General features: G+C 47.3%; 9 protein-coding genes across 12 annotated transcripts; 5 read left to right on the top strand and 4 right to left on the bottom strand.

Annotated features, from left to right (window-relative positions):
- Positions 1-6,736: 6,736 nt before the first annotated feature.
- LOC102920649 (olfactory receptor 226-like) lies at positions 6,737-15,736 on the top strand. The gene is made up of 2 exons (XM_006987605.3): positions 6,737-7,493; positions 10,753-15,736. The coding sequence occupies exons 1-2, from the start codon at positions 7,488-7,490 to the stop codon at positions 11,725-11,727; spliced, it is 981 nt and encodes a 326-aa protein (XP_006987667.3). The 5' UTR covers positions 6,737-7,487; the 3' UTR covers positions 11,728-15,736.
- Positions 15,737-38,164: 22,428 nt separating this feature from the next.
- Positions 38,165-40,965, bottom strand: LOC102920342 (olfactory receptor 287). The gene has a single exon (XM_076566923.1). It carries the CDS (start codon positions 40,346-40,348, stop codon positions 39,395-39,397), a length of 954 nt encoding a protein of 317 aa, XP_076423038.1. The 5' UTR covers positions 40,349-40,965; the 3' UTR covers positions 38,165-39,394.
- A 15,784-nt stretch (positions 40,966-56,749) lies between these two features.
- Positions 56,750-60,803, top strand: LOC102920030 (olfactory receptor 226-like). The gene has a single exon (XM_076554818.1). It carries the CDS (start codon positions 58,603-58,605, stop codon positions 59,536-59,538), a length of 936 nt encoding a protein of 311 aa, XP_076410933.1. The 5' UTR covers positions 56,750-58,602; the 3' UTR covers positions 59,539-60,803.
- A 5,231-nt stretch (positions 60,804-66,034) lies between these two features.
- On the top strand, positions 66,035-69,927 carry Sprn (shadow of prion protein). The gene is made up of 2 exons (XM_016006135.3): positions 66,035-66,276; positions 67,194-69,927. The coding sequence occupies exon 2, from the start codon at positions 67,209-67,211 to the stop codon at positions 67,650-67,652; it is 444 nt and encodes a 147-aa protein (XP_015861621.1). The 5' UTR covers positions 66,035-66,276; positions 67,194-67,208; the 3' UTR covers positions 67,653-69,927.
- Positions 69,928-70,236: 309 nt separating this feature from the next.
- Mtg1 (mitochondrial ribosome associated GTPase 1) lies at positions 70,237-85,584 on the bottom strand. Its single transcript, XM_006987601.4, has 11 exons — positions 85,420-85,584; positions 84,798-84,862; positions 82,835-82,939; positions 79,618-79,698; positions 79,011-79,067; positions 78,661-78,751; positions 77,171-77,232; positions 76,629-76,725; positions 76,179-76,260; positions 71,031-71,143; positions 70,237-70,690 (listed from the first exon to the last, which is right to left on the bottom strand). Exons 1-11 carry the CDS (start codon positions 85,526-85,528, stop codon positions 70,572-70,574), a joined length of 981 nt encoding a protein of 326 aa, XP_006987663.1. The 5' UTR covers positions 85,529-85,584; the 3' UTR covers positions 70,237-70,571.
- A 2,715-nt stretch (positions 85,585-88,299) lies between these two features.
- Positions 88,300-96,516, bottom strand: Paox (polyamine oxidase). Of its 2 annotated transcripts, none has more exons than XM_006987600.4 (7): positions 96,005-96,516; positions 95,074-95,560; positions 94,185-94,384; positions 92,711-92,963; positions 90,407-90,519; positions 89,841-89,998; positions 88,300-88,657 (listed from the first exon to the last, which is right to left on the bottom strand). In XM_006987600.4, exons 1-7 carry the CDS (start codon positions 96,159-96,161, stop codon positions 88,514-88,516), a joined length of 1,512 nt encoding a protein of 503 aa, XP_006987662.1. In that variant the 5' UTR covers positions 96,162-96,516; the 3' UTR covers positions 88,300-88,513. The 2 variants fall into 2 exon arrangements, with proteins under 2 accessions (XP_006987662.1, XP_015861620.1); XM_016006134.3 differs by having other exon boundaries at positions 95,957-96,288.
- A 7,276-nt stretch (positions 96,517-103,792) lies between these two features.
- Echs1 (enoyl-CoA hydratase, short chain 1) lies at positions 103,793-114,039 on the top strand. The gene is made up of 8 exons (XM_006987599.4): positions 103,793-103,948; positions 106,117-106,314; positions 106,730-106,857; positions 107,518-107,617; positions 108,514-108,618; positions 109,254-109,373; positions 111,859-111,926; positions 113,363-114,039. The coding sequence occupies exons 1-8, from the start codon at positions 103,861-103,863 to the stop codon at positions 113,426-113,428; spliced, it is 873 nt and encodes a 290-aa protein (XP_006987661.2). The 5' UTR covers positions 103,793-103,860; the 3' UTR covers positions 113,429-114,039.
- Positions 114,040-114,186: 147 nt separating this feature from the next.
- Fuom (fucose mutarotase) lies at positions 114,187-119,369 on the top strand. 3 transcript variants are annotated; one of them, XM_042285643.2, is made up of 6 exons: positions 114,187-114,389; positions 117,686-117,754; positions 117,920-117,990; positions 118,136-118,234; positions 118,847-118,920; positions 119,110-119,369. In XM_042285643.2, exons 1-6 carry the CDS (start codon positions 114,380-114,382, stop codon positions 119,171-119,173), a joined length of 387 nt encoding a protein of 128 aa, XP_042141577.2. In that variant the 5' UTR covers positions 114,187-114,379; the 3' UTR covers positions 119,174-119,369. The 3 variants fall into 3 exon arrangements, with proteins under 3 accessions (XP_042141577.2, XP_006987660.2, XP_006987658.2); XM_006987598.4 differs by lacking the exon at positions 114,187-114,389 and adding an exon at positions 116,178-117,113 and having other exon boundaries at positions 119,213-119,369; XM_006987596.4 differs by lacking the exon at positions 114,187-114,389 and adding an exon at positions 116,216-117,113.
- Positions 119,370-122,051: 2,682 nt separating this feature from the next.
- On the bottom strand, positions 122,052-126,337 carry Prap1 (proline rich acidic protein 1). The gene is made up of 5 exons (XM_076554787.1): positions 126,240-126,337; positions 124,251-124,317; positions 123,088-123,140; positions 122,473-122,579; positions 122,052-122,365 (listed from the first exon to the last, which is right to left on the bottom strand). The coding sequence occupies exons 1-5, from the start codon at positions 126,245-126,247 to the stop codon at positions 122,148-122,150; spliced, it is 453 nt and encodes a 150-aa protein (XP_076410902.1). The 5' UTR covers positions 126,248-126,337; the 3' UTR covers positions 122,052-122,147.
- Positions 126,338-128,540: the final 2,203 nt, after the last annotated feature.

The raw sequence follows: 128,540 nt of genomic DNA, 5'->3' as shown, positions 1-128,540 counted from the left end.
CTACAGCTGAACTCTCTACTGGACTTCCCTAAACACAAGCTGATGTCTCTGAGTGGGCCAAGCTTGCTTTGTAGCAATTTATAGCATCGAGGCTAGGGATGAGAAATGCAGAGTCCAGGCAGAATAGTTTTGAAAACTGTCAGTGCCTGCGGAACCCAGGCTGTGACAATGATCCTGAAGCACCTTCCCATCACCCACCTTCTACATCAGTCACAGAAACGTGTATCCATCAAGTAATGATGAGTTATGTTAATGGATTTTTAAATTTTATTTAATTTATTGAAAATATTACATAAACACATACACACACACACACACACACACACACACACACACACACACACACAATCATATAGTGCCTAGAGGTCAGAGGACAACCTTTAGGAATCTGTTTTCTCCTTATACCATAGGTTCCAGGAAATTACCCCAGCAGGACATCAGGCTAAGTGTTTTTATCAGCTGAGATAATGTTTTAATATTAAACTTATCTCATTCCTGGGAGAAATGATACTTCCAATATGTTATCCTTTTATAGGTTGCTAAGATTTTGTTAGAAATTCTCTGTTCAGGGGGAGGGGCTTGGTCCTGTCTCAACTAAATGTACCAGGCTTTGCTATCCCCCCCCATGTCCCCATTTGGGGAAGGGGATGGGGTGGGTTGGGGAGGTAAGGTGAGGGGGGAGCTGGAGGAGGGGTGAGAGAGGGATCTGTGGTTGGTATGTAAAATGAATGAAAAAAAATTTAAATAAAAAGAAAGAAATTCTCTGTTCATAGGGGATATTGTTCTGTAAATCTATTTTCTTGACAGATTTTGATATCAAGATTGTGTTGGTCATGAGAGATCTAAGACACCTCTCTCTCTCTCTCTCTCTCTCTCTCTCTCTCTCTCTCTCTCTCTCTCTCTCTCTCTCTCATTTCACATCATGTGTCCTTGAATGTTTGATACATTTCACTAGTAAAAATTCTTTGAACTTGAATTTTTCTTTGTGCAGTTTTTTATTTTTATTGTTTAACAGTTTTATACATTTATATAATGAATTCTAGTCATTTTCACACACACACATGCACACGCACAAACACACACACACCAATAATCATTAATTGTCAATAGTCCCTTGTGGAGGGATGGGCCCCACAGGGCTCTCCACCATCTGTGATGGCATGTTGAGGAACTAAATCTTGTACAGGTCTGTAGATAACTACATCTGCAGTGACTTCACGGATGCAATGGTTGCATGCTATCCAGATGACATCTTTTTGCTGCATGCCTCCAGGTGACATCTTTTTGCTGCATGCCTCCTTATCCCCCCGGCTCCTGCATTCTTTCTGCCCCCTCTTCCTTGACACTCCCGGAGCACTAGAGAGGGTAATCCAGCAGTCCCCTTCCCGCCCCCCAACACTGTACCATTGCTTATTTTTGGTGCTTTGGTCAGTTAAGGGTCTGTGAATCAACCATAACCTCCCACAGTAAGAAGCTTCTCTGATGAAGACTGGATGCAGCACTAACCTGTGGGCATACACACACGAGTGTTTAGAAGGCAGTTAGACAATGTGACCATATAGCAAAATAATAGTAGTAGGCTCCTCCAAGGGCCTATGGTCTCCCCAGCCACAGACTCTTGTCTCTGGAGTAGACCTCAGACACAATCAAAAAATGGTTGGTTAACCCCATAACAATCATGCTACTATTCTACCAGAGGGTGTACTTTGTCTGGCAGGTCATTATTGTAGTTCACATGGTTCTCAGCTAGGTAAAACTACTGATGACTTTTCTCCCCCAGGAGCCTGACTAGCACCTTCTGGTAATATGGAAGCTAGCCACTGGGGAGGAAGCTCCTGGCTCTGCTACAGCTTGATTTGCCTATGTTTTATGAGCAAGTGGTATCTCCAGCTCTAGGATCTTATCGTCAATTTCTAGTGGACAACTAAGAGTAATGACAATCACTTGTATTGTTTTGGGGGTCTCTGGAACCTCCTTGGTGGTACAGGGATTTTCATTTACTAACCCATGGCTTCTGGAAAAAGCATTATCTATCCATAGAGAGTGTCCCAATCAAAAGTGAGTGCTGGGAACCAAACTCAGGTCCTCTGGAAGAGCAACAGCAACTGCTTTTAAAAGTTGAGCCATCTCTCCATCCCAGCATCCTTAGTTCCGATACTCCTCCCCCCCACCGCACCTTGCTTTTCTCTACCCTCTCATCCCCTCCCTATTTAGACTCTTCTATCCCAGTAACCTCCCTCTGTGGTGGTATTGTGTTCCCCCAAAATATTGTGCGCCCTAATAAACTTATCTGGGGTCAGAGACAGAACAGCCACTAGATACAAAGGCTAGAAAATGGTGGCACTCACACCTTTAATCCTTGCATTCCAGAGGTAGAAATCCCTCTGGATCTCTGTGAGTTCAAGGCCACATTGGAAACAGCCAGGCATGGTGACTCTCACCTTTTATCCCAGAAAGCAAGCCTTTAGTCCCAGGGAGTGAGGCAGAAAGCAGAAAGATATATAAGGCGTGAGGACCAGAAACTAGAAGCTTTTGACTGGTTAAGCATTCAGGCTTTCGAGCAGCAGTTCAGCTGAGAGCCATTGGGATGAGGACACAGAAGCTTCCAGTCTGAGGAAACAGGATCAGTTGAGGAACAACGAGGTGAGGTTAGCTGTGGCTTGTTCTGCTTCTCTGATCTTCCAGCATTCACCCCAATACCTGGCTCAGGTTTGATTTTATTAATAAGACATTTTAAGATTCCTGCTACATCCCTCCATTTCCATGTTTGATGTTTCCATGTGAGACACATGTGGGAAGTTTTTTAAATAGTTTATTGACATACTCATTGCACATAGTACTTGGTTTAATGAAGATACTTTCATATAGGTAAAACACGTACTTTGGCCATATTCACCCTCACTCTCTCCATTTTCTCCATCCCCTGCTTGCTAGTCATCGTCATTCCCCAGTCTCACTTCTGCTTTCATGCCATATATTCATGAATAATTTGTCATGTGCAGTCTAGAATCCACAAGTGAAAGGAAACATGTTTGTCTGACTCTGACTTATATCATATAATGTGATGATCTCCAGCTACATCCATTTTCCTGCAAAGAACAGAATTTTGCTCTTCTTTATAGTGGATAATATTCTATTTTGTGTATGTTTCATATCTTTGTTTCTAGGATGACCCATAGCTGGGCTATTGTGAGCACTGCTGCATAAAACCGATGTGCAAGAATTTCTGTGGAATGTTGACTCGGAGGCCTTTGTGTGAATACTCAGGAGTGGTTAGCTGAGGTACATGGAAGTTCTCTTTTTGGTTTTTCTGAGGAACCTCCAGAGTGGTAAGTGTTTGTTATAAATTTAATTTCTTTGATAAATCCTTTGATATTTAAATAATGTATTTGCGATTATATCAGTGCTCCTGAAAGTGTAAATTTAATCCTCAATAATGAATTTATTGTAATAAAACTATTTGTAAATTCCTTGTACTACTTTTAATCATTAGTGAAATCCACATGAAACCCTTCTTCAATCTCTCAACTGCTACTGATAATTTGTGGACTTTCTCCTTTATCTTAACTAGTCTGAATAAAACAGACTTTGTTTTATTAACATTTTATCCAGTTGACCTCCAGGCTTGTTGATAATCCACATTTTTGCTAACATTTGTTTATTACTTCTTTCTTCCTATGATTTACATTTGATCTGTTCTTCTCTTTCTAGTTTCTTAAGACTTCCCTGGTTCTTAAGCTTGTCTTCTATTCAAATGAACACCCCAAAGCTATGGCTTTCCCTCCAGGCATTACATTATCTACATTCCCCAGATTAATATATTTCATCTTCATCATCATTCACTTTGAGTGCCTTGAGGGAAGACGGCCTGGGAGCTTCATAAGCTAAACATACACCTACCACCTGCCACATTATTTTACTTTTAGGTGTTTACATAAAATAAATTAAAACATTGAGTTATGAAATTAAAACACTGGGAATATGAAAAAACTGTACATGAGTGTTCTTGACCGAATTGCTCATAACTGCCAATAACTGAGACATCTCCATGTCTACCCACTGGCATGAGAATTAATCACCCACAGGTTATGATGGAAAATTGTCACAAATTTTTCCAGTGTGCTGCAGGTGTGTGCGACATGGATAATCAAAGGCTCAGACTGCCTGATTTCACTCACACTGCACTTTTTGCAGTTCTAGGAAATGCAAATTAGGCTGTAGTGCCAGAAAGCACCAGTGGTCTCTTGGGGGAGAAAGGAGGCAAGTGTGTAGCCCTGAGATACTCACTATGTGGACAGCAGTGAGGAGCCCATGGGTGTGTTCTAGAGTACACTAAACTGTGTACTCTGTGTGTGGTTTTCAAACGTCAATCAAATCTGCTTAAAGCTGTTTTAAAGAAAGAAAAGGCCACCCCAAGGAAACTCCAGACCCCAAACCACAAAGCAGCAACACCCTAACTGCTTCCTCTGACCAGCATTTGGGCAGTGCTGACCCTAGTAACCAGTCACTGGTAATTTGCCACACTGGAAAAACCAACACAGGAAAATTGTGTTACTATCTTAAGAGGTGCAAAGAATAAATAAATAAATAAATAAATAAATAAATAAATAAATAAATAAATAAATAAATAAATAAAATTCAGTGTCTGTTTATGATCATAAGTAAACACAACCAGGTACTTGTGAACCAGAGGGCAGAGGGAAGCTCCTCACTCATCGCACCCACCCACACAAACATGCTTCTTGCTCTTCCAGATCTGACTGACTCTGCACCAAGAGCTGGAAATCTGCCCAGAAAGATGAGCAAAAAGCATGCCAGAGGGTTAGGCGTGAGTCACAACCAGATAATGTGACTGAAGTAGAAATGTCAGGAGAACACGCAAGAAAGCTAGATGGCACCGCAGAGTTCAGCCTGCAGAAGACCAGGGAGTCAGCCATGCATCTTTGCATGAGCCACACAGAAAATGAGTTCCAGCAGATCCACAAAAATAGCCAGTATGTGAGAATTGGCCCCAAATATGTGAGACATCTTTATTCAGAAAGCTGAGAGACACTAAAGGGAGTGTAAATAAATGTGAAAATGCATCAAGGTGATGGGCTGGAAGTCTCAATCTTACAAACTTACAAAGATGTGGAATTTTAAGTCCACAAACTGAGAATTTGCATGGGCAGGAATAGCCTCTCTGCCTAAGGAGCTAGATTTGGAAGCATGTTTGAAACTTGGTATGTTCACTGGGGTCTTCCCAGGAGTAGAGAGGGTAGCAAGCAGAGAACAGATTGGGGTGGGCCTCTTCTTGCCTTACTGGGTATTCCCCTAACATGGGCATGAAGAAGAGTGTGCAAGTGTAGACTCTAGAAAGAGACAAAGACAGAGAGAAGGCAGGTCTTGGAGCCGGGGCTTCAGCATTTCTGCTCCTTGTATAGAAGGGTGGAGCTGTTTCAGTGCTGATCTTAGAAGCCAAGAGAGAATGGAGAAGCAGAGCAGAGGAAGAGTTTGGGCTCTAGAGAGAACTGGGAAAGACCAGGACACTGTGCAAAGTTTCAGGGGGCCTGTTGGCAAAGATAAGGTCACTGGAATCAGGAAGTTGCTCCCCACCTTGTGGCTTCCTTCTGAGAAATGGGGTTGGCTAAGAGTGAGAGAGCATGTTGGTGTAGGCCTGGAGACTGGGGCAATGGTGGGAAAGGGTACTGGAGGCTGTACTCCCAGTCTTGAGTTCTGGGGGGGGGGGTTGACTGGGGAGAATGGCCTGAGAATTAGGCGGTAACCCAGTCTCTACACATTCAGGCCCAGCTCCAAACAGCCCCTACATGTACCACCACCACCACCCCCCACTGTAAAGCTGCCCTTTATCAAAACCTATGACACCTCATCCTCACACCTGAGACCCCTGAAGAAACCGAGAATGTGCGGGATCTGGGGTCTGGAATCCAACAGACATGTCTGAGGAACAAATGAGCAACTAACATTTGTAAAATGATTTTAAAGCAGGCATTATGGAGCCAAGGATGCTGGCCCTAGGCAGTCCCCGGGGTTTGGACTGCATCAGCAATCAGACCCAGGACCATGAGATAAGTGGCAGGAACCCTAGCTACAGGAAGCTGGTCCACTACCCTCTGCAACTGGAATGGCCTCTCTTCTGCCTGCACATGCTGGGGCGGAAGCCTCCTTGTCAGACCCAGAGACCTTCCCCTCACTACCCACAGCCCTCTGGCCCCTTAGCTTATCACCATGGAGCTTCAAGCCAGACCTACCCATGGGGCACACTTGAAAAGATACCTGCTATGCCTGTCATGGTCTAGGGACAGAGACAGTGCACCTCAGCCCCCAGCAAGGGCAGAGCCACGAATGTGGTCCTCCCAGGGCCCCGGTGCTAAGGCAGAGGGTCCTGTGTCTCCTTTAATAGCTCATCCAATGCTATAATCCTCAAAACAGACTGCTGAGGGATCAGGAAAGTGGTGATGAGACATAATGGCTTTGAGAGGGGCCCATACCCATGACCCTGATCCTAAGTGGAGCAGAGGGCCCAGGGACCCCCAGGTGATTTGCTCTTTAGGCTCCATACTGGGTGTTAAATGGTCTGTCTGCTCATGTCATGCCTCCCATGCCGGCCCTGCCCCCTGAGGTCTTTGGCTGGAGTAAGTGTCCATCTTTTCCTGGTACAGCCAGTCTGGCTGACAAGCATGGTCTCAGGGGAACACATGAGGATAAGGTGAGAGCAACCTACCAGAAACCACCCAGGGACAGGCATAGGGAGTGGCCTCTGCTTCTTCCTCCTAGCTCCAGCCCTCTGCAAAGCGTCAGCTGGGCAAGACCTCTCCTGTTAGTTGCTCTGCCAGGAGCCAGAAGGACTTCCCACACACATGCCCTGTCTCTTCCCTATAAGCACGCTTGGCTGAGGCATGATGGGGCAATAGCTGCAGCTTCCCAGCTCTCAGCCGCCTTCCCCATGCTGAGAGTGTAGGGTGGGGTGGAACCTGAGAACACAGGGTCTCAATTCCCACCCGTGTGGAGTGACAGGAGCTCCTGTTTCGTCTCTGGCCTTTGATACTTGTCTCTGATGTGAGGGGTCTCTTTTATTGAGTGGGGTCACATGTGCAGCCAAACTCTGGGTTTGTATCTTCTGTGTTCTGATCTTGTTGCGACAGACCTAGACAGACACAGAGAAGCTGAGCGCCATCCAAGGACAAACCCCCCACCTCCCTCTCCTGGAGTGCAGTGCCGGGGCTGGTTTCATCTGAGATCCAGGGGGTCCCAGGAGCCTACAGTCAGACACCCAGTCATCTCTACCAGTCTTGGTCTCCATCTCCAGAACCATGAGCCACCATCTCTCACACTGAGCCCCTCTGCATCTTCAAGAGTAAGGTCCCCAGAAGCAACACTGGCTCTTCCCGAAATCCTGAACAAAGCCATGAAGCCCTTGGCACCTTCTGGGTGAGCTGGCAGTCAGCACAGACTCAAAGCCCCAGATCTGCCACCTAACCCCACCTATGCAGGTGAGAGCTGGGAGGTGGGTGTATAAGTGCGTCTATGTGGACCCATGTATGCATATAAGAATCTGTGTGTGCCTGCATATGGCTGTGTGTATGTATCTACATGTGCTTATATATGTGCCTGAGTGTGCACCTGTATTTGTGCCTTCATGTGTTTGTGTGCCTCTGTGCATCTGTCTATGTGTGCACCTGTATGTGTCTGTGTGTGCATCTGCATGAGCCTGTACAGATGCTTCATGCATTTGCATATGCCTCACCCTGGCTGTACACCTGTATGCACATACGTGTGTGTGTGTGTGTGTGTGTGTCTGTGTGTGTCTGTGTCTGTGTGTCTGTGTGTGTCTGTGTCTGTGTCTGTGTCTGTGCATGTATGTGTGTGTGTGCTTGTGTGTGTATCATACATGTCAGTATGAGTCTGAGCTGTAGCTTAGCTGAGCAGTAAGCCTGGGGCTGACTTCTGGTGACCATGCTCCTCCTGGGCAGATGTCCATGTGAAGGGATAACATATCTGTGTTTTTGAGATCACCACTGTTTCAAAGCTGTGTTTGTCCACTGGCTTCTGTGGGAAGTGGTGGTGGTGGTATTGAATCTGAGATCTTGGTGTTTGTCCTGGGCTATCTGTGTGTGCCAGAGATTTGCCTGGGGGCATGTCTGTATATGTGGCAGGAGTCTGCTACCCTTATGGGGTCCTGTACTCAGTATGTGTACACGTGGCATGAAGGTAAGACTAGATGTCCTGTATGTGAACCTAAGTTTAACTATAGGGTTTGTGATTAGGTCTTAGGTTTGGGGGAACATGTATGCTACATGCAAACTTCCTGGGTACCTGTCCATGGTGTCGCTACTGCTCTGGCCTCAGCATTCCTGGGTCCCAGCAGCTTCCAGTTTGTCTCCACCTGTCCACGTGGCAGAAACTTAGGCTTGCTGCCGTGAATCCAGCAGTGCTTCCCGTCACATAAAATGACAGCTGCTGCTTCTTTCAGAGAAAGAAACAGCTGGAAGAGGGGGGTATTTGTCCCATGCCCACAGCTGATGGGCAACAGATCTAAGCAGAAAGCAATTGTTGTGGGTTGCAGACTCTGCATCAGGGAAATGTCTGGCTTTTCCTAGCTCAGCTCCCAGACAGGCCACTTAGAGATAGCAGCATCAGTGGTCCAGCTGTGCAAAATAATGGTCTCTGTACCAACCCAAACCACCACATCTGGCCGTCTAAGATCTTCCCAGACAACTAGGCCTAACCCTGCTTAGACTGACCCTTTGTACCCACGCTGGCAGTGAACTTGTCCTGTTCAGCCAGGTCAGTAGCAGTCCTGATCTTCCCTGCTCTATGGAGCCAGCAGGGCAGGTATAACCTGCATGGTTCCCTATTGATAGAGCATGCCTTCCACCCGTTCTGTGAGCAGATGTGGCGGGGATGGTGTCTGCTATGGCTGTTCAGGTAGCCCAGAGGGAGTCCCACCATAACCCTGATTGACAGAAAAATCTGGGGCTTGCAGGGAGGAGGTGTCCTGTCCTGCTACATCTGTGATCTCCGGGAGAAAAACTACACATCAATTATCCTCCTTGCTCAGGCACTGAGCAGCATGCTGAGATATGTTGGAGGCACAAAATTCTTGGTGCAGTAGAGAGGGTACTTAGGAAGCCCTAGGCAAGGCTGAAAAGCCACCCTCTCAGGAGCCCGTCATGCATTCTTACTCCAAAAACCACTTCGTGGGTTGTAGAACAGAGAAGATGCCCTGGGAGGATCTTTTTGTTGACTAGCACCAGAGGCCCCTACAGCAGCATCCTCTCTACCCCAGGTTCAGTCCCGAGGCTTAGCTTGAGCCCTAGTCTGAGAACACCTTCCGGGGACACGTGGGGACTGCAGAGTACGGAGCGGCTGGGTTCTGTGCCGGTCACCGGCTGTGTTTATTAACAGCACTCTAGAGACTGAATGAAAATGGAGAAAAGTCTGGAGGTTGATCCCCAGCTACACTGGCCTAATGTGTTCTCTGAGAAATAAACCAGTGTGTTCAGCAAACGAGCCACACTTTCCTGTGCAGTCATGTGAGGATGCAGCAAGGACAGCCACGACACTAGCTATGGAAACAAGCAGAAATTTTTCCAGCCACTCCGAGTGAATAGGTTTATCTGTGTATTTGTATCTTAATCCCTGTGTGTGCATGTCCATGTGTGTGAGTGCAGGCGCGTACATGCTGTGGCGCATAGATAAACGTCAGAGCACAGCCTCAGATGCCAGCCTTCTCCTTCCACCTTGTTTGAGACAGAGTTCCTTTTCACTACTGCACATACCAGACTAGCCAATCTGTGAGCTTCTGAGAGTCTCCTTTCTCTGCCTCCCGTCTCTCCACAAGAACGCTGGGATTACAGGTTCATGCTCCTGTGTCCAGTTTTACATGAGTTCTGGGGGTCCAAACTCAGATTCTCACGCTCATTCAACAAGCACTTTACTCATTAAACCATTTCCTCAACCCCCAACACGTGTACTCTTCCATAAGTGCAAAGGCCTCGACTAAATGCAGCCGCATTTCGGAAAGCCTGGGCTAGCCTGGGAAGCCCCTGAGCCAGCAAAGAGGGATGATCCCATTCCTCAGCCGGGCAGAAAAGAAAGCTGACTTCTACCTTCAGTGTCTTTCTAGCAATTCCGCCCTCAGCGGGGTCTCTGAGTGCCGGCAGTGCTGCAGGGCGAGCTGAATCCTGGGGCAAATCCTACTGAGCCACCATCACTCTTGGGAGGCCTTGCCCTCTCTACTGACCACATATCCCCTCTGGTGACCCCAGACTTCCCTCCTTGTTACCTTTCCTCAAGCCTGGCCACTTGCCCTAAGACGTCCCGAGCCCCTTCTCCCGATACTGATGGCCCCTGTTCACTCATTCCTGAGCCTAAAGTGACCCCAGCCACAGCCTCTCCCTAATTCGGGGCATGTGGCCTGAGCCTAGAAAAGCCAGCCTGGAGTTGGAGAGTGTCTCAGGCCACCATCCCGGTTGTTATTTGCTACTTCTTATAGCCAGGCCTCAGAGATAGCCTCACAATGCCAAGATATGTCCTCCAGGGTGGATGGTATTTTTCTGATACGTGCTGAGCTGAATTGTCAGTCCCAAGAAGCAAGCCTAGATGCTACAACTAGTGTGAGCCAAGCTCTCGGCAGTAGTGGTGGGGGACCGGCATATGAGGATGAGGTCTCTTCTGTCTCCAAGGGAACTCAGCTCAAGGAGCTGCTGGCCTCTCCCATACCTAATTCTTCTCCCTCTGCTCCCTCAGGTGGAGTCGTGGCCAACCATGTCTTCCAGAAGCAACAGCTCAGATGTGACTGAGTTCATCCTGGTAGGATTTCCAGGCTCCCTGGGGCTCCACCTAAGCCTTCTAGGGCTGTTCCTGCTGGCTTACACGCTGACCATCACAGAGAACCTGCTCATCATCACAGTGATCCGCACCAGTCCCTCACTGCACAAACCTATGTACCTCTTCCTCAGCAACCTGTCCTTCCTAGAGGTATGGTACATCTCTGTCACAGTGCCCAAGATGCTGTTCAGCTTGGTATCACCCAAGTTCCAGCGCATCTCCTTCACAGGCTGCATGGCACAACTGTACTTCTTCTTGGCGCTGGCCTGCACCGAGTGCGCGCTCTTGGGTGTCATGGCCTATGACCGCTATGTGGCCGTCTGCAACCCCCTTCGATACCCAGTCATCATGAGCCCTGGTCTCTGCAGCCTACTGGCTGGTGGTTCCTGGTTCTCGGGCTTCACCATTTCCCTGGGGAAGGTCTTCTTTATTTCTCGCCTGGGTTACTGTGGCCCCAACATCATGAACCACTTCTTCTGCGATGTGTCCCCTCTACTGAACCTCGCCTGCTCCGACATGTCAGTTGCGGAACTGGTCGACTTCCTCCTGGCACTGCTCATCCTGTTGGGGCCGCTGGTGTTGACTGTCTTCTCCTACACAGCCATCCTCAGCACGGTGCTGCGCATGCCATCCGCTGGCGGCAGGCAGAAGGCCTTCTCCACCTGCGCCTCGCACCTGGCCGTGGTGGTCATCTTCTACTCGGCATCCCTCTTCATCTATGCCCGGCCACGTGCCATTTACTCCTTTGACTACAACAAGCTTGTGTCGGTCGTCTACACAGTGCTCACACCCCTCATCAACCCGATCATCTACTGCCTGCGGAACAAGGAAGTCAAGCAGGCGCTGCACAAGGTGCTGCACAGAGCAGCCCAGGCTCTGAGAGCCTCCTCCTAGGAGGAGCCACGCCTCTCCAGACCTGAACCTGCTAACCAGTTCACCAGAACCAAATTGGAGGAGCAGGCCGGTTGGCACACCCTCCCACCAGTCCCTGAATCCTGCTTAGAACAACACAGCCAGCTGCCACAACGTGGCTCTCAGGTCCCAGGCCAGGACCCTTTCAGGATGCAAAGTCTGCGTTCATGTGAGAATTCTTTCCAACCAACCGTGGTCAGCCTGTAGCTGCAGCCTCTCTCACCTGAGGAGAGCAGAACAGACCATGGCACACTGGATTCCAGATGAAAATGTCAACACACACAGATCTTCTAGCTCTGCATACCATACAGGGGTTGCAACAACCAGCAGCAGCCTTGACCTCCACACACATAACCCAGTTCCAGTGGCTTCTGCTGGGAGGTTTGTCCTCCAGCAGAAGGTGCCTCATGGTTGCAGAGGGTAATAGGAGAGGAGAACAAACGGCTTGGGAAAGAAGACAAAGCAGGTACACCTGGAGAGACTGAGAATACTGCTAAGCAGAAGCAGCCTGCCAGCCACCTGACGAGCACCAGCCAGTCTCCAGCTCTGCCAGGAGCCTATGAAGTCAAAAACGAAACCAGGGCAGAAAGGGGACCCGGGACACACACCTCTGGACACTGACAAAAAGCAGGAGCTGGGGAATGACCTTCCCACAGAGATTCAAACTCAGTATCCTGACCTTCAGACCATTCCTGAAGCCCACCACCCAACAGACCACAGCATCTATTGCCCTGAAAGAGCTAGGCTGCCTGCTACAGGGCAGGTGTCTTCAGAAGACCCTGACCCCAGCCAGGGTCCAGCCGTTAGCGTCCATGCTGGTTACAGACTTGGCTCAAGGGGCTGACCAGGGATCCCAAAACCTCCATCTCTGTTGGAGGAGACTTTGGTCTTCTCCTCTTGAGGGCTAAGGACCGTGGCGGCCCCAGACTCCATCTGTCACATGGCTCCTAATTCCTACCAAATGTGCAAAGGACTTCAGGCAATATGTACCTTTTAATGCCACCATGTTTCTACAGGAATCAGAGGTTCTGCGGACTCATGTCACCCTCACTCCAACCCTTAGTCCAGCTGTATGTGGGTCAGAAGTTGTGTGGCATTCTGTGTTTTTTTTTTTTCTGACAATGATTACAGGCAGTGCTGGCAAAGCCACAGAAACCTAGCGGTCCACCTGAACTACCGACACTCAAAAGCCCTGTGTGTCACTCTCAAGACCATCATGAAGCACACAAGACATATCAAAGCTTCAGTCGGCATCTAGATACAGTGCTCAGCTGTGTAAAACAGGTATGCTAAATGACAGCCAGCTCCTGGAGCAGGGGACTCACAGAGTCACATGTACATGGAGTGTGGGCATATGAAGACAGTCTTCCAAGTCCTGGGAGATGGTCTCAACTGCTCTGGAGGTGACACATGGCCTGAGGGTCTGGGGTGCTGTTTGTCTATAAGGGAGATTATTGAGAGCTTGTGGCAAAAGGTCATGGGAGTATACAACAGGTGACAACTAGTGTTTAAAAGGTCAACCTATCAGAACCAAGGGTTCTGGTAAAGAACTAAGCCATCACTCAAGACGTGTTGGAGTTATTGCCTTTTGAATGAATTGGCTGTTTCTTGTTGCAAACTTCTTATGCAATTACAGCTATGAGCTCCCCATTACCATGCATTTTCATAAAATGTTTATATGTAATCTCATGATTACATCTCAATCTTATGGGCACATATATCTGCGGGTGGTCAGGAAGATGAATTTTTCATTTAGCTGTATAATTTTGATATATAGAAAATATATTAGAATATGCTTCATCGCCAGGCCCGTTGTCCCATGAGACTGTAGACACTTAAGGCCTGCTTTGTAACTTTTGCTCAGACTAACACAGAAAATAATAATCTCTCCTCCGTCTAACACAAACTGCACACATTTAGCTCCTTTTTACATCAGAGCAAGTTCAAACTAGACTAAAGGCCTTTGTAAATAGATCATAAGCTTAAAACTTTACAGTTACACACAAGGTCAGAGTCTCAGGTATCTCACCAAGTCTACTAACACAAAAAAAAATGCAAAATAACCTGCCAATTCTTCACTTGCCAAGTCTGCTGATAAAAAGCTGTGTTTCAGAGTTTGTCACACTGGGCACCACACCCCCTCCTTCTGGTCCTGAGACCTTGGAACCTTGAGTTACCATGGTAATGGCTGTGCTCCTTATCCTCTATTCTAGCAATGTGCTATGACCTTGAGGATTTTGAAACTTCTCTCAGGATTGCAATGAGTCTCTTGTGAGAAATGTAAGGAGTCAGGCAAGAGAGAAGCTAAGAACGAGAGCTGAAAAGAAGCTGTAGACTCAGAGAAGCAGGAGAACAAAAAGAAGAGCAGAGAGATCAGAGGCAGAGTTGAAGCTCCCTTAGAACAATGACGTGATGGAGCATGGTGTGTGTAGATTTATTGATATGCCCTCAGATAAGTAGATTCATTTGATATTCACCAGATTAGATTTCTGCCACTTGTAGCACCTTCTCTGGACTCTGGGAGAAAGTTTTTCAGGGAAGGCACCCGAAGGGCTTTTGATAGGAAATTTGAGCAAGAGAAAAGGAAGGGAGGAGCAAGGCCAAGCAAATTAGGAGCTCTAGGCAGACACTGTCCCGAAGTCTTCTGCTGGTCAGTCAGCACCTGGCTGATGAAAGACTCATCTCTGTATTTGCAATAGGGAGGTCAAGGGCCCTGTCTCTGCATGTCCAGGCACAGACACCTTGCCCTACAGACTGATCAATGAATGCCTCTAGATCAAAATCCACAAGCACACCCTCTTCCAAATACCTGTAAACTAGTCTTCCAAACGTGCAGAGTAGAGACTGACTTGCTGATGCATCATTTCATTAGTAAAGTATGTGAAGTGTCCATCCTGTCTAGGTGCTGCCCAACCCCACGGAGAGCAGAGAATCAGTCAGCCCACAGCCTGGCTCCAACACTGACAGCCAGAGCCTGGTGCCTGCCTCCAGCCGGGTCTTTTGGGTGCCAGGACCCTGGTTGGGACATGTGTTCTTGGGGATGGACAGGTGTTTGTGCAGCAGTACAACTGAACATAGAGGCCCACGGGCCCATAGAGAGGACAGTGCCGATCCCAGAGCCAAAAGACTCTGGGCTCAGGCTGACCAAAGTCTTTGAATTCTCCAGAGCTGACCTAGTCTCTCACTGAATATAGAGTCACCAAGTCACGCTGAACAGAGCAGGGACATGGTCAAGTTTTCTTTCTAGAAAAACACCTGTGAGGAGAGGAGAGGGGAGGGGAGGAGAAGGGAGAAGAGAGAGGAGGGGAGGAGAGGGAAGCGGAGAGAGAAGGGGAGGAAGCAAGAGATAAGATATGGAGAGAGGACCAAAGGAAGACAAAACTGGAGACAGTCAAAGAGAAAGATGCAGAGGCAGTACCATCCAGCACTGGTTGACTGTTGAGAGGGAGTAAAAATTAAAATCTATGAACCAGGCATAGTAATGAATGCCTTTAATCCCAACCCTCAGGAGGCAGAGGCAGGTGGATCTCTATGAGTTCAAAGCTAGCCCGGTCTGCAAAGCGAGTTCCAGACTAGGTGGGGCTACACAATGAGACCTTGTCTCACCAAAAAAAGAAAAGAAAATTCAGTTCTATAAATGACACACCAAGAATCAACTCAGCAAAGGGTGGTAGGGAGCCCTGCTCAGGGTAACACTAGCCCATTCCCTGGTGATTCAGGAAGCAGCTGAAGATGTAAGGACAGGGTCAAGACAGTCCCTGGGAAGAAGCTAAGGGCTCCCGGAAACAACCTTATTCCTATCCCAGACCCACCCTGGAGCCAGACCCTGGGGTTTCTCTGACTCTGTCCTGTCCTACAATTCATCCGCTAAAGAACCCCAAATGATGATCACCAACCACCACACTGAAACCTTTTCTGGTGTGCGCAGACTCTGGTCTTCTTCAATTGAAGACACTCCGTAGCCTGGGCCCCAGTGAGAGGCCCTCTTCTCTGCTCCAAACCACCACTGGGTTGAAAGTCCTGCTCCTCACCTGCCTGATCACCCCTACAACATAACCCACCATGAACTATTAGGCCTCCGATTGTGCATAGGATGAACCCTACAATTCTTATCCAGACCAGTTACCTCAGCCCTCCCCTTGGATTCCCCATATGGCATACATCACTCACTGGGTATCAGTTCGGGCCATCTGTTTCTATTGTCCCCAGTTACCCACATCTGAGTATCCTTCACTTGGATCCCCTCCCACCAACTTGTTTCCAAGTGGCATGACAAGATATATCCCATAGCCGGGTGGTGGTAGCACACGCCTTTAATCTCAGCACTTGGGAGGCAGAGCCAGGCAGATCTCTGTGAGTTCAAGGCCAGCCTGGTCTACAGAGTGAGATCCAGGACAGGCACCAAAACTACACAGAGAAACCCTGTCTCAAAAAACCAAAAACCAAAAAAAAAACAAAAAACAAAAAACAAACAAACAAATAGATGTATCCCATAAATCAGCCTGACTCCAGTGAGTATCAGATCTCCCAAACTGTCAGATCCCATGATCTTCTCTGGAAACACACATTCTGTTCATCTGCTGTCCAGGATGGATATGCCCAATAGAAAGCAGAGCCCTGTGAGGATGGGGAAATGGATGGTGGGAGCCCATGGTATAGAAGGAGAACAGAGACTGGTGAATGATTGCTGTCTATCCCAGAAGTTTCTCAAAGAATGGAGGTCACTGTGAAATGTCTTTCTGTATGCTGTGAATATGTGTTGCTCGGATTGGTTGATAAATAAAACTGTTTGGCCAATGGTGAGGCAGAATAGGGTGAGGTGGTACATTCGAACTGGAGAGAGGAGAAGGAAAGGAGAGTGGGACAGACGCTGTGAGCTGCCACTAGGAGAAGCAAGATGTGAAAGTACGGGTGAGCCATGAAGCCACGTGGCAATGCATAGATTAATAGAAATGGGCTGAGTTAAGTTGTAAGAGATAGCTAGCGAGATGCCTGAGCCATTAGGCCATACAGTTTGTAAATAATATAAGCCTCTGTGTGTTTACTTGGGACCAAGCAACTCAGGGACACAGGTGGGAGAGATTCCTCCCAACCACAGGGCCTGGCAGGACCAGAGAAACTTCCAGCTACGGGAGGTGAATAACAGGAGTAGCTGGCTGTCCTGGAAGCTTCTCAGAGAATGGAGGAACCGGTCTGATGCCTGGACACATCGAATCAGTTCCTTCTCCATCCTAGAACCTGGCAAAGCCCAAACCTGACCCAAGTAAACCGCAAAAACAGTGAGCCAGGATGCAGGATAACTTAGGATCACTAGTTAGAACACTGAGGTACACAAGTAAACATGAAGTCACATGACTGGGTAGATGTCTAGGCGAGGGTCTCTGGCTGGCAGGGTCTAGGTCCACAAGTGTTGGATCCTGTGTTGTTCATCTTCCATCCTAATGTAACTACATATTCTTTTGTGGTATCCATGGGGCATTTGCCAAAACAAACCCACATTCTAGGCTGTGAAATAAATCCCAAATCTAAAATATTTAGAAGTAGTCCATTGTGTGTTTTCTGACTACTTCAGAATCAAAATAAACAAACACAAAAAAAATGAAAAAGAAATCTTTCTAGAAATTTTCCAAATATTCAGAAACAACACATTTTTAAGCAAACAAAAATTAAAAAGAAAAATTAGAACATGATCTGAGATTACAGTAAAGAAAATTGGAGTGTGTGAAGGGGATGAACCTACAGACCCCAAACAGCAGGATCTCCATGACACAGGTCCACAACAGGATGTCCAAGAGGAGCCCCAGGGAGAGTCCATTACAGGTGGTGTAGCAGAAGCCAGAGGCCTGAGTCAGACCAAGGACTTAAGGCAATGAACACTTGGAAGTAAAGATGAATGGACTAAAGGGTAACCTGGGTGACTCACCAGGCCACACCACAGCTTCCATGATGAGATTCTTTTTTTTCTGTTTGTCTTGTTTATTTCTTTGTTTTCTTTGGTTTTGGGTTTTCTTTTACATTTGGTTTTGATTTGGGGGGTCATTGCAAGACAGAGGGCAGATGCGAGGAGATGGGGAGATAAGTGGGATCAGAATGCATGATATGAAAACCACAAAGAATCAGTAAAAGTTCAAACAAACAATAAGTAAATGATATGAGATGTGGGGCTAGAAAGAAGGCTCAACCGTTAAGAGCACTGGCTGCTCTTCCAGAGGACCCAGGTTCAATTCCTAACACACACATGGCAGCTCACAACCATCTGTAACTCTAATTCCAGGGGAATCTCACACCCTCTTCTGGCCTCCATGAGTAATGCATGTATACAGTGCAGACATACAGGCAGACAGACAAAGCACTCATACAGATAAAGTAAAAATCAATAAATCTTTAAAAAATTTTAATTAATGAGATACTACAAAAGCAGTACCTAAGGAAGATTCATAACACCACAGACCTATAGAAAGCAAAAAGGGTTTAAATCAGTAAGCTCAGCCTCCACTGTAAAAAATATACCAATAAGCAGAAGACAAGAAAAATGAAGTACTAACAGTCAGAGCAGAAAGCAATTAAATATAAAATAGAAATGACAATATACCAAATTAGTCAAGACCAACAACATGTTCATTGATAATGTTAGAGACACCAATAAATCCCTAGCCAAGCTGATCAGGAAAAATTAAAATGAGATCACACATGAATGACTGGGGATGAGGTTGAGAGTGACATCACCACAGACCCCATGGACTTTAGAGAGATTCTAAGGAAATATCATAGATGACTTTATGCCAATAAACTGACAACTTAGATTAACTAGCAAACTGCTTGAAGACAAAAATATGAAATCTAAATATCTTAAATTTGTAAGCAAATAAATTTCCCCCTAAGAAAATACTTCTGGAAAGGTAGCTTTGCTAGTTAATCCTACAAAGCACCCAAGAAATAATAACACACAAACCTCTTGAGATAATTGAAGAAAATACTTCCCCAGTCATCATGAGGAAGCATTGCTTTGATTCAAAAGAAAAAGAATTGCAAAGTAAACTATAAGCCATATTTCTCATGACTATAGGTGCAAGATTTCTAGATAAATTTTAGTCTTTAAACTCCACGGGTAGAAAGCATAACACACTCGATCAAGTAAAGTTTGCACTAGGATGTCAGGTTGGACTAACATTTGAAAATCAATCAGTACATGGTGCTATGGCCCTTTGAGCCCAACACTTAGGAGGCAGAGGCAGGCAGATCTCTGTGAGTTCAAGTTCTACCTGGTGAGTTCCAGGCCAGCCTGAGCTACATAGTGAATTCTTGTCAGAAAGAAAGAAAGAAAGAAAGAAAGAAAGAAAGAAAGAAAGAAAGAAAGAAAGAAAGAAAGAAAGAAAGAAAGAAAGAAAGAAAGAAAGAGAAAAAAAGAAAGAAAGAGGGGGAGGGAGGGAGGGAGGGAGGGAGGGAGGGAGGAGGGAGGGAGGGAGGGAGAGAGAGAGAGAGAAAGAGAGAGAGAGAGAGAGAGAGAGAGAGAGAGAGAGAGAGAGAGAGAGAGAAAGTAGTCAATCAATCAATCAGTCATGGCTTGGGGGCTAGAGAGATGGATCATTGGTTAAGAGCACTTACTGCTCTTGCAAAGGACCACAGTTTAGCTCCCATCACGTGGCTCACAGCTCCAGGGATTCCAGAGTCAGCGTCCTCTTCTGACTTCCAGAAACATCTATATTCATACATACCCACACACAGACACATTGTTGAAATCTCAGAATTAATCCGTACAATTCATCAAAGCAACAAATTTTAAAAGACACATGCTTTGATGTCTCATTCAATGCATAAAAACAGAGAACATGTAACATCTGTGCCTGGAAAAAAAAAAAAAAAAAAACGCTCTCTGCAAAATAAGACCTTGAGAGGTGCTCTTCCTACAGGAAGCTCAATTGACTCCACACTTGAGAGTCAAGTCCAGACACTTTCACCCAATGTCAAGAGCAAAGCAGTGTTGTGTACACCACTCCAACACTGCACCGAAGGCTCCTGACAGTCCAGAAAGGCAAGAAAAGGAAATCTGGTAGGAAAGAAAGAGGCACGATCCCTTGTCAAGGCTGACATGATCAGCCATGCAGAGGCTCTAACAGAATCTAAAATAAAATCTAAAGGTGGTAGAGATAACAGATCGTTCAGCAAATTTGCAGGCTACAAGGCAGATGCTCATAATTCAAATGTGTATACATAGTACCAACAAGCAATAGGAAATTTTTAAACATTGTTGATAGAACCAAAATCATAGAAAAGCTAAGTATAAATCTCACAAGAGACATTCAAAAACTATAATAAAACCTATTTCATATAATAATTTATGATTTTATTTTTAATGGCTTTATTAAATTTAATTTCACGTGATTCTTTAACTTTGCAGAGAAAGTTACAGAAGACCTACAGGAGTAGAGCGGTAAGCCGTCTTCATGATTAAAGCCTCATATTATCACGATGCCACATTACTCTCTGGCATAATCACAACATCAATCAAAATCTCATCAGACTTCTCTCAGAAACCCTTAGCAGAGGACCTGGAATGTTGAAAACAACCTCCAAAGCATCAACAAAGTCAGACAACTTTTAGGACTGTTCTCAGACTTTTGGGGAAGGTGATGGCCAAGGCAGTGAGGTGTAAAGGAGGCAAATGAGCCAAGGCCGTGCAGAGGCTGCACAAACAGACCACATCAACAAGACCAATAGGCTGGGACAGAGGTTCAAGGGCATTCGGTACAGAAAGGAACTTCTTTTTCCAACAAATTATGCTGGAAAAAAAATCAACAAATACCCAGATTTCAAAACATGGGCTTCAATACCTCACATCATCTACACAAGTAAATTCAAAATAGATCACAGGGTTGGGGATGCAGCTCTGTAGTACAGCACCCCAGAACAGTCAGCAGGTGTAAAAGGTATGATAGCTCAGGATGGATTGTGCTTTTTGCCCCAGCACTTGGGAGGCTGAGGCAGGAGGAGTGTTGTTAGTTTAAGGTTAGCCTGGGCTACACGGTGAATTCCAGGCCAGTCTGGGTTACATCACATTCCGGGGCGGGGGGGGGGGGGGTGAGGAAGGAAACTGAAGAAATGGCTTAGCAGGACCCAAGTTCAGGTCCCAGCACCCATGTCAGGTGACTCACAATCACTTGTAACTCTAGCTTCTGGCCCCTGTGAGCACTGTATTCATATGAACACATACAAAGATTCATGCATTTTTTAAAATTTTTTAAAAATATGATCATTGGCCTAAATGCAAAATCTAAACTTCCAATAGAAAATACGTATGAAAAAAGATTCTATCTCGAGTTAAGCAAAATTCAATAATACACAAATAATCCAAATGTTTCTAAATGGACAATGTGAATGAGCATTTTACAAAGAAAATAGAGACATGAGGGATAAGCACACAATAATCTGATGAACATCTCTAGTCATTAAGGAACCATAAATGAAAACCACAACAAGAAACCACTTGACATCTGGTACAGTGGCTTAGAGTACAGGCTGACCACTCAAGTATGAGTGAGGCTCTGGGAGACCTGGGCCTCACAGGATGCCTGTCAGAAAACAAACAGAACAGCCACTTTGAAAGACAAGTGAAAGTTTACTAAATCTTAAACATACAGCCAAGATATAGCACAGCCATTTTTCTTGCAAAAAACATGAAGACATATGTCCTTGTAAAGTTGTGAGACTGTCATTCCATAACAGCTTCATATAGGGTAATTAGAGAATGAAAAAACTCAGGTGTCCATCAGAAGGGGGCCTGGATAAGCAAAGCCTGATGTATCCATACCATGATCCACTTGTGGAGCACTCAGCCATGGAAGAATGAACCATCAATTCATACCACACAGGTGAAGTCAGGGTAACTATACTGAAGGAAGAAATAATTGAAAGGAAGAACAGACAGTGCATGATTCCATCAATATAAAATTCTAGGAGGTACGATCTGATCAGCAGAGATGGTGACAGATCAGTAGCTGCCTGTGGTTGTTTGGGGGTAGGTGACAAGAAGACTGAGGACCCATCTTTCCACCCAGGACACAGACTTCTCATCATGTTCATTTTAATGACAGTTTCACTGGCAGAACGTAGAACAATTCCTTTAATTATATTCAGTTTACCCCATCATCTACACTTTAATTTTTTTATTTAGAAGCTCACATAAACCACAGAGAAACAGCCGGAAGATGGAAAAGCAGATGGTGAAAACATTTTAATGTCCATCCTGTGGTAGAGAGGAATGCCAGTGAGAGATGCCCCATGTTGAAAACAGAGATTATCTGACTGGCCTTCTCCAGAAAAATCTTTGTTGGAATGTGAGAATGTAGAAATGTTTGATGGTGAATGAAAACATTCCAGAATCGACACAAGACAAATTCATAGGTTCCTGGAGGCATTGCGTACTTAGTAGGATGAACAGAATCTCATTTGGAATGCAGAGCACCACGTCCAAGGAGAAGCTCCGGGGACAGAAAGGAAAGCACCCCGGGAAGTCGGAAGCCGGCCGGTGGCGCTGCCATGGTGCCGAAACCCGATGCTGTGAACCCCAGGCTCAGAGGAGACTGGGTTTGAGAACAGAGGGCAAAGAGCTCATTTCCAAACACCAGAGCTTAGCCCGGCGGTGCGTAAGCTGCACCCATGGGCACAGTGAGGTTTGCTGTATAAACAAAATGTGACAATATCTGGGGGGGGGGGGATGGGGACTGCACTGCCCTTAAAGGAAATTAGGTTAATGAAAATAGAACTACAAACATCTCTATTTCCACAAACACCACTGAAGTCTAAAAGCAAGCACAAAGTTGGAGAAGAAATTACTTGTCTAACTGACAAAAATCTGGGATATGAAGACAGAATTATAGAATCTAACAGAGGTGATCTGTTAGGGAAAAGACAGTTCACAAAAGATGGTGGCTGAAGGTCAGCAAACTCAAAGGTCCTCAGCCTCACTGAGAATTGAGGAAATAGGAAGCAAACTGTGCAAAGACACTGTGACCAACAAAAGCAAAAAGACCAGGAATGCCAAACAGGGGCAAATCTACAGAGTGACAAGGACAACGCCCTCTCTGCCACACAGATATAGCTAGTACTCCTCAGGAGATGGTCAGGCTCTATAAACATGGACAGGCGAGGCCTCGTCCCACAGGGCTCCCAAGGAAGAGGCCATCCATCCTATGCAACCTCAGGCACCAAACACAAGAGAACACTTGGTCGCAGCATCTGAACAGCCAAACCTCAAACAGTCTAATGCCCATCAGGCTGGGGTTACATCAGTAGATAGACATTGTGTAAATGAAGAGTCAAGAACAGCGACATCTAAGAGATGAACTCCACAGGCCTAGCACTGAGGGAAGGTAGCTATGAGCAAAGCTTTGATTCACAAGAACTGGGAAGCAAGCAGGTCTGGCCATGGTAGCTACACCTGCCTAAATGGAGGTGCCATGCAGTTCCAGACATGGTCCTGAGCTCTGTTCCCACACATAACTCCTCTTTGGGGTAACATGGACGCTCATATACCCAGAGGTGAAAACTGCTTCTTCACACACTGCATTCTGGGCTGGTCTTGGACATGCCGCGACATGGCACTGAGTGGCATTCTGTTACGAGCTGTCACTCTAGGAAGACCTGAGGCTACCATGCCACAAAAGTATCCAGGTGAGAGACTGTAAGAGCAGCTTGGCTGCCTCCACCCCAGCCTGTGCCCAGAGGCCATGTCAGAGAGAAAGCCAGGAGAGGGCAACCTAGGAAATGCCCATCAGTCTACAGAATCCAGAGAAATAATCAGATGTTTTCGTTGAGGTTCTATGCACTTGGAAGGGGTTGCCATGTGGCAGGAGAGACTACAGATGTGTAAAACATAGACAAGGCAGAAATGAACTGTAGAAGCCAAATAGTTGGATGAATACGAAAGAGGGAAAGAATGTGTGTTCTGGGGCTCACGGGGGTGATGGATGCACCTCCTGTGCTTTTCCTTTCCTATTTATTACATTTATTTGTTTGGGGGACACACATGTGTCACTGTGTACATACCCAAGTCAGAAGATAACCTGCAGAAACATGTTCTCCCTTCTACCACAGTGTTCGGGGACCAAACTCAGGCCACAGCCTCAGCAGCAAGCGCCTTGCCTGCTGAGCCATCTCAGGGACCCTCCCGTGACTCTTGTGTTTCTCTCTGCCTCCGTCAGGGTGCTTCCTTTTCATCCGTCCTCCTCTTCCCTAATGCACTGCTTAGCTAGGTCCTCTGTCCAACCTATCCATTCTGCTCTTTATTTTGACTTCTGCGGTTTTCGGTTCTATGATTTCTAAAGGCATGAAGTATTTTATTTAATTTTTGGTTTTGTTTCCAATGTTCTGCTAACTTCTTCAATTCCCTATTCAACCCTCCCTATGTGTTATATATGTGTCTATTCAACCCTCCACATGTGTTATACATGTGTCTGTTCAACCCTCCACATGTGTTATATATATATATATATGTCTATTCAACCTTCCACATGTGTTATACATGTGTCTGTTCAACCCTCCACATGTGTTATACATGTGTCTGTTCAACCCTCCACATGCGTTATACATGTGTCTGTTCAACCCTCCACATGTGTTATATTCAATCCTCTACATGTGTTATATATGTGTCTATTCAACCCTCCACATGCGTTATACATGTGTCTATTCAACCCTCCACATGCGTTATACATGTGTCTGTTCAACCCTCCACATGCGTTATACATGTGTCTGTTCAACCCTCCACATGTGTTATACACATGTCTGTTCAACCCTTCACATGTTATACATGTATCTGTTCAACCCTCCACATGTGTTATACATGTGTCTATTCAACCCTCCACATGTGTTATACATGTGTCTATTCAACCCTCCACATGTTTTATACATGAGTGCATTGAATTCCCTCTGATTAGTTCCCTTGTGGGAGACTGTTCTGTCACTAGCTGTTTTCTTAGTTTTCAATGTGTCTTCTTTGCTCATCACTTTAGCTATTTTGATGGGGTTTGGCATAGAATACGCATTTGTAATAAACCACATGGCAAAACAACATTTTCTTTAATAAATGTTTAGGAAATTTCCATTTGAAAATTGAAAACACAGTAATATAAATATAAACATATATGCACATATATAGATACATATAAATATGCAAATATATGCACATACAAATACACATATGCTTATACTTTGATCTTAATAACAGACACAAATCCTAGCTACAAGATCTTCTAAAAATCAATAATATGCAAATTACTTAGTTTCTGAAGGGGCATACAGGAAATTATATGCAACTCCTTAAACCATGGTGTGGCTCATTTGATAACATATGTATTTAAGGGACAGAAGTTTTCCAAATACAAGCTATCTTCCAGGTGGAAAGATGACACACTGACACATTCAGTTGTATGATGCATTTATCTCAGGATATTCTTGATTAAATTGGCACATCATGGATTTAACTCCATAAACACTTGCCAATCTTAAGAAATATCAGAAAATATTTCCTGGTCCCCAACAAACCCTTTGTGAGCAACAACTCAAAGGCCAGCTTGCCTAAATGTAAACACATACTTGGACGCCGAGGGAGTCACACAATTTGCTCTCTCCAGTTGGCGTGCCCCCACTAATAGCACAGACAGCATGCATTTTTTAATTGTAGAGATGATTTGAGGCTCTGAATGGATTGCCATCCTCTAAAGAAGGTCCCTCCTGGTTCCTGGACAGTGACTAGGATGGATCACTGACAGGTCCAAATCTCCGGGGACCTTCAGTAGCTGAGGTAACCCAAGGCTGGCCCTGTCTCGAAAGGCTGATCTACTTCCAGTTTACTCTCCCTTTAGATACATGTCCCTCCTTGTCAAGACTGAATCCGGGATAAACCCAGGCTCAGAGTCCCAGTTTCTGCCCTTCCCACCTGTCTCAGACGGTCAGAAGTCACCTCCAGGGGAAAGTGGCCCTGGGTTTTAGGGTTTCCAGTTAGGGCTTCCCTCTCTTGTATTCTTGCTCTTTAGAACATGGTAACTGCAAGCTTCTGAGGCCTTTGAGAAGATGGGCTTTTATGGCTGCTTGTTTGATCTTCCAGATTTCTCAGCATAGGAAGATCAATTCATATGATTATCAAAAAAAAAAAAAAAAAAGGACCTGAGCATGCCTACTGATGAACTTTAAGCACTTTTCTTGCAAATCCATTCTCAACCATTGAAGAGTCAACCCTGAGGTACAGCACTATGCTCAATTGAACAGAGGGGGCACTGAGCACAGCATCAGCACCAAATTAACCCTGTTCTTAGAGGGCCAATACCTGACTATCCATCCTGGCCTCACATGGGAGAAGCCTCTGCTGTCTTGGCACCAGCAACATCAGCAACTCCCATCCACTGCATTGATGCCAGGGCTGAGGACAGGTGTGGGCATTGTGGGGATTAAATAATACTGTGCATTGGGGTAACTGATGTGCAAGGAACACTTGGCAAAAAAAATATGCATTTCCTGTTATTATACTACCTCTTCCTCCATAACTCCATGGAGCCTCATCTTCCTGATCTACAGGAGAGTAACAGTGGCTTCTGTGACCTCCAGGGGAAATAATGCCATGTAATAAGTTACTATGAAGTCTTAAGCAGTAATGGTATTTCCAGCATAGCTTAAGGGCAGTGTGAAAGACAGACAACCTGCCTGGGTCATACCTGTTGTCACTCAGCTGTGATAACTTAATCTTGGCTGTACATTGCTCAGACAGCACCTAGCATGGCTTCTTCCACTTTCCACTTGCAAAGCAAAGATGATAATAGTATAATTATATGATAATAGGAATCATGGAGATATAATTAGCAAATGTCACAGATAAAGTCTCCAAAAGCCTGGACGAGGCAGCCACCGCTCCAACCTTCCAAGAATGTTCTGCATGAAAGCAGTCCACAGAAGAATTGAGACACTGGTATACATCTTGCCTTTTCCCCTTATCTGAGAGCATGCTAGACTTTGAGAGTGATCTATCTCTTATGAGATTATCATCTCAAGAAAATGAGTGGTTTTTGGTCCAGGAGGGAGGAGGTCAACACAGGAGTGTTTGGATCTGCTTGTCTATAAGGAGGTCATCTCCTGCCACCTCCAGGACCTTTGAGCTGTGAGGTCTGGCACAGCTCAACCTAAGTCGATGAAGACTGAGCGTTTTTGAGGAGCAACAGCAGCTGCAGGCGGTTGGTTCCAGCTGCTCAGTCCCTGAAGTGGCAGTGGAGATGTCACAGTCCCACCTCTGCTTCCAAGTGTTCTTTGTCATCCTCAGGTCAAGATCCATGACATGACCCAAGACCTGCTTCCTTGAGTCTCTAAACTTTGAGTCCCCTCGGACCAGATTCTGTGTGCAGGCACAGCATGTTCTTGACCAACAGAAAGTCTACAGATGTGCCTCGGGGAGAAGATCAGAGCTGTGAGTGTTTCCATTTGCCCTTTTACAAAGTTGTTCTCTTGCCATTTGCTTAGACTCCAACCACACCACGAGAAGACACAGACTAACTGGATAGATTCAAGGTCACAAATAACCTGAAGGCTGGGAAAAAGAAAGACCACAATAGCAGCCAACTCTATCCTGCTGGTGCCCAATGAGGCTTGAACTGCCAGGATGTGGCCAAGCTGCCCTGTGGTAGCTGGTAGTCTCTGCAGCAAACTGGAGGATTTCATCTTATAAGATTGCAGTGGCATCTTTAAACTATCCCAGTTCTTATTAATGTATTATTGGCATATGATAAAATTCACTCTATGAAATGTATAGTGTAATGGACTCTGGTCACTGAGTAAAATATAATGTGGGCACTGTAGTCACATCAGGATTGTCCTTGATCCTACAGCCCCCTCTAGCTAAGTACCCAGTTTCCTCCACCCACAAGCTCTGTCCTGCCTCTCCCCCTCCATCTTCCTCTTCACAACAAAGAGACTGACACAGCATCCTTCATGTTTCACTTAACAGGCTGTTTGCGTTCCACCTATGTTGTGAGTGACGCACCTCACAGGCTGAGTGCTGTAGACTACATTTGGCTTGTAGTTGTAATGACTGACATCTTAATCAACCTAATCTGTCACTCTATGATATCCACATAGGCTATTATTGTTAGTTAAAATATAATTTTAAAACATACTCAATGTCTTTGCACAGAAGGATAAGAGCTTCATTTTTCCTGAGTAAATACCCGGCTATGGAGTTGCTGGGTCAAGTTAAGTTTGTGTTTAAATGCTTATATGGGACATTTCCATGCTGTATTTCCAAAGTAAGCCACTATGGCTAGAGATAGTTTACTTCCAGCTCACTTAAGGACTGGAGAACTTATCTATCCATCACAAAGTGTATTATATGAACTGATATCTGAGCATCAGAGATAAGCAGGTATTTCTTTCACTGCCTGGGAGAGGATCTGGTACTTGTCTGACCCAGTACTCTGGTACCTGTGACCCAGGACCCCTTCATATCAAAAGTCTCAGCCCAGAGCTAGACTCACCAGCTTGCTCCCCACAGAGGCTCACATGCACCATAACATTAAAAAAAAATGCTTAATGTAGGTGTGAATCATAGCAACAGTGATCACGATGGCTAATGAGTAAGCACAGATTAAAGAGAGGTTTCTGCCAAAAAGAATGTTTTTATATAAAAGATTGTGTACAAAGCAGCCCAGCAACAAATCAGGTGAACAATATCCCCAGACAAGCTCTCAAACCACTAAGCAGCCAGGGTCATAAATTTTCCCCAGAATGAAGAAAACTCACCTTGATCCTCCCATCGCCAGGTTGGGACCACACAACAATGTGTCTTCATCCTTCCTCCTCTCAGCCAAAGCCAGCCATAAAGGAAATGCTCTATGTAGGTGGAAATGGACGTGTGGGCAGATGCTTGGACCCCCAGACCCTGAGATTCCACAGCAAGGAGATTCCATCTCTGTCTCACTGGGTCAATACAAAGACTACAGTATGATAACCACGCTGGCTGGAATCCAGATGAGAAACTAAAGCCTGTAGGTTTGCTCAGGGCTGTAGAAGCTCGACTCTACCCAGGCCATCCATGCATGAAGAAAGTTTTCATCGTCGCTGCCTCTGAATAGACACTCATAGTAAGGCACATGACACTCATGGATGGCTCTGGCCCCACACAGCATGTCTGAAGACCTCAGTGGAGCTTGTTAGGTGTCATGTTCATTTCAAACGGACAACAAGAGGGAGGCATGAAGTGATGACTGCATGGCTTACCATTTGCAAGACCCAGGTCAGTGAAACTCATGAACTCCCAAAGGCCTGGACAACAGAACAGGACTTCGGATAACTATTTGCATCCCAATGGCCACATATTTGTGCTCTCAGACACAGCCAACATGCACATCTCCACCATTCATATAATAATCATCAAAATATCATTTTTAATAGCCAAATAATGGAGGGAGTGCAACTGCTCCCAGTCAAGGCAACAGATACAGTCAGCAGTGAGTGGTGGTCAACCATCCCACAGAACACCACAGAGAACCTACAGACCACGCAGATGAAGGCAAGGGAGACTGGGGCCAGCAGCTGGCTCCACCAGTTCTCCACGGGGTACTGTCCACATGCTCAGTTTATGAAACTCATCAAATCGACCTTTACAGCTCTGGCACTTTGCTAAGTGTGTGATGCACTTCAATAAATAGTTTGCACACCTAGAAAAAGGATGTGATTCCTTTAAAATATGGATTGTAAAAGAAATGGCTGGAAACCCCCAACATCCTGAGGAGTAGCATGTAGAGCCCTTTCTGTGGCTTGGTTGTGTCCAGGAAAGGCCAGATGCCAGGTGCATGAGGGCTTGTTTTCTTCTGTGACAGACTGAAGACTCCAGGTGAGCTACAGTGCGTCCAGCAGGCAGGAGGCAAATTCCACGAAGACAGGAAGCAAGATGGCTGCCAAGCCAGGACACCCTTGGCTCACATCTTCTCACTGCCCCTCCCCTGGGTGGCATTTTGAGAGGAACAACCTCTACATAAATGAGTTCATCTCAATCTGCCATTTCCCTTCAGGAAGGCTTGTTGCCTGACGCATAATTGCTTGTTTAAAATTAATTAAATGCTCTGAAATAATTAATTCCTTGATGAATTTGAAGCATGATTAGTTGGAATAGTTTTCGCCATCCATGATGGTACCCGGGACTCTTTTTGCCTAACGAGCCAGAAGTACCGATTTCCTGATGGACCCAGAGTCTGGCAAGGTGGCCGGGCCCCATGGCTGCTCAGCCTCCCACAGCCCCTCCCACCTGCTTTTTAATGGAGCCCCAGGGAAAGCAGCAGGTAGTCCCCTGGCTCTTAGAACTTCTCGCAGAAGTTGGCTGGAATCTTTGCACACTGTAAGTCTGATTGGGCACCAAGAGGTTTGTACACTAGTCCCCAGTTACCAAAAGCCCATGAACTTTTTTATCAGAAACAAAGCTCAAAATAAAACAAGCGTAATAAAAACAGCGTTCCTCACACAGTGCTGCCAGTCCCCTGGGGAGAGCAGGTTAAGGAGGAGACAAGAGCGCGGTTCCCCTGTGGGCTGTGTGAGTGATGATAGCAGGGGCTTGTGCACCGGGAACAGAGCTGCCCTCACCCGCTCCCCAGAGGTGAACTACTGCCACCTGCTGCCTACACAGGCCTGTTAGCCGCAGCAGCAGGGATGCTGAGGTTCCCTAGCACAAGCGTCAGGCAGATTTAGCTGTGGCGAGGGCCCTCTAGCAGTCAGGGGCAGGTGTCTCAGCAGAAGTCCCTCAACAAGTGCTTAGAGAAGATGGGCCCTCGACCAGTGGCCCCTTCGCGCCTTCTTAGCCAGCGTCCCCTTAGAGGCTGTCCCACGAGAAAAATGTCCCCTCAGCAAACGCCTACTCAGCAAGTGTCCTTCAGCCAATGTCTCCTCAGAGAGTGAGCCTGAGCAAGCAAGCATCCCCTTAGTGAGTGTGTGCTCAGCAAATGTCTTTTGGTCGGGAACCCTCAACAAACACCCCCTTGGGGGGGCTGTCCGTTAGCAAGAGTCCCATCATTGGTGCCCCTTTTATCCCATAGACCACTTGGGGAAGAAACTGTAACCCATCAATGGCTTTGTGGGCTAAGGAGCACCCACTTGCTGGGCAGTGGAGAAATTGGAAAAGGACTTTTATATAAAATATATAAAAGGGATCAGGAACCAGGAGCAACCAGCAGATGGCCAAACGTACCCACTGCCCAGTCATTCACATGGGACTTCAGCAGTTCACTTTTCCAGCTGCATGGGAAACTCTGGAAGTGACCAGCAGGCCCTAAAGTCTGCAGGGGTCCTTGCCATCCGCAAAGTGTGAGACACCCACAGCCTCCCAGATGGGTCCCCCAGCATCTCTCCATGCCCTTGCTGACACACCACCCATCCCAGATGCTCAGGGCCATGAAGGTTCTTGTGCATGGACTATGTATGCTTTGATCCTGATTCAGAAGGTTCTGCCATGAAAAACAGTCTCAGTGCTGAAGAAATATAAATAATGGTGGTCCATTAGATTACCACAATTATTTCAGGAGCAATAATGATATTGTTGTCTTTTCAAAACATGCCCTTGACTCAGAGTTCCCAGTGTAAGTAAGTTTTATCATATAGTAATTTGCTTAAGATAGAGGGGAGCAGTATTCACATCTACTGTTCATAATTACTGAAGCATATGGTTCATAAAGTTTGTGATGGCATTTTCTCTACCAAGACTGATGACATCCAGCAGGGTATATTTAGCAGAGTCTGTGTTGAGAATATCCTCCCCTGTACCCCTTGTCTCTCCTGGAATCCAGAAGTCAGCAGATCCTGTGCCTTCCTCTGCCAGCCTGGATTATTTCCCAAGTAACACCTGGCCCTGTTTTTAACCCTTCAAACTCTACCTTCAAATCTCTGCCACGAAGAGAGTGTTCTGGCTAAGTATGGTAGTACAGACCTGAAATCTGGCTACTCCAGAGACCAAGGCAGCAAGGTTGTAAATTTAATACCTGTCTTGTTTACAGAGAAAGTTCAAACTCACAATGGGCAAGTTAGCAAAAAAAAAAAAAAAAAAAAAAATCATTGTCTCAAAGTAATAATTAAAATAAATTTAGAAGGCTGGAGATACTGACACGTAGTTAGGGGTGTTCGCTGCTCTTCCAAAGGACTGGAATATTTTTCCAAGCACCCACAGTAAGCAGCTCACAGCTGCATGTAACTCCAACTCCAGGAAATCCAAACTTCTTCTGGCCTCCACTGCACCCACACATGCATAGACATTCACACACACACACACACACACACACACACACACACACACACAGACATTTGCTCATATACACACTCAAATTCACACACATGTGCACAGACATTCTCTCTCTCTCTCTCTCTCTCTCTCTCACACACACACACACACACACACACACACACACACACGGTTAGGGGGATACCTACAGACACATAAATAGAAAGATAAATAAAATTAAAATATATATTTATATATATATAAATATATATATGGAGCTGAAGCCATGATCTTAAGACAGCTCTTAAGCAGCGGTTAAGGAGTTGAATACGTGTCACAGGACACACGTATTCAATGAGAGGAACAGAGGCGACAGGGAGGGAATTGGGATACACATCAGAACAAAGTAGAATGGCATGCACACATGAAAACACCACAGAGACATCCATGACTTTGTGAGATGACTTCATTTTAATTTGGGAAGAGGGGATAGGTATGTACCTTAGTGGTGCGGCCCTAGCTCAGCACGTGGAAGGTCACGGGCTCAGCCTCAGTGGAAGGACTCAACCCCCAGACCAACTCCAAAACTCCATAGGCACTTGTCACACCATTGTCAAAGGAGCAAACCTGGCCCACCCTTTGGTGAGACCCCTCAGGAGTTTGAGCTGTGGGCCTGTCAGGAAGAGCACCTGGACTGTCCTCTGGTGTCCCCAACAATGCAAGTGCAGCCTTCGCAGTGGTTCTTTATTTATTTTTCAGCATGTATAGGTGTTTTGTCTGCATATATGTCTATGTACCACTTGCATTCCTGGACTGGCCTGAGCAGGAACCACAGTCTTGAGCAACCCAAGGCCACCTTGTCCTGGGGAGGAACAGGGTCCCAAAGCAAGGTGGGCACTAACCTGACGGAACATTCCTACACCTAGAATAAAGAAATCAATGAACAAAGATGGAAATTTTAATATTTAATATGGATCCTGATCTGTTTCACTGTTTTGTTTTGCTTTGTTTTGAGGCAAGGTCTTCATATGTAACCCAGGCTGGCCTGGAACTCATGACAATCTTTCTTGCTTTAGCCCCTCCAAGGGCTAGAATTACAGACATGTGCCAATACATCAGACTCTATGAATTTTTATCTTAAATATGAGTATGTTCTGTATCTCAATGGGAGCAAAGGCGTATTCTCAAACTAACTCATGAGCTTTCATCCCACACATCCATAATGAGACAGGAATCCAGAGCCAGAACAATGGAATTGGAGCAATAACCCATTCCCTTAACCTAGCTCTGGCAAGCACGGGGTTATTGAAGTCTTTATTGACTAATTGACTGAATACCTCCATAAACAATAATTAAAGTAAAGACAGAGACACAACTCATAAATAAAATTGGACTGGAGCACACAGCTTCCTTAGATCTCAAAATTAGTGCTTGTTCAAGTGAATCTCACATAAACCCTAGGAGATAAAGTAGCCTACCAACAATACCCTTTTAAACTAAGAACTGACAAGAAACACATGAGCTCAAGATTAAGACTATGGCACACTTAAAGAAAATGATACTGGAATAACAGATGCAGATGAACAGCATCCAGAGTCTATAGGTCCAGCAGGAAAAATCTTTCTTTACTTCAACCCTGTCCTAGAGACTAAAAGATTTAACCTTCAATGAGTGGGTGGGTTGGTGGATGAATGGGGGATGAATAGATAGATAGATAGATAGATAGATAGATAGATAGATAGATAGATAGATAGATAGATAGATGAACAAGTGGATATGTGGAAGAGTGGATATGGGTGGATAGATTAATGGGTGTTGTAGCATGAATCTTAAATGGTCTTATTAATAAAAACAAACTCAGGGCCTGGTATTGGGGTGAACACTGGAAGATCAGAACAAGCCATAGCCACCTCACCTTGCCAATTCCTCAGCTGATCCTGTTTCCTCAGACTGGAAACCTCTGAGTCCTTATCTAAATGGATCTCAGCTGAACTGCTTCTCAAAAGCCTGAAAGCTTAACCAGCATCTAATTCCTCATCCTCATGCCTTAAATACCTTTCTGCTTTCTGCCATCAGTTCCTGGGATTAAAGGCATGAGTCACCATGCCTAGCTGTTTCTAGTGTGGCCTTGAACTCACTGAGATCCAGGCGGATCTCTGACTCTGGAATGCTAGGATTAAAGACGTGTGTTACCACCGCCTAACCTCTATGTTTAATATTGTGGCTGTTCTGTTCTCTGGCCTCAGGTAAGTTTATTAGAGTGCACAATATTTCAGGGAACACAATACCACCACAGGATGTATGATGGATGAATAGGCAAGTGAATGGATGGGTGTGTAAATAGTTAAGTGGATGAGTTTATAGATTGTTGGATTGGTGGAAGGAGATATGGGTGGGTGAATGGATGGGTGGACAAATGAATGAGTAAGTGGGTAGATGGATGGATGGTTGGATGGATGGATGGGTTGGTGAGTGGATAGATGGATGTGTGGGTGAAGAAACAGAGAAATAGGTAAATGGATGGGTGGCTGGATGGGTAGCTGACTTATTGAGCTGGGGGATGGTTGGATGACAGTGTTGATGGTTGACACAGATAAGAACTGCTGATCTGTTCTCAGGATCCTCTGTCTAGGAAGAATTGATACTGGCAAATAAACATGAATATTTTCCAGGAGGGTACAAAATTCTAGCACTGTGATTGTATTTTTATGAGTGAATAAGGAAATGTCTCTAAACCATCTAAACATATACTAAACTACTAATATGCATAGACATGTATGCTTTAATAATGAGGCAAATCAATTAGGGTTTCTCAAATTCTTTAAAAGTTTCACATGTCCCCTGGAAAAAAAAAATGAACCAATCAACAATCTTTCCAATGAGAAAGTCCCAGACCCAGCCATGTTCCTTAGTGAATTCTGCCAAACATGTTGAAGTTATACAGTTCTCTGAAATCTCTCTAAGGATAACAGAGAGGCATTTCCTGACTCACTCTGCAATACCTGTATCACGTGACCACTCAACCCTGACTAGGACTTTATGAGAAGGGACAATAGGTGAGCATCTCCCATGGGCACAGACACAAAATTCCCAACAGAATACTGACATATCTTGCTCATTTGAAAATGTGAACATGTCCTGAAAGTATTACATTGAGCTTTAACAGTACATACAATTATTATTAATCAGAAATAAAATTAAAAGATACCTATGAGTAAATAAACAAGTGTTTAAAATTGTAAATAGTGGGGCTAGGTGTGGTGGTACACATCTTTGATCCCAGTACATGGAATCAGACGCTGGTGGATCTCTGTAGCACGAATCTTAAAAGTTCTTATTAGCCGGGCGGTGGTGGCGCACGCCTTTAATCCCAGCACTTGGGAGGCAGAGGCAGGCGGATATCTGTGAGTTCGAGGCCAGCCTAGGCTACCAAGTGAGTTCCAGGAAAGGCGCAAAGCTACACAGAGAAACCCTGTCTCGAAAAACCAAAAAAAAAAAAAAAAAAAAAAAAAAAAAAGTTCTTATTAATAAAAACAAACCTGGAGCCAGGTATTGGGATGAATGCTGGAAGATCAGAGAAGCAGAACAAGCCACAGCCACCTCACCTCACCAATTCCTCAGCTGATCCTGTTTCCTCAGACTGGAAGCCTCTGAGTCCTCATCCAAATGGATCTCAGCTAAACTGCTGCTCAAAAGCCTAAAAGCTTAACCAGCTCTAGATCCTCATCCTCACGCCTTATATATCTTTCTGTTCCTGCCATCACTTCCTGGGATTAAAGGCTCTTGTTACCACGCCTGGTTGTTTCCAGTGTGGCCTTGAACTCACAGAGATCCAGACGATCTCTGCCTCTGGAATGCTAAGATTAAAGGTGTGTGCCACCATTTTCTGGCCTCTATATCTAGTGGCTGTTCTGTTCTCTGACCCCAGGTAAGTTTATTAGGGTGCACAATATTTTGGGGAACACAATAGCACAGATCTCTGTGAGTTTGGGGGCAGCCAGGGCTACATAATGAGACCCTTTCTAAAAAAAAATTAAGACGTGAAAATATAAATATTTATGTGTGAATGAATGAAGGAATGAAGGAATGGACAACCAAGGAAGATCAGTAAAGACAAACCGTCAATCACTAAACAGCCTCCCTGTTGCCATGGAAATACGGCTGCTACCCACTGGCCTGGAACAACACAGCTATGAGATTTCTTCTTTGTCCTGGTTAGATTTTTTTCAACCTGACATAAGGTAGAGTTATCTTTGAAGAGGAACTCAAATTGAAACAATGCCTTCATCCAGGTTACCTGTAGGAAAATTCGTAAGACATTTTCTTGATTAAGGGTTAATGTGGAAGATCCCAGTCCACTGTGGGTGGTGCCCACCACTGGGCAAGTTGTCCTAGGATGCATAAGAAAACAAACAGAGCAAATGAGAAAGCCCAATCCAGTAAACAACACTCCTCCATGGCTTCTACTTTAGTTCCTGCCTTCAGTTTCCTGAGTTGAGTTCCTGCCCTGGATACATTAGGGAAGGACTGTGATGTGGAACTTCAAGCCACTCCAATAAATCCCGTGGTGGTGGTGTGTGTGTGTGTGTGTGTGTGTGTGTGTGTGTGTGTGTGTGTGTGTTCATTCTGTCAACTCTGTTCCTTTAGAGCAGTGGTTCTCAGCCTTCCTAATGCTGTGATCCTTTAATACAGTTCTTCATGCTGTGGTGACCCCCAACCATAAATTTTCGTTGCTACTTCACAACTGTGATTTTGCTACTATTATGAGTCATAATGTAAATTTCTGATATGCAGTATATCTGATATGTGACCCCTGTGAAAGGGTCGTTTGACCACCGAAGGGGTTGCAACCCACAGGTTGAGAACATCTGCTTTAGAGACACCCCTGACTAATACACTCACCATATGGGAAAAATCAGTCACCATTCAAAAATTGTGTAATTTCCAAACCTAGGAAATAAATTCTGTGCCAAAATGTTGAATTTCTGGGAGATGCTTTCTTTGGAAATGCGAGGTCCCAGGGGGCTCTGGACTCCCCAGAACTTCCTGTTCAGAGCACACTGCAGGGCCCACTCAAAACCCTGAGCACTGCACAGTGTGGTCTCTTGTCACAACCCCTAAAAATCTAGGACATTATCAAAGATGACAGGTACTTGATGACCTCTGCCAGGTTAAGCCCAAGGGTGGGACCCTCCACCCAAGGCTGCATCCAGCACCTTGACCCAAAGTGAGGGAGCCAGGAAGGCACTGATTGCCTCCCTGCTCCAATCACCTACTCTGTCTCTCTTTCTTGGGGCCACCCACTAGTGGCCACAGTTTCCAAGGAGAGGAATTGGCAAAGAAGTCCGTGAAAGCAGTTCCATGTCAGAATGACAGAGGAGGGGCCTAAGGAGTCCCTGAGTGCTGTTCCCGCTCTATGCCTCAGGTACATCACTAGGGATCCCGGAGTGTCTGGCTAGCCAGCAGCAAAGAGGCTGTTGCACAGCAGAACACAGACACTGAACAGTCCCCTCTATCCCTGCCACTACCCCTGTCCCCCGAGAGTGGCTGGAGGTCGTGAAACCACATTGGTGTAGTGTGTGACTGACGTCTCCATCAAACATGAATGGCTGAACCCGATGCTCTTTAATTCATCATTTGGAAAGTAACCACAAAAACGGAATACACAAGTGCCAGCAGCAGAGATGCCTGAGTGTACAAGTGCAGTTGAGTGTGTAAGCCTTAGGGTCAGCACATCCTCTGGCTCCAGACCTTGGATGATGGGGGATTCTAGGTGGGTGGTGTCTGCACCTATGCTCCATTCTGGGCAGGGGTCACTGCAGAGAGGAGCTTCTATGCCCTACTTGAGCTTCCCTTCTGGAAGACAGTAAAGAGAAAAGTCAAAGAGTGGACCATATAGGCCTTGGCCTTGGGTTGGACAGAACAGGGAAGCATAAGGGTTAGGACATGGGGCCAGAGGAGTGTTAAATGAGGCAGCCTGTGATGAGCCCCAGAAGTGATATTGGAGAGGATATGGAGGGCCTACCAGTAGACCTGCTCCAGCACCCTGTGACCCAATAATCCCTCCTGAGTAAGTTGCGTGCTGAGCTTGGACCCATCACACAGCAGCCCTCCATACGGGCCAGGCAGGCTCAGGCAGCTCATGTCTCACCAAATTCAGGTGAGCAACCACTTGTTTTCAATGCAGGCCCCCTAAGGAGTCCAGCTCTCTCTGGGGTCCCTCGGGGCTGAGAGATCAGGGTGGACAAGATAGAGCTCCCAGGCTCTATTGGTTGTCTAAGATAAAATGAGGGAACAGGACAGTCTGCGAGCTGGGGGGTTACTTGGTCAGTAGAGTGCCTGTCTAGCATTCACAAAGCCCTGGCTTCAAGTCCCAGTACCACAACCTGAGCGTTTGTGGTGCACCCCTGTAAACTCAACAACTGGGAGCCAGAGGCAGGAGGATCAGAAGTTCAAGGTCATCCTCAGCTACACAGCAAGTTTGAAGCCAGCCTGAGACACATTAGTCAATGTCTCTAAATAAACAAATAGAACAGTCTACATGGCTTTATCTACTAAATTATAAAACAATATTAATGGCATTTTCTGGCCCTGGCTCAAAGCACTCTGGACACACTCAGTCATTCATACTCACAAGGGTTCCTTGGGACAGTACTGTCATGGTCCCATTTGTGGATGAAGACGTGGGTTCAGAATAGTGATGTGACAAATCCTTTCTGTGCTGCTCCAAGAATGAGTACCAATGTACGAGAGAATTACCCTAGTTCCTTCCTCAATTCCAACTGGAGCCTGAAGCCACACAGGTATCCAGGGCCCCATGATCCCTCTGACCCCTTCCTGTACCTCCACCCCAAAAAAAGTATGACATGTGATGGACGTGCCCTGAGACCCTAGTGTGAGTCCAAAGAGCCCTTGTAGGTTGCCAGGTTCCTCTCAGCTTTCTATGCTTGGCTTGAAGGCTTTTTTGTTTTGGTTTGTTTTTGCCACCATGGTTAATCTCTGCAAGCATGGACTCCTGATAGCCTAGCATATCCTTCTTGGAGACTCCAGATATGGCTTGCTGACATCTGTAGGTTGGTGAAGATTGTATTGGACCAAGAGGCAGACCTAGTAGGGAGTCTGGCCAGAAGTGGTGCAGTGTCCAATATTTATATTCCTTGAGAGGGATCTCCTAGGGACCCAGAACCCTGTTTCTCTTTTTCCCTTCCAGAATCTTCCTGAAACTGGGGGGAGGGGCAGGGGAGGAGCAGCTCAGCAAGCATTCCTGGACAAAGCCATGAGAGTAGAAACTGGGACGGTTGTTGTTCTAAGCCGTGTAGGGGGAAAGGTGCTGAACACTGACACTGGCCCGCAGGACAGTCAATGCAAGTCCTGCAGAGCAGCCTCTGAGGGGAGTTGCATGCGGGCAGTGGCTCACTTTCCCTGCACTGTCCTGCGCAGAGCCTCCTTCACGTCCTTGTTCCTCAGGGTATATATGAAAGGGTTCAACACTGGTGTAACAATGGTGTTGAGCACTGTGATAGCCTTGGTGAGGTCCAAGGAGCTCTCTACCGAGGTCCTCACATGCAAGAATATGGTGGAGCCATACCAAATAAGCACCACTGTGAGGTGGGATGAGCAGGTCGAGAAGGCACGGTGCCGGCCCTGAGCAGAGGGAATCTTGATGATGGTAGTGATGATGTAGGCATAGGAGACCAGAGTGATACCACAGGAGCCCAGAATGACACAGAAGGCAATACCAAAGGACACCAGCTCCACCACCTGTGTGTCAGTGCAGGACAGCACTATCCAGGGTGCAATGTCACAGAAGAAATGGTTGATGACGCGGGAGCCACAGAAGGAGAGGCGGGCAATGAGGACAGCGGGCACTGTGATTGCAGAAAAGCCACACAGCCAGGATCCCAGGGCCAACCGTGTTGCCAGCCCAGGTGTCATGATGCCACTATAGCGCAGTGGAAGGCAGATGGCCAGGTAGCGGTCATAAGCCATCACCGCCAGCAAGAAGTACTCGGTACAGCCCAGAGAAAAGACGAAGTACATCTGTGTGGCGCAGCCAGCCAAGGAGATGGCTCCACCCAGGGGAACAAAAGTGGCCAGCGTCTTGGGCACACAGGCTGTGGTGAACCAGATCTCCAGGAAGGAAAGGTTGCAGAGGAAGAAGTACATGGGTGTCTGCAGGCATCTGTGTGCCCCTACCAGAGAGATGATGGCTAGGTTTCCAGCTACTGTGAGCAGATACATGACCAGGAAAAGTAGGAAAAGCCCAATGCGCAGGCTCCGTGGCCCGGGGAAGCCCAGCAAGATGAACAGTCCAGGTGTGGACAGATTCTGGCCAGCACCCCAAGCCATTGAATATTTGGGGGACATGGACTACCAAGCTTCCAAGAAGGGGGCTCAGGAAGTGAAGGGTCTGGCCCTTCTCTGTTCTCTGCAGAGTCTACTCACCTTATCCTACGATCCCAGGACCCAAGTAAGCCCAGTCTCCCTTAGGAGTAACTGGATATGCAGCATAAGCCATGTCCATGCAGCAGGGAGCCACTCAGCCAGGTGTGCATGCTTTCTAACCAGTGCCTGTCGCCTAGGAGAGACGGGGACACCGTGTCCTTATCCTGCAGTGTCTGGCACCTGGGGGAGAGAGGTCCTAATTCCAGAGTCAAGGAACCTAGAGAAAGACAGGAACTGTTGAGTTTCCACAAGTGAAGTTATAAATGCCTTGATCTCCAGCATTGTCGTCCCACACACAGATGAGGCCCCTGTAGAGCATTCCCACCTCACCATGGAAATGCCCCACACAGAGAACAATGCCTTCAGTAGGAGAGCCCATAGGAAACCTCCTCGTCTTCCTCCTTCTCCTCTAGCTCCCCTTTTCTCAGGCTCTAATCTTAAACTATCAGTTGAGAAAGGAATGAGCCAGGCTTCCTAAAATTTGCATTTAAAAAGCTGTCCCTCTGAGCCTGTGAAATGGCACCTGCTGCCAAACCTAACTTCAGTCATCAGGACCCATGGTGGAAGGCAAAAACAGATTCATGAATTCATGAATTCATGTACACACACACACACACACACACACACACACACACACACACACATTTAAATGAATAACAAATAATTTTTGAGCTGTTGCTCTCACTTCTCCTAGCCAGAGACTGATGGGTAAGCCGAGGTGCTACAGTGTGCATGGATGTGTTAGTGGGTAAAAATGGTTTTTAATGGGTCCTGCAACCCAAAGAACCCAGAGTATCAGCGCATTCCCCCAACCCCTTCCCAGAGCCAGCTGCTCCTGGGCTGACTGCATAAACATCAGCTAATCTTCTGGCTCAGAGCCCAGAGGCATCTTCCTGCCATTTCTCCCTCTTTTAGCCATGCACAAATGCACACTACACAGACATACACACTCACATGCATTCACCTAAACTGCCCCCCTGACCCATGCCCCACCTTCTGGACCACCATGCTCTACTTGCTGGTACTTACCCTCTTACTGACCACAAGCCAACAGTTCCTCACCCAGAAGACCTGAAGGTGCCTTGGCTGCAGTCCCTGTCCCCAGAGTCACAGCAGCCCTACATAGCTGTCCATAATCAGCACAAGTCTGCAACCAAAACACATTGTACCACCTTAGGTCTATTCCAGATACTTGGGTGGTGATATTGTGTCCCCACCCCAATATATTGTGCACCCTAATAAACTTATCTGGGGTCAGAGAACAGAACAGCCACTAGACAGATGTAGAGGCCAGAAAATGGTGGCACACACACCTTTAATCCTATCACTTGGGAGACAGAGATCCATCTGGATCTCTGTGAGTTCAAAGCCACACTGGAAACAGCCAGGCATGGTGGCACAGGCCTTTAATCTCAGGAAGTGATGGCAGGAAGCAGAAAGGTATATAAGACATGAGGACCAGGAACTAGGTTTGTTAAGCTTTTAGGCTTTTAGCCCCAGTTCAACTGAGATTCATTCGGGTGAGGACACAGAGGCTTCCAGTTTGAGGAAACAGGATCAGCTGAGAAATTGGCGAGGTGAGGTTAGCTGTGGCTTGTTCTCTTTCTCTGATCTTTCAGCGTTCACCCCAATATCTGGCTCCCAGGTTTGTTTTTATTAATAAGACCTTCTAACAATTCATGCTACATACTGAGAGAATCCCCAGTAGCCTCCCTGGCCATCACCCCTGCAAGCCCATGGGTACCTCTATCATGCCAGTGACATCTGACCTGCTCAGCGAGTCAGTCTTGACCTCCATGACACTGTCTTCCTCTCTCAGCCCAAACTCAGACAAGCTTCTCATTTAGAAAAATGTCTTTCACAGTTGCCAATCATAATGCAAGGGCCAAAAAGAAGACACTGACAACCCCTGCTCCACCTGGAAGGTGACACTCTTTGGTGTGACATTTGCACTATTATAGCCTCCTGCTTCTTCTTATACCCAAAACACAATGATAGGTTTGAGGTCTTCTCATTTCCCTCTCACCCTAAAGCCACGGATGGGGGGCAGGTTACTTACCTGTGCCGGAAGGACATCCAGACATTAGAGTCACCCTGGCCATCATCCCACACAATTGCATCTGGCAGGTGTTCCCTGAGGCTCAGAAGACAAGTTTGAAGTTGCAGATCTTGGTCCCAAGCCAGAATGGAGGCCATCACCTAATGCATAGTGCTTATGAGTCAAGAGGCAATATGACTAACCATATACCCTAAAGTGGCCTGGTTCCTGAGGGATCAGGGATGGGCCTGCAAGTATGAGAACTCCCTTGTCCAAGTTAGCTCAGGGATGGCTTCAGTCCCCATGGAGGTAAGGGATGCAGGACTATCCACCCAGGTCTTCAGCATGGCCTCCTAAGCTGGAGTCCAGAAAGGTCAGCATTAGCAATGCCAAACTCTCTGGGCACGGATACACTGGGCCAAGTGCACAGAGAGCAGCCTCCAGCCTAGCTGACCTCTGACTTGTTCTGGGATTTTCTATGGGCTCAACGCTGCTGCTTACCTGCCATAGTCACAGGCCACTCTGGATATTTAAGGAGCAGTTAAATTCCTCCTGTTGCCTTGGCCATCCATTGCTGTGGCCAATAGTAGATTTGACCTACCAATAAAAACACTGGGATGTGCCCCCTACTTGGCATTTGAGCATATCTCTTTGACAGACTGCCTGGCCCCAGGTGCACAAGACTGCCCTGCTCAAGCAGCCCTGGCTATGGTCACTGGAGAGTGACCACTACGAGCTCCACCCAGGTCAGGCCTGATGCATAAAGGACCATGAAAGGGAGCTGCTGCATCTCCAATGCTCTGCTCCTTGTCCTCCAGCCTTACTTCAAACAGCAGCCACATAGCTCTTCCAGGGAAGAAGCCTGAGCAGATAGTATCCCTACCAAGCTCTTCCAGCAGTCAGCCATGTAGTGTAGTGGCCAGCACCCACCCTGAGGCTGCTGCAATCCTCTCTAGCCCAGCCAACAAGCATTGGATCAGGTGGCAGGTATCTCTACCTGCCCATGAGATCCAGGCCAGCCCTGGCCCTGGCAGACAGAGCTTCTTGCACTTGGTTTTTTATGCCTTTCCCCAATCCAGGCCTGTGAGGACACTTTTGCCAATTATGTATCTGGCAACAGCCAGGCCCTGGGGGCTTAGAGGAGTCCCGAGGGCGGACCTCCTGCCCTTGGGCGGCACCACACTTCTCACCTACACTGGCTGTCTCCTGGCACTGAAATCCAGGCCAGGTGCCTACACACCTGTGGAGCAGTAGCCAGATCTCTGCACATAGGGTGCAGTTTACCTGCCCACCAGATGCTGGGTGCCACTGGAAGATTTTCTGTGCCTCAGTTTCCCTCTGTGTAAATAGGGCAGTGACATCCTACATACTCGGGCAGGTTGGGAAACAGTTTGTGAGTTGTCTCTCTTCTAGCACTGCTACAGCCTTTTAGAAAGAGCTATTGCAACCATAGCAATCCAGACTGGTTTTGCCTGGTCCATACTGGGGCTTCTCTACTCCTCTGAGGGGAGAATACCTCTGCTCATGGATACAGGAAAAAGTTGTGATCCAGGCAAGGAGCTGCCACTAATGAGCATGTGGCTTGGGACATGGCCCAACTCTGAGCTCTGTGAGCATCAACATTGAGACCCCCACCCCCACCCTGAGGCCTATACCTCTGGAACTCCCTTGGGATACCACGAACCAGCATGAGGCTTATAGCCACAGAGTTGTATGGAGTTGATCACACGGGGTCTGGGCCTCATATCAGGGGCTAAGCTGCACAAAATTGGACCCTGGAGGTAGTATGAATGCCCTTGCCACCCGAAGTCCGTTTCTTCCCTACAACTTTGGGATCCCAGGACAGCAAGTTCAGGCTGTTCAGGAGATATGAAGACCTCAATGGGCCATAATCAAGAGTCACACTGCCCTGGGGATGCAACCTCCACACAGGACCCTGGACGCCCTAATTGGTAGCTCATTAAAAAATGTTGCAAAGTCTCTCTAAGGCCCCATCAATTGGCACCTACAACAGGCGCTGCCAGGTCTGGGGAAATGCAGGATTGCCTTCTGTTAGGCTGGACATGCTATCCCCCACCACAATGACATCACCAGCATCTCAAGAATGAAGAAGCAGAAGGAAGGTTTCTCAGCAGACAGCTCAGAACTTTGGATGCTGCTTCCATGTGGTCTAGGTTTATTTTTCCCATGTCAGCATTCAAGGTTCACGCCACACACACACACTCTAAGCTCTTCTCTCATTTAGCATGAGTCACCCAGCCTTTCACATGAAGTTTCAGGCACCATGCTGCAGTCACCTCAATGGCTTAAGGACACATTGGCAGTGGGAAACTGATTTTCCTAGCTGTGACTGGCGCTCCTACACATTCCCTCATGAGAGCTGAATCATTTAATTTAGAATTAAGTCCATAGCTCTCCACTAACATAACTATTCTCACGTAAGGGAAAGCTGGGGGACAAGGAGCCTGGCACTCCTAAGACTCTCTACTCTTGGAATTCCATTCTCCATAAAATGAGGTGGGAGCTCTCCCCAAATCTCAGCCCCAGGGATCAGTAACAGAACACCAAGGGATCGGCCATGCACTGGCTTTGTCTTTGTAAAGAACAGTACACAACAGTGTAGACAAAGGTCCTTTATGGGTGTGTGTGTGTGTGTGTGTGTGTGTGTGTGTGTGTGTGTCTGTTAGGGAACAAACACACCTGCCACAAGGCATTAGAACAAGGCTTATCCTGAACCCCATCCCAAGTTCTATGATAAAATGGCAAAAAAAACAAAACAAAAAAAAAACACTAAACCCGTTTTAGAGTTAAGAACAATGTCTGTGAGCCATAGGCTTCCCACCCAGCTCAGGATGGCTCAAGGTTGATAGCAACATGGATGAGAACTACAGAAAGGAAAGTAAGATTTTGAATAACAACTACAAAAACAAAAAAATCAAGCCAGGCATGGTGTTACATGCTTTTAGTCCCAGTACTCAGGAGGCAGAGGCAGGTGGATCTCTATGAGTACAGGCCAGCCTGGGCTACATAGCAAGTTCTAGGGCAGACAGGGCTCTATAGAGAGATGCTATCTCAAAAAAATTCATAGATAGAGAGACAAGTGATAGGTAATTTTTAAAAATAAAAATCAAACAGATATTATAGAATGATGAAAAACCCAGCATGTGACTACATCAAGCAAAAGAAAGATCATTGAGAACTGTGGTAGCCTGAATGTAATTGGGCCCCATAGGCTCATAGGAAATGGTACTATTAGGAGGTATAACCTTGTTGGAATAGGTGTGGCCTTGTTGGAGGAAGTGTGTCTCAGTTCACTTCCTGCTGCCTGAGGATCAAGATGTAAAACTCTCAGCTCCTTCTCCAGCACCTGAATGCCACCACATCCTGCCATGATAGCAATGGACTAAACCTCTGAACTGCAAGCTAGCCCCAGTTAAATATTTTCCTTTATAAGAGTTGCCATGGTCATGTGTTGCAGGAGATTTGTTTTTGTTGCCACTCCTAGACTGCCAAATAAACCAGGAAAGGCAGGTTATAAGTCAGGAAATTTGTAAAGTGGATCAAAGCCCTTATAATTCTGTTCAAAATATGCTATTCTCATGGTATTATTAGATGTCCCAGAAGCTCTTAATATAGTTACTGACTCTCAATATGTAAAAAGAGTTGTTTCACATAGCAAAATCACTGAATTTATTCCAGATGATTCAGAATTAACTTTTTTTATTATTTCAATTATAAGAAATGATTAGGAATATAAATCATCCCTTGTATATAACACATATCAGATCCCATAAGGGCCTACTAGGCCCTCTAACACTAGGTAATGATGAAATCGATCAGCTAGTGGTAGGAAATGTGCTAGAAGCCTCAGAATTTCATAAGAAACACCATGTTAATAGCAAAGGTTTGAAAAAATATTTTTCTATCACTTGGCAACAAGACAAGGAAATTATAAGAAGATGTCCTACTTGTTCTTTATATAACCAAATTTCACTATCTGCAGGAAGTAACCCAAAGGGTACTCAAAGAAATAAAATTTGGCAAATGGATGTGTTTCATTTTACAGAGTCTGGGAAATTAAAGTGTGTGCACCATACCATGGATACTTATTCATGATTTCAATGAGCACCTGCTTTGAGTTTGGAAAAGGCTGATTCTGTAATTACACATTTATTAGAAGTTATAGCCAAGATGGGGATACCTGTACAAATTAAGACTGACAATGCTCCGGAATATGTCCCTAGTAAAATTAAATAGTTTTTTGCATGTTACAATATAAAGCATATTACAAGTATACCACACAATCCTCAGGACAAGCAATTATAAAAAGATCTAATCAATGTGGTGATATATTATGTACCCTAATAAAATTTGCCTGAAAACCATAGGTCAGAACAAGCTACTAGACTAAACATAGATGCCAGGTATGGTGGTACACACCTTTAATCCTAGCACTCTGGAGGCAGAGATCAGTCTGGATCTCTGTGAGTTCAAATCCACACTGGACTACATGAGATTGACTCAGTCTAGGAGAAAAACAGTCAGGCAGTTGTGGCACACACCTTTAATCCCAATACTTGGAAGTCACATGCCTTTAATCCCAGAATTTGAGATCTCATGCCTTTGCTTGGGAAGCACACATGCCTTTAATCCTAGCACTAAGAAGGAAGTGATAGCTGGGTAGAGAAAAGTATATAAGGCATGAGGAGACAGGAACTGAAGCCTTTTCAAGCTGAGGAGTCCTAGAGGTAAGACGTGGCTGTGGCTTGTTTCTTGTCTCTCTGATCTTTTAGCATTTACCCCAATATCTGGATCTGGGATTTTTTTATTGGGAAAAAAAACATTTAGCAATTCATGTTACAAATCACTCTTTAAAAGATACACTCAATAAACAGAAAGGGGTAATAAAGACTCCTAGAGATAGACTGCACAATGCTTTATCAACTTTAAATTTTTCAAATGCTAATGAAAAAGTAATGACAGCTGTGGAGAGACATTGGATAATAGAAAGAACTGCTGAATTAAATCAGCCTGTGTTCTTTAAAGATGTCTTGACCTCAGAATGGAAATCAAGATATGTGTTACATTGGGGAAGAGGTTTTGTTTTTGTTTCCACAGGAGAAGAAAAGCTATGGATACCATCAAGATAGATAAAGATTAGATTCAAACAGGAGAGACCTCTTGATTAGGAAAGGAGATAGTTCATCAAACTGCATGGACATTCCATCTAAATTAACTTTTAAGACTAACAAATGTCTCTCATTTGATCAGACATCACTTGCCAAAAAAGGAAACTCCCCAAAGTTAGAGTTGGGGCAGGATTTTGTTTTTGTCTTTCCAGGAGAATAAAAGTACCTAATTAAAGAATCTAAAGGCCACTGGACAAATAAGACATCTGAAAAAGAGAACAAATCATCCAGAGAAAATGTCCCAAGAAAAAGAGTAAATTTTCCAACAGAAAAAAATCATGAATCATTCCAAATGTTTGTTTCTGCTCTTCTCTACAGACATATAAAGCAAATGGTCTTTTTGTAGTCCCAACTCAATTAAAATTTAAAGCTGGCTTTGGAGTTGGAACATGACTCTCTTCTTCTCTAAACCCAAGCATGCTTGTTAAAAGAAAACCCAAAGTTTCTGTCTCATCTCAAAAGAGCTACCTGGTATGGGACAAAAGTAAACAAAAATTAAGGGACTATTCTATTGTCACTAATTTCATGATCCTTTGTTCTTAATTTTACTCTTTAAAACTTTTATTAAAGTATAAATATTATCTCAAAATTTATAAGATTAACATATATATGTATATTTAAACTTTCTGTTATAATATTAACAGACTTATAAAAGTACTGATTAATTCTAGAAATAGGCTTCATCTAGCTTCCTGTGGTTTCTGGCTTGAGTCTGAATCAGTTAACTAGGAATTAAGCTTGTGTATCCCAGGTGTATTTAATAGATTGTGATTCTTTAACCTCTCCAAGATCTGCTGCATATGACATTTAAAATGTCTAAGTTTTCTGCCAGGAACTATGACCATTCCTAACAGTGACCTTTGAAATCTCCAAAAGGATATGGGGACCCACAATGATGACTCCACCTGGATTGTGGTAATGCCACTAAGCTGACAAACACCACCCAAAGATTAGTTTTGGACTACAAATTGCTCAGGACAATTTCAAGGCAGTTAGCTAAGATGGTCCAGCATCACAGACTATTCCAGCCAGAACTTCAGATAAGCCTTGCACTTTCCCATCACCCCAAGACTGGACAACAGCTAGCTCTCCCTGGACTTGATCTTTATCTCAAATCTTTCAGGGCCCCCTAAAGATGCCATCATCCACAGGCAACAGGAAGTAATGTTAAAAACATGATTTCCACATTCTCAAGAGGTGGGGTAGGTGGTTTTTTGTTGTTCGGTGGATTTTGTCATTGTTTGGGGAGGCTGACTGTTATTGGTCATGGTCAGGGAGAAAACTAAACAAAGGAGATTAGATTCAGAGATCTTCTTCTAAAAAAGAAAAGGAGGAAATATAAAAATGATAGGATAAAGAGTAGATTTTTGAATCTACTTTTAAATTAAAAAAGGCAACTACCAGTCTCAAATGGTTTACAATGGTATAGATGTTTGTGTATTGACATAAATTTAAGGTTATTTTTGTTATTCCCAGCACCCACATGGCAGCTCACAACTGTTTGTAACTCCAGTTCCAGGGGACCCTCACATAGACATACACACAGGCAAAATACCAATGCACACAAAATAAAAAGAAATCAATTATTAAAAAAATACCTTTACAATGTCCAGTCCATTGATATTTTGCAAATTCAAAGAAAATACTACATTGTCTGTTGTAGCTAGAGTTTTCCTGCCTGGCCCACAGTCAGGTCCTCTGAAAGAGCAGTCAGGGCTCTTAACCGCTAAGCCATCTCTCCAGCCCCGTAAAGGTATTTCTTATTGTATAAAGCTTTACTATATTAAAGTTAAAACTCTTCCTTTTAATTTAGACAAAAAGGGGAAAACGTTATGGAAGATTTGTTTGTGTTGCCACTCTGAGACTGCCAATAGAGTCAGGCCTTGGTTCAAAGGGTGGAGTCCACACTAGGCTGGCCAGAGTGGACCATAAAGTTTTCTGGTGGACTGAGAAGCTAGACACACAGGAGGAAGAAGGAGGGGCCTGAGGAGATGTGCAGTCCATTTTTGAGTGGGGAAGGTGAAGAAGAGAGATGCTTTCTCTGTTGCTCCATGGATCTCTCAGGTTTATTTTTCTAATATTTAACTTCTGAGTTTTAATTTTTAACAAAGCAATAAAAGAAGTCTCAAAAGTCATGGTGTCTCTCCAGAGCAATGGAAACCCTAACTAAGACAGGGACTGAGGTTAAATCAAGGAAATATTATACTCAAATGATTGACAAAGGAACAAAAAGACAGTGACAAAGAAAAAAGGCATCCGTGAGATTGCTCGGAAGGTAAAGGACCTGCCACCAAGCCTGATTAGGTGAGTTCAATTCTGGGAGTCCACATGGTGGAAGGAGAGAATTGACTCCAACAAGTTGTCCTCTGACCTCCACAAGTTCTATGGTATACACACTCACACACACTAAAATTTAAATTTAAATTTTTTTAAAATAAGCATAACCATAGCTTTCAGTAACTCTAAGACATGTTCAAGAGACCAAACCTAAAAATCTATGGGCTTCTGAGGAAGTAAAATACAAGCTAAATATGAACTGGGAATATAGCTCAAGGATCAAAGTTCTTTCCTAGCATATGTAAATCCCAGGCTCAGCCCCACATAAACTAGACATAGTGACCTTTGCCTATAATCCCAGGCTTGGGGGATGGAGACAGGAGAAGTTCAAGGTCATTTTACCTGCATAGTGAGAGTTCAAGACCAGTGTGGGATACATGAGACTATGTCAATAATAATAGTAATAACAGCAAAAACAATAACAACAACAATTATAAACCATGCATAGGGGTGCAAGCCTTTAATCTCAGCACTCAGGAGGCAGAGACAGGCAGATCTCTGTGAGTTTGAGTTCAGCTTGGTCTACAAAGTGAATTCCAGAACAGCAAGGGCAGTTATACAAAGAAACCCTGTCTTGCAAAAAACAAAATAATAATAATAAAAGGCATAGAAACTTATTTAGTAAAATTATAGAAGAAAATTTCCAAAATTTAAGGTAAGATACAGACATTCAAGAATAGGAAACATTTTGAACCCTGAATAGATATGACCAAAAAGAACTCTCTGGGTCATAGTTAAAATGCTAAGACTACAAAACAAAGGAACAGTATGAAAAGCTTCCAGATAATGCCAGCTTACAAAGGCAAGTCCATCAGAATGCTATCAGACCCCTCAGCAGGAATCTAAAAATCAGAAAAGAGTGGGTGTATATAGCTCAAGTCCTGAGTGTGAGTGTCTGCTAATACAAATTATGCTATCCAGCCAAGTAATCTTTTTTAATAAATGCATGCATAAAGACTTTCTAATGAAGGCACAAACTAAAAGAATTCATGACCAGTGGGCTACTAAGAAGAATGAATATTCACAGCTGTTGGGAGGCATATTCTCTAGATGCCTATTACAGCCTTTTGGTCTGTGGTATGGTTCAATTATGTGGTTTCTTTATTGACTTTGCTGCCCAGGAGATCTATCTCCTGATGACATTAGTGTATTGAAGCCACCTATGATTGTTGTATCTTGGATTATTTGTCCCTTTAGGTCCAATAATATTCACTTTATGAAACTTTATGAACATTTGGTATCCCAGTGTTCAAGGAACAATATTTGTCTTCATCTTTGTGAAGGATTTCTCCATTATTAGTATGTAGTAATGTTCTTTCTCTCTTCTGGCTAGGTTTTCCCTGGGTTCTATTTTTGCAGACTTGAGTACAGCTGCTTCTGCTTATTCTGGGCTCATGACTGCATTGCATATAATTTCCCATCCTTTCACATTCAGTCTTTGTGATCTTTGCCAGTGAGAATGAAATCACCCCACATTCCCTCCCCTCTACTTCCTCTCCTATCCCCCACCACTTTTCCTCTCAACTTTATGTGCTTTTTTAATACCCACTGGATCTATTCAATGCTATCTATGTGTACATGGGTGTAGGACAATCACTATAGCATTAGTAGTCCCTCAGAGCCTGCATCACTGAAGAAAATTGACTCTCCTTCCCCCAGCAGCAATCAACTGCCAGTAGTTCCTGAGATAGGATGAAACTTCATGAGGCCCTCCCCATCTATGCTGGGATTTCATGCAGATCTTGTGTGACTTACTTTTCCTGGGGAGATGCAACACCTATGTCTACTTACTTGAGAAAGGGAGCCCATAACAGACCAAAGTCCAACTTGATGAACCCATGGATTTCATTGGGATTACTTACAGGTATATGGGGGAGTGGTTACTTACAGGAACAGAAATTACTCAAAGACAGCTTCATCACCAAAGCCCATTCCAGCATGAGTGGCAGCTCACAAAAGCTGGAAACATGGGGCACACTGTACAGCCTGCAAGCAGCTCAACAGGCTGGAGAATGTCCTTTCCAGGTAGCACAGTTAGTCTGAACTCTTCCAGGTAGACTGGCTGGTTTTTCTTTCTTCTAGGCAATTCAGCTGGTCTCTGATGCTTTTGGGTTACTCTGCTGGTCTAGACTTCTAGGCTATCTGGCTTGTCTAAGTCTTCTTTGCAATTTGGTTTTTCTGAATCTCTCATGGCAGTGTTTTCTTTTTATATACCCTTGGGGAGGGAGGGACCTAGTAAATCTGATCAGTTTCAGGGACTTCCTGAAGCTACTTTGAGTTGTTCATTTCCTGTCTTAATGAGCTTGATTGCAGGATGGAATGCTTCAATCTGGGAAGAAGCTGCTACCAACAGCCCCTTCCCCAACCATGCTATATTTTTGGCTGGCCTGATCTTGTGAAGGTCTTGCCCATACAGTTCCAGGCACTGTGAGTTCATGCATGCAACTGCATTGTCATGGCTAGCAAACACTGCCCCCCTACAGACGTCAGCTCCCTCTAGATCTTACAATGTTTTCTGACTCCTCTTCCTACATGATCACTGAGACTTGGAGTGTGTTATAGATGTCCCAGTCTCTTGTTCTCTGAACAACAATAATGAGTCTCTTCATTAAGTGCCATCATATATACATACATATATGTATATATGATGGCACCTGCCCCCACGCTTTGGGCAGCCTGCTCTCCCTTCTCTTGGAGACAGCCTGATAGTTTGTACCCTAAATAAAGCTTTGCCTTTGGGCCTCAGTTCTGCTCTCATGGTCTCAATCTCTTGTTAAGTCTCACTCTATGGATGTAAACACCCACAAATAAAATAAAATAAAGTATGATGAACAGAAGCCAGAGAAAGAAGACCCTGGATAGTTCTGTTCTCATCAGCTGCCAGAGTTAACAGAACTGAACCACTAGGCAGAAGTAGTTACCTAGTAGTAACTGATCAAGGTTTAACTGAGAAAGGGCATGCAGGACACCTCTGTAGTGAAGGAAGTTGTGTGTGAGTTCCACCATATACAAATCTGTCAATACTCAATTCCAAGGCAATATTAATCTTCAATGTCAATATTATGGCTGTTTTAAATGTCAGCTTGTCACAAATTAGAATCACCTAGGTAGAGAGAGTCACCTCAAGAACTGTCCTGATAGCCTTGATTGACATAGGAAGGCCCGCTCCTATTTTGGGCGCCACGTTCTGGCAGCAGCCCCGATAAGAAGGTGGGGCAGAAGAAGATCATCTTGCCATTCACTTGCTTGATCTTCCCTCTTGCCACAAGTTGGTTTGTTCTGTTGCTGCTACTATTGGTTCCTTCACTGACAGCAACACCAGTGTGTCCAAGCTGTCATCATGACGTAGGAACCAGCAGCTCTCCCGGAACCTTTTGAGCTTCCAGAACCAAATTGGGACTACTAAGACACCTTGCCTTGTAGCCTAACTACCAGTTTACACACACACACACACACACACACACACACACACACACACACACACACAGAGTGAGATACAGTTATTGTGGAACTACTTTGACTGTTGAAGCATCCCACCTCAAGGACTGAGAAATTACTGGGTTCTTAGCTTTCAGATATGATTTGGCTATTGTTACTATTTTGAGGATGACTTATTTAATTCTGATATATAAATATATTTTATGCATATATATATTCAGGCTTGGTTCTATTCTTCTATAAAACTTTGACTAAAGTAGTCAACTTAACCTAGAAGACATACCTCCAAGTGTGTTTTTGTAGGTCTTTCTAAGGAGATTTAACTAATAAAGGAAGACCTATCCTGGATGTAGGTGGTACTATCCCAAGGGCTCTGGTTACATACTGAATCAAATGGTTGAGCTTCCTTGCCCATGCCATGGTCCAAGCTATTCTTGCTATCATGACTTCCTTCCATAATAGACTACATTCCTCTGAACTGAGCCAGAAGAGACCCTTCCCTCCTTAAGTTCTGTTTTGTCAGATATTTGGTCACAGAGACAAAAAAAAAGTAGACTAATACAATCTTAAAGAGTGACTTTGGATACATAGGCCCACCTGGCGCCACACAGCCTGGGTGGGCGGAAGCCAGCCACAAGCCAGGCAGGCACTACTAAGATGAACTGGTATGTGGTGGAGAAACGAAGAGAAGAAGTGGAGTGCTTCGTGCACTGTGAAGAGATGCGGAACTGAAGATGCATAGGCAGTGAGGAACAGGTTGATAAGGGTGGCCTATGCTGCCACCTGGGACCGTGTGACATCCAGGATTGTGCTGCTGCCACTGAGGGCCATGTCTGGGTCCATGGCACTACTGCAGCCAAGGTCTACGTTGATGTTCATGGACCGTGTTACCACTGAGGGCCATACAGATGCCAATGGACTGGGCCACTGCCTGAGGTCTGAGGGACATGCTGCTGCTGGGGCCATACTGAACTGCATGACCTGTGCAGCCAACCAGGGCCATGGTAATGTCCAGACCAGAGCTGTGGCCCAGGGCCATGTCTGAGTCTGTGGTCCTACTGTAGCCAGGTCTGTATTGATATCCATGGCCTATATTACCATGGGGGCCATGGAAGAGCTGACTCTGGGAGGTTTGAGCACCAGGGAGCTGGTTCTGCATCCATGGGAAAACTGCCCCTCCGCCCCCACACTGGGATAACTGGCCCTTCATGCAGAGAAGTTGACCTCATTTCTCACCATGAGTGGTGGAGAGATGGCCCCGGTGATGTGGGTCTGGAAGAGCTGGCCCTGCTCCTCACAGGAGATCTAGCCCTGACCCTTGCCTGAGGGGAGAGGTCCCAGTGGAAGCCAAAACTGACCAACTCAGTTACGACCCAGGCCAACATCCAAGGCTTTGAGTTGGCCCACCCCAACATCTACCCCAGTTATGACCTCCTGGAGTGCATGAAGGGACCAGTCCTAAAGAGCCATAGCCACAGGATCTCCATGACTCAGCAGGATATCCGAGACAAGTTTTGGTGAGGGTCCAGTATTGATGGTGTAGCAGAAGCCAGAGGCCTTGAACCAGACCAACAACTCATTGCAATGAACATTTACAAGTAAAGCTGTTTGGGCAAAAGGTCTACTGTGTGACACACTGAAGCTCCCAAGGCCACTACCACAAAGGAATGTTATGGAAAAGCAGGAAAGATGGAGGAATAAAGAGTTTTGTTATTGTTTTTGTTTTTTATTTGTTTTTCTTTGGGGGTATGGGGAGGCTACAAGGATGGAGGGTGGACATAGAAAGACTGGGAAATGAGTGGGATTGGGGTGAATGATATGAAATTCCCAAAGAATCAATTTTAAAAATGTTAATTAAAAAAAGAGTCACTTAAAAAACATGAAAAAACTCTTTAAAAAAAATGATGAGTAAAAGATGACAGACAGCTTTGGAAACAGTGGGCAAAAGATAAAAAAGGGGCCGGGCGTTGGTGGCACACGCCTTTAATCCCAGCACTCGGGAGGCAGAGCCAGGCGGATCTCTGTGAGTTCGAGGCCAGCCTGGGCTACCAAGTGAGCTCCAGGAAAGGCGCAAAGCTACACAGAGAAACCCTGTCTCGAAAAACCAAAAAAAAAAAAAAAAAAGATAAAAAAGGGGCATCTCACAGAAACAAAAAACATGAAGTGGGAACTTACAAATCACCACAGTGAGACACATTTTAAAAACATTTTTCAGATTTATTTGCTTGATTTTACATATAGGAGTTTATTTTCTTCACTTATGTGTAGGCACAGCATGTGTGTCTGGTGCCCAGGGAGCTCAGTTATGGGCATTTGATTCCCTGGAACTGGAGATCCAGTTGTGAGCCACTGTGTGGGTGCTGGGGACCGAACCTAGGTCCTCTGCAGGAGCAACAGTGCTTTCAACCATTGGGCCAGCTCTCCAGCCCCAAAACAATGAGATATTTGGTACCCACTAACTTGGCAAAGATTCAGAATTTGGCTATGCCACCTGGGCAAGGACCAATGGTAGATGTGTGGCCTAACATGGTCACTACTACTAATGTGGTCACTACTAATAACGTGGTCACTACTAATAATGTAGTCACTACTACTAATGTGGTGACTTTTGGGAAAGACTCAGGCATTTTCTTGCAAAATTTCAGACAAAGTTCAACTCAGGTATCCAAGAGCAGCATTCAAACAGCAAACAGGATCTGTGTGCTGGGATGTCACCCAACGCTGTCCCCAACAGTAACAGTCTGGAAACAACCCAAGTGTATCACAGCCACACTTCAGACAGCACACAAGGTAAAGTGAAGTGAGTGGGCCAGAAGGATAGGAATCTCGGTAGCAAAAAGCAAGAACTGAAAGACAACGCAGAGTAGCACCCTCTGCCACTCAAGCCAAGCTGAGTCATATGCTGTCAGCAGGTCAGTTACGCTAAGCAGTGAGCAGCTCCCTGAGGGGAAGGGGCCTAAGGGTGGCAGCCTGGGTCACTTCGAACTTTTCTCCTCTTGTGTTCAGCGTTCTTCCTATCACTTCATAAAACGAATGAGTGGGTAGATGGCAGTCCTGGGAATACAATGAAAGGGCACTGAGAAATCTGATGGGAAATGGCCTTGATTCTCAGACTTCTCTGGTGTAGACTGCCCTGTGGGAAGCCTGGTGCTGAAGAGAAGGAGGAAGGCTTCCCAGCTGAGCACAATTCCCCTTGGGCCTGCAGGAACCTCCACAGCACTCCACAAATTGTCCTGAGAACAATTACAGTCCCCAGGACTGGGGAGAGCAAGGCCACTAAGGAGTGCATAAAGATCAGGGAGGCCCAAAGCAACAGGCCCTGTGAGATGAGGAGCTCTTCCCCCGGACCTGCAGGAAGAGACACTGCCTGGCTTGCTGAGACTTGAGACAAAGGGCCCAGGGAAAGCAAGACCTTCCAGGGCCTCCCTGTCAACTGCTTCCACAAGCCTAGTCAGTCCGTGATACCAGACCTGAGAACTGGAAAGCCCCCAGCCCAGAAGCAGGGGTGGCATCCATCCTGTCCCAGGCTGCCCTGGCTTGGATGGCACTCAGGTACCCCATCACCAGCATGTGTGGGATCAGGCTGACAGACTTCCACCCTCCGCTTGCAAGCAGTCCCCCTTCTTATTTGGCTGGCCCAGTCTCTTTGCGAAGTGCTGAAAAGAGACTGGAGACAGCCCTTGGGCTCCTTCCCAGTTCAGCTCTTCCCACCAGCCAGGATTCCCACAGACCTTGAGCTGTGGAGCCCCCCTCAGCAGACTCCAGGCTCCAGTGCCAACGACCAGCTTCGGCACTCATCAGGGGCCACTGCATGGTGCCAGTGAACTCACCTCACCAGAAGAGCCAACTGTCCAGCCCAGGAGGTAAGGACCAGCTGTGGCAAGCGCTGCTTGTTGAGTGTGCCCAGAACTGTGTTCCTCCACCAACCTTCTCTGCCTGTCCAGGAACAAACAGCCTGGTGCTAAATGTGATCGAGGGACCTGGGGCTGCACCCCTTCCAAGATGGGCCAAGGAAACCAGGAAGTATAACTGCATGGGGCCCCCTGCCTGGCTTCTGCTCCAGGTCACCCCATGTGCCCTCAGACACATAGCTACAGAGGTGTCCCCCCGGGAAATTCCCAAACTGCTTTTTTCACTTGAAGATTGGTGATGACACCTTCCATTCATTCTCCAATACTAAGTTTGCTCCTTGGGGGAAAAAAATGAATTCTGGCTAAGCAGAGTCTGGGCCATGGTAGGACATCAAACGTGAAGGTGAAGTCAGACGGACTCACACACTGTAGCCCCAGGACTCCGGAGGCTGTTGCAGGAAGATACTGAGTTTGCTGTCAGCCTGGCTACAGAAACTGTCTTAGAAAGAGAAGAAAAGAAAGAAGACACCATTACAAAGCAGGGTGAGCCTCCTCCTCTGCAACCCTTTGCTCTGTTCCCCTCTCCATTTGGTGGTCCTGTGACCAGTGGAGGTGTAGCCTTTCAGTCTGGCCTTCCTGCAAAGCCACAGAAAAAAGCCTGAACCTGCCAAGGTACCTGAGTCTTCAGATAAGACAGCATACAAAATCCAGGCCTATAACCCCTGAGCAACATATAAGTCAAAGCAAGCTTTCTTGAAACTGTATGTGTGCATGTAACATGGTATAAGCATGTGTATACAAGTGTGCATGTGAATGCACTCACACACCTGAAGGGAGTGTGTGTGTGTGTGTGTGTGTGTGTGTGTGTGTGTGTGTGTGCACCTGGGAAGCATGTACTTGTGTGTTGGGTCAAGGAGGATAGCACATACTCACAAATATGTAGGAGGGGTGTTCCTGCTCATGCTGATGTTCACAGCTCCTAAGTCATTGCTCAGCTGTTAGCTCTTGGTAAATGTGAAAGTGATCTTCACAGTGGACATGACAGGTAAGTACCGCAGCAGATCCTGGAAGTACACAGTGAGAGCCCTCTCTGCTTGACTGACCTCTCCCTGAAGACAAGGCTGGTCAGCCCTGGGAGGCCCCACAGAGAAGTCCCTTGGTCCTGAGACAGTGTGGCAGCCCTTGCCTTTGAGACCCTAGCAGGGGCTGCAGAGTCTCCAACCCCTTAGACCAATGGAACAGTGGCCTGGGCCCATCACACAGGGCACGTGAATCCCTGCTGCTCCACGGTGCTCAGAAGTGGCCTCGCAGCCAGAAAGGGCCATGAGCAACTGCAACAACACTTTGGTGACCGAGTTCATTCTTCTGGGTTTCCCAGAGCTGTGCCACCTACGAGGGCTGCTCTTTGGGTTATTCCTAGTCATCTATGTGGTGACCGTCCTAGAGAACTTGGTCATTGTGGGCACCATCAGCGCTAGCCGGCAGCTACACATACCCATGTACTTCTTCCTGGCCAACCTGTCTGTGCTGGAAACCCTCTACACCACAGTCACAGTGCCCAAGCTGCTTGCTGGTCTCCTGGCAGGGGCAAAAGCCATCTCCTTCTCAGGGTGCCTCACCCAGCTGTTCCTCTTTCTTTCACTGGGCTCCTCCGAATGCTTCTTATTATCTACCATGGCCTGTGACCGGTACCTGGCCATCTGCCGCCCACTGCATTACCCAGCCATTATGGATTCAAGGCTGTGCCTACATCTGGCTCTCAGTGCCTGGCTCGGGGGCTTCTTGGCCTCCTTTGTGTCCACGGCTCTCATCTCCCGCCTCAGGTTCTGCGGCCCCAATGCCCTCAACCACTTCTTCTGTGATGTCTCACCCCTGCTGCAACTGTCCTGCTCGGACACCACTGCCATTGAAATGCTGGACTTTGTGGCAGCTCTGGCAGTCCTTGCCACCTCTCTGATGGTGACCTCAGTCTCCTATGCTCGCATCCTTGCCACGGTCCTGAGGATTCCAGGAGGAGCAGGCCGCAGGAAGGCTTTCTCCACGTGTGCCTCCCACTTGGTGGTAGTCTCAATCTTCTATACCACCACCACCTTCATGTACGCCCGGCCTCATGCCATAAGCTCCTTCGACCTCAACAAGCTGGTGTCTGTGATCTACTCGGTAGTGACTCCCCTGCTGAACCCTATAATCTACTGCCTGAGGAATCGTGACATCAGGGAGGCGCTCACCAAGCTCCTCCAGACCCCCAGGTTCTCCTGAACACCAGTTGCTGGGTTCTGCTGGAACCCTGGGTCCCCCCCTCTCTGCTCTCAGACATGCCCAGCAGCCAGTCAAGGCTGTGCTCTTCCTCGTCACTGTGGACAAGTCCCTCCTTTCCCACAATTCAGAGTGTCCAAGGGCACACTACGGCCATTGGCCAGCAACAAACAAGGAAAGGTGACCACGGCCTAGAGACTCTGGGCCCTTCTAGAAAACTCAGCTGTTCTTTTTAGCAGCCCAGGCAAGTTCTTTGTTCTTAAAATCTCAGTACAGAACCCAAAGGAAGCTCCCTATCTACTGTCAGGATCTGGACTTTATAACATTATCCTGACCAGCCTTGAATGCCCCACTTCTGAGACCCTGAGATTGGCCTTCCTCGAATAAGGCTCCAGCTCCTGGCCAGGTGGGACGGTTCCAGCAAATCCAGGCAGCGTTACTGAGCATGCAGATGTTCCCATTTCTCAGAAACAAGGATGGCTTATTACGGCTTCTTGCAGAAAGCGTGGTCGGTCTGATGAGTAAATGGCATGCATGTGTCTTTCTTTCCTTTCTTTTGTGGGGCATGAGGGTAGAAACAGTAATGCAGGCATTCCCTTCCCAGCAGTTATCACTGTTAGCCTGGCCAAGTTCTTTCTTGGTTTTGTGGTTGCCCTTTTCCTTCATGACAGCCACCTAGAATGGTGAGCTTCACGTGTGTCTTTGGAAGAATTTAACAGACACTTCAAGTCTGTGTAAATGTTTTGTGTTTCATTTGTGGCCTGTGTCTCAATGTTTTACCTTGTACTTCTGAAGTTACATCAAGATACACCCATATTTAGGATTGTTTTGTTCATAAATGTAGCCCTTCACAATGAGGAAGCACCCCTCTGTCTCTGGCATGTCTGTCTGCCTCGACACCTAAGGCTTGAACTCTGCTATGATTTAATACAGCCATATCACCTTCCTTTAGGTAACTGTGTGATACATACTTTCTGTGCCGGTTTTGAGTCTACTCTCTCTACTCCTGACCACCATCTGCAACCAGCTCTGTGACCCAGGCAGGGACTGCACAGACCATGCTTCTGCCACACCAACTGCTCTCTGTTGGGAACTCTGCTTTGTAGATAATCTCTGAGCTTTGTTTGGTTTGTAACTGTCTTGAGTGTGTATTTCCCTTTGTATTTGCTGCCTTTGGTGTGTGTAATGCTTCCAGAACTCATGGCTTGCATTGTCATCGGTTTTTGAAACACATCAGACATACATAACTTTCTTAAATACTGCATCTGCCTAGTTCTCCCCTTTGTCTGCTCCAAAACTACATGTGTGTCAAATCTTCCTACAGCCCCTCTGTCTCCTCATATTCTGAGCTATATACTCCCTTTTCTAGACACTTTCTTCCAATCTTCCAGGTTCCCAAGTCTCTCTCCAACTATGTCTAATATTCCGGATATTTGGCTTTATTTTGTTCGTTCTAGAATTCTCATTTTGTTCTTTTTCTAGGTGAAAAAAAAAAAAACCTCATTTTTTTCACAATCATCAGTCATCACAGAACATACCTGTACCAAATGTGTAGGATAGTGTCCTCATTTACCAGTCAAGCAATTCTGCAGCTAATACAAGGTAGGGTCTTCTAATTCAGTTCAACTCTGACACTGACTGCTTGGACGTAGCTCAGTTCCCACAGGTCTTAGCTGAATGCTCAGACGGTCCTGCCCAATTCAGAATCCAGCTTCAAGCCCAGGGAGTTTACCTATATTTCTCATAAAACAGCTGTAAATGGGGCTTTTCATAATCCCTTCCGTGGGATCTTCTAATTTGCTAGAAAGCTCACTAAACTCCGGGGAGCATTTGCTTACACGTGCCAGCTTGTTAAAAGAACCACACCAGGACTGATAAGGCTGCTGGTGAGGCTCTTGCCTTGCACACATAAACACATACATTTAGTCCCCAAAACCTACATATAAAAGAAAAGGCCAAGCATGGTACTACTTGCTTGCAGTCTTAGTGCTGGAGAAGTAGAGATAGGCATGTGCCTGGAGCTCACTAGTCAGCCAGCTCTGCCTATTTGGCAAGCTCCAGGACAGGGAGAGACTCTGTCTCAAAAACACAAAATGATTACTCCTGAAAAACATCACCTGAAGTTTTTTTGTCTGGCCTCCACATGCACCCACATACATACATGCACTTGCATGTGTGCCTGCACACTTGTGAACACCCGCACACAGACAGCATAGAAGAAGAATCACAAGGGATACAGATGAAGAGACACAGTGGGCAAGGAGTCTGTGAATGGTACCCTGGGTCTCCTGAACTGACTATCTGTCCCTTACCCAGACTGGACTGAGTTCTTTCTAGAACCATATGCAGATGCCTAATATCTTTAAGATCTATTTACTTTTATTTTGTGTGTATGAGTGTTTTACCTGCATGTATGTATACACACCATTGCTGCCCACAGAGGCCAGGAAAGGGCAATAGATCCCTTGGAACTGGAGTTATAGATGTTTGTGAGCTGCCACATGGGTGCTGGGAACTGAAGCACGGTCCTCTGCAAGAGCAGAAAATGTTCCTAACTGCTGAGCCATGTCTCCAGCCAATGCTTTAGTATCTTGCATAAGCCCCTCTTCCTTGGTCTTCTAGAAGTTATCTTGAGTGTTTCAAGTCTATCCTTGTCACCTTCGGAATCTCTTGGATTCTTTATTAGCTTGCTAGTACAATTTTAAAATGCCATAAACAAGGTGGTTTAAACAACAGAAATTAATTTTCATTTTAACTTAATAACTGGGGTCTTCCAATGACCCTTTTCTTCCCTTAAGGATGCCATGCATAGTGGTCACTTTGTCTCTATGCAATCTGTGACCTAATATCCTTGGATTGTGACCCTGTTACTTCCTTAAAGATCCTATTATGAAATACAGCCACATTCTGAGGTGCTTGGGATTAGGATCCAACATACATATGGGGCAACTCAGCTTCTAACAAGTGCCTCTTAAAGACATTCTGGGAAGGGTTGATAAGTTCTGAACAGATCTAAATCTTGAGGCAGCATTAAAATTTATAGGCCAAACTGGATGTGGTGGTACACACCTTTAATCCCAGAACTTGGGAGGCAGAAGCAAGTGGATCTCTATTAGTCTTGTCTAAATAGTGAGTTGCAGGCAAGAAATAGAATCTTCCAGAAACATGTGAGTCAAAAATGAATGATGTTCTTAGCAATGTCCAGAGAAGATGGACTAGCAGCACTCCCGTAACTGGCACCTCTAGGAATAGGACAGGACAGCTGAAAAACAGCCACCCTTGGCAGAGGCTAATAGGCAGGCACTGGAGTTTCAATATAGAGTTGTCTAAGAACAACAATTTAATCACCAAAGCATGGAGAAAGACCATCTCCACACTGAGAATACTCCCGGAAGCAGAAGTAGGAGAATGGAGACAGAAAGTCCAAAAACAATTAACACTGTCAGTGCTAAGCAGAACTGCGGTCTAACTCAGATCAGAGACTGGAGACTCTAAGCAGCACATACAACATGACGAAGTGTGAGAAACCATCTGGGGTGGGGCTGAGGCTGCCACCTTAGGAGTCAAAGGTTCTTGGCATTATCCCATCTCCAAGAACTTCAAGAACGGTTGCTCTGGGCCATGGAATGCCAACCTGGAGAGCTGGTCTAGCTACAGAGGAAAGACTGAATTACAAACACGGTAGGGAGTTGCTTTAGGTTAAAGGGAGAAGTGGCAGTTACTTATGGGTTGGAGCCTTCCATCAGGGAAGCTGCTGCCAGAGCTTCCAGAGGAGGGAGGAGCAGTGCATATCGTTATATAGGGAGCTGAGTTGTGGGAAATCATAGGTCTTGGAGAGTGGGACTTGTTCAAAAGGCTGCATCCCCATAAGATTTCCCCATCCCACAACCAGGCATTTGAAGATGCAAAACACTAGGACCAGCTGCTGGTCTGCAGTCTGCCCTATCTTGGGATGCAGGGTAGCTGAGAAAGGCTCTAGTTACTGAGCAAACACCACCAAGATAGTAAAATGAAGACATACAGGACACAGCCTCCATTCTCGCCAGGTGATATGAGTCCAAATGGCCACAGAAGAGCAGGTCAGCATAGGTCAACCTCTTTCACTGCTCTCCATAACCGACCCCTGCAAGGGCTAGAATCCTATCTCCTTTTTAAAAATCAGTACATTTCCCCGCTTTCCTTATGATGATTTATTTGTGGTATATGCATGCATGCGTTGTGCTCATGTGCACATATGTGTACACAAGCTCAAGGAGGCCAGGAAAGGGTGTCAGATCTCTCAGAACTAGAGTTACAGGAAATTGTGAGCCCGATGTGGGTGTTGATGTCTAAACTCTGATCCTCGTGATTGAGCAGCAAGTGTTCCTAACCACTGAGCAATCTCTCCAGTTCCTATAATGTATTTTTTTTTAAGATTTCTTTTTATGTGTGTCTGCCTGTGTAAGTTTATATGCAACTGTTACCCTGGAACTAGATTTACAGATGGCTATGAGCCGTAAGGAGGGTGCTGGAAACCAGTCCTGGCTGTCTTTGGGAGTAACAAAACACTCTTACCCACTGAGCCATCTCTCTAGCCCCTGGTGTATTGTTTGCTTCTTCTTCTTCTTTTTTCTTTTTTAGCTTTTCTATACTTTTTCGAGCAGCACAACCACTTAGGGCTAGGGATGCAGCTCTGTTTGTAAAGTGCTTGCTTCACATGCACAAAGCTCTGGATTCTACCCCCAGGACCGCATAACCAAACTTGGTGGTCCATGACTGATGGCTCTGTATGATGCATATTTGCTGCAGGGTTTAAGACAGCCTTTCTCAAGTAAATAATTCACTTCCATGATTAGTTTTCTTGGCTTCCCCCCCAACACACACACACAGAGGGGTGTTGTCTAAAATCAAAAGCTTTGCCTTCCTCTTCTGAAACCATTAAGGTCATTGTTCTTCCTTAGTCCACAAGCAGGAGCGTGTATTGGCAGTTTTTTGACTCTGTGATAACACTTTCTAATGCCCAGTAGGATTTTTTGCTAATATTTTAAGAACTTCCATGTCTATTCAAATATCACGTCCTAAATGCTATTCTTGCCTCCATGCACATCTCGCAGCCTAGTCCAGTGGGAAGCCACCACGTGTTTCCTACTGTGTCTCTGATCCTATTTCTTCTCCACTCTCATCTTTGGAATAACCGTCAAGTGTCAGAACCCAAAACTGGACCCCTGGGTTGATGACCTTTTTTCTCACAGTCTTCATCTTTTATGGGATATGGCCTTAGCTTTGTAAACTCAACCCCTTTCTTATTTTGAGGGGAACAAAATGTTTTGATCTGAAAATTCCTTTTTAGTTGCTTTTATTCCTGTTTTACATCATCCTCTTCTTAGTTATCAACACCGTGTCTGCTCTGGTCGTTATGAGTGTGTGTGTGTTTGTGTGTGTGTGTGTGTGTGTGTGTGTGTGTGTGTGTGTGTGTGTGTGAGAGAGAGAGAGAGAGAGAGAGAGAGAGAGAGAGAGAGAGAGAGAGAGAGAGAGAGAGTGAATTTTAGGATTTCCTCTGGGTCCTCAAACCTTTTGTGTTGTTTTATACTTGGCCTTGTTCTTGTGTGTTGCAGTGGCCTTGACTGTCTAACAAACTGTGTCTGTCCTTCACATTTAACATGAAGTAGGGGAGGGAAGGAACCCCTGGGAGCTCTCCCTGTCTGAACTAAAAGGGGTCATCAGCCAGCCTTTGGGCAAAGGCCTTTCAACTACACGTGAAAGAAAGCTCAAAACCACAGTAGCTTCAATGAGAGGAGCTCCATACACTAACCAGGGATTGCTGAGCCCAGATTACCAGGACCACCTCCCTTCCTCTCCAGATCCCGCCCCTACCCACTAGCTGCATCTCAGATGCCCAGAATGCTCTCAACTAAGCCTGGGCCAGGACAGGGCTGCCTCTGGCTGCTCAGACTGTAATCTTGGGCCTTGGAAAGCAAGTGCAGTGCAGATGAAAACCCTCATGGCTGTCTGGAGCTGAAGCTGCCCTAACCCTACAAAGGCAGGTCAGTCAGCTTGAAAATAAAGGAGGGATGGTTCTCCAAGGGGCCTGTTTCCAGAAGGTTCAGGAAAAGTTCAGATCAGCAGGGACTTTAGTGCTGTTGGGACGCTCATGGCTGTGGATCAAACTGCCCGCAAGGCCATATGGCAGGGTGTTGGGCACACCCCAATTTAATGAGAGCCCTACGTACCTAGAAAGGCAGTGCAGTGGTCCTTTTGGCTGGAGAAGAGGAGTCGGTGAAGCTGGGGTTACATCAACGGAATGGGAAAGGAGGTAGGAAATTCATGAGATGGGCAGGTAGGGAGAACCGAAGAGGGAGAGGCCATGAACAAAGATGCTGGACCGACAGGGACAAGAACGTACTGGATGTCCTGGGTGGTGGGGCTAGTGGACATAGGGAAAGGAAAGATCGGGCAGAGCTGGAGGGTTGGGGGAAGATGGGGTGGGAGGAAGCAGTATGCAGCAGAGCTAGCATGGGGGCCGGGCAACAGAGGGACTGGGGCTGTGCCTTTCTGAGCTTGCAGTACCTCCTCCCTTCGCGTCTCCCGGGGCTGAGCCTCCGCCGCAGCCCGCCCCTAATCTTCAGGCGGAGGCTTCAGCAAAATCCAGTCGTGAGCTCTGCCTCAGGAAGAGGGTCCTCGCCGCCGCACCTTTCCGCTCGGCTGGCCACCGCCCCTATGCGCTATGCGCTGCACCGCTGTTCCGACCTAGACCTGTGACCAGTAAGTCGGGGAAATGGATGAACCCAGTGAGGCTGGGAGGGAGGAAAGGGGAGGGGGCGGGGAGAGAGGATCTGAGGAGGATGGAGTCGCCACCCAGACTGCTGGTCCACAGCCAGCCGGAACCCATCCTGATCAGTGACCTGCCGAGACTGACAGCCGGAGCAAATCCAGGAAGGGTGGAGCTGGGGCGGGGAGGAGAAAGACGTACTTAGGGTCCCGGCCTGCCGAGTGTTTCACCCAGCGCTGGTTGTTTGTGCTGCAAGGATCGCTGATCTAGATTCTGCTCCCCCTCCCCACCACCACCACCACCACCACCATCACCAGTGCGTGCAGCCGCAGCCTCTGGCTGAAAGGCTCAGGCGAGGGAGGCATCAGGAGATCTAGGATAGCAGAGCAAGTCACAAGGCTGCCCATTCAAACCCTAATCTGGGTATATTGAGGGCTCTCAATTCCTAACTAGCGTTCTCCATACACTAATCCATCTCCAGCCATTCCAGAGATCCGTGTGCAGAGTGAGGGATTTGTGCCTTCCAATCCCCCCCCCCCGCCTGAACCCCACTGAGGGAGCTCAGCGAACCCCATCTCCACCCTACCACAACAGTAAAACGGCAGCCCTGTTGTTGAGCCCTCTCACCCCACCTCCACCCCGTTACATAGCAGGAACCCCAAACCAAAGTCCTGGTGCTGGAGATTAAAGGAGCCCCTTCCCCAGCCCTGAGCCCACAGTCCTCCAAAATGCTGGGAGCCCTCTGTCAGATTACCACCAAATCAGAGGTTCGTTCTGCCTTCAGGCTGATGTCGGTGTTCCCAGGACCGGATGAGCCTATTCCCAGGCCCTGATAACCCCTTGCCCGGGCCCTAAACCAAGCTCCACCCCCTTCACTGAAGCTGAAGCCCCTTCCACCCTCTTCTCACAGATTCTGCCCAGTAGGATGAACTGGACTGCTGCCACGTGCTGGGCTCTACTGCTGGCCGCCGCCTTCCTCTGTGACAGCTGTTCGGCCAAGGGCGGCCGGGGAGGTGCTCGGGGCAGCGCCCGCGGGGGACGCGGAGGCGCGCGCGGGGCATCGAGAGTGCGCGTGAGGCCGGCACCCCGCTACGGCTCCTCTGTGCGTGTGGCTGCTGCAGGGGCAGCTGCAGGTGCTGCCGCAGGTGTGGCTGCAGGCCTTGCCACCGGCTCTGGCTGGAGGAGGACCTCGGGGCCTGGCGAGCTAGGCCTGGAGGATGATGAGAACGGGGCAACTGGAGGCAACGGAACTGACCGAGGAGTCTACAGCTACTGGGCCTGGACTTCGGGCTCCGGGTCCATTCCCAGCCCAAGTGTTTGCCTGCTTCTGGGCGGCACCCTTGGTGCATTAGAACTGCTTTGGCCCTAGATCAAGCTGAGCTCCGGCCCCAGATCTGGCTCCTAGCCCGAGTCATCGAGTCATGGGGCCCTAGGGACCATCCCAGTGGCCTCTAGCTCCTTTTGCTGACTATGGTTCCCCAACCCAGATGACAATATGGGCATTCTGAGCCCACAAGCTCTCTTGCAATTTGTGGACACTGTCTACTCTCTTGCCCATCCCAGTCTCCCAATCTTCCACCCTGGCAGGAACAGCTCCACTGCCAGAGAGGCAGGCTGCCGCCCTCCACTCTCCAGAGCTGCCCAAGAGGAAGTGTCGGGCCATGCCTGTGTGCTTGCCCTGGACACACGAACATGAATTAATGCTGACCACCAGGAGGAGGCCATTCTCAGGTGGGCCCGCCTGATTCTGCCACTAAAGCCCAAAAGACGTGCGCCTTCCATGGAAGCAGAAGGAACGAACCACTTCCCTCTGGACTTCACAATTTGGTGAAGAGAACATGCACTTGGACTGCAGTGTGAGAAATGTCAGGTGCTAACCACCTGCCCAGAGCAGGTCCTAATGATGTCACCGCTCAGGAACATCCAGAGCAGGAAACACCCATCCCAGGACACCCACTATGGTCCTCCTTGAACATGCTACCAAGGCCAAGGTAGCATGTTTCTTCTTCACAGACTGCCTGAGACACCTTCTGTCAAAAGCGTTCCCCACTTGGAGCCACTTGGCCATAAGGACCACTTAACTGTTCCCAAGATCCACTGAGAGTCAGGGCTCCACATTCAGAAACATTCCATTTCCTTTGACTTTAGGTTCACGAGTGAGGGTCACTTGGATACAATACCAATCCTGCTGGAACCTTCTTTGTACATGACCCAAACTGCAAGATTCCCACAATGCCAGTGGATAGCAGCATCTTGTGTTGGGAGACCCTCTCCCTTGGAAACAGATGGACCGGGGAGGTAAGAGAATATGACACAATTGGCAGCTGGCAGCCTGCACTTTGGAGAACACAACAATTCTTCAGGCCCACTGACGTCAGAGGAAAGCTAACAGACACAGCAAAGCCAGCCTCAGCAGGTTGTGGGTGAGTGTGGTCTAACACTACTAAAAGTTTTCTGACCATCTATATCCATCCTGAGAACAAAGAGATGCACTACAGTCCTCACATGGATCTACACTGGGGCAGACTGGCTCCCTGCTGCTCCAGGGCCCACCAGCACATCCTTGCCCCATGGAGTGATGGGTCTCTGGTCTCAGTCAGTATACACAATGCTAGCCTGGCAAACCTCTGGCTAGTATACAGGTTCCAAGGCTATTGGCAGGACCCTAGCCAAGCAATTTCTTGACCAACAAGGTGCAGGGTGCAGCTCCCTGCATCCTCCCTCCACACTGCCGGTGCTCTTAGGCACAGCCAGCCCAGAGGCTTCTCTGTCCCTTACAGACCAAGCTCAATACCAAGACCAGCAAGCCAAGGGCCAAGCCCACTCAGGGCCTCAAAGGCAAGTACCATCAAGTCTGGTACAGGAAGACCCACGAGGGCCCCTTCAGCTGGTCAAACACCTATGGGGATGCGCTATGTGGACCTGACCTTCACGTACCAGAGCACCATGTGTTAGTTCTGGACATAATGGAAACACTGCCTTTTAATTATTATTTCACACACCAATCTGACTTCTCCAGAGTGTTTAGCACTTCGCACAGCTACACGTCTTTGAATACTTTCTCCACCAGCAGGAGCCATAAGATGCTAAGGGAGGATCTCAGAGGAGGCTTATCTTACTACAGCCATAAGAGGCAACAGTGGAAGGCTAGCCCGTTACCAGCCGTCCAGAAGCAGCCGAGAGCCTGCTGAGCACGCAAGCACTAACTAGTTCAGGCAACTATGGGAAGGCCAGATCAATACCGGACAGAAGAAACTAGAACTACTGAGCAAGCAGAGCCCAGATGGCCCAACAGCACCTCCTGTCTCTATCAACCCGCCCCTTCCCTTTTTCTTTCTAGACAGCAAGCGGCTAGCAACAACGTCCTCTAGATGCCTACAGGTATGTGGAGGTCAACCATGCTGGGACACCCTCTGCACCACATCCTGCACCGCATGGGTCCAATGGCTAGATGGTAACCCCCTTCCAGTGATCCTCTGGCCTGTGCAAAGTCAAGCCTACAGCAGATGACCTCCCGAGGTACAGGCTCTGAAGTTCAAGGGGAGAGGACATTCCTGGGCTTTTCTATTCCAAACCTCCCATTGATGTCTGTGCGCACATGTGTCAGTGAAGAGTTCGTTGTGAAATAAAGCCCTCTGCTGGTAGCAAGCTTCTTCCTCATTGCAGGTCTTGAGAATGTGAATTAGGAACCCCAGTCCCTCATCTACCAATCCCCAGCATCCACTGGTGGGAGGGGATTTAATTTACGGGCTCCAAGTACTAAGTGCACAATGAAAAGCCATCAGAAAATGGGCCTTTAACCTGGTGTGATGGCACCCACGTGTATAATCCCAGCACTCTAGAAGCTGGGGCATGAGGAATCTGTGTTTGAGACCAGCCCAAGCCACAGAATGAAACCTTGTCTCAAAATAAAAATAAATAAATAAATAAAATGAGAGACAGCCAGAGAGAGATTTTCTTTAAAATTTTTAACCCAATTTCCTTAAATTACAGATTATAGCTTTGACTCTTCTAAGATAGCATTAACCTTTCCTTGAGACTGAGAGAAAACCTCCTGACCAACCCACCTATGCAGGATTCCTGGGAGCCCATGGCGGTAACCAGGACTGATCCAGCTCTAGTGGCTAAGAGAACAAAGTGCCCTTTGGAGCTGGGGCTGAGTCTCGGGTACCAACGCACACAGAGGTCTGAATAGAGGAACAGTTCCGAGCATTAAACACTCCAGCTACAGTTCCATGGAGTATCCAGGAGACTATACTCCTGCTAGCCAGTTCAGGGGTCAGCATCATCAGCAAGCAGGCAAAAGATCACGGTCCAGCATCACTTGGCCCAGCAGCCCACTTCGGAAGGTCCGGAGGAAGTCCCGGGCTGCCATGGCGTAATCAGGCTGGATAACATTGACATCACCTGAGGACAAAGGGTCTGATAAGAAAGGGACCTCAAAGGATAGCCCAGCTCTAAGAGACCACTAGGGGCACCATCAGTGAAACCTGAGGGACGGGGCATGTTCAGAAAGAACACAGGCAGCATGTCCACCCAGCACTGTCCAGAGCTAGGACCATCCTCTGAAGCCTGTACTACAAAGTCCTTCCTCCTAAAATTTCCATAGTTCCCATTCCCATGCTCTAATGCCAGGACAGCTGCCCACGGGTTCCCTTCTGTGTTTCCCTCCTGTCCTCCAGAGGGCCGAGAGTCCCAGCAGAGGACGGAGTAAGGGCCCCATGCCATCTGGTGCAGCCTCACTCACCTGTGCCTGTGAGTATCTTCACTTTCCGAGTCTTCCTCAGCTTCACAGCCACATTCTTCAGCACCCACTCTATGTGGTCACTGGCACTGGCCAGGCCATAGTGCTGCACATACCTGCAAGCCCACAGCTCAGGTCAGACTTCTGTGAGGCGCCAAGCCTGAGGAAGATCCTCACTCACCCACACCTCAGAGGAGCCAGCTCCTGGGCTCCTGCGAGGACCAGCCTGCTTCCAGGAAACTTAGGGCTCCAGAACAAGGCTCAGAAATTCTTACAAAGTAAAGACTTATCACCCAACAAGGTAAAATTCAAATGTCTGGCACCCAGTCAAAAGTGACCAGGCCTTTGAAGTAGAACAGACCAAAACTGAAAAGAACAGTCAGTCAGCTTCAGCCGACCCGTCAGTGACCCGATGTTCAATGCTGAGTGCAATAGCAAGTCAGGTGTCATAACTGCACACTGAACAGTCACAAAGCTGGGACAGAGCCCGGGTGAAAAGGGCCCGAAGTGAACTTCTCAGGGGAAATCACTGAAGAACAATGGAACAGAGAGACAGACACCAAGCCAGAGAAGACGGTTGACTGGACACTACAAATGCAGAGCAGAAATAAAGTATCCTGAGCAGTGCATAGGGGCCTGGCCACTAGTGAATCAGGCACCTACCTGCATGGGACAGAGGTGAGAGGTCACAGCCACCCACACCATCACAGAGGTGAGAGGTCACAGCCATCCACACCACCACAGAGGTGAGAGGTCACAGACAACCCACACAACCACGGAGGTGAGAGGTCATAGCCACCCACACCACCACAGAGGTGAGAGGTCATAGCCACCCACACCACTACAGAGGTAAGAGGTCACAGCCACCCACCACCACAGAGGTGAGAGGTCCTAGCCACCCATACCACTACAGAGGTAAGAGGTCACAGCCACCCACACTACCACAGAGGTGAGAGGTCACAGCCATCCACACCACCACAGAGGTGAGAGGTCACAGACAACCCACACCACCACAGAGGTGAGAGGTCATAGCCACCCACACCACTACAGAGGTGAGAGGTCACAGCCACCCACCACCACAGAGGTGAGAGGTCACAGCTGACCTCTGTGCACTACGGCACAGGTGAAATTCGGTCATTTGGAAATTCGGTGCTGACCTGCACCACAGTAAATATTAAGGAAAATCTCATGTTCGGGAAACACAAGCAGAAACTTCATTGGGTCTCCACAGAGACAGCCAACACCACGTATGTAACATGCTAGCACAGTATGGAAGGCTCTCTCTTCTTACAGTGATAACTGTCCACATAGCAGGAGATAACAGCAGTGTCTCTGGGGTTCATAGGACATGCCAAGGCAGCATATGATGATGGTGGTGCACAGGGTAGGGTGAGGGAAATGGGACCTGGCTCTTGCAGGATGATAACTGAGATGCTCTGGGAACCCTGTTCACAACATGTCACAGGTGACAGGCCAAAAAGGACTCCGCAGTGGTAGTGTCCTGACAACGTCCTCAAAGTCTAGAAAACCGGAGGTGCAAACGCCAACAGGAGGTCGGCAGAGCCAGTAACGGCTGAAAGTTTAAATGTTCTTCTTCATGATTCATAGCACAGAGGGGCAGATCACCAGCAACACAGAAAAGAGTAAAAGACCATAAAGACCAAACAGAAATTGTGAAGTTGTAGCTGGGGAACACGGGGAGTCATTTCTAGGACTCGGAAGGCTGAGGCAGGAGGAGCACGGGTTTGAGAACAGCCCGGGTTACATGGTGGGACTGTCTCAAGGGAACTCAAGTCTGGGAGCGCAGTTCAAGAAACGGGTACTTGTTCCACATGTGAAGGATGCCGGGGAGGGGCGGGGGAGGCAATCAAGCCAGGTGTGGTGAGGCCTGCTGTGACCCCGGCACTAAGGCAGCAGAGGCAAGGGAGCAGGTCTTGGCAAAATGAAAGTTAAAAATAAAGAAAATAGAGAATACCAACTAAGCTGATCCTTTCAGGAAATAAAAGCAATATGCTTCCAGCCAGACTGACCTCCTCACCCTGGGCAGACATCTTTGAAACACCCCAGCTAACATCCTACCCAAGAGTACGAGTCTCTTCTGCCTGATACGGAGACAAGACAAAGCCCATGTCTTCATCATTCCACTCACACCAAGCTGGAGATTCTGCCACAGCAATAAATAAGGCAAGAAAAAGAAAGGAAAGGCACTCAAATCTTCAAAGAAAAATTTAAAAAATCCTATTTGTAAATAACATGATTATCTAGGTAAAAAAAAAAAAGAATCAAATGAATTCTAGGATTCAACAGCAATATTCAAAATTCAACAATTTTCATAAACTATCAATATCAATTACAATATTAAAATTAATAACAATGCTATATATGACAGCATTAAATGTATGAAAGATGCAAACGATCTGTTTACTGAAAACTAAAAATGAACTAAATAGATGGCGGGAGACACTGTCTTCATGAGATGCAGCACTCAATAGTGTTATGATATTGTTAAGTTTTCTCCAAACTGACCTATAAATTTAATGGAATTAGCCTTCCCAAGGAAAGCAGTGTTGAGTTTTGGTTTGGTTTGGGTTTTTGTTGTTGTTGTTGTTGTTGCTGTTGTTGTTTTGGTTTGGTTTGGGTTTTTGTTGTTGTTGTTGTTGTTGTTGTTGTTGTTGTTGTTGTTGTTTTGGTAGTGCTAAGGATTGAACCTATGTCCTTGTAAATGCCAGGTAAGTTTTTTTTGTTTTTGTTTTTGTTTTTTTTTTGTTTTTTTTTTGTTTGTTTTTAACCTATAAGCACTTCACCTCTAAAAATAGGTCTTTGTAGAAGCTGATAAATTTGTAAAGTTCATATGTGAACATGGAGGAAATAAAACAGACAAAACCATTTCAAAGAAGAGCGAGGCAGAGGAACATCAAAGGTACCATCACCAAGAGAGAACAGGACAGAAGAGTCCACAGATGGACAGACAGACAACATGGATTCCCAGCAAAGGCAGAAGGACAGTTTAGTGGGGAAAAGTCTTCAACATATGTTTCTGGACAACCGGTCATCCATGTGCAAAATAAGAACGTCACAGTGGTGCTATACACAAAGCACATATTAATACATATCAGAAGAGCGTCATACACCTCAGTGTAAAACCCAAGCTGTTGCTCTTCAAGAAGAAAACAAACTTTTTTGACTTCAGGCTAGGCATATTTCTAGATATGAAGCACTACCATTATAAAGCATCTAGTTACTAAATCAGACTTCCAAAATTACTCCCTAAAACACGGTGATAACAAGAAAAGACAAGGCCTAGACTTATCCCTCAGAATAGGTAAAGAAGTTTAACTTGCCGGGCGGTGGTGGCATATGCCTTTAATCCCAGCACTTTGGAGGCAGAGGCAGGCGGATCTTTGTGAGTTCGAGATCCAGGAAAGGCGCAAAGCTACACAGAGAAACAGAGAAACCCTGTCTCAAAAAACAAAACAAAACAAACAAAAAAAAAAGAACTGCAACTTAACAATAAGAAAATGGACTTGGAAGCAGCTCAGCAGCAGAGCATGTGCCCATTGTATTCAATCCCAGGTTCAATCCCCAGCATAAAAAGAAAAAAAGAAAAAAGAGGATGAACATGGTGCTTCATGGCTTTAATCTCAGCATGCAGCAGGCAAAGGCAAACAGATCTTTGTGTGTTTCAGGGCAACCTGGTACATGTAGTCAGTTCTAGGGCAGCCAGGGCTCTGTAGAGAGACCCTGTTTCAAAAAACAAAAACAAAAAGGGAGGGGAGGTCTGGAGCAATGAGTGGTTATGAGCACTTATTGCTCTTCCAGAGGACCTGTGTTCAATTCCCAGTGTCCACATGACGGTTCCCAACCATCAGTAATACCAGGGGAGTGGACATCTTTTTCTGGCTTCCATGGGCACCAGTCATGCAATGGTGCACAGATATATGTTTGTGTGTATGTGTGTGTGTGTGTGTGTGTGTGTGTGTGTGTGTGTGTGTGTATGCAGGCAAAACACCCATACACCTAAAATAAAATATAAAATTTTTAAATGAGAAAAATATTTGAACAGAAATTTTCCCAGAGAAGACACATCAATGGCCAATGAACACAGAAAAAGGTGTTCAGCATCACCTAGTAGGAAGGCACAGCAAACACTGCCACCTGTGAGACTAAAATTAAAACCGGCCAGTGCTGAGAGATGTCTCAGTGGCTAAGGAGCACTTACTGTTCTTGCAGAGGACCTGGGTTAGCTTCCCAGCACCCACATGACTGCTCACAACTATCTATAATGCCAGTTCTAGGAAACCTGATGCCTTCCTCCACAGGGACTGCATGCATGCGGTGCACAGACATGCAGGTGGTGCACAGACATGCATGCAGCCAAAATCCATAAACATTAAATAAAATAATGAAATCTTAAAAATAATAGAATAAAAGGCTAGCCACAAGGGTAAAGAGGATTCAGAAAAGCCTGGGCCCCCATTCCCTGCTAGGTGAAGTCCGACACAGTGCAGCTGCTCTGGAAACCAGCGCCGCAGTTCTGCAGGAAGCCAAAGCTCACCTCTACAAAGTGGCCAAGCCATTCTCCTGCATTCTACCCAGGAGAAGTAGATACTCACCTCACATAAAGACTGTACATGAATGTTTCCAGAAGCTTTGACTGTGACAGCCAAGAACGGCACACACTCCATGTCCACCAGAGTGAACAGGTAAACCAAGTGCAAGATGTCTGGGTGATATACAGGGAGCTCAGCCACCAAAAGGAATGGAGAGCATGGATAACTCAGAACAATCATGCTCAGTAGAGGAAGTCAGGAGAGAGAGGATGTATCCTATACAACTTCATCGACAGAATGCTCATCTATTTCTCCCCACCCACAAGAAATTAAGGAAGAGACAAAGTGAACCAGGCTCTTACTATGTGGCCCAAACTGGTCTCAAACATATGATCTTATCTCAGCCTCATAAGTACTGGAATTTGGGACAGCAGAATGTCCACTATCTTGTTTGACACTATGACATGGTCATATGTCAAAACTTACCAAATCGCATACTTGTAATTATGTAAGATTATATAACACTTTAATGACTTATTTCTAAATCCTAGATAGGATAAGCGAGCAGGGGGCTGCAACCCCCACACCCACTGCCACTCACCCAAATAGCCCATGCCTGTTGAGGGTGTAAAGGAGGTAATCAGCCATGGTCTCTTCCCCAACGAGGTGGTCCAACACAGTTCCTGAAAGACAAGCAGCTAAGGCAAGCCCATGGAACAGTGGGCATCTGTGCCCCACCAAGCCCAAATGCCTCCCATTTGAAGGCAGAAGACCTCAAGCGACTAAGGAACGTCCCAGCAGGATGGCTCACAATTGTGGCCTTCTTCCTATATGGTATTCGACTTGGTTGCCAAGCATGACCTCTCCGTCCATCCCCATTACAGAGCAGAATGGTAGCCAGCACATGCATGCTGTGAGCTAGTCTCCCTCTCAAAACTGTGAAAAGCATCTGGTAGCAGGAAAGGTGGAGAAAGTAACAATTCCACCTGCCTGGGGGACAGTCCAAGTCAGCAGTGAGGCAGAGGGACACCGATCCCTCGCCTGGGCTTACCACACAGGGCCAGCTTCAGGCCTGTCTCCACACTTCCAATCCGAGGAGCCAGCACCCCAGGAGTATCCAGCAAGAATATCAGCGGTCGCTCACATACCTGTGTAGCAGAAGGTGGATCAAGGGAGGCAGCCTCTGCCCGACAGCCAAGTCGCTGCCAGAGACTCTGAGGCAGGCCTTGGATAAACCCACGTAAGTTTTCTTTTGCACTGAGGTTTAGAGTCCCCATTGGGTATAATTTCTGCCTAATTTGAAGGACATATAAAAGTCCAGGGTCCATGAAAAATCACAGGGCGCACGTGAGTGTGGCAAGAAGGCTGTGAGTGAGGTAAGAAGGCTGCCTTCCTGACATTTCCATAAGAACACAGCAGCCCTGGCAGGAACAGGAGAGGAGGGGAAGCAGGGAGGGCAGGGGCGGAGCCAGTGCTGTATTCGGAGGGGCGGAGCCAGTGCTGTATTCGGAGGGGCGGAGCCAGTGCTGTATTCGGAGGTGCCAGGCTCAGTACAGCCAGCAAAGCGCTGGGCTCCGCAACCAAGGATCTTACCTGGATTCTGGAGGTCACAGCTCTGGTGATCCCTGGCTCACCGCCCACTCTGGCAGCTTTTCCTGAAAAGACAGGAGAGAGGCCATCCAGTATTTACACAGCAACAGAACAAGTTAATTACACAGCAAGCAGAATGGAAACCAGAGGTCAATAAGCCGTCAAATTATAATCCGTTCCTACTGAGTCCCAAAGAACACACGGCAAGGGTTTTCAAAGGCTAGGCACAGTGGCCAAGGGCTAACAAAAGGCCCAGAGCTCACTTCCCAGTGCAGAAAGGTGCCCCCTGCTGCAAAGGTCACACCATACCTGCTCCTCCACCTCAGAGTCTCTCCTAGACTCACCTACTCCACAGCAGGCAGGCCAGCACCACCCTTGATCCCGGCACTGTGGCTGCCTGGCATGGGACCTAGCCCAGGGGACTCCAGAGAGGCTACCTATTCACTGCTAAACGCCACAGGAGTCAAAGTGTCCTTCACAGATGACCAGAGGAATAGACAGTGGAATAACTTGGACCTACGGAGGAGGGAACTGTTCCAACATGGACAAACCTGAAACATTATGGTAAGTGGGACAAGCCAGTCCCAGCATGCTTTGCTGACACAGGTGGACAGAAACAGGACAGGGCTGACAGGCACTGGGGCACAGAACAAGAGGGTATGTTTGGAGCTTCAGTCTCGGGTAATTTAAGTTTGGATAGTGGGGATGCCTGCACAACCCTATAAACAACTTACTACCCCTAAACAAGGAGATACACACTTTAAAGAAAATAAACTTTAAAAATTAGATGATTTTGACAGTTCTCCAATTAATGTCCAAAATACCCCCTTTCTAAAATAAAGGTACAACATGATTGCAAACTCTCAGCCTTTACAGTACAAATGGGTGGTGCTGTTGTTTTGTAGTTTTGTTTTGTCTTTTGGAGACAGGATCTCACTATGTAGCATTAGTTAGCCTAGAACTTGCTATGTAGACCAGGCTGGCCTTGAATTCGCAGAGATACTCCTGCCTCTGTCTCCCAAGTACTAGGATTAAAGGCATGCACCACCACCACACCCTGCTATAAATGGTTTTTATTGTAATCCGGGCTGTCCTGGAACTCTCTCTGTAGACCAGGTTGACCTCAAACTCAGATCCACCTGCCTCTGCCTTTGCTTCTCAAGTACTTGGACTAAAAGCATGTACCAACACATCTGGACTTGTAAATTTTTTTAAATAAGCACTGTACTGTTGGTGTGAAAAATGAAGCCAATATAAATTTATCCCAAAGTCTAAAATGCATAAAAGCCAAGAGCATGCGAAAGTGTAGTAAATATACACCGTGTAATCAATGGCTATTCACCACATAGACCTCCTTCAGACCATTAACTGTCCTTTTAGCAAACAGAACAGGACGTGAGCTATGGAAGGAATGCCTCAGAGCAACATACGGCTGGCCACACTCTCCTACACTGCCTTTTAGGAGTGGAAGTCAGTACACCGTGACTGCCTACCTGTCCTGAGGTGCTGCCGTCTCAGGGAGTTGATGAGGGAGGATTTGCCTACGTTGGGGACACCAACCACCATGATGCAATACTCCAGATTCTGTGGAGGCAGAAGAGCTTCAACATCATCCCACCCAGGCTGTGAACCCACAGCCCAGGGGAAGGGGACATCAGCACAGAGGCCCTGTGCTGACCAACAGGGTTGGCCCAGCTATTCCCATTAAAGGAAAGCAAGAACAAAGCCTGGCTCCTGGCCGGGACACAGCCCAGTCCTCTGTATTGAAGAAGGCTTGGAATGGACAGGCAGGAAGGGACTGGGTAACTCCACACACCCACCCCCAGCTCTACATCCAACCAACCTCTGCTCGATGGTAGCGGTAGCTGGAGCTGATCAGTTCTGTGACTTTTGGGACGATCTGCAACGAACAAGCCACATCTTCTGGTCACACACCCCTCACTGACCCACTTCCAAACAACAGGATCAGGGACTCTGTCTTTATACTTAGCCCTTGATTAGGAGGGCAAAGATCTCATACATACCTCACTAGGGAGCCGAAATAAAAGCTTGGACATCCAGATCACAGGTATCCAACTGTCCACCTGAGCCACAGCTAACTGGATTCACCCACGTACTCCCAACTCAACCCAACCCAACTGATCACACACACCATGAAACAGTAGGGTGGCTACCTCAGGAGGGCTTCTACAGCAACTGGAACCACCTACTAGACAGTACATACATCAACTCATGGAGTTCCATCAAAACAACTGGGAAAATAAGTTACTGGGTTCTGCAAGAGGCTCTTATTACTTAGAATCCCAGAATACTCCCTCAAAACTGACTCAGGCTGTGAGCATCCACACAGCAGACAGGTGGCCCAGGAGATTCTGCACCCCTGGGCAGCTAAAGACAATTCCAGGATTTTATCCCAACTATTTATCAACCAACATTGTAGAGAGGCTCACCTGCTTGATGTTTTCATCCTTTACACAGTTTGTAAAAATGACATTTTTCAGGCCTTTTCCTTCTAAGTGATGGACAATTTTCTGAAAGATAATTTTGGTTTCTATTTTAAACACTAAATTAAAATATGAATGGTATGCCAGGCATGGTAGTACATGCCTTTAAACTCAATACTACACAAAGACCCTGTCTAAAATAAAATAAAAATTTTTAAGTGTGTGTGTGTGTGTGTGTGTGTGTACAGGCAGGTATGTAGGTATCTGTGTATGTTTGTGTGTTTGTGTGTATATATCAGTGACAGAGAGATGGTTAAGAGCACTGGCTACTCTTCCAGAGTTTGATTCTTAGCACCCACATGGCAACTGACAATAGCCTATAACTCCAGTCCCCGGGGATTCAATGCTGCCTTCTGGCTTCCATAGGCACTGCATAAGTGTGGTGTACAGACATACATGCAGGCAAAATACCCATATACATAAAATTTTAAAAAAAAAAGGTTAACAAGCAAACAACAAAAAAATGGTCTCTCTCTCTCTCTCTCTCTCTCTCACACACACACACACACACACACACACACACACACACACACACAGAGTAAATAAGTAATGAACGTAAAAAACATGTTTTTACAAAAGGAATATGGTTGACCCTGGTGTTGCCTTCCTTTACTCTCAGCACTCAGAAGGCTGACAGGGGTGGATCTCTGTGAGTCTGAGGCCACCCTTAGCTCAACACAGAAGTTCCAGACCAGCAAGGACTACAGTGAGTGAGAGTCTGTCTCAAAAATAAATAAAAAATTAAGTAAGAATCTAAGCTTGAAAGGACACTACAGGTGGACTCGTCTGCTCAGAGTCAACTTAAACTCTAGAGTTTAAGAGTGGATGCAAACACAGTGAAGAGCCTCTGAGGACAAGGGGTCTAAAGAGCCCCTTGGAGGGCAAGAGGGAAGAGCCCGAGGGCAGACACAGCTGTGCTGGTGTGTACCTCAAGCTCTGCCAGAGTGAAGATGAGGAGACGCAGCCTGCTCACGGGGACTTCAAACCTTCTGGAGATAAAATGGGACTGACCCAAGTCACTCTGAAGCCCCGGCACTGAGCTCCCGGGTGCTGGCTTCTCTGAGGAATGCTGTCACTTTCGTGTGCTCTGTCACATGAGACTCCCTTTGGGGAAAGCTGAGACAGGCTTTCACTATGTATCCTTGGCTGGCCTGGAATTCACCAGGTAGACCAAGCTGTCCTGGAACTCATAGAGATCTGCCTGCCTCTGCCTCCCACATTTGGGGATAAAAGGTGTGTGCCACCACACCAAGCATGAGACTTCATTTTAAACTGAAGTGGTATTGAACCCCGTCTGATTACAGAGAATAAGTAGTACCATAAACCCAAAATAAACTGAAGTTGACATAAAGTCATTAGACTTAACATTCAGTATAATCAGTATACATATTTTATTTATATTCGTATCTATCAATACATGCTGAAAATCAATATTGTGTTTGGTCATTATTGGCCACAAAATGTAGTCAATGCTTAAATAAACAAACAGTAATTCACTGGTGCAGTCAGTTTTTGTTAGTTTCAGTTATTTGTTACTATACCACATATCATTAATATGATATCATTAAGACACTTGCCTTGGGGGCTTGCAAGTTTGGTTTCCAGCACCCATACAACTCTCAATTCCAATTCCAGGGGATCCAACACCCTCTCTTGACCCCTGTGAGCACCAGGCACACACGTGTTGCACAAACACACACATACACAGGCAAAACACTCATACACATAAAAAAAATCTTTGAGGGAAGAAAAGTTACTGGTCAAGACAGAGAGAGACACACTGATCTCCGGTCTCCGTGGAGATCCACTCAGGTGCCCTCTGGTACAGGCCATGGGGGTGGAGCCCAAGGTCCTTCAGAAGCTGGGCACTTCTCTCTCACCTCCTGTGCCTGCCCAGTAGAGGGCAGTGTCCGCCAGTCTGTGGCTAGCCTTTGAATGGAGACACACTCTCTAACAGATGAAGTCTCAACTAATAAAAAATGGGAAGGCACTTGAAGATAAACAACCGAACAGGGCAGAGCCCCGAAGCTTGCACAGCAAGTGGAGCTCGGGGTCAGTTCCCTAGGCCTCGCGGCAGGTGCTGCCACTGGACATCCACCGCCTTGGCTATCCTTCTGACCTTCCATGCAAGTTCTGTTGTTCTTCAGTAAAGGAAAAGTTTCTGCATCCTTAACAGCTTTTTAAAACCTGGCTTGAATTCAAGACCCTGACATCCCTCTTTCCAAAGAATTTGACAACATAGCCGTAAAAGTAGAGTCAAGACTTCAAATAACATTTCCTGCCATCACTTTCTACTTCTGGACCACATAGAAAATACACTGCCCTGGGACCCAGTTCTGCCTGGCTTTAGAGCAATGGTTCTCAGCCTGTGAGTCACAACCCCTTCCAAGGTTGAACAACCCTTTCACAGGGGTCACCTAAGATCATCGGAAAACACAGATATTTATATTACAATTCATAACAGTAGCAAAATTACGGTTATGAAGTAGCAACAAAATAATTTCATGGTTGGGGTCACCACAACATGAGGAACTGTATTAAAAGGTCACAGCATCTGGAAAGTTGAGAACCCCTGCTCTAGAGAGACTGTCAGGTACTTTGGACTTTTCACATCCCAGTCCCACACTTAGCCCTTCCAATTTCTGGATCACAAGGTGTGCAGAAAGCAACTAGCAGCAGAAAACCTGGGGTCAGGCTGGATACATAGCCAGCTGGGGGCACTGCAGCCACCACAAGGGAACTTTGGCTACACCAAAAGACGACCAGGGCTACAAGCCTTAGCCTTATGAATCTCCCAAATAGTTAAAGCTAAATAAATGTAATCATTCCCTTTGCTTTGGTGGTCACATGTGGCCAAAGGCTACCACATGGGACACAATAGACAGAGTATCCACCAGAAAGACTCGGGGTGCAAAGCGGCTACGGTGGTCACCAGGGCTCCCCCTCACACCAAACCACTCCCCACAGGAGGTATGTCCGTCCATCTTGAGCATTTGGGTCATAAGTTCATGTTTGAGGGAAACAGCTGTTGCTGAGAAGCCAGGCCAGAAGCCTCCTGCAAAGCCAGGAGCTGTTTTAGGTACAGCCTACGCAGAGACATACCAGAACTCCCGTGTCGGTGGCTCCGTCACACTGCTGCTGGCATCTGGGAGAAGGCACTCACCTGCTGCTCTGTAAGATCCGCCAAGTCCATTTTGTTAAGGACAAGCAAATGAGGCTTCAGACCAAGTAGCTCATGGAACAGAGGGTTTCGACCTGAGAGTGGGATGTGCTGATGTTAAGGCAAAATCCATACCGAGCTTTCCCAGTCATCATTCAGCCAGAAGCTAAGACCAAAGAGGAAGCCCCATCTCAGAGCAAGGACAACCACACAACCCATCTTCCTGCCCCCAGACTTGGGAGGTCAACCCTGATGTTGCCCTTGTGGCCCAAACAAATGGTGGGAAGAATAAAAGCAAAGTTCTAAGAAAAGCCACTGTTGGGGGCTAGAGAAGTGGCTTAGTGGTTAACAGCACAGGCTGCTCTTCCGGAGGTCCTGAGTTCAATTCCCAGCAACCACATGGTGGCTCACAACCATCCATAATGAGATCTGGTGCCCTCTTCTGGCCTGCAGGCATACATGCAGGCAAAACATTGTGTACATAATAAATAAATAAATAAATAAATAAATAAATAAATAAATAAATAAATCATTTGAAAAAAGAAAAGAAAAGCCACTGTTTAGAAGCCAGGGAATTTAAATTTAAAATAAAATGACCTAAACACTTAAGAAAATGTGATTCCAGTGAAGACCTAACTGAATTACCTTGAACACCACCCATCCTGGCTTCTGAAGATGCCACTTCTTCCAGCTATCCTCAGCTATCCCAGCTAATATGGGGCTACACCATGTGACATTAACATAGGCTGCCCCTTCAGCCCTCCCAGTAGGGTCTAGTACAAGAGTCCCAAGGCCTCCACCTTCCCCATTTGGGCACCTGGTAAGCTGCTATCTCCACCCAAACAGTCCTTCTCTCATGGCTGACCAATCCACTCATAAACCCAAGTCTCCAGACTCCTCTCCTAAAATGCTACAGAAACCACTGTGCAGCACAGACCTGCTGCCACCTCCTAGATACAGCTGAATGTTCCAGAGACTAAAGGAGAACAGTCTTCTCATTATCTATGCTGAAAAATAACCATGTTTTACTTTTTTAATAATCAAATATAGCTAGGAATGGAAGTGCACACCTTTAATCCCAGCAAGCGGCTCTATGTGAGTTCCAGGCCATCCTGGTCTACATAGTGAGTCCAGGCCAGTCAAGACTATAATGCAAGACCCTGTCTCAAAATAATTATTATTATTATTATTATAGTCACATCTGGCAGTATGTGATATTAGGTGAATTAGTAGATATTTATAGCCTAAAACAAATACACTAGATGTATTATTGCTAAAGTTCCAACTCTGAAAGCTGAAATAGTCCCTCATACTCCATTACTATTTCCATAGACTCCCACCAGTGGCAGCAGGGCCTCACACCCACCACCGGCTGTTCCAAGGGCCTGGGCCTCTTGGTCTGCCATCCCCGTGCTCTTCTCAGGCTGAGTAAATAGGACGAGGAAGAACTCACATGCCAAAGACTGCATCACAGAAACTAAACACAGCTTAAATGCAACAAAATGGTCCAAGAAGCAAGTGTCAATGGACATGATAATGATTTGCCAATTCTTCACTTAAGGACAGGAGAAAAGCCCGGGTTGGCAGGACCATTTAATCTCAGGTTTCATAATTTATTCCTAAAAATATCAAAGTAAACCAGACAGTGGCTGAGACAAATAATGTATCAAATGGGGACTTAAAAACAAAAATACACAGCCTGGACCCCATCCCAGGGATTCTGATTTAAAAGGGGGCCTAGTGATTGATGTAAAAGCCTCCCAGTAATTCTGATGTGTAATGAGAGTCGGAAAGCACCCCTTTAGGTGTCAGTAATTAGAAAAGACGCTGTTGGCAGCTGTAGACATATGAATGGACCAGAGGCAGAACAGACTAGATTGCCCAAAGGAGATGGATGAAGAGCAGGAAATCTTCCTGCTGCCTCTGCAGCCTTGTAGAAGTGCTCTCCTGCTGCATGAAAGGATATCCGAGCATCATGAACCTCGATAACACAATCCACCAGCTTCAGACTGCTCTGCATCTTCTTTAGTCCTGGAAGGTAGAAGGTCACTAAGGAAATAGCCCAAGGGGGCAGATTTAAGTGTTCCTAAGGAAATACATCTGAGAGCCCATCAGGGCACACAGAGCTAAAGGAGGCAGCATACTGAGCCTTGGGGTGCCCTAGGTAGCTCTGGGCAGAACACTTCACATATAAGGGTCTTGGGTATTGATCTGGGGGCCCTTGATACTTTGCTGACTTAATGACCTCAGCACATAAAAAACATAGAGGCTCCGCCCCACAACAGCCACTCGCCTGGTCACACTCCTGGCGCCTTCCTGCCACACTACCACCTCGCATGGCAGCGGTAGCAAGACCACAGCAACCAGCAGCCCAGGGACGCACTATGCCAGGTGTCTGTCTGGGGCCAGGTTGTGGCCTCTAAACTCAGACATTGCTCAGGTGTAACGGCCTGCATGTGCCTTCGCAGACCACTCAGTGCGATTCAAAATATAAACACAGAACAACTCTCCAACCCGAGGCCAGGAAGGCGACCAAAGAAGCCTTCAGAGCCAGCGTCCTGGCCGCCCGCGCCTCCCGCTGGCCTCACCCTTGGCCATGTGGCCGGGGAACCAGCGTGCTACGTCGTGACCTTGCAGAGGGAAACACTCGCGCCAGGCGGTCCGGACGGCACCCCATGCCTGCGGCCACAACCTCATAGTGCTGGTAGCGCTGGTGTCGGAAGCGCTTCCTGACGCACCGACACCGCGAAAACCTGAATCAGCTCTCAGAGTTCCGGAGCTCTAGGGTTCCGTGCACGACTACGCATGCGCTTGAGTCGGAGCTCGCAGGGTGGGCGGGGCCGGTGTGTCTAGGCGGTCCCGTGCTGTCCCATTCTCTGGATTCCTGAGGTTACGTGAGGTTCTTTTGAGTCATTTGAAGATTTTTTTTTTCTTCTTTTATTAGGAGACATTATTGCGTTTTTGTAATATTTGGTTTTTTTACATCGGATGTGGTGGCACACACCTTTTATTCCAGCACGGGAGAGGCAAAGGCAGGCAAGTGGCTCTCCGAGTTTGAGACCAGCCTGGTCTACATAGTGGATCCCAGGTCAGCCACAGATACATGGTGAGAACGGAAAAACAACAGCAACAAGACTTAATTTTGTTTATATTTATTTGAAGTGTCTGTGTATGCCACACGTATTCAGGTACCCCTAGAGGCCAGAGGACAGTGGATCCTCGGGACCTGGAATTGCAGGTGGTTTTGAGTCCTTTGACTAGGTGCTGGAACCGAACTTGAGTCCTCTGTAATAGCAGCAAGCATTTTTTAACCTCCAAGCCGTCTCTCCAGTCCCAATCTGGAGATTTTTCACTACATTCCAAATATTTCAGGTTTGAGGATATAGGTTGGAGGATGGCAGCTTGCCTAGCATGCCCCAAATTCTAGGTTTTTATAGAGAAGCCAGGAGGATTTGGGCTGCTGGCAGTAGGGATGAGGTTCCCCTGGGAAGTTGGCCTGACCAGCCTAGGAATTTAAACTTTAAAATCTGGGCACATTTTTTTTCTTTTTTTCCTTTTAAGGCCATATCTCACTTTATAGCCTGCTCTACAAAAACTAAAAAGAAAACTTTAAAGTAGAAGTCTCCGCCAGGTATGATAGACACACCAGTAATCCTAGCACCTGAGAGATGGAAGCCAGAAGGTCAGAAGTTCAAGGTCAGCCTGGGCTACATGAGACCCTGTCTAAAAAAATAAAGTTCTATTTTTCCCTCATATAAATCAATGTAATGAAATTTAGTTGTGCCCTATCAGTTCTTGGGCCTTTCTTAGAACTTTCACGCGTTTCACTTTATATATGTAATGCCTTCATTTTCTTTTCAAGTGTGACACATTTTATTTACTGTAACTGTTCCAAGTACTGACTATAATCCCATTAATACAGTGAAACTGAAGTGTTCTTCATCGATGCAAGACTAAATGTAAGTGTAGCTGCTCCAAGAACAGGCCTGTGATACCAGGTAATGATTGAGGGTGCTACTTCAAAAGAGCCCTACCTCAAAGGGGCTGACATTTAACTCAATGTTATAATTGTTGCCTTGAATGCAGGAAGCCTTGGGTTTAATCCTGGTCGCTCGCTCGCGCTCGTGTGTGCTCTCTCTCTCTCTCTCTCTCTCTCTCTCACACACACACACACACACACACACACACACACACACACACACACACACACGAACTCCAGCACTTGTGAGACTAAAGCAGAGTAGAAAGTCCAAGGCCAGCCTGGACTACGGAGTGAAATATTGCCTCAAAAGAAAAAGAGGGGGGGGGGGAATGTGCCCACATTTTAAATTTACAGCTCTAGGAGAAATGTCAGCCCAATTCTCCACCATGGAGGAGTCCCATCCCCAGCGGCTCAAATCCTCCTGGTTCCCTCCTTGGCAAGCAAGCCTGTTTCTCCCACAAAGTCATCTGGGTCTGTCTCTGAAAACTGAAATGCCCCCCTCCATGTCAACAGCAAAGACTTTTGCCCTTGAAGGATCTGTATTCTTTCACAGTCCTCAGGCTATAGCCTACAATAAAAACCTACTGGATTCTGGCTTTCTTCCATGGTATCCCATGAAGGACAGTCTGGTGACATAAAGCAGGAGGTGTTCTTGATGATATAACATGCTTCCTGACAGACTTGTGAGGTGGAGTAAAGGGAAGCCTTGACCTGAAGGACAAGGAGCCAAGCAGAGAGCTGGACTGTGCAAGGGTGGGACAAGGGTCTCTGCAGTTCCCATAGCTCCCTCTGGAGCACCACCCCAGTGGCTGCACCAGCCTCTCCAGCTCTACCATCCAGAGATGTGCAAGCTCTTGTGACAGATGCATTATGGGGAGTTACTAAGTCTAAGTGTTCTGTCTCCTCTGTAAGCGGAAGCAAGAGACCTGTCCTCAAGCTGCTGGGAGGATGCAGTGAGACAGACTGCCAAGTATCCAAGAGACCTACCCAACACTGCCTAGCTCCCCAACACACTCCCCGTGTCTACCCCAACACTCCTGGCTCCCCAGCACCCTTCCTAACCCCACCTCCATATTCTGTTTCCCCAATAACCTCCCTGTGCTTAGCCAACCTGCTACCCCAATAATCTTTATAAACAATTTTTTTCTTCACCTCCAAAAAACCCCCAAGCCAGGCCAGGATAGAATGCCTTTCCCTACCATACCCAGTCTTCTCAGTTCTACACGTTCATTCAGCACACCCCTCTAGGGTACCTGACACAGATCCATTAACAATCAAAGGGAGGTTCATTAGCCATACTGTGGCACTGGACAACAGTAGTGGAAACACCTTCAGAAACAGAACAAAGGGTAACCACAGAACCTAAGGCCCAAAGAACCCAGGGGGGAAAGCCATGAACTGGTGATAGAAGGGGCAGATGGGACCTGGATTTGGATGGGAACAGGCTGAGAAGTGGATGCAGTATGGGAAGTACTCTAGACACAGGCGGTATTCACTGCTTTATGTGTGCAACAACACAGCGGGGCATCCATGATCAGACCAAGCCAGGCTCCAACAACAGATATGAGAAATGGGACCACTTCCCCAACATTAAAGCTACCAGTAAGATCCCCAAACCTCAAACCAGACTGAAAATCATGTACCCAACAGATGGAGGAGTTCGGTCGGCCCCCATGACAGCAGAGCAGAGCAGCAGACACTCACAGCCTGGGCCAGGGCTGCTGCACCTGTGAGTCCCACAGACCAATGAGGCGATCAGCTTCCCTCCAGCCAGACAGGAGGGCCCCGTGTGTGGTGGAATAAAATGTCCGATGTGTGGCTTCCCCAGCGAAGAGTATCTGGAGCTGCAGAAAACAGACCAGATTAGAACAGCAATGAGAGCGGGACAGCTATGGAGAACCACACAGGAAACCGAGCCCCTGGCCACCCATCTGCAAATGTGCAGAAGACATCATTACCCACGCCAGGCAGGTGTGAGACCGAAGAGATGCCCAGGTGGTGGGGCCCTGAACCATGATCAGAAGGGTCGCTGAACTACCATGGGAGAGTGAGGCTGAACCGAATACACCACACAGTGGTGAGGAGTCACTGCCTACAACCAAAAGTGACGTGACTTGGCAATAGCAAGCTGACAAGGACCATGAGACAGACACCTGGGAAACTGAACAGTGACTACCAGGTGATCCTGAGTTGCTGTCTTAGAGATACGCACCGGGATATCTGCATGGAGACATACTCAATAAGTTAAGGGTCAATGGGTAGACCCTGCCGGGGGTGGAGCACCTACTACCCCACCCACTGCTCTACAATTGATGACTTCCATAATTAAATTGTTTTGAAACAGGGTCTCACTATGTGGCTCTGGCTGGCTTGACTTGACCTCTCACTTTGTATACCAGGCTAGCCTAGAACCTGTAGTGACTTTTCTAGCTGGGATTACAAAGGCCTGAGCCACCATGCCCAGCTAAATGTCTTAAAGTGACGGTGTGAACATGCGCTCTCACTATTAGAATCAGACGGAGAGCTGTGGGAAGTGCCAGTAAGTGGCAGAGTACCTGCCTGGCATGCTCAGGGCTTCATCCCCAACACAAAGAAAAGAACTAAAACAGCCGGAAGCAGAGTCTGGGAGGAGATGGTATTCCTACCAGCTACTTCTGTTTCATTTTAATTCTGTGGCAAGCACTGTGAAAGTCCTTAAACCGTGGGTATGTGTGATTCTGATATGAATAACACATTTTCCATTTGGGTCTGAATTTGTTGAGACTGTCTTACTAGCCTTGGCTGGTCCAAAACTTGTTCTATAGATCAGGCTGGCTGTAGACTCAAAACAGTCCTCCTGCCTCTGCCTACTGAGTGCTGAGATTATGAGTATATGCCAGCTCATTCAACTTTACGTTACTCCTATTTTCCAAAAGAAAATGGCTCTGAGTCTTTGAGATCACTGCCCCACCCATCACTCACAGCACATCATGTTTAGGCCTTAGCAGCAGGATCCCCAGTGGCTCACACCAAGGCAGGCCACTATACCTGGGTACCAGTTTCATCAGCAGGGAGGGGCTGAGCCAGCAGATCTAGGTCATCGCCAGTACTGCCAACAGCCACATAGCTGTAGGAACCTAGGGTGTATGGGGCACTGTGCCAACGAGACCTCATCACACTCTTGGCCGCTGGCATTTGTGGGTTTCCTGAAACACAGAGATGCGGCACATTAACCCAGAACTCTCACTAACCTGGAAGAAAACCAAGCCAATATGTGTTTTCCTAAGGCATCCTGTCTCGGCTGCTCTTCCAGCACCTCACAGGGACCACTGGTGCCAATAAGCAACACCATGAGATGCCTTGTGAAAGTGAACTGACATGCCCTTCTGAGCCTCAGTTTCCCTACCTGAAAGCACCTAACTAGGGACAACTGCATGTGTTTTGGGTGAAAGATTTTAGAAAATAAAACTAGCAAGTGTTTGCACACCATTACTAGGCCACTGCCTAGGAAGAAGGCTGTCTTGGAAATGTGCAGAGCAGAATCCATTCTTCCCTGTTCTGGGTTTACTTCCTCTTTAGAAACTGGCCAATAAGAACATGTGGCTGGGGAGTACCTGTCACTCTCCGGAGTACTTCGGTTAGAGAAAGAAGCACTTCTTCATCTGACAGAGTCTCCATAAACTCTGACTCAAGGCCAGCAATGAACCCACAGAGCACATGTGAAGACCTGTATGCACAGAAAGATAGAGACGGATCAGCTGGCCACAACCCACACTACGCCAGGGCCAACACCACCCAGAATAGTCCCCCAGAGCTCTCCCAGGGTCTCAGCTATTTACACAACACTAAGGCAGCATGTGATGTGCTGCTTCCACTTCGTCACTTGTACCAATGTGCAAGAGAAGAGCTGGTAAACCATCCCTCCGAGAATGGAAGCCTCAATGAGCCACACCAGTAGGCTCCATGTTCTTCACCACCAGGCACGGTGGGGGAGGGGGTGAAGGGTTCTGATTTCACCTGAAAAGTTCCTTGGTGAAATAGTAAAAGCTGCTGGTTTTATTAAATTTTGGCCCTTGGCTGCACTTTCCTATATCTGTGTGAAGAAATAAGAAGAGACATAAAGAACTTTTAGAATGCCGTCAGTGAGTCTGGGGCTAACAGACCTAGCACTTCCTCCACACACCTCTTCTTTATATACAGGGACACCTCATCAACCATGATACTGAGCAGATACTTTCTAAGGGGAAAAAAAGTGCACAGTATATATTGATAACAATGAAATCTAAGTTCTCAAGCAAAACCTGGAATTTCAGCAAAATTGTATATGTTGCCAACAGTGTCACAGCTTCATGCTACTGACAGTCTTCAGATATCAGGGGTGATATTGATAAACTTAACTTTGGACATTACTGCATGAACCAACATTTTCTGAATGACACAAATTATGCCAAGGTAAAAGCCAGTGAATTAGCCATAGGCTCCATGAGAGACCCTGTCTTGAAAAACTGGGTAGAGAGTGACAGGAAAAGATCCCTGAAGTCAACCTCTGGCCTCCACACATAGTAAGCATACACACATATATACAAACACACATGGTGGGGGGAACATATTTTCTCAAATGAGTTGAATTTAAAAGGTGGCAGAGTTTTGCTTGTCTTCAATGCTCATTGATACGTGGCCTAACAGAAGACACAGGAGTCTCAGCTGCTTCCGACCTCATTTATACTGAACTTTATCTAGACAGATATGGGGTTAGGAAAAATGAACAGCAGGGTGGGAGAGAAGGCTTAACGGTAAAGGAGCACTGGCTTCTCTTCCAGAGGACCAAGGTTCAATTCCTGGCTCCCACATTGTGGCTAACAACCCTCTCTAACTCCAGTTCCAGGGAGTTGCCCTCTGTTGGCCTCCTCAAGCTCGGCACGAACGTGGTGCACAGACATACATGCAGAGCAAACACACACACACACACACACACACACACACACACACACACACACACACACACCAATCTTAAGAAAAAGGGAATAATATTCATGTGATTTTTCAGAAAATGTTGTTTTTCAATGCTAGTGGGACACGGAGTCTAAGTCCACGGCAGCCATGGCCTGTTTCCACACTCCTTGAAAGTCAGTTGCACTCCTATGAAATGGCTCCCTCTCTCCCTCCTTCCCTCCCAGGCAGAAGGCTGCTCTGCAGCTGTGGGCTTCTGCTGCCACTTAGTCTTTTAGGCTAAGAACACGGCCCTTTCCTGCCAGGTCTCTAAGTGGAATGAGGACTTCTTCCTCCACACGACATTAGTTCATGTGTTCTGATGCTATCAGAATCAGTCCCGTCCGAGACCATGCATGGTGATACTTCCTGAATTAGTACCTAGTCCATGTACACTGCTTTATAGGATGGCTGAGTCATAAGTTGAGACCTTCATCTGTGGGTCTTGTCTATCTTTTGTAGATAGGATTTCACTATATGGCCCAGACTAGCCTCAAACTCATGTTCTTCCTGCCTCAGCCTACCTAGTATAAGGATTACAGGAGTATATCACCATGCCTGGTTAACTGTGGGTCTCTGCTTCCATTATGTAGAAGGGTCTTTCCATCCCATTTAAGTACTACTTCTTCAGGTATAGACAGATCCATACTTCAAATATCTTTGTATATACAAATCACAACTTCCTACAGAATTTCAATATATTTTTTTAAGACCAGACATTCCAGGAATCCAAGAAGACATTCCTGGCCTCCGCTTGTCTCTCAGGGAGCCAGGCTGCAGTACGTAACCAACACTTTGGGGGCTCATGTCCTTCCTCCAGTGAAACCCTCAGAAACACTGGTAACGAAGCACACACAGCTGGGTCCTCCAACAGGCTAAGGTGAGTAAGCAGGTGAGAGATTCCCTAGAGCTCCTCGATGCATACATACTCAAAAGGAGGCAGGACCACAAAGCCAATGAGTTTCTTGAACCAGGTGTCTTGGAGTGAGAGGGCTGTGTCCTGTAGGGGTGATGTATCCTCCCATACCACCTGGATGAACTGGCAGTCGGGCTCCCAGAAGGGCTCCTCAAACTCCAAAAAGATTTTGTTGTTGGTACCAAAGCCTAATTTTTTGATGGCTTCTGCCTTTTGGGCAGGCAGTGGTGGCTCAAAGAAGGTATCTTGATGTTCTTTGAGAAAACCTGCAATTCAGAATTGGATGTGGTTTAAGATACAGGTCCTGTGGTATATGCCTTTAATCCCAGCACTCGGGAGGCAGAGGCAGGAGGATCTCTGTGAGTTAGAGGCTGCCCTGATCTACAGAGTGAGTTCCAGGACAGCAAAAAGATACGTTTTAACTAGAATCTCCATCAACAGGAACCTGACTTGATTGTACAAAGGGCTTCTAAGCATCTCATACATTTATTCAGGTCCCTGGAGACAAATTCCAAAGGCTGGACCATCAGGACTCAAGGTTGACTGCTACCAAATACTGGAGGAGTACTACAGACCCCCTCGTCACAGACTCTGTGGGGACATCTCACTCCTGACCTTCCACTTCTAACTGCCAGTCATACTGCTCAGGGTCAGTCTGTAGTAGTCACCACACAAATTTCACCCAGAAGGCTTGTTTTGCCTTTTATGTGCTAGAAATTGAACCCGGGGCCTCATACATGCAAGCACTCTGTCACTGAACACACTTAGACGAGTCTAAATAGAAAAAAAAATTATCCCACAGTCAGACAAACAACAGTCAAAGCAGAGGAGAGAACATTAGCTTGAAGCCAGTAGGAAAGGAAGGGCAAGGCTTTAATCCCAGCCTGTGGAAGGCATGAGCAGGTAGATCTGAGTTTTTGACACCAGCCTAGTTTACACAGTGAGTTCCAGGCCATCCAGGGGTACATGGTGAGACCCTGTCTCAAAATAAAAATTAAAACTTAAAAAAGGAAGGAAGGAAATCAGTAGAACAGGAAGCCAGCAAGGCCACGAGCAGGCACATGACAGAGACAATTTCCCCATACACAGTGGGCATGGGAGAGGAGGCATTCTATCTAGGTCTTCAAGAACAAACTGTTCCTCAATCTATGAAGAGGTAGCCACAGAAGTACTTGGAAATTTACATGTAAACACCATGTGAAACAGGGAAGTGAGAACTCCTAAACTCCCACCAGTATTTATTAATAATGACATCTCTACACAAGAAAGTACTAGCCAGGTGTGGCAGCTCATGCCTGTAACCCCAGCACTCAGTGTTACAAAATGTGATAGAGTACTTTCATCCATCTGAAAATCCTTAGATGAAAACATGAAGTCAACAGCTGAGCAAATACCCAGAGCCAGGGGAGGGTAGGAAAAGCCAGGGGCCACTGGTGCCTGGGGTAGGGATAGAGACAGAAAACTCGATCAGAAAAAGTGAGTTCTACCTAAGGGCACGGTGACGATGACATGATGAGCAGGCAGGCGGGTACCATCTTCACACTCCACCAACACAGGGAAGGTCTCCCCTGGAAAAGCAGCTTCCTGGAAGGACCCATTCCAGTGAATGGTCTTCACCGGCTTGTCAAAAACCATCGAATCCTTGGGCAGGGAAGCCAGTATGCAGTTGGTAAGTCCTTGGTAACCACTAGAAGAGACAGAAGTCGATATGTGGCAAACCAGGCCCTGGAAGGGTAGCCATGGCAGAAATAGGCCATCCAAGGTGCTACCCACCAGCCTCAATGGGAGCATTACTCAGAGCCAGAAAGGGAGGCAGAGGCAGAGTGCCTTGGTGGGGCAATCCCTTAAAACACAAGACCATTTAACATCTACTTCCTGGCTAATGAGGGTCACAAAACTGACTAGGCCACATGAGAATGAGAGCTCCCCACTACCACACCAGCCCCATATTTGTGCACTTCCTGAGTCACAAATGCCTACCAGCGGAACAGAAGCCTTGGGCTTGATTGGGGGAGTGGGGGGCAGCCCTACCAAATGCTTATGTGCCTGGCAACAGGCACAGCCCTGTCGACCATCGGGGAGGAACCTTCTAGCTCCTCTGTACCTGAAGCCCCTTGTGTAACACCTGGCACATTCGAGGCCTCAGGAAATCAGAAGAAATGAGCATTCAAGATATTTCCTTCTCAATTTCCTAGAAACATTCTTGCTTAAACAAACAGAACTAGGAGAAAAAAGCAACCAATTTCTCTGAATGGGGAGGGCAGTTCCCTCACCTGCCCGCTCCGGGCCTCCTCTCTCTCCTTTTTCCCTCCTTTCTCCAGCCTAGTGCCTCTGCCCAGACAGGATGGGCAGAGCTGGCAGAGCTGTGACCCATACCCAGCCAAGGTGCAATCCAGGCCCGGCAGCACTGTATACTCCCCGAATGGTGCAAGGGCCACCAGGTCCATGCTGTGGGTGCCGCTCACGCAACACTCTGTATTGAAGAAGGCATTCAGGATAGCCAGCTTGAGTTTCTTGGTGTCCTCATCCTCAGTCCAGTTAGCCACCTGCTGACTTAGCTCCTTCTTCAGGAACTCTCCAACGCTGGCCACTGGGGTCTCAGGGGCATTCAGGAACTCTCTGGTTCGGTCTATTAGTCCATAGTACAGATTGCCCATCTCTGTCACCAGCTCCGGGATCACACATGTTCCAGAGCTGGTATAGCTCACAGAGGGCAGGGCCACGTGCCCTCCTGTCTCCACCAGCTGGTTCTCCTCTGATAACTCTTTCTCCCCCAGGAGCCCGAACTTCGCAGCCAGCTGGAAGACAGGATTGCCCTGGGAGGGCCCATGGATCCAGTGTGCACCCAGCTCCACTACACCACCTAGGAGGACACAGGAAACGCTACCTGTAAGTTCCCTCTCCAGAAAAATCAGCCCCACCCTTTCCCAAGCATACTCTCGAGGACATCTTGAGAGTCACACGGTCCCATTGTATCCCAGGACCTCAGGATCCCTCAGGGGCAAGTGGTTCCCAAAGGCAAGGCTTGGCCAGATCAAGCTTAGGGAAATCCTGGGGAGAGGCAAGTCGGCCTGTACCGGCTTCGGAGGACACTTAAAGAGAAACCGAGAGGAACCCCCAGGGCTGAGCAAGGAAACTGCAGGGTTGCCTTCCCTGGTGTGTACTCTCCTAGCTTTGGGCAGTTCACTTTCGGGGTCCGGTGAACGTGGGTGTGTGTTCCTTTCCCCCAAGAGACTGAAAAAGCTTCCTGGATCAGTACCAGTCGGATGGGGTCCGGGGTCAGTCAAGGGGCCCAAGGGGCGGTTACCGAAGCAGCGTTCCGAGCGGATGCGGCCGCCAGCGCCTGCAGTGGCCTCCAGGACCCGCAGGTGTGGAGCAGCCGGATGGCTGCAGAGTCTCTGCGCAGCGCCCAGTCCAGCGATGCCGCCGCCCACCACCAGCACCCGCGGGCCGCCGGAAGCCATAGCTTGCTCAGGGTCCTTCAGCGACCGGTGGCCCTAGGCCGCCCCAGCGGAGGCGGGCGGGGCGGGGCCAGAGGCGGGGAACTAGGTGGAGCTATGTAGGGAAGGAGCAAGAGAGTGTGCGTGGGGCTGGGGGTGGGGTGAGGAGTGGAGCCTATGGGGAGCCAGAGGGACCAGGCGGGCGGCAGGCGAGGTCCCCGCAGCCTTGATGAACATTCGGAACTGGACCCGAAGAGAGGGAGGTGGATGTCCCGTGGCCTGCACTGTGTCAGCACTGTGTGATCCACGTAGGCTAGTGGCTCCCGGATGCGCCCAAGCTCCAGGTGCTCTGAGCCGCGCCCCTCCTGTTTGGATCCGCCCACAATCGCCTTAAGAGGGGTGTGGGTGTGGCTGCCATAGGTCAATGTGAGCCAGCATCCCTACAAGGGTACTTGGTCTTCCAGAGGCATCCTTCCTGGCTCCTATAAGCAGAGAGTGCACCATAGCTCTAGTCTCCTTTCTACTAGAGTATCAGCTCACAGTGGAACCTGCTTAGGAAATGTGTAGTCCTTGACCCCCATGCTTACTCTAAGCGTGAAGACAGGGATCCTTTAAGCTGAGAACACTGATCTGGCCAAGCTCTTCTAGAGCAGCAGAGCTTGGGGTATTATAGAATATTAAGGTGTGTTACTTTTGTTTATGTTGCATTTGTTTACTCTGTGAAGCTGTGTTACTTTGCCTGTCTAAAACACCTAATGGTCTAATAAAGAACTGAACGCTCAATAGTGAGGCAGGGGAGAGAAATGGGTGGGGCTGGTAGGCAGAGAGGATTAATAGAAGGAGAAATCTGGGAGGAAAGAAGAAAGAGCCAGAGAAAGAGGAGGACATCAGGGGGGCAGCCACCCAGCTACACAGCAAGCCAGGGTAAGATTTACAGAAGTAAGAGATCGGGAAAATCCCAGAGGCAAAAGATAGACAGGATAATTTAAAATTAAAGAAAGCTGACAAGAAACAAGCCAAGTTAAGGCCAAGTGTTAATAATTAAGAATAAGCCTCCATGTGTGATTTATTATTGAGAGCTGGGTTGTGGGCCACCCAAAAGAGTAAAAAACAAGCAAACAACAGAGGGGCAATATGTCTTTGCCCCATTCACTCAGTCCGCCCACTCAGAGCAAGTAGAAGTGGTGTAGGGAAATAAAACTCACCAGTTGTATGCTACGGATAAGGGGTGATGGCTCTGACAGGGATGGGAATCGTGATCCTATGCGGGAATCCCTTTCTGGAGAAGGTATATTCTAAAGAGCAGGTGGTATGTGCTCTCCACTCAGCTCTTAGAACATCACCCTTGTTCACTTGCACAGTTAGTGTGTTTAACAGGCTCTTGGGAGTTGGGAGCTGAAGCTGACCCCCAAAGAAAAGATAGCAAAGACATCCCACCCTACATCTATCAAAGAAATGGACCTAGAGACAAAGAACTCTACCAGGCCTGGTTCACTCAAAATGCCAGCCTTTAATACCCACTATTTTCCTCTACCCAGTCTTAAAACTTCTGTTAACAACTTGGTTTCACCGGACAGAGAAAATCAAGTTGGAACTGATGCGAAAACTTCCTACCTGCTGGCTAGTTTCCATAGTGCCAAAAGTTGCTATGCATGCCGCTGTAGGAGAAAAGTCATCAGTGTCAATTCCCACACGCTACAACACTGACTGCCAAGTAAGATGTGCCCACTGGCCCAGTAGAGCACAAAGGTTATAAAGATAACCAACTGGATTAGATTAAAGACCTGCTCCAAAGGAGAGAATTCATGCTTATTACTGTAAACCAGATCTAAAGTTTAGGAGGTCTTGAGCCCTAGGGGGAAGGAGGGACCTACTGCCATCTTGCTAAATCTTCACGTTGTCAAACTGCCTTCTAAATGTTTCTGTTTGGTTGTCTGTTGTTTTTTTTTTTTTTTTCTATTGTTTGGTTGGTTGATTTGGGTTTTTTATTTGTTTTGTTTTTGTTTTTGAGACAGATTTCACTGTATAGCCCTAGCTGTCCTGGAACTCACTCTATACACCAGGCTGGCCTCAAACTCAGAGATCTGCCTGCCTCTGCCTCCCAAGTGCTGAAATTAAAGGTGTGCATCACCACCATCTGGCTTATGTTTATGTTTTTACTCACAGGTTAGTGCTGTTCTCAACCTTGGCCAGAGATGTTTCTTCTGCAGTGGGCAGCAATTAATGCAGAGACTCACAACTAGTCCAAGTGACAACATTGAATAGAGCATCTGTATCATCCTCCACCTCCAAGGCTCAGGGAACATCAAGGAGAGGGAAGGGAAAGAACATATGAGCCCTGGGGTTGAGAGACCACATACTGCTCTTCCAGAGAACTGGTGTTCAGTTCCCAGGCCAGCACCCACACCAGGTGGTTCCCAAGCACCTATAACTCTAGCTTCAGGGATCTGATTCTCCCTTCGAGCCTCTGTGGGCACCCATGCATACATGGTATGCATACACACATGAATTAAAAGCTAATAAAAATTTTAAATTAAAAAAATGTAACAAGCAGAGGATGGAGAGGCATGCTATGAAAACTATGGACATGGTAGGGCCACTGTGATCATGAACACACTGCAGCAATGATGACCTACACAAGATCAAGCCAATATCTATCAACATTCTAACAGGCAGCACTAATTGGGCACAGTGGGTTGCAAAAAGGAGGAGGAGCCTTAAAGGGGAAGGGGGATGCGTTGAAGGTGCTTTGGGAAGTGGGAAAGATAGTTAGGGATTGATGTCATCAAGATACATCATTTATACTATGAAACTGTTAAAAGATAAATAAGAGATCTTTAAAAATTCTTTTAACAGAGAAGAGCTTGGGACCCAGTACCCTTCCCTTCGAGCACAGACTGGATAGATTAACCTGTCTCGGTTGGTGTGTATATTTTTGGTTTCTCTTTCATCTTTTCTATAAAATTGTTTTTTTTTTTGTTTGGGAGGGTTTAAAGGGGGCTTATATAGTCCAGGCTGGCCTCAAACTTGCTATGTAGGCATGACTAATCTTGAACTCCTGACCCTCCTTCCTGAACTTCCCTAGTGGGGTTGCTGTGTACCCCACCATGCCTGACCTTTCCTATACAATTGTAACCCTGCTATAGGGAAGGCATAGTCTGCAAATACAACTATTTTCATTTTCCAATTCCTATTTTAATTTCTTTGGGATACAAGAAAATTAAGGTGGAAACTTGTTTTGTTTTGTTTTTCAAGACAGGTTTCTCTGTGTAGCTTTGGTGCCTGTCCTGGATCTTACTCTGTAAACCAAGCTGACCTTGAACTCATAGAGATCCACCTGGCTCTGCCTCCCAAGTGCTGGGATTAAAGGCGTGCACCACCACTGCCCAGCAAGGTAGAAACTTTGAATGAAGTGCCTGGTAATAACACTATGGTACAGGGCAGGGACAGTAGTGTTTCTTGTCTCCTGGATGTAGCACCACAGTCTGTATCAAAAGGCTGCCCTGCAGCTGAGGTAGTCACATGCCCATAAACAGACCACTGGAGACTAGGCAGATATAGTCACATGCCACGTTTGACACCACAGATGATTCCTCCTTTGTGACTGACTTAACCAACCAAGCTTGTTCATTTTTGTTTTAAAGAAAGACTTATCAATATAGAATTTGCATGAACTTCACCCACATCATGTGCATGAGCCAGTCAGTGGCTTTCAGCATACTGGCAGAGTTGTACAGCCACAACAAAGTCTAAAATGTTTTCATCACCCTGTTCTGGATGGTTCATATGAAGAGTTAGTTAGACAGGATGAGGCCTTTGTGAATGGCTGTCACTGATCATGATGCTTTCAAGGTTTTTCCACATTACATTGTATATCAGTACTTACTCCTTTTCATCATATATTGGAGTGGAATTCAAGCCTTTGGGCACCGCTAGGCAAGAATGTTACCACTGAGCTGTACCTTCAGTTCCCACAGTATATTCTAACATATTAAAAGGCATCCATTGGCCCAGTGTGGTACCACATGCCTTTAATGCCAGCATTTGTGAAACAAAGACTATTGTGAAATATTCCTTTGCACTGTGTAAAGAAATGTCACTGTGACTAGTTTAATAAAAAGCTGAACATCCAGTACCTAGGATTTCCAGGCACAGAGAACACTGGGAAGAGGAAAGGGGGAGTAGACAGACAGACAGAGAATAAGCAACATGGGCAGTACATAGTAAAGGTAATAAAGCCACAAGACAAAAAGTAGATTGATAGAAATGGTTAATTTAAGTTGTAAGAGCTAGTTAGTAACAAGCCTAAGCTATCGGCCAAGCTCTCATGATTAATAATAAGTCTCCATGTGGCGATTTGGGAGCTAGCAGGAGGGACAGAAAAAAAAATCCACCTACAAAAGATAGGCAGATTCCAGGCCAGCAAGGGTAATATAGAAGACCCTGTCTTAAAAAAAAAAATCTAAGGTGTCCACTATACAAACATAGGATCTTTGATGGGCATTTAGGCTATTTCCACTTTTTGGTCCTTGTGACTAATGCTGCTTATGTACCTACAAGCTGCTGTGAGGCTGTGTTTTCATGTCTCTTGGGTATGCACCTAAAAGTGGGTTTGCTGTTTTAACTTTTAAGACAGTGGCAGGCTTCCAAAGTGGCCATTCTTAGGGCTGGTGGTTGTGGCCATGTTGTGCAAGGCCAGAGTTCAATCTCCAACAACATGTACACACATACACCTCACAAAGGCAAAGTGACCACACCAACTTGTACTCCCACCACTGAAGTCAAATAGTAGGAAAGAGCAATTATTAGATATAGCGATTATTTATTGATTTACATAAAGCATTGCTTGTACTGCCTATTTGCCAAGCATGGCTTCAGTTGCTGTCTGGAACAGAACGACCTAGAGAAATCGCTGAAACAATGGGTCATTCCCCCTTAACAACCTGCTGACTGCCACATAGGTTTCTGTAAAACCTCGCTTGCTTGCCTGCTCCCCCACCCCACCCCCACCCCGGTCTTAGAGGATAAAATGAAAACAAACTAGCCCTGGCTGTAAGCCTTTCAGGGGCCGTCCTGGCTTCAGTCCACTGGCATCTCCTCTCTTCCACTTTCATTGCTGTCTGAGTACTTATTCCAGAAAGATCACACACACACACAACACCACCAACGTCGAAGGCTCCAGCTTTTCCACATGCTCTCCCACACTTACTGTTAACTTTTTATTACGGGCAACCTTATAGGTATGAAGTGGGTTTGATTTGTATTTCCCTAATGACTAACGGTGTTGAGTATCTTCTCATATCCCTCAGACATTACATCTTTATTGAAGAAATGCATGTTCATCCTTTGTTCTTTACAGTTCAATTGACTCTTACTATTGGGTCATAAGAGTGTGTTGGATATTCTAGACACAAGGCCTTTACCAGATGTAAGACTTGCAGAGACTTTTCTCTCATCTTGCTTGTGTCTTGTGTCCCCAGTCTTGATGGTTTCCTTTGAAACAGAAGTTTTTGGTGGAATCCAGTTTATCCTTGAGTGGCTCTTCTTGTTCGGCAGTGTGACTACATCACAGGGCACATCTGTGAGGGGTTTTCCTTGACTGGATGATTTGAGGTAGGAAGACCACCCTAAAACTGGGCCTCTGGGCCTGGAGAGATGGCTCAGTGATTAAGAGCACTGGCTGCTCTTCCAGAGGACCCAGGTTCAATTCCCAGCACCCACATGGCAGCTCACAACTGTCTGTGACTCCAATTCCAGGGGATCTAACACCCTCACACAAACAAACATGCAAGCCAAAAAAAAAAAAAAAGAAAGAAAGAAAGAAAAGAAATCTGGGCCACACCCTCTTGTGGCAGCCTATGTAAAGGACATAGAAGAAAAAAGCTTTTGCTTTTGGCCTGTCCACCCTCATTCTCACTGGCCAGTTCACATATCCTGCTATTGAGACATTCCCTCACTGCTATTAGAGCCTACTTCTTCTGGATTCTGACTGTTCTGACCAGCTGAGCCCTCCAGCCTTATGGACGTATTGGATTCTTGAACTTTTCTTTTTTTTTTTCTTTTCTTTTTTTTTTTTTTTTTTTTGGTTTTTCGAGACAGGGTTTCTCTGTGTAGCTTTGCGCCTTTCCTGGAACTCACTTGGTAGCCCAGGCTGGCCTCGAACTCACAGAGATCCGTCTGGCTCTGCCTCCCAAGTGCTGGGATTAAAGGCGTGCGCCACCACCGCCCGGCGGATTCTTGAACTTTTCATCAGGAGACAGTCTTTGTTGGACTAACTGGACCACAGCCTGCAAGCTCCAGAATGCACAGGGAACCCTGAGAGACATGGGGGCATCCCTTCCTCCAGGCAGGTACCCCAGAAACTGTTCCCCTTTCTCTCATGGGAACCTCCCCCAGGAACAGGCAGAAGCAGTGTGATCATCCTGCCTCCTGCTGAAGAAAGACTGTTTCATTTTGCCTCTTTACCCTGGGGTCATATGCAGCAGACCCCTTGTGATCAGGGGTTCCAAGCCCACAGAACCACCAAAGGTTTTATAGACAGGTGCCAAACACTGGATACTGGGGTCGAGCTGTGTCTAGAAGTCATCTCAGGCCCCACCCAGCCAGTGATCCTCACATGTGATACCGCATCTCTCCTCTCAGGCCAGGTATGCCCATGCATGTAAGGAGATAGGGGAAATACCTTCTATTGATTCTATTCCTCTAGAGAACCCTGACAAATATAATACTCTCACTCTTCTTCTGTCCCTAAACTCAGAGAACAGTAGCCCCTGATCTCAACAACAGCCCTGCGTTGCTAGACAATCCCTGTGTTTGAGCCATTTCATTTTGGAACTGCTGTCACGGAAGCTTGGCCTATGCCTATATAAAGCCCCTCATCAGCAAAGGTTTGTTGGTGATCTGTTTCTGTTTCTATTCTACCTTAGTCTTGAAATAAAGTTTGCTGACTTTCTCTTGGTTTGAATTGTTTTCTTTTCATTATCAATTTTGCTTTTGTCTGTAGATGCTATCCCAGTGTTTGCAGGCCCAGGGCAAGAATACAAATAAAGACCTAATTCATACTTGCTAAACATTTCAAAGTTATAATTCAAGATAATTTACGTGAACCAAACCTCGGCTTTCTTTGAAATCTATGTGAGTCTTCCCATCTTGAAAAAACACAGCTATTCCTAACCTGGTGTTATGAAGCTAGTTAGCTGCCACGTAATGCCTCTCGAGCAGAGTATGGTGGCGCATGCCTTCAATCCCCCAACTTGAGAGGCAGAAGCAGGCGAATCTCTGTGAGACCAGCAGACAGCCTGGCCCACATGGCCAAGCAGGGCTATGTAGTGAGACCCTGTCACAAAACTAAACAAAAATGCCTCTCACTTTACCGCTTTACGCTCTACGGCTACATCTACAATCACGCCTTCCAGCGGTCAAAACCAACAGCACAGGCAAGCGCAGGGGAAAAGACTCAGCTGCCTCTTCCAGCCTGTCCCTTGGTACTGTGCACCAGCCATGGGCACAACACCAACGCGGAGCAATTAGCAGCCTTCTCAAAGAACTGCAGCCCTGCATCGGCGACCATCCTCCCCACCCCGCCCCACCCTGCCTACGGCATCACCCGGCCCGGGTCACCCGTCTGTCCCCTTCGGCTTCCGTCTCCGGCTAGCCGGGGATCTGGGGCGGAGCGATTCTGCAGGCGGGGCGATTCTGCAGGCGGGACTAGTGTCTCTACGCTATGGCGGCCCTGCGTGCTCTGCTGTTCCGAGCTTGCAGCTCGCTGTTGTCCTCGGTCCGCTACCCAGAACTTCGGCGCTTCGCCTCGGGTGAGTGCGCACACCGGCGGGGTCCGTCACCTCACTTTGGGTGGACTCTCTCCTCGAAGCCTCCGGCTGGTTTCTTAAACCCCAGCCTCCACGCACCCTCGCTTGATCCTGGACCGTCTCTCCTAACTCCAGATCATTTGTCTGACCTCCACTTCCACAAGCATGCACTCCCAACGCTTGACTCTGAAGTACCTAGACCCTGGATTCCAGTGCTTATCCCCACTACTAAACCCAGATTCCTAGCTTGAAGCTCCTCCCACCCTTGCTCCTCCTTCGGAGCCCCCACCTCCACTGCTCGCCTGACCCCTTACCTAATTCCATACCCCACTCTATTCTTGACCCCCTTAATCTGATCTTAGTCTCTCACCTAACAAGTCCAACCCGAGCTTAGCACCTAGAAGCCCTGTCTGTTGGGAGGGCCCTGGCTGTAATGGCAACTTCTCAACCCTAGAACTTCAGTAAGTGCCAGGACCTCTAGCCAACTGGGAACTCCATGTGCATTTAGGTAGCTTTAAGAGACTGTGAAGGTAGGTTAAGCAAGGCAGGCTGAGTATTGGGGAAGGTTTGTCTACAGTGCCTCCTGTCCAGTCCCTCTTGGTCCACTGCCCTCGCCTGAGCCTGTCCTTCACACCGTCCAATCAGCGACGACCATACTGACACACCCACTTTCCTTCCCAGCCAGCCGGATAGTCCCTGCCTTCTCTCTCCTTGGCCTGACTCTCCTGCAGCCATCTGGTGTTCCAGTGTTACCAGGGATTCTTGGCCATGCCCTGAGGCTAGCTAGGGCTTCTGAACCTCAACCTGGATTGGCTGTCCAGTCCTGGCTCCACTGAATGGCAGGCATCCTACTGTTCAACAGTGCACCTTACACTTAAGTTACTTCACACAAGCACTGTATTAAGGAACAAAATACCCAGAATACAGACCCTCACTTTCAGGCCTATCTTCCTCCTCCTAAATCCATGGCCTGCACCCCCCAAGTCTTAATTGGCTGCTCCTCCAGGTCACCTAATGGTGCTTCACATGAGCCTCTGTCCCACCAGACTTATTGCTCTAGCAAGCCCTAGGCTCTGTCCTGCTTTCACCTGGTGTCATGGTCTAGAAAGTGCTGGCATATGGGGTGTGGATGTGTGTGTGTGTGGGGGGGGTGACTGTGCTAGGGTTTTCTTTTTTTGTTATTTTTGTTTGTTTTTTGAGACAGGATCTTACTATGTAGCTCTCCGGCTGGCCTGGAACTAGACCAGGCTAGCCTGGAACTCACAAAGATACACCTGCATCTGCCTCCTGAGTGCTAGGATTAAAGGTGTGTGCCATTGCCGTCATGCCTAGGTAGATCATAGCGAGAGCTCCAGGCTGGCACGGTAAGGATGGTGCAGAGTCCCCTGTCTGTGCCTGTATCAGTCAGGGTTCTGTAACAGAGCAGAACTGATCAACTGAATATATATTATATTTGCTAATGTATAATATACATATATATTAAAGGGGGTTATTAGAGTGGCTTACAGGCTTTAGTCTGAATTGTCCAACAATGGCTGTCCTCTGATGAAAAGGCCAAGGATTCAGTAGGTGTTCAGTCCAAGAGACTGGATATTTCAGCAATCTCAATCTGGTTTTGGAGCCCAGGGAAGTCCTAGAGAGCTGAGGGTCTTCAGTGTACATTGGAATCACAAAGAAATAGGCTCGAACACCAGAGAAGGAATGCCTAAGAATAGATTAGATTGGGGCTGGAGAGATGGCTCAGTGGTTAAGAGCACTGGCTCCAGAGGACCTGGGTTCAATTCCCAGCACCCACATGGTGGCTCACAACCACCTGTAATGAGAGCTCGTGCCCTCTTCTGGCCTGTAGGCATACATGCAGGCAGAACACTGTATACATAATAAATAAATACATCTTTGGGGGGAAAATGAATAGATTAGATGAGCTTGCCATTGAGAATGAGGGCAAAAAGTAAAAGCTTCCTTCCATGTACTTTTATGTAGGCTGCCACCAGAGGTGTGGCCCAGTCTTCTTATCTCAAATGATCCAGCTAAGGAAATCCTCCACGGGTAGCTTGCGCTGCTTGGGTTTTAGTTGATTCCAGATGTGGTCAAGTTGACAGCCACGATTGGCCACCACAGTGCCTTTAATATCTTTATGATGACAATCCGCTTTCGTCCTCTCGCCCCAGGTGCTAACTTTCAGTACATCATCACAGAAAAGAAAGGAAAGAATAGCAGCGTGGGCCTGATCCAGTTAAACCGCCCCAAAGCACTCAACGCACTTTGCAATGGCCTGATCGAGGAGCTCAACCAAGCACTGGAGACCTTTGAGAAAGATCCTGCTGTGGGGGCCATTGTGCTCACTGGTGGGGAGAAGGCATTTGCAGGTGTGCTGGGCAGCCATGGTGGTAGAGGGTAGGGGGGATGCTGTGGCCTGTGGGAAGCAGCAGAATGGACCAGTTTCTCTGTGGTGGGAGGGGTGGCTTAGGATATACTAACATGTAAAGTAAGCTGTGTAGAAGAGCAGTTCTGTGTGCTGAACATTCAGGGATGTTCAGGTCCTCACTGGTCAGGTGAAATAACCAGCATAAGCCCAGCCTCCTCTGAGTGTACCTGGCATCTACTGCCTGCCAAAATCCCCAACATTACCGTGCTATAACAGACAGCTTGGTGAGTTGTTGGTCCATGTGTCAGCTGTTCCCACTATTGTGGGAAGTGCCCCCAGGCCCTGTGCATGGGGGTACAGGACTGAGAAGTTCTCTGATGTCTGGTCATTGGATCCTTACTTCTGTCTGCCTCAAGCTGGAGCGGACATCAAGGAAATGCAGAACCAGACATTCCAGGACTGTTACAGCAGCAAGTTCCTGAGCCACTGGGACCAGATCACCCGGGTCAAGAAGCCAGTCATTGCAGCTGTCAATGGTTATGCTGTAAGTATCAGCCCCAGAGGTCTCCTGTGCAAGGTGGAAGGAACTATGCTTGTGTAAATAAAGTATAGCAAAGATCCGGGTCTTTAAAAGGCCCATGGTGTCTTTTGGTAATTGCTTTGTTTGAAGGAGGCTCATTGACTAATTCCCAGGTGTGTTAATGAGCTTTTCTGTTTCTGTTCAATTGCTACAGTGGCTATACTACACGTGTGAAGGCTGTGAGTACTTTGTCTGTGTGCACACTAGGGTTCCTGCTTCACTAGGCCATTGAGAAATGCAGGACTAGTGGAAAAAAAACCTATAATTATTACACATGCTGATTATTTAGTGAAACCCGCCCCCAGGGTGGTCAGCTACCCACATTCACGTCCTTGTCCTGTCTAGCTGATTTTGAGTCACTGTGTTAGGCCGAGTTATTCACCACAAAGCCAAAAGTCTTTACTGCCTGGCCCTTTGCATAAAAGTCTACAAGCCCCTGGTAAGCAGCATCTCTCTTATATTTATTCTACCACTTTAATCTAGTTTTGTCCTGCTAGGTTAACATTTGCTGTTATCTGACTCTGTTTCATGGTTTTAGAAAAGTTCCTTAAGCAAATAGAGTGATTTTTCTGCCTGGGATCCTCTGGTAAAATCCACCGTCTTATGAACAATTTTTTTTTTCAGCTTGGTGGGGGCTGTGAACTTGCCATGATGTGTGATATCATCTATGCCGGTGAGAAAGCCCAGTTTGGACAGCCAGAAATCCTGCTGGGGACCATCCCAGGTGAGAATGTGTCAGCTGTAACAAGGCAAGCCTGAGTCTCAGCACCATGGCTTGCATCCAAACACAGGCCCCAGATGGACAGCTCTTGTCTGTTCAGTTTTCTCTCTGCCAACTAGAACCCGAAAGACAGAGCAGATGAAGCTCAGCACAGTCTGTGAGCTTCAGGCCATGTCCAGCTCTTATGAATATACAGATCCTGAATCTGACAATGCCACACGTAGTGGACACTGGCTTTTAGCCACAGCGGTTCTCTCCTGCTCATGTTTCATATACCCTTAAGAGTTTTGTACACCCAGAGCTTGGGAGAAAGATGAGTAGCCATGGGCTTGCACCAAAAACTCTGTCCCATATGACTCTGGCTCTGTACACTCCTATGTCGCTGGCCTTCCTGAGTTCAGCACATCAGACTGTGGAATTCTCACTCCCCACTGCCTGGGAAAGCTCTGAGATGTTGAGAAAGCAATCCCATTGCTTGGGGGTGGGGGGGCAGAGAGGGCCACCTGCTAGACCTGGCAGGAGAAGGTGAACCCTCAAAGAGAAAAGACTTGAGCCCTCAGGAAAGAGACCGCACTCAGAGAGGAGGCCTCCACTGCTCTCTGGGTTTAACCAGGCTTGTTCTGAGATCCTGGACAGTGGGTTCAATATTGTTATTCAGGTCTGTAGAGAAGATGACTGATGCTGGGACTTGGTCCAGCACATGCTTTCAGGGAGACCTAGAACCTTCTAGGATGGTGGGGAAAGAGCCAATCTAATTTTTATTTCTTCCTTTTTAATGCTGAGAAGGAACCCAGGGCCTTGTGCATGCTAAACCTGTCACTGGGCTGCATCCCAGACCTGAGTTTCTTCTCAATGCCACTTGACAAAGAGCCACTAAGACCACAAATCTCTCCCTGTAGGTGCAGGGGGCACTCAGAGACTGACTCGTGCAGTTGGCAAGTCACTAGCAATGGAGATGGTCCTCACTGGTGACCGCATTTCAGCCCAGGATGCCAAGCAAGCAGGTGGTGTCTAATGTTGTGAGCTGGGGGAGACTTGGGCTGTATTTGGTGTCCCCATGGGTAACTGACCTTAGAGCCAGCCCTAAGGTTCTGGCATTTGGGTTTTATATATTGAAATATGTTATGCACAAGAGAGTGGTAACATATGTTTAGGTTAGAAATAATAACATCTCTTCCTGATGGGCGATGGTGGCACACGCCTTTAATCCCAGCACTTGGGAGGCAAAGGCTGGTGGATCTCTGTGAGTTCAAGGCCAGCCTAGTCTACAGAGTGAGTTCCAGGACAGGCTCCAAAGCTAAAGAGAAACCCTGTCTTAAAAAAAAGAACAAAAAGGAAACAAAACAAAACATCTCTTCCCACTGCCCTTTGAAGGCCCTTAAAGGCCAGCCCTTTCCGTGCCCTTGGCAGTGACCATAAACCTCAGGTTCTCTGTGCCATTTGATCCTGTAGAGAGCATGGCCTGTGTAACTTAGAGTTTAGGGACTGTAACCTAGCAGTGGAGAGCACAGAGTCACCCACTATTGGGGATAGCCATCCCTTGTTTAGGCCCCAGAGGACTTGCCTCTCGGTGTCATTGGGTTCTAGAGGAAGTGGACGATGCTATTCCTGCATGCTATTCATACTTTTCTTATTTTAGGTCTTGTAAGCAAGATTTTTCCTGTTGAGACACTGGTTGAAGAGGCCATCCAATGTGCAGAAAAAATTGCCAGCAATTCCAAAATTATAGTAGCCATGGCGAAAGAATCTGTGAATGCAGGTAGGGGTCTGCTGGGAAAAGAAAATGGGAAGAGTCCACAGGACTGCATAGATGAAGTTGTAAGGTCAGATTACCCCACCTTGTCCCAGGCAGCAATGGGAAAGTTCTCGGAATTGTAGTTTGCCATAGTGTTCCAGGTTTTGGTCACTCAAATGTCTGTCAAGATACTCTGAGTATCTCTTAATACCAAGACCCAAGACTGGGCCAGTCCTAGGACATAATGGCGATGCAGTGTCAGGCAAGACCAAGAATGGAGCCACAGCCCCTGAAGTCACTGGTCTGTGGTTCAAGGGAAAGTGTCTCCGAGGACCTGGAGCCCATGCTCTGGTTATGCAAATGGGCCGTAGCCTGGTGTCTGCAGTGGCACAGCTCGTGAGAAGCATCTTCATCAGCTCTCAGCTCATTCCTCAGAGCTGCCTCATCCTTTTCTTTCTTCTTCTCTTTAAACGTACTCATTTATTTCTTCATTTCACATTTTAATTTATTGAGGGGTTATACCATAGTGCACATGTGGAGGTCAGGAAATAATTTGAGGAGTCAGTTGTCTCCTTCACCATATCGGTTCCAGAGATTGAATTCCAGTTGTTATTAGGCTTGGCAACGAGGGCCTTTATCCACTGAGCCATCTGGCTGAGCCCTTTGTTTGGATTGTGAGGCGAGGTCTTACTCTATCACTGAAGCTGTCCTCAAACTCTGGATCCACCTCCCTCAGTTGCTAGGATTGGATGCATGTATCACAACACCAAGCATGGAGTCTTATAGCTAGAGTTTTCCTGCCTTGCCCACAGTCAGGACAAATCTTTGTCACCCGCCAGTCCCACAGCCACTCAGACCCAACTAAGTGAACACAGAGACTTATATTGCATATAAACTGTATGGCCGTGGCAGGCTTCTTGCTAACTGTTCTTATAGCTTAAATTAATCCATTTCCATAAATCTATACCTTGCCACGTGGCTCGTGGCTTACCGGCATCTTCACATGCTGCTTGTCCTGGCGGCGGCTGGCAGTGACTCCTTCTGCCTTCCTGTTCTTTCTTTTCTCCTCTCTGTTAGTCCTACCTATACTTCCTGCCTAGCCACTGGCCAATCAGTATTTTATTTATTGACCAATCAGAGCAATTTGACACACAGACCATCCCATAGCAGAGTCTTTTTTAAAAAAATTCATTTAGTTATTTATTAACATGTGTGTGGATTTATATACATGTGTGTATGTATGTGGGTGGGTGTGCCTTTCACTAGAGAGCCTTTGGAGGGCTTGGTGTTGTTCAGAGAGTCACCAGTCTGACTCAAGTTTTGGTTTTAGTAAATTAGAGGCTTTTTATTAAAGAGACTGGCCAGGACCAAACCTGAGAGAATCCTCTAGGTAAGACCTGATTTTGTAACAGACATCCAGCAGGTAGGTGCCTCAGCTGTCCAAGCAAGCATTTCATACAAAAGCAGAAATTAGCAGTTAGCCTGTTTAATCTTGTGACCAATAGGTATAAGACCTACAAGGTAATAACAGAGCAGGAGTTAAAAGGATTTGTGGGATACCCAGCTTGTTAAATAGGTACAAAGACCTGAATGGAGTTTTTGTGGTTGTTTCAAAGATTTTACTTATTTTTATTTTATGTGAATGAGTATTCAGCTGCATATATGTGTGTACATCACACATGTGCATGGTGCAGCGGAGGACATGGGACCCCTTGGAACTGGAGCTACAGACAGCTGTGCACTTCCCTGTGGGTTCTAGGAAGGGAACCTGGGTTCTCTGCAAGAGCGCAAGTGCTCTTAGCCACTGAATCATCTCTCAAGCCCCAGGAATGGAGTCTTAATGTAATAGTTTATCTCAGCATTTGGAATGGCACTGTGTTTCTGCTCAGTGTCACATGTAGAGCCAGCTTAGGGGCAAAAGATGTGACCTAGAAAGGTTGCTGCTACCTCCAGAAGGGTCACCAGCCCTTCAGGGTTGCTGCTGGCCATGACCAGATGTGCTGGTGTTTAAAGAGCCAGCTGTGTGTGGAGCACATAGGGAGCACCTGAGGCTTCTAGGAAGATCGCAGCGGCAGTCACAGCTCGGTCTTCCACATCAGTGTTCCACTGAACAGAGTTCTGCACTGGAAAAGAAGGTCCAGAGCAGATGCTGTCCCTGCCGCCTAGCTGTTCTCCTCCATTCTTCATGCTTTACTGGGCTTCTGTGTTCTGTTTTATCAGCCACCTCAGGTCCTCATGGCTGGATAGGCTCTGCTATTTGTCCTTTGTCCATTTCTGGTGCTTTTTCCCTTCTGAGGGCCCTGGACTACCACCAAGGTGTTTGGGAGGCCCAAGAGAGCAGTTTTTTCCATGGCTACCTCAGCATGGGCCGTGCATGTGAGAAGTGGGGAGAGCCGAATCAGCATGGGGGCCACACAGCCTGTAGCCCTCTCTGTGGATCACAGTCAGCTCGGCATGGGTGCCCCCACATTCAGCACTTCAGTTTGTAACTCCGGGGCTTCTTTTTCAGCCTTTGAAATGACCTTAACAGAAGGAAATAAGCTGGAGAAGAAGCTCTTCTATTCTACCTTTGCCACTGTGAGTAACAAGTATCCTGCTTAGGATTCGAGTTCCTTTCTGTTGCAGAAGCTGTAGAGAATTTCTTACTGCAAAAGGGCCCCGTGAATTACACCACTAAACAGCAGCTTCTGTATTTAAAGTGGAATTTGTAGCTGGGCACAGTAATCCCAAAACTTAGGAGCCAGGGGACAAGGAGAATTGCTTGAGACCAGGAGTTTGAGACCAGCCTGTGAACACACAGAGCAACCATCTCCAAATATTATTTATCCTGTATGTATACCTGTTTTGCCTGCATGTATGTAAATATACTGCATGCATGTCTGGTGCCTGCGGAGACCAGAAAAGGGCCCTGGATACCTTGGAACTGAAATTACAGACTGTGGTGAGCCACCGTAGAAGTGTTGGGAACCAAACCCAGATCCTATTCAAGAGTAACAAGTGCTTTGAACTGCTGGGCCATCTCTAACTACTATCCCACAACCCTATTTATTTTATTTTATTTATTTATTTGTTTTTGAGACAGGGTCTCATTATGTAGCCCTGGCTAGCCTGGAACTCAGTATGTAAACCATACTGGCCTTGAACACAGAACTCTACCTGCCCCAGCCTCCTGAATGCTGAGATTAAAGGAGTATGCCACCATGTTTGGCTACAGTTCACCTCTTATCAAAAGCTCATATCTAGAGTCTTCTGATCATCAGATGAATTATCCTTTGTACCACTGGTCCAGTGCTAAGTGTTTTATTTAAAAAAAAAAAAAAAAGTTAAGGAGCTGAAAAACTGGCTCAGCATTTAAGAGCATGTACTACTCTTCCAGAGGACCTGAGTTCACTTGCCAGCACCCACATCAGATGGCTCACAGTCACCTGCAGCTCCAGTTCCAGAATGATATCATACCTTTGCTCTCTGTGCTGCACCTGCAATTATCTGCACACACTCATCACACACACACACACACACACACACACACACACACACACACATACACACACACACACACACAAAAAAAAAAAATTTTTTTTTAAAAGCTTTTAAATGGTTTGGGCCCCTAGGGAAGAATTGAAGGTGTGTGCACATAGTGTGTCCACAGGCTAGGGAAGAGGCAGGTGTAAAGCAGAGTTCTGTTGCTGCCCCACAGCTCTGACAGTTTCCCAGCTCAGACCCCGCCAGATCCAGAGGTGCTGTGAACACGAGTTAATGGTGCTCGTGTCATGGCTCCCGATGGACTGTGTCCTGAGTGGTATACATCCCCCGTCTCCAAGCATAGCACTGTTTGTGGGGAATCCCATCTTTCATGGGCTGCTGGTGGGCACACTGCAAAATCACCGTCCTGTTGATGAGCCTGGAAAGCAGACAAGGAGGAGGACGGAAGACCACCTCGAGATGCAGGCTGTTAGCTGAGGGGCTCACCAGGAAGACGCAAACTTCACCTCCCTTCTTCCTTTTCCTGCCAGAATGACCGGAGAGAAGGAATGGACGCATTTGTGGAGAAAAGGAAGGCCAACTTCAAAGACCACTGAGAGCTGGCAGCTGAGCCTTGTGCGGCCCTGGAGAAGAACGCTCAGCCTGTCAGTTGAGAGGCAAATAAATTCTCCTGAAGGGTAGCGTAAGCCACAGTTCCTACCGCAGGCTTTGGGGCTGTGGCCACAGCTCAGGTACTCGTGGTGTGGCCTGCAACCTTCACCAGTGTTGGAAGTCAGTCTTTCACAGTCTTCTAAATCAGAAATCTGGGAAGCTTTCAAGGTGTCTTGATTTTTTTTTTTTTTTTAACTTCACTTCAGGGACAGGTGCGTGCTTGGACCACCCATACCCTTGTCCACTGTCCACAGTGTTCACAGTGCACAGCTCAGGATGTGGCTTCAAGTAGGAAGCGACCCTGTTTGCTGATTCCAAGTGCAGAATAATTCAATTCAAAGTGACTGCTTCAGTTTAGCTTCAACTCACCTGTAGTAGTCTCTAAAGAATGAATGTGTTTTCTAATTATTATTGCTGTTATTTTCTTATAGATAGGGTCTCACTGTGTAACCCTGGCTGCCTGGAACTTACTATATAGACCAGGCTGTCCTCGAACTCGCAGAGATCCACCTGCCTCTGCTTCCTGGTGCTGGGATTAAAGGTGTGGCCCACCACGGCCCGGCTGTTTGTGTGTTTTTTAACTTTACCATCTCAACCACATCTGAGTACACCATCAAGCACTTTCGCATCAGAGTGCAGCCATCCCCACCATCAGTCTCCAGGGCTTCATCTGCCCAAGCTAAAACTTCTCCATTAGACACGGACTCCCTCCCCCACTCCCCAGCCCCTGGCACCAGCATTTTTACTTTCCATGACAAGGTGATGACTCCAGGCTCCTCAGGAGTGGAATTAGAGTATTCGTTCTTTTGTGTATTTGTTATTTCACCAGAACAAGGAAATGAACAACATCCCCCACCAAGTTCCTATGTTGACATCCTAAAAGTGGTGGTCCTAAAATGCTAGAAGGTGAGTGGGGTCATACAGTGGGTCTGTCAGACCCCCAAGGGAAAGCTTGCAAGCCCTTCCCTCTGAGGATGAAATGAGAAGGCATGAGGATGAGCCAGGAAGTCTCTCTTCACCAGACAGCAAATCTGCCTTGCTTCACCTTCTAGCCTCTAGAACTGCGAGAAGCAAGCCGTTAGGTTGTAGCGTGTTGAAGCCTAAACTAAGACAAATACCCTCTGAGTTTGTTCATGCTGTAGTACGTTTGTTTAAAGCCTGATGTTTGCTGGGCAGTGGTGGCTCACACCTTTAATCCCAGTACGGGAGGCATAGGCAAACTTTCTCTGAGTTACGAGGCCAGCCTCGTCTACAGACTATGTTCCAGGACAGCTGGGGCTACGCAGAGGAATTCTGTCTTGAAAACAAAACAAAACAAAAACAGAAAAAGCCTGATGCTTTATGCTGAGATGAGGACATGCCATTCTCACAGTAATGTGATAGATCTCTCTTTTGGAAGCCATCTCAATATATTGCTCAATATATATTTGTCTTGAGCTCCTGGGTGCAGACAGTCCTGCTTCAGCCTTCCAGATAACTGACTACGGTTGTATACCACCACCCCCAGCCAGCTAATACGTACGACCATGCCCAGGTTTGCATTGTCTGGGCTACCATGGACCAAGAGTAGGACAGCTGACCATCCACACTAGCCCTAGCATTTCAGTGGGATGTGCCCAGGGTCCCAAGATCTGCTCTGTCAGAGCTTCGGTGTGGGGAAATGACTGCCTATTTGCTGTGGCAGTATGACGTCAGGGCTGTTCCGCAGCACCCTCAGCACCTGTCAGTGTGAGAATGGAGATCTATAGGGAAGCAGTTTCCATCTGAACCTCAGGGCATTTGGGTAAAATGCACCTAGTGGGGAAAGTCTTTAATCCCAGGACTCAGAAGGCAGAGGCCAGCAGATCTCTGAGTTCAAGGCCAGTCTGGTCTACAGAGCAAGTTTCAGGCCAGCTGGGGCTACACCGTGAGATCCTGACTCAAGCTAACAAGGGGTTGGAGGGCTTGAGGGGTGATAGTTGAGGCCTGTCTAAACTCCAGATGAACACATACATCATATCCAAGTATTCAGAGTTTGTTTTATGATGCTAACACACAGCCCAGACCATGGTAACTGGCATGGTCACTACCCACGGCTCAACCAAAACTACCTATTCTGGAAGCAAAGTCTCAGGGCCTTTCTCCTGATGAAGCCCACTCTCCCCCAAGAAGAGGACACTGGACTCCCTGAGACTAGAGTTACAGAGAGTCGTGAGCCACCGTGTGCTGGGGATCAAACCTGGGTCCTCTGGTGCTCTTAGCCATTGAAACATCTCTCCAGTCCCAATGTTCACTTATTAAACGTGGGCACACAGGGAAGTGTGTGTTAGCCATTGCTTGACCCACATTCTAGAAGGAACAAAAAAAGGAGGTGACCTCTCAATAGGGGAAATCTTGAAACTGAGGCAATTGAAACATTGGTTATTTGTTTTTAACTTTTTAAAAATGTATGAATGGCCGGGCGGTGGTGGCGCACGCCTTTAATCCCAGTACTTGGGAGGCAGAGGCACGAGGATCTCTGTGAGTTCGAGGCCAGCCTGTGCTACAGAGTGAGTTCCAGGAAAGGCGCAAAGCTACACAGAGAAACCCTGTCTTAAAAAACCAAAAAAAAAAAAAAAAAAAAAAAAAAAAAAAAAAAAGTATGAATGTTTTCTCTGCATTTATGTCTGTATACCATGCATGTGCCTGGTGACTCAGGCCCGAAGAGGGCAATGGGTCCCTTGGAACTGGGGTTACAGGTGGTTGCGAGCCACCAAACCCCAGCCCTGTGGAAGAGAACCTGTGCTCTTACCCCAGGAGTCGTCTCCCCAACCTCTTGTTGGTTTCATTTTTGTGGGTGCACTGAGCACATACTGCAGCCATTTGTTCTGAAAGCTGGACCAGGGTTTAAGATGCTCCGTGGGAGATCTGTGTCAGCCCTGGGCCTAGCGTAGCCCACCCAGACCTGTGTGTGCTAGGTTCTCATTGGTTCCATCCCGGCAGGCCAGGAACCCACCCACAGCCACCAGCCTCAAGCGGGCCCTTGGCTCCAGAGAGTTCAAGACAATGGGACGTATACAGACTGCCCCCAAAAAGGAGCTCCTCCAAGCCCTGGTGAACTCTCGGCTATTTTAAACTGTTTGGTCTCTGGCTCCAGCACCATTTAGGGGTTCTGGTTTGGTTTTGCCGCTATACGGGCTCGCCTCCTGCACAGGCCCTAATCCCATGAAGCCACTCACAGACTGAAGCAGAAAGCTTACTTCTAACCCTTCACACATCACTACCACCAAGTTGGGCAGCAGTGGCCATACCAGGGCCATCTGGGCTGGGGCACCAGAGATCCTAGGGCCAAGGCTGTGCCTGACCTGTTTTCGAAGGTGCTTCTCGGGCATTTTTGTCCTTCCCACACGGACTTACTTCCTGAACTTTCCCACAATCTGCCAGTCCTCAGAGATTTGCGCGTCACCCCAGAACCAAGGGCCTAACGGCGGCTCTCCAGATATTGGAGCCACCTCTCGTCTGGCCCCGCCCCAATCCACGTGACACCGCCCTGCCCACAACTCCCGCCCACCACCAGTTCGGCAGCTATGGTTGCGCTCAAGGGCATCCCGAAAGTGCTGTCCCCGGAGCTGCTATTTGCGCTTGCGCGGATGGGGCATGGAGACGAAATTGGTGAGCTTGTAGAGAGCCGGCAGTGCGGACTTCTTAGCACTTAGCGATCCACACCGGGAGCGCTTGACCGGCAGGGTCCAGGAAAGGCTGGGGACACTGCCATAGTCACCTTGCCCTTGGGAACAGGAAGCCATCCAGCTGCTTCAGGAAAGAGCCGAGCTGAGGCCTACCATTGGCCCAGGCCACAGAACTCTGAAAAGGGCAAATCAGGTTCCAAGTTCAGCAGCAGGGTAGTTCCCAGACTGCCCTGAGGTCTGCTGGGTTCTCTGTCCCTGGCCTGGTGCCCTAGGGCAAGGCAGGAGAGCCAGAAGCTGGGGTGAAACTATTGGTTCCTCCTTCCAGACACTGGTTTCATTGCCTCATTTTTTTTTTCTACTGGGATAATAGGGTGACCCATGACCTGTCCCCACTAACTGGAGTGGAAGGGATATACTGGCCGGGCATGTGGACATCCCACATGGTGGACTGTGCTGATAATGTACAAGGATTTGTGGCTTTGTGACATGTGAGCTGACCATCTGGGAGGGAGAACCGCACTGACTAGAAACCGTTTTCCCCTTCTCTCCCTTCAGTTCTTGCAGATGCGAACTTCCCTACTTCCTCCATCTGCCAGTGCGGGCCTGTAGAGATCCGAGCAGATGGTGAGCACCATAGGCGGACACCGTCCTGGTTCTGTGACCTGTCTGTCCTGGCCCCTCCTTCCTGTGGACTGGTTGCTGACTGTGGCCCACAAATGACGATTTTAGACAGGTGGGCTTACAGGTCAGGGTGAGAGCAGAAGCCTGACCCCAGCTCTGCCCTCCTAGGTCTGGACATCCCACAGCTCCTGGAGGCTGTGCTGGAACTGCTGCCCCTGGACACCTATGTGGAAAGCCCGGTGAGGAGCAAAGGCTGTGCTGCTGATCTGGGCCTCACTTTCCTCTCTGCCAGACTTCATATGACCACGTGTCCCCTAAGGGCACCCTCCCTCAGAGGAGCCCCGGAGGTGCCTAGGGCCACAGAGCTGATCCCTCTCTCCCCAGGCTGCTGTCATGGAACTAGTGCCCAGGGACAAGGAGAGGGGCCTGCAGACCCCAATATGGAACCGTTATGAATCCCTGCTGCTCAAAGCTGACTGCAAGGTGAGTGCAGCCCCAGTCACGGGACCCTCTGTCTCCTGGGGGCTCAGGAAGAAGGAACCATGGACATGGAGATGGCAGAAGACACACCCATTCTCCCTAAGGAGCCATTGGCAGGCCTGAGCAGGACCAACTTGAGGATTCCTGTCCTGGGCAGGGGACTTCCAGGGCAGTTTAGAGGGTCTAGACAGCAGTTCTCAACATGTGGGTCATCAGGAAACAGAGATATTTACATTAGGATTCATAACAGTAGTATGAAGTAGCAACGAAAATAATTTTATGGTTGGGAGTCACTTCAACAAGAAAAACGGTATTAAAGGGTGGCAGCATTAGGAAGGTTGAGAACCGCTGCTCTAGAAGCTGGCTGAGCTGAGTCCACATCTGGCAGGCACCTTGTCCATCACAGACTCAGACAGAGATAGGAAAGATGCCCCCTCGTCCCTGGTTCCCTGAGACCCCAGGAGCATCAGGAGAACCAGAGGAATGGAGCTTAGAGGACCAAAGGGTTCCGTTGCTGCTACCTCCTAACTATTTCCTGATAGGGTACTCAGCTCAGGAGTCCACCCGGAGGACTTTCAGGCAAGCTCTCTCCAACCATGCCATTTTGTCTTCCAGAAAGCTCTGATGAAGATAGAGAGATTTGAATTTTATGAACGTGCAAAAAAGGCATTTGCTGTTGTTGCAACTGGGTGAGTTTCTGCTGCATCCAGGTGACTTGGGCAAGTCCTTAGCCAGGTCCCTGGGAACTGCCTCCACTTCTGCTTTGTCCAGAAAGAAAAGAGGGATTTGGGTGGCAGAGCTCCTGGACATTGTTGAGCAGGAGGGACAGAAGCAGAAAAGGGCAAAGTTAGAATCTCGGCACCCTGACCCTCCCGCAGGGAGACGGCACTCTATGGAAACATCATCCTCAAGAAGGGGACTCTTGACCTCGGACCCTGGTAGAGACCACCTGAACCCAATCAGCAAGCCACCCCTTGACAGCACCCAGACCTGGATCCCAGCCTGGGGGTCAAGAGGTTGGCAGATCTTGAGAGACTCTGTTGACCCTGACAGAGATTTCCTTCTTCCCTGATTTGTGAAATTGAGGGGGGAGGGGAGAGCAGTCACTGTCAATCTTTAAAGGTTTTGTACTCGGAAACCTGTCTTGTGGTGAGTTTCTGGGAGGCCATTAGCTTCCAAATAAGCACCCCCTCCCCATCCTTGCTGAATCCTCAGGTGGAGAATCCACATGGGAAATAAAGCATGGGGCTGGTTTTGAGGGCTGGGAGCTGGGCAGGAGCTAGGCCTGGGTAGGAACCTGAGAGCTGGATTGGGTCTGTGGCTGTGGCCTGGGTCTCGGCAAAGGGCTAGGCTGGTCATTGATGTTGGGTAAGGTGCACAGCAGGGAGCTGGATGTGGTTGCACTGGATGCTTGTGGGGGTTGAGAATTTCTGCATTGCCCCCTTGGGTTGCGACACACAGTGACTCTTGAGTAGGGAGGGCCAGTCTGAGTTCTAGGCCAGAGGGCAGAGCTGGGCTGGACACTTTAGATGGGAGGATGCTAACACTCAGAGATGACTGCTCAGCTGCTAGAGAGGGTGATGCTGTCCTCCCTGGTTCAAGGTCAGAGAGGTCTGGATCCCACCATGCCTATGTTTGGCAGGTTGAGCATCACTACCTATGCATGAGCAGCTGTTAAGCCCAGGAACTCAGATGCAACCTCGCTGCTCCCAGCTTTGAATCCTCAGTTGTCCCAGGTGGTAAAGGATCAATTGGGGCTCAGAATTGCAGAAGGAAGTAGCAAGATTGGAGGGGAGGAACTTAGGAGGGCCTGAAACAGTTTCCCTACTGAGTGCTTGGATGTGTTTGCACCACGTGTCTGCAGACTCTTGGTGAATGTTCATAGCAGCTTTGTCGGTACTAGCCAAACGCCGCAGACAACCAAGAGTCCAGCAGGTGAGTAGACAGGCCCTATGATGTAGCAAGTGCTCTAAAAGGTTGAGCTATCTCTCCAGCCCCAGGTCTGCTTTAGGAGTTAATGCCCACAGAGCTTCCTGGCTCAGGCAAAGCTGGAAAGAAACTTGGCCACAATAATATCCTGGGCAGGTAGATGCTTTTGGTCCTAATAAGACACTGGGCCCTTGGAACCCCAGCATCTGCAGGTCCTCTGCTTAGATCCAGGGGATATGGAGGTGGGACAGCTCAAATTTTAACCATGGATCTGACCTCACTGGCACTGGACAGAGTGCTCACTGGGCACTGCTTCCTGACCACCTGCACCTGAATCTCTAACTTGATGGAGGAATGAAAGGTTTGGTAATAATCTCTATTGTCAACACTACTGGATTGAGAAGTGCCTAGAAAATTAATAAAGCACCCCAGGGTCAGTCTAGAGTGTCTCTAGAGAGGATTTGCCGTGCATGGGAAGACCTGCATGTTTCCAGGACTAGTCTAGGGGCCAGAAGTGATAAAGTGGGAAAGGAGAGCACCTGTGGTGTCCTTATGTGGGATTTGGTGCTACCTGGGACCTGGGTAGGATTTTGGCACCTCTGCTTTGCTGAGAAGGGACCGTGAATAGATTCATTTAGATTCAGATTCTTACCAGGATGGCAGGCGGAATACCCTGAGATGAGAGCTGTGCCTGAGGTCACTGTCAGAGCCTTGCTATTCATCTTCAGGACCCTGGACTTGGAACGCTGGACTGTAACGTGGAGACGCTAGATTTATCTATAACGTGGACTCATCTGTAGTGTGGGGGCAGTGGACTCAAGTAATATGAAGACCTCTGATTCATCTATGAGATGGAGCATTGGCTCCTGCTTCGTGGGGCTTAGAGGCCGGGGTGCACCTGAACCGTCATTCCTCCCACTCATGTACTTGGAGGGGTGGGGACATGAGACACACATGGAGTTCTAGGGTGTGTGAGATCAATAAATAGCCTACATGGCTGCTTGGGGTTTGGGTGCATTGGGATGGAGAGCTGATGGCCTCTCTTAAGCTGAAAAATGTGTGGCTCTGTGGCCCCTAGTGCTTCCCTCCCACTGCAAGGGTGGGATTGGTAGTCATCCTGGTACTTATATGCCATGTGTGAGGTAATTCATCTTAGGTGCTTAGGCCTGAGTGAGGCCATGTGGACAGGCACCCCAGAAAGATCCAAGTGCTGCCCAGAAAACTAGGACAGAAAGTATGTGTCCTGACTCACTCTTCTGAGCACCTACACCTGTGTGTACCTGTTTACCTATGTACCTGTCTGCATGTGTACCCATGCATATGCACAGCCACATACCCCTAGACCTGTGCACACATGTAGCCATGTACCTGCCACCCCATATCTATGTGCTTATGTAACTACCTACATACTCTGTGCAACTACACATGTGCATCACCTATATACATCTTTGTAACCATGTACCTGTTTGTGCCTGTACCTATGTGTCTGAACCTTTATCTGTGTGTTTGTGCATGTGTGTACCTACACACATGTGATACCGTGTGCCTGTGTACCTATACACTCATCACCCTGAGTCCCACCTAACCTCATGCCCCTTCATCAAATATTCCTTTCTCAGCCTCTTCTGTGCGAATTCCAGGATAGGTTTCACTTCCCTGCTGAGACTGCTGCTGCTAACTGGTTCCCACACTTGACTGCTGACATAATATCACTTCGTCCCCACATGCAGAGAGATGGGCCCAAGGAGGAGAACTGTTCATGAGCTGAATGTCAGCTAGACCCTGTGCTCCATAGAAAGCTTTTAGTGAGCCGTAAGTAGGGCAGTGATACTTCTTCCTCCTAACACAGCTGCTGTGCCCCGGGACTGCTGACCTTAAAGATACTCAGGGCTTCTACCTGTTTGCAGGTGTTTATTTTTGCTAGCTGGAGAGAGTCAGTGGTCACAACAGTCTGGGCCTCAGAACAGGAGTGGGCGAGTGGTTAGGGCTATTCGGAGTCCTCCAGAGAGTGGAAGATGTGGTCAAGGTCCTCCTCTGGCCCCTGGAGCACCTGACGATACATCAGGGGCCATGGCTGGGGTACTTCCTCATCTTGGACCTCCTCATACATCGGATGGTGGATGCTGTCAAGATCTAGTTCCGGACCGTAATGAGGGTTCCGAAAACGGCTCAGGATGTCTTCAGTCTCCACCCAGCTCCTGGCGTCTGGGGAGAGACAGAAATAGATGTGGCCTTAGTCTCCCTCACAAGTTCCTCCTCGCTGGCCTTCTGTCCAAATGGCCCCCATGATGTGGCCTTGGTCCCACTCTGACCTGAACGCTTTTCCTCAGCAGCTGCAAGCTTCTGCTTGGGCACAGGCAGCAGTGCCCCAAGCTGGAGGTCCTTCTCCGGGGGCTCCACAGCTTTGTCACCCAGGACCCTGCCAGCATGAGTAGGGTAAGGTTCACGCACAGGTGGTAGACATGGCCAGCCCCCCACCCCCACCCCCGGCAGCTGATGGACCTGGGAAGCTACTCCATACCCACCCACTTTATCAACTGCCCTGTAAGACCCGGGACGAGTACATGGCTTTGTGCCCCTAGCATCTCTAAAGCACTGGGTGCAGGGGTGGGGTCTGAGAAGGTCAGAGCCTTCCCTGGGCAGGGTCCTCAAGGGCGAGGGAGGTAATATAGTATGCTGTTCTAAAACTTAGTTCATTGGAGGCTGCAGGGAGAACTGAGTCTGGGAGATGGCCAGGGGTCCTGGGGACATGACCAGGAGTTCCTGGGAGATGGCTTGGGGTCCTTGGGAGATGGCCTGGGGCTCCCGGGAGGGAACTCCCAAGGAGGCATCTGTAGGATTTGAGTATCACCTCCTAAAAGCTTCTGAACAGCCATGTTCTCCATCCCCCACTGCACCAGGCCACACTTGCCTTCTGGGGCACTTACTTCTCTGTTTCCTGCTCAAGGATCACATGTTTGCCTTTGGTCTTGACAGGGACCTAGGAGAGTAAGTCACAGGTGGAGATTTTGCCAGTTAGTAGCCCAAGGTTGGAAGACACCCAGGGAGAGGCCACTCTTAGACCCACATACAGGCAGTGGAATAAAGGTCACTGTGGCTATCAGGATTACAGGTAGGGAATTTAAGACCCCAGCCTGTCCCTGAATGGCCAGCCTACCTGAAAACCTAGCCAGCTTAGGAGAAAGTAGAGTTCTTTAGCAGGTGCCTGGGGCTCACCTTGGACTCTGCACTCTCACTACACTCTGGATTTTTGCATCAGTTAAAGTTGTGCTTGCCCCTCCCAAATCCTAGCTAGTGGCCCAGAAGGTAGTCAGCTCCTCTGAATTTAACACCTTTGAGACGAAGTACCAGGGGAAGTGACGCAAAGGACGACCCTGAGGAAGTGACCAGCTCTAAGAAACTGTGGATGGCTGAGAAGGGTGGGCCTTCCTCATCCTCTTTCACAGCCACGTGTGCAGACTGAGTGGACTTGGCCCAGAGCAAGCTCAGTTCATTTCATACTGTGCCCTCTGTTAGCAGTCTAGACCACACCCTCAGTGAGTATGCCAGGCTAAGTATGGAGAAGACTCACCTCACACAGGGTCTTCCGAGGTGTTTTCAACGTCCATGTCCCCACCTCTAATCTGTGTCATGAAACCCATATCCTTCCATCCTGGGGTCATCTGAGTGTCATAGAGACCCATGTCCCTACCTGGTAACATGGGTGCCATGGAGGACCATGTTCCCTCATCCTGGGATCACCTGGGTGTCATGGAGATTCACGTCCCCATGTGGTTACATGGGTGTGATGGAGACCCATATCCTTTGGGTCACTTGGATGTTATGGAAGCCCATATCCTCACCTAGTAACCTGAGTGTCATGGAAATTGGTCCACTAGACCCCAGAAGGGTCCATGCCCTTCTCTTCCTGAGGCGCCTCCTCAATGCTCACATGGTGCAGCTACCACATTCACCACATGGCCTCTGCCCTGCCTCCCCTCTCCTTGCCCAGCTTGGGGTGGAGAAAGAGAGGCCCTTTCCAATACTCCATGCTAACTGGGGCAGAGGTTGGCAGCCAGAGATGGGGCGAGGTAGAGGGGCCCCTGCATACCTGGAGTGCTGGAATTGCCCCTGCCTCCTGCAGCAGCACAGCCACCAGACAGGTGGCCAGGAGAAACCTGAGGGACCAGAGAAGGAATGTGAGGTGATGAGGGGTCACCTCAACTCCTGATGCTCCAGTCAAGACCTACTGGGGCTGGTGGCATGTGTCTTGGACAGAGAGACCAAGGGTAGGTCCCTGCCGATCCAATGGTAGATCTTGACTTTGATCTCACAGGAAAGGACCTGTAGGCAGTACATTCAAGCAAGACACTCAGGGCACACTCCTGCTCCATGTCTCGAGGCCAAGTTCTCTACCTGGGGCCAAGATACCCCATGCCCTAGGCAGATCCTACTGTGACAGGACACTGGCAGTCAGTGCTGAGGATTCCAGAGGCCATACAAGGACACACATGTGGGCCTGCACACACCTGTGCATGACAACATCGACAGGATGGATGGAGGCCCTAGCAATGCCATGCCACAACACCCCTGAGGCCACAAGCCATGGTATTGGGGGTAGGGTCACTTCTAGAAGGCTCTCAGGTGGCCAGTAGCCCCATCATGCAGACAGAAGGAATGGCAGGTATTTCTGAACATGTGATTGTAGAAAGGTATTCATGTGTGTGAAGTATGCATGTGTTTATGTTATATGATATGCATGTGTATGCATGCATGTGCATGGGGTGCATGCTTGTGTGTGTGTGTGTGTGTGTGTAAGCCTCAAAGAAACCTTCTCTCTTCTCTGTGATTCAGCACTTTGTGATAGGTGCTGGGGGATGTCTTTCTGTATGCTGTGAATATGCGTTGCTCTGATTGGTTGATAAATAAAGCTGCATTGGCTTACGGCAAGGCAGCAGCTTAGAGGCAGGAGGGAAATTCAAGCAAAGATACAGGAAAGAGACAGGCAGGAGGAGAGACGCCAGCCCCAGCCAAAGGAGCAGTACGATGCCAGCAAACTGGTGAAGTCACAGAACACATGGCAAAACATAGATTAACAGAAATGGGTTAATTTAAGGTATAAGAGCTAGCTTGCAAGAGGCCTGCCATAGGCCATACAATTGGTAATTAATATTAAGCCTCTGAATGATTATTTTCTAAGTGGCTGCAGGACCGCAGGGCCGGGCAGGACCTGAGAAAACTTCCTACTACATTAAGGATCAAAAGACAGCAGGTGGGGATCTGGCCAGATAGGGTTGAGTAGCCCTGTCTTACCTTAGAGCCGCTAGACAGAGGCCTATTTGTACGCTGGGCAGAGAGATGAACATGGAGAACCTCATGCTAGCCTTTTGTCCTCTCTCTCCTCTACCTCCATGATAATTCAGGTCCTACAGGTCTCCCTGAAAATTAAGCCCTAGCTTCTGGGTGACCAACTCTCAGGTTGCCTGATTCCTGCCCTGCCTATACTCCCACCAGCCCTCAAAGGCCTGCTACATATTCCCCTGCCCCCCTCCCCTGCCACTGTCCCCTTTCTTTTGGGCCATCACAGCCTCGAATTGTTGCCTCTTCCCAGGGGGCTTTTAGGATCTAATGTTCTACTGGCCTAGGGACCCCATGGGACAACTCACCCCCATGCATATCTGGGGGCCACTAGGGCTGCTCTTATAGGTAAATCCTGGATTACAGGCCTGAGGGTGAGTGTTTTACAGAAAAGAGAGGGTATTTCCCTCCCTCCCTCCCTCCCTCCCTCCCTCCCTCTCTCCCTCCCTCCCTCCCTCTCTCCCTCCCTCCCTCCCTCCCTCTCTCCCTCCCTCCTTCCCTCTCTCCTTCCTCCCTCCCTCCCTCCATCCTTTCATCCTTCCTCCCTTTGTTCCCCTAAGATACTCTCCTGGAATCAGGCTTCAGATGGGGATGGACTGACACCCAAGGCCTATCTCTAAGCCAGAGCTCCTGGATTCAGACCCAGTGCGACCCTAACCACACAGCCAGGCCCACCCTGGCCAGTGCCCAGCTGCCAACTTTTATGGGTAGGAAAGTTAGGACCCAGGGGCCATGGCATCACCTCTTCATGACTGGGGCTCCCTCTCGGTGCTGAGGAGCTCTAGGCGAGTAGAGAAGCTGCAGATTCCAGTGTCCAGGTGCCTGGTTCTCTTCCTCCCAACCCTGGCTGCTTAGGATTTTATTGCCCCTACGTGGGTGTGTCTGACCAGAGGTCAGGGGCCAGCGATCACTTAGCCGAAGGCCGCCCTGCCCCACCATATAACTTGAGCAGTGAGCACAGACTGAGCCACCGGGAGACTTTTGATCTCTTACCTGTCAGTTCTACCATGACCTGCCCACTTTAGCACCAGATCTCCCACCACAGCACCACTGGCTCCTGTTCCCTCTGGCCACCGTAGCTGAAGTCTTCTGCATAGGTAGACACTTGGCTCTGTGCCTTCAAATATTATCCCTCAGACCCCTATGGGGTTAAGCTTCAGACTGACAGCCACAATACCACTGTAGCTGAGTGTCCCCAGGGCTGGCTCAGGGTGGGGATTCTACAGGATAGAGTAAAGATCATTAAAAACGCCAGGTTCTAGAGCCGGGCGGTGGTGGCGCACGCCTTTAATCCCAGCACTCGGGAGGCAGAGGCAGGTGGATCTCTGTGAGTTCGAGGCCAGCCTGGTCTACCAAGTGAGTTCCAGGAAAGGCGCAAAGCTACACAAAGAAACCCTGTCTCGGAAAAAAAAAAAAAACAAAAAAAAAAAAAAAACGCCAGGTTCTGCAAGGTTTCTTGGCCCCACCCCTTCCTTTTGGGACTCCGGGATAAAGCAGTTGTCACTCCAAGAAAGAGCTGCCCCTTGGGACGCTCCCACCAAACCATGGATAAGTGGGCACATCACCTTCAGAAAGACTCAGGGAACTGGTGTCCCCTGGTGGCCATAGGCAGTCACTGCAAATAGAGCTTCAGGGAGACCCAAAAGTAAGGAAGCCATCTGGCCTGGGTGTGCCCCAGACTGTTGAAATTCGAAGAGACAATATTGAGAAACCACTTGAATTCACAGTACCAGAGATACATTTATAACAATCTTCCTCAGAGTAATGGGGACAGGCAGCAGCACTGGAAGAAGGCACATGCCATTCCACCCTAGTCCAACGCTCCCTCTGTGACTCCAAGGTTACCTTGTGTGGTGATTTCAATGAGAATGCCCCCTGCATTGGCTTGTATGTTTTAATACCTTGGCCCCAGTTGGTGGAACTGTTTCGGAAGGATTAAGAGGTGTGGCCTTGTCGAGGGAGCTGTGTCACTGAGGGTGGGCTTTGAGGTTTATAATGTCCATACCATTCCCAGTTGTCTCTCTCTCCTTCTCCTTTTCCTTCCCCCCTCCCCCAACTCTTTCTCTCTGTTGTAGGAATCTAACAAAGTCACTGTATCTAGGGTAAACATTAGAACGAATACTTGTTTCTAGAAGTAGTTTGACCTTGAAGAAATCATTGTGGGAAACAGTGATTGTTTTCCATGGTTTATAGAATTATTTTTCTGAGCGAGCTTTACAGCCTTTGCATGGCAATGGCCATAAGGCACTTCTGGCACACCTGAAGCTCTTGGATTACTGGGTACTGCAAATGGTACGCAGGAAGGACTGAAGTGTCAGGGATGTGATGTTTTCCTTCAGAAAAATGGAAAGATTAGATCAGGGACTTTGGCATGAAGAACTTTAACGGATAGATTAGATCAGGGACTTTGGTATGAAGAACTCGTTTACCCAAAAAGCAACTTTGTGTGACAATCCATAAATATGCCTTTGTGTCACTGTTTGAGGCTGTTCCTCCCTGCTGCCACACAGGCCTAAAGAATCCATCTGGGAGTGATCTCCTTCTTCTGCCAACACACACAACACAGAACGCCCGGTATTTGGCACCCAAATGAATATCTTAATATAATTACTGATTTTCAACATGCAGAAGGAGTTGTGTTACATATAGAAATGGATGAACTTATTCCTGATAATTCGGAATTAACTTTATTATTTATACAACTGCAACAGCCAATCTCAGAAAGACATTACCCAATTTATATTACTCATTCATCTCATACTGTATTAACAAAAGGAAATAAAAAGGTTGATCAACTATTAATAAAAATGTATTAAAAGCTTCAAAATTTCATTAAAACATCATGTTAATAGTAAAGGCTTGAAAATTATTTCATAACCTGATGATAAACTAAAAAAAATATAAAAAAACTGTCCTACTTGTTCTTTACATAATCAAATTCCTTTACCTGTAGGAAGTAATCCTAAGGACACTAAAAAAATAAAGTTTGACAAATGGATGTATTTCACTTAACAAATTTTTTTAATTAAAATATATTCATCTT

Source organism: Peromyscus maniculatus, chromosome 1 (genome assembly GCF_049852395.1).
Source record: "Peromyscus maniculatus bairdii isolate BWxNUB_F1_BW_parent chromosome 1, HU_Pman_BW_mat_3.1, whole genome shotgun sequence".
In the NCBI taxonomy this organism is placed as follows: domain Eukaryota; kingdom Metazoa; phylum Chordata; class Mammalia; order Rodentia; family Cricetidae; genus Peromyscus; species Peromyscus maniculatus.
This window is presented reverse-complemented; position numbering and strand designations above follow the sequence as displayed.

What these genes read in the sequence shown, in the direction of transcription:
- LOC102920342 (XM_076566923.1), bottom strand. Translation starts at nt 40,348, where the DNA reads ATGTCCCCCAAATATTCAATGGCTTGGGGTGCTGGCCAGAATCTGTCC.
- LOC102920030 (XM_076554818.1), top strand. Translation starts at nt 58,603, where the DNA reads ATGAGCAACTGCAACAACACTTTGGTGACCGAGTTCATTCTTCTGGGT.
- Sprn (XM_016006135.3), top strand. Translation starts at nt 67,209, where the DNA reads ATGAACTGGACTGCTGCCACGTGCTGGGCTCTACTGCTGGCCGCCGCC.
- Mtg1 (XM_006987601.4), bottom strand. Translation starts at nt 85,528, where the DNA reads ATGAGGTTGTGGCCGCAGGCATGGGGTGCCGTCCGGACCGCCTGGCGC. An exon ending in TCGAGGTTCATGATGCTCGG is followed by an intron (nt 82,940 to 84,797) that starts ATATCCTTTCAT and finishes TAACATCAGCAC; the next exon opens with ATCCCACTCTCAGGTCGAAA. An exon ending in AGGATGAAAACATCAAGCAG is followed by an intron (nt 79,068 to 79,617) that starts GTGAGCCTCTCT and finishes TGTTCGTTGCAG; the next exon opens with ATCGTCCCAAAAGTCACAGA.
- Paox (XM_016006134.3), bottom strand. Translation starts at nt 96,161, where the DNA reads ATGGCTTCCGGCGGCCCGCGGGTGCTGGTGGTGGGCGGCGGCATCGCT. An exon ending in CATCGTCACCGTGCCCTTAG is followed by an intron (nt 92,964 to 94,184) that starts GTAGAACTCACT and finishes TCTGAATTGCAG; the next exon opens with GTTTTCTCAAAGAACATCAA. An exon ending in AGTACTCCGGAGAGTGACAG is followed by an intron (nt 89,999 to 90,406) that starts GTACTCCCCAGC and finishes TCTGTGTTTCAG; the next exon opens with GAAACCCACAAATGCCAGCG.
- Echs1 (XM_006987599.4), top strand. Translation starts at nt 103,861, where the DNA reads ATGGCGGCCCTGCGTGCTCTGCTGTTCCGAGCTTGCAGCTCGCTGTTG. An exon ending in ACTTCGGCGCTTCGCCTCGG is followed by an intron (nt 103,949 to 106,116) that starts GTGAGTGCGCAC and finishes CTCTCGCCCCAG; the next exon opens with GTGCTAACTTTCAGTACATC. An exon ending in TCTATTCTACCTTTGCCACT is followed by an intron (nt 111,927 to 113,362) that starts GTGAGTAACAAG and finishes TTTTCCTGCCAG; the next exon opens with AATGACCGGAGAGAAGGAAT.
- Fuom (XM_006987598.4), top strand. Translation starts at nt 117,029, where the DNA reads ATGGTTGCGCTCAAGGGCATCCCGAAAGTGCTGTCCCCGGAGCTGCTA. An exon ending in GGGGCATGGAGACGAAATTG is followed by an intron (nt 117,114 to 117,685) that starts GTGAGCTTGTAG and finishes CTCTCCCTTCAG; the next exon opens with TTCTTGCAGATGCGAACTTC. An exon ending in ACACCTATGTGGAAAGCCCG is followed by an intron (nt 117,991 to 118,135) that starts GTGAGGAGCAAA and finishes CTCTCTCCCCAG; the next exon opens with GCTGCTGTCATGGAACTAGT.
- Prap1 (XM_076554787.1), bottom strand. An exon ending in GGGCAATTCCAGCACTCCAG is followed by an intron (nt 123,141 to 124,250) that starts GTATGCAGGGGC and finishes TTACTCTCCTAG; the next exon opens with GTCCCTGTCAAGACCAAAGG. An exon ending in CTTGAGCAGGAAACAGAGAA is followed by an intron (nt 122,580 to 123,087) that starts GTAAGTGCCCCA and finishes TCATGCTGGCAG; the next exon opens with GGTCCTGGGTGACAAAGCTG.